General features: G+C 37.7%; 1 protein-coding gene across 2 annotated transcripts; it reads left to right on the forward strand.

The window, feature by feature from the left end:
* Window positions 1-8,393: 8,393 nt before the first annotated feature.
* On the forward strand, window positions 8,394-85,235 carry LOC115768658 (G1/S-specific cyclin-D2). 2 transcript variants are annotated; one of them, XM_030713338.1, is made up of 5 exons: window positions 8,398-9,503; window positions 17,680-17,901; window positions 44,656-44,830; window positions 84,534-84,679; window positions 84,745-85,235. In XM_030713338.1, exons 1-5 carry the CDS (start codon window positions 8,907-8,909, stop codon window positions 84,976-84,978), a joined length of 1,374 nt encoding a protein of 457 aa, XP_030569198.1. In that variant the 5' UTR covers window positions 8,398-8,906; the 3' UTR covers window positions 84,979-85,235. The 2 variants fall into 2 exon arrangements, with proteins under 2 accessions (XP_030569200.1, XP_030569198.1); XM_030713340.1 differs by lacking the exons at window positions 84,534-84,679; window positions 84,745-85,235 and adding an exon at window positions 55,028-55,102 and having other exon boundaries at window positions 8,394-9,503.
* Window positions 85,236-144,179: the final 58,944 nt, after the last annotated feature.

A 144,179-nucleotide genomic window follows, 5' to 3' on the forward strand; every position in this document is an offset into this window, starting at 1 on the left:
AGGTTCTACAGTGCTGTAACTGCTGACAGAATTTCTTTGTCGAAAAAAATCACGTAATTTTCAACGTACTTGGCATTATCTGGAAAATAAAAGGCGTATATTAACTTAATAATTTAACACACGATTACAACTTACTATGGTTATCCACCGTGACTTCAGCATGGCTCACACACGAGCCCAAAGCCCAAGGCGCGCATGTTTATTTTGGTTACGGATGTGTTTGTTTCTCTTTCAGCCAGCCGGCTAAATATATCCTTGATCAGCATCATGTCCATCTGTCCGTTCGAATGTAACGGAAGCTTCTCAGAACCTATAAGAGCTAGATAAGTGCTTTAAATCAAGAAAAAAAAACCTCTTTGTATTGCCCACCATAAGCCATCAACCCATAATTTTAATGCAATTGAAAATATACGACAACTCTACAGCATAATAAGACTGTGTTTTCGAGTGTTTTGGTTGCCCACGTGCTTGGGACAGCTAGAGCAAATGGCAAGAATTCCTGTATACATGTACACATATGTACACAGCATTACAATTACGATTGTACTGTATTTTCTACTGTGTGTATGTGGTGTTATTTTAATGTTTTTTTTTTTTTTTTTCATTATCAAGTAATTGTGGTTTGGATGATGCTCTTCAATGTTTAGCAATACATGAGCACCTACTTTATGTTTTATAATTTTTGCTTTATTTTCATCAAACCTTCGTGCATGGGTTTTTTATACCATAAATACAGGGTATATTGTTTTTGTGCAAAATGCAAATGTATGTAATAGACAGAAGGAAGCATCTCCGACCCCATAAAGTATATATATTCTTGATCAGCATCAATAGCCGAGTCAATCTCGCCATGTCCGTCTGTCCGTATGTATGAACGCAAGGATCTCAGAACCTATAAGAGCTAGGGACCTGAAAACGAGAATTTAGGTCCTCCTAGTGCCTACGCAGATCGAGTTTGTTTCCGATAATCGATAACTTACTCCGTTTCCAAGCAATCGATAAAAATCGATTTCGACATCCTGTTTTTTTAGCAAATTGGGTAAATATTAAGAGCTAGAGTCACCAAACTTGATATGTTGCTTCTAGAATATAATATATATGTCAATTATCTTTCATTTTATACCTATCGCCACCTCCCCGCTACCACCGTAGAGCTATAAATCAAGTTATTTCCAACTTATTACCCAACTTATATTGCCAACCAATCTAAGCCACAATTTTAATGCAATTGACTTTTTGAATATAAACAAATATTCGATGGTACAATAAGATATACTGTAGAAAATTTCATTAAGATCGGTAAAAAAAAAACCAAAGTTATATGTAACTGCGCAATTGGATGGCACAGCTAGCGGAAACATCAAGAATTTGTGTATACATGTACATACACACATCCGCGTCTGCTTCGCATTCTAACAGCATTTCAGATAGTTTTTTTTCTCGATAATACTTAATTATTGGTGGGGCTGTTAAGTAGAGGCATAGCAAGTATTGCGCTCTGTCGGGAGTTCGAGCCCTACCTGGGAAACTTTGTTTATTTTTTTTTGCTGTTTTGTCTGTCGAGTAGAGTCGTCAGCTACTTGCTGGTTAGTTACGGTTAGTTGCGAGTTCGAACCCTGCCAAGGGAACTTTTTTTAAAATTTATCTTGATTACTTCAAACAAGCGCGTTGCGCGAACTGCATTTAGGCGTTGGAATAAGAGGGTTCAGGGTATTCCCTAGTCGGGAGCTCCCGACTTGAACCTCTTACTTGTTTTTTTAATATTCTCTGTTTACCTCATATTCTTCTTCACTTATTGGCAAAAGGCAAATAGACTAAGAGGCCTAGCCGATCAATAATTTTAAAATGCTTACCTTAGTGACTCGGTTTTCAGTGCAATTCATAGCAAGTTTAACTTCAATTAACGCATCTTTCTTCTATCTCTGACTGGTTTCCACGGTGGTTAACATATTATTGGCAGCTGTCAGTACTAACGTTTAAAGTATGGTTAAAATAAAGCTATAAGTCATTTTTGCCGCTCATTTAATTTTACATCCAGGTTGACAGTGTGCCATGGTATATCTATCTTGGGAATCGAAGGTAGCGCTGCCTGTACTTTTGGTTTCGCTACTTTATAAGCGATACAGCTTTCAACAAATTATGAAAGTGATTGATCACACCCTATTTAAAAGCTTGTGGGATTACTTGAAAACATTTGGTTTCTTTTTAATATTCCCCATCTCAATTTATATGTTTTGTCTACATATTTTGGCAATTCATTGTTGCGTATTATTGTTGCTGTCTTCGCTTACTCAGGATTTCGTTGTTGTTTAGAAATTATCCAATCGTCAGTTATTTCAGTCAAATTAATTCGTTTTTCTCTAATTATATTTATTGTATACAAATGGTATACAACAGGTGAGATGCATTTAATGTAATAATTAACAATTTGGGATATGTTTGTATTTTATGCAGCAATATTGCCCCATATCCAATTGAGTGAGAATCTGTGTACAATTTTATTGAATATTATAGGTCAAATATGCTTAATATAGTATGTAGTGCCTGTGTCAATATAGTTATAATTTTTAAAAGTATTTGTTCATGCTCTCGCAGCCTGACAACTTCGGGATTGTTCGTAGGAGTCATCAAATACGGAGGTATTAATGCCCCTGAAAATAATGGAGCAAATAATCAAACAAATAACTAGTATGTGGAGGTGGCAAACGTATTTTGCGGGCTTTTGGCCGAACTTTTGCTTATTTCAAATCCAAGATGTCATATTCTAGTTTGGAGAAACGAATATTTGATTAAGTTAAAATAAAATATTACTTTACTTAATGTTTCTAACACTGTCTGCAATCGTTTCTACGTTTTGTCTTTGGTTTCACTTTAATCAGCATGTCGTCAAGCTAAACGAATACGTATATGCCTTAATTATTGCGCGTTGATATTAAAGGCGCGTTCTTTAAGCTAAAAGGCATGGTCAAAAAATCCTACTGTTCTTCTGGCTTAACAAAAGCTGTTCGCTCTATTGAATTTGGATGTAGAGGGATTTGGTAGAAACCGCTAGCCATATCAATATACCAGAAATATCTTGCCCCACAAACCCTGGAATCCTGGTCTGAAATGAGAAGCAACAAATACTTATCTGCGATTGCATTCTCGTTAAAAACGCGATAGTCTATACGAAGACGATCGGTACTATTTTTCTTTTTAGTCAACATTATAGGACTAGCGAAAGGTAAATAGCTGCGTATCATGGCGTTGGCAGCTACCGGCGCCTATAAAATTTACAAGCCCTTTAATCGCAGCTCTCGCCATTACCATGCAATGAAGATTATAATAAGAAGCAAGCTTAGAGGCCCTGCAGACGCTGAAAATGCTTCCTTTAATAGAGCCTTAATTTTCGATGCTATTCGAAGCAGATTATACTACAGCGTACAGTTAAGCGGCCAATTCACGTCATCGAGCAAGAATTCGCTGAGACAAGGAAATCTAACCATTCTTCAATATTATGATAAGGTCGACAAAATATTGCCCTATTGACAAAGTCAACATGTCTTACGACACCATTTTGGCAATGTGCGTGTGGGAAAATATAAGGGTGATGGTTTTCGAGCTTTCGGCTTATGTGAAATAAAGTACCCCACTGATGTGCTTAGCTTCACTTAGCCTTTTTCACTGTTCTTGGCCTAAGAATTAAATGCCAATGCCAACAATGCCCGAAATTTTGAAGATAAGTCCCACAAGCCACAATATCGACAACAGGAAGAGCAAGGAAATGCACAGGACCAAGAGGGCGGGACCAAAAAAAGGACGCAAAGCCCGAGGGTAAAGGCGCAGACCTTTGCTCATCAAAATACCGACAACCCAAAGAAGTTAAGTCCCTAGAGTTTGGGAAACTTTTGAAAGGTCCTTCTAGTTTGGAAAGGCTATCAGAGCAGATTCGATAAAGGTAGATTACATCGCTTCCATTCCTGGTTAAGCTAAGGAGGCAACGTACAACGAGTCTGCCGCTGAGGCACTCGCTGAACTCAAGGTCGAAGGCGTACTCATGTACGATAGGGAAGACATCAACTTTATAGAAGAAGAGCCAATCAGACCAGACGAAACAGGGTCATCGAATTCAGCGAGAAAGTCTTGGTCAACATCAATGAACGACCCGGTTATAAAATAACCCCTTTATGCGTTGTAGGAAGGGTAGAAGCAGATTTGAAGATATTAGTCCTGATTAATGGAAGGGTGATCTACAAGGTCATCCCAATATATACCTTTGTGTTTGTGTTTTTCATTATTTATTTGTTAAGATTAATGCCAGCACCCATACAACTTTTACCCTGGGTTTTAGGTTAATACTATTTTGGGTTACTTCCTATTCTCGCGCTAGCTTACACCCGGAGCACTTACTATTCCTACTCTGATTACATTCCAATAGTAGATGGATAGGTAATTCTCTGGGGACACTACGGTTACATGAGACAACGTGTGTGAATTACTCTCGCATGGCGGATGATGCTGGGGTAACTCTCGTAGTCGCACATGCAGAAGTTAATGGGGATAAACACCACCCACGTAAAGTCTTTTGTTTCCTGGGCACCGCATTTGAAATCGTGGCAAGAGTTCGAGACGCCAGTAATTTAGAAGAGATTAAAATAGCTGAGTCGCCACTGATATAGTCAAGTAAAAGACAGAAAAAACAATAAAAAATCAATAAAGAAAATATATATGCTCTTAGAGCAAATATATCGGATGAAAGGGACTGTAAACAAATCTTTGAAATCACCAAAGAAGTAGATTTAGATACGGGTCACCTGTTCAATTGGCATGAAATATATGTTTGATGAACGAGATCCAAAACTTAATGCTCACTACCACTCTGGGCAAGTAGGACATAATAATAAACATATTTGAAGACCAGGAAGAGTTCAAATCCGTGAACTAGCAGCCGATGACTCATGTGCCCAATGCTAACATGCAGGCATTGCAAGCCGACTCTTGCGGCCAATGCTAATATGCTGGCATCGCCAGCTGCAAGACTTAACCCAGTTATCTGGACCCAATCAAGGTAGTCGACATGTTATCGTAATAATAAAAATCTGGTGTATTACCGACAGGATGTTATCGGTACCCGCCTTGTGACTTTCGGCCCCATCGCCTTTACAACGATAAAAAGTTCCTAAATAGGAACAACAAAAAGAGTCGAAGCAGTCGCCGCCCTCCTATTGAACATAACCGTCCATGCCGAACCTCTAAAAATCAAGGCCGGCTCATCAACGAACTCCTTATCTTTATGGCTACTTTGTCAGCAGTACTTCCTCAAGCAGTAACGGAAAAAACATTGGCATGCCCAAGGACGGACATGTTTTCAAAGGAGGAGCAGTTGACTGCTGGTCCCATCCGTGATGACAATGGCCAAGCAATGGCAATATTTAAGACCTCGTAGCAAACGAGCACTAACCATACGATGCATAGATATACCAAACAGCCTTTTTATCGAAACACGATAAATCGCAACGAGGGAACCCCAAGGGTGCCTGCGACCATTTTAGTGTGCCCAGATAGAGTAAGAAAGAGATGGACGCAAGTGCGCAAAGCAATGAGTGAGGCACATGCATACACACATATATTTTTGGGCTGTGAGGATTTAAAAATGGCATACTTACAAATATTAAGAAAACGCATCATCAGCCGCGACGTTGTGCGCTGAGCGAGATGCGGCTTCATACTGAACGTTTGGCTTTTGAGGCCGGCGTTCGGCTGCCACTCTCAGCAGTCTTACTCTGTCTGGGAACACTAAAATAGTCGCAGGTACCATTGGGGTCACCTCGTTTCGATTTTTCTTGTTACGATAAAAAGTGCCATTTGGCATGTCTATACATTGTATGGTTAGTGATACAACACTATGCAAAACGAGCCATGAATCGATAACATCAAACAGTCCGTACTGCTAACAAATGAACAACAAAAACAGCTGTGACGACAAGAAAGGTAAACAACAAAGGTAAGACGTTAAATATAAATCAACAAAAATACAGTGGATACACTGTACTCCTCCAGATCGGGTCCCGGTTCCGGACCCTGTGTACCCGCTCTACCATGAGACGATCGCCTACTCGTCTCCGATATTTTGGCCACTGGATGGCCTGCATTAGCCCGTGTCGGTTGTCATGCACCCTCTCCCCGTCAATTTAAGCTTAGCCGGACATTCTTTTCCTTCAATATGTGGATATAATTGGTTGCGTTTTTTAAAAATTAATACCAATCTCATTTCTTTCTGCAGTTATTTACGATCTCCTGAATGCGGACCTTAAGTGAAATTCACAGGTGTATAAGTGTATTTTTATAATTATTGATTATTAATATTGATTTTCTTCTATTGCAGGTATCTCTGCAGGTTATCAACCCGCAGCTATTTACGCTTTTATGCAGATGGACGATTCTTCATTAGGTGCGTATAATTGTAGCACATTCTCATTGTTATTGACCTTAGTTTCTAAAATTTCATTTATCTAACAGAATAAATATTTTTTTATTTTACATTTTTTAGACGTAACAGACGACGAAAACACTGCAAAAGTTATTGCCAATCGCCGTAAAAAAAAGGGAAAGGAGGCAATTATAAGTTGATCGTTGCACCGATTTAGGAACAACTACCCACGCAAATACTTATGTGATATGTATTAAATCGCTTAAATCTACCTTACCCTATTTAAAGAGCTCTCTGGGGATGGTAAGGAGCTATATAAAGGGTATTTCCAGATATGTATGTCGGTGTGTATTGTTCGTGCAAGAATAAAATTTTAAACTTTTATATATAATAGGTGAATATGCATAACCTTTGAAGTTTTTCCCTCACTGTTCGTACTTTTAAGTGAAGCTTGGCGTAAGTACATATATATATATATATATAATATATATATACATATATATATATATATATATATATATATATATATATATATATATATACAAACAAACAAAAAATAAGTTTAGCAATTGCAAAAAATAGTGCTCTCTTTTACGGAGCACCATTAGGAGTCTATGTCTGACTCTGACATTTACTCGTGCGAAGAGGGGTGAAATGGAACAGGCTCACTCGGATGAGGTGGGCGTGGTTTCGCTTGTGGCCGCTTCTTCGCTGTTGGAGGCCCGTCTGTTGTGGCTCGTTTCGCCGTCGTGATAGTTGCGCCGAAGACCAGTGCGCGGAGTATGGCCAACGTGCTCCGCTGATATGGCAGAGATGTGCCGCTGAGCCGAAGCCTGGACTGGCTATTTCTGTCGTCCTCTCTGGACCGAGGACTGGTCCCTTCGTTGCCGGAACCGCTGGCCGTTTCTTTTATTTATTAGCTTGTCTTTTATTTTTCGTTCCATGTCGCATGTGTTTAAAGTTTTGAATTTTTTATACCTCATCATATTGATTAATTAAAGTTTCAGGATTTTACAAACGACAAAATTCCTAGTAATTATATTTTATTTTTTTGTACACGTCGGGTTAGTTAGAAACTCTTTAAGAAAACTTTTGTATGGGTTCGACAAGCAAAAAGAAAAGAAACAACTTTATTTGAAACTACCTTAAGCACGGCAATCCCGACGTTGACCGTGGACAAAATCGAACTCAGGGCTGTACATTTGGGCAGCAACATCATAGGTGTCTAATTTCGGCACACGCATATATTTAAATATGGTCACCGTTGCTGTCCATATGCACTGCTGAATTTTTTTTTAAGGGGTCAACGGCCCATATGAATGCCAAGGGCATATCTAAGGGCATGAGATCCTCTCTCCCTATAAGCCCGGCGTTGCCAGTCATCAATAAATTGGGCGCCGCTGTGTGCCCGACTTCTCCCCGATACTCTGCCCCTATGACAACAGATATCGGCGTGTCCGATAATAAAGAACGCACCCAACTAGGAATGTCGATGCTGCCGACAACGTCAAATGCAAAAAATTATGTTTAGCACAATTTAAATTAATTTAGTTTTTTAATTTTGCCAGTAGAGCTTTTAATGTCTTATCTGAGAGCTTTCGTTTTTATTTTAACTCCGCCGTTGACCGCAAACAAAGTCGGACTCCTCTTACATCTGGCAACAACGTGATGGGTGCCGAATGTTGCCACACGCATAAATTCCAAATTGTGGTCACCGACTATATTCACAGATGCATCTCTCAGTCAATAGCACAGTTGATGGCCAAAATTGATTCATCTGTGTTGAAAAAATATAAGATTTACTTGTGGCATTGATTTATTTATGAATAGAAGATTTTTATATAGGGTTTGAGCTCGCTTCCACTTTCTGGATGTGATAGCAGACGCAGGCTAAGTCAAAATACACTGCTTATCCCAACTCTACGATACTTATCGCTACTTGTTTTCAAGTGAAATTTAGATGTGCGTATGTTCACCGGTATTGAAAACCTTTTATTATGTTTTATTTATACACATTTATCAATTAATTGTGAGCTGCTTTGGTGTGATAAATGAAAAATGTGCATGTGTATTAATATATGGCCAAATCTGCATAGTTCACATATAAAACGGAATATAGTATAAAAGAAAATAAATATGGAATATGATATAATACGTAGATATTCAACTCAAATATATGTGCAATAATGTATTTTTACATTAATTTAATTATTATTAAAAAACACATTTAAATGTAAATTGACGAACAGTTGTAAATCTTAGCACATGTACGCTCTAACATCAATCGCGATGATTTTCGGATTTTATTATGACTTGCTTGATCTGTTGGGTGTATCGCCTTGTCGCTATCGCCAAAAACTAATATTTTGAATGTTGTCCACATACACACGTGCATATTTCAATGTGAACCAAATTTGAAATTTGTAATAAAATTTTACACTATATGTCACAAATTATATAGTTTAGCCTAGTTCTTTAAATACCAATTGATTAAAATATGGATTTACTGTGTACTGAAAGCATAGTTACTCATTCCGAACAGTCGTTACATAGGTATAAAAAAAAAACGCCCACTGAACAACAAATTACAAATAATTTCAACATCAATTGCAATTGCATAACTTGTTCATCAGTATGCTTCTCGACCATTGCAAAATGTAACACAGCAACAGATACTACAACCGACAGCATACCAGCAGTGTCTGTCAGAGTACCTTCTGCTTGCAATATGAATAAGCTGGTGTATGTAATATCTTCAGTGGCAACACCTACAAGTCCGACCCTATCAACAAAACAACTTAAACAAACACAGTTAAATAATGATCAACTACTGTATCAACTGCCTTCGCATCACCAATCTAATAACTCCAAATTAACTGCAATAACAAATGAAAATGAAGCTGTAGGCGATAAGCGTTTTGTGTATGAAAATGCACATGTGATCGTTACAGATCCCATTTTTAAATCGGATCGCTGTTTAGAAAATGCCCTAAAGTCGGAGGTAAAGGCTCAGATTCTCGGAACATATTTAAAGACAGTACAAAAGGACATAACCCCGCCTATGCGCAAAATTGTTGCTGAATGGATGATGGAGGTAAGTAGCCCATTTCACCCTCATATATTCTTATAAAGTGTAGGTATATGTGGATACATACATATATTTATACAATCAACAATCAATGGTGCTGATGATCTGGCAATGTCTATTTGCCTAACCGTATGATATGTAAAACATAACTTTTATAATCCAATATAGCATGTTTAACGACAACCCAAGCAATTGTCTAAGAGGAATACCTAATAATGAATAATGAATAATGATAATGAAACATATACACATATCAGTAGAACTGATTTAATAATTGTAGCCATTAACACATATTGTTCTGTTAACGCAAATTACTGACAAGCTATTTTGATTTAAAAAAAGGAATTTAAAAACAACTGTTAAAAACTGAAACACAACAAGTAAGAGGTTCTAGTCGGGAGCTCTCGACTAGGGGATACCCTGAACCCTCTTCTTCCAACATCAAACGTCAAGTTTGGTGACTCTAGCTCTTTTTATTTACCAAAATTGCCCAAAAAACAGGATATCAATATTTTTATTTTTATCGATTGCTTGGAAACGGAGTAAGTTATCGATTATCGGAAACAAACTCGATCTGCGCGGGAGCTAAGAGCACCTACATCTAAAATTTCAAGTCTCTAGCTCTTATAGGTTCTGAGATCCTTGCGTTCATACATACGGACAGAAGGATGGACGGACGGACGGACGGACATGGCTAGATCGACTCGGCTGATCAAGAATATATATACTTTATGGGGTCGGAGATGCTTCCTTCTGCCTGTTTCATACATTTGGCTTTCGCACAAATACAATATACCCTTGTACCCATTTTTAATGGGTTCAGGGTATAAAAAGATGACGTCCCTGCTACCCATGCATGCAACACACGCAGCAACACCTGCACCTGTCATGCAGTGTTCAGCAAAATCCCACCGTCAATTAATCCTGAAGCCAACAGCAATCAAGTACAAGGTCTTCCAGCCCCGCTCACTGAAGCAAGTAGATCTTCACCTGATGACATGAACGAGGCTCACGTGTACATCCCTGAGGTATGGAGGCAGTCGCACCAGCCACAACCTCAGCAACACGGCATTGTGCGCACAACGGCAACCCCAACAACTACAACCACTGCGTCCTCAAGTAGCGGCGCAAGGACCTCTGCTTCCACTGGTATAAGCTGTGCCGCACTGGAGCCCACTGCCAAAAAACACCAATGAAACTTTCCAGCTTATCCCGGTCGATACATATGGCGGTCAGAGCTCTTCCCCAGCAGCTGCGTTTTGCAGCGCTCTTTGCAGTCAAAACTCTGCTGTGCACCCTCTAAGGAGCAAAGGCAATATGCCAGCCTTCCAAGAACCGCTGGTGAAAGTTCATCTGCTCCCAGTGCCTCCCTGACAAATGGGAACAGAAATGCTCCACTTGCGCCTCAGGAAAAGCCACTGACATGCAAGACGACGAGATGAAAATTGCCGACGAAGTTCTGCACCTCAGCCTGTGAAAAAGGTCCCCAAACCCAGGCCCTAACACTTACTGGAGTTATCGACATCGTCGCTGGAACAGACCCTTGACCAGGCAGCTGGCCCAGATGCCTATGAATTTAAGGTCTCTCCCTCCGGCGCACTAAGAAACTACGCGAAAGATTCTGACACTCATGGAGCCATTATTTGCAAGCTCACAGGGTCCAGTTAAAGCACTTCTGTCTCACGGAGGACAGACCGTATCGCATCGTCGTCAAAAACTTCGCCGCTTCTGCTCCCAAAAGCCAAATCGAAAGTACCTTTGCAATACACGGCTACGTTGGGAAAAATCCAAACAACCCGGGGACCAAGCTACCTACAAGTGACGCCGATGCTGACCCCACAAATGATTCGCCAAGTCGCAACTACTAGTTTGTAGATCTTAAGCAGGCTCCTAATAATAGGGATGCGCTTCGAATTAGCAAGGTTGGTCGTCAACGGGCCCAAGATGACCTCCCGAGAAAGAATAAAAGCATCATTTAACGTTATCACTGCTATGAGTTCGACCACACTAAAAACTATTTTCTCAAAAAGCCCAAATGCGGATGGTGCGGCTAGCCCCACTGGACGAACTCGGAGCAATGTCAGGTCAAAACGGTGGCAGACCTGCGATGCTCAAACTGTGTACTATAAAAGATGCAAAACATACCAGCAGCGCTTTAATGCCAGACAACCGGCCATCAATGTTGACCCACCGGCACGACACAACCAACAGCAACCTACACGGCGCATCAACGCGCAGTTCATACCCTACCGAATTGTGCAACAAGGCCTGTCGTATGCTGATGCGTTGCAGCCAGGACGTAACACTTACCAGTAACACTTACATGCACAAGCGTGCCAACCCCCCATGTACACCAACTAGTCCACCGCTACAACAATGCAGCCCCAATACCCACAGAATCAATCTCAGGGGCAAAACACGTCCCTCGGAAGCATCCTACAATGACTTCAGCAGCCGATCCCAGCACTTAATGCCGCGGTCGCAACTATCCTAGTCAGCATCAAGGAAGGACGCGCAAGGACCTCCACATCTAGGTCTTCCCACGCACCGCAAACAATGGCTGCCCAGCTGCGCTTAGGATCGTGGGACGCTCGCAGCATCATACAAAACCCAAACGAGCTGAAGCTGTTTATGAGAAAACATGAAATGAATATCATGCTTGTCTCAGAAACCCACCTACACGCCGGCCTGTACCGTGCGGATCACCCAGCAAGTCGAGCCAGAGGAGGTGCTGCGGTGGACAACCAGACAATTAAGCTACTGCCATAGAAGGCGGTGCTCGTCACCATTTTCAATGCAACTCTTCGGCTAGGTCACTTTCCACATAAACACGGTAACCCTGAAGAACTCCATCGGTTCACAAACTTTATTTTGGACGGCTTAAGCAGAAAGGAGTATGTAGTGGCAGCATACCTCGACATCCAGCAAACCTTCGACCGGGAAATGAACGAGAGGACATTAGAGCGGGCGTTCCACAAGGTAGTGTTTTGGGTCCCACACTTTAGAGCCTATTCACGCACGATATGTCCACGGCAAGCGAAAAGTCCCTTGACAGTCGGCAGGATCTCGTGGTGGCTACGTTTGCTGATGACACGGCAATCCTTGCAAAGAATAATTGCGTGTACGAAGCAACGGGCATCCTACAGAAGTATCTAAAGCGCTTCGAAAACTGGGCTTATAGGTTAAATATCTCAGCGAACCCCTAAAATCGTGCTACGGTCACTCACACCCTTCGCAACTCCTACCACGGACTTTTTCTCCATGGCGAGCACTTAGAGAAGGTGCGTGACCATAAATACCTTGGGATCGCACTCGACAGACAACTTACGTTAAAAAAACATGTCACCAAGGTAACCAACAACTTGAAAAGCAAAATCAGGCGTCTGAACTGGCTGCTAAACCCAATTAACAAAACCTCCCTTCGGAACAAAGTCCTTATCTATAAGGTAATACATGCCCTGCGTGGGGATCTGAACTCCAGGTGTATGGAATTGCCGCGAAGACGCACCTTAACGAACTTCGCATCATCCAGATCAAGACCTTGCGAAAAGTCTCTGGAGCCGAATGGTATATTGGCACACGAGACATCGCAAAGGACCTTAAGGTCCAAACAGCAGCAAGCTACCTGCGAGCCCGTTGTCGATTATCGGAAACAAATTTGTACTGCGCAAGCACTGGAAGGACCCAAAGTAGTAGTAAAAGTAAAAAAAAAAACACACAACTAATATTCGTCATTTATTGCACTGTCAATTAATTCTTTGCAAAATTAAAACTATTGTATATATAACTAAATCTAGGAAACTTATGGTGGTACTAATATTTGGTATATTGGCCATTAGCAGCATCCATTGCAGCCCGCAAACAACGAGACAGGTCATACATTTCAGGTATTTTTATCCATTCATCTTGCATGGCATTGATGAGAGCCTTTTGGGTTTAAGTCAGGACTCTGGGCAGGGGTGTCAATGAGTTTGCTGCAGTTGCACAGCAGCCAAGTTCCGCACAGAAACAATTTGTATTTGGGGTCATTGTCCTGATAAAGTTTTTACGTCTGTTTATTGGGGTTTTGGTGGTCTACGAAACCAAACTTTATTGCACTCCTTCACAATTCATTCGTTTGAATGTCCAAATAAAACTCTTTCGTCATCACATCATTGAAAATGCACAGCTCACCAACACCTTTTGACGATATGCAGCCCCACACCATTACAAAAAGTTTGTCAAACTTTACTGTTGGTGTTATATTTTTCTGTTCCAGAGTTGTATTGGGTTTTCTCAGAACTTTGCTGGGTCCGTCATGATAGTATAACATTATTTTTGTCTCGCCGCAAAAAAATAACTCCGCGGGCTTGTTAACATTGACAGACAGACAGTAATGGCGTTATTTTAGCTATTTGCGAGGGGTATTTATGAATTTGTAAAACTTTACGAAGTGGCTCGTGGCTTACTGTCTTCTTGCAGTCTTTTTCTTTTAAGTCCGATGCCAACTGTGTGAGGCTAGTTTGAGGATTTTCTTTGATTTTTTTTTTTAATTTTTGAATGATCTCGTCTAGTGAGCTCCGATGGTCCGCCTGCGGAGTGTTTTAATTCAAACCTCTTTTCTTTTTCGGCGTGGTTAATAATATTATAATTAGTTCTTAGCCTAATTGAGAACATTTCCGCCAATTCCTTAGCAGATTACCCCTTGTGGTAGAAATAAACTACAATCTTGCAAAACGCTCACAATTAAACAAGATGTGTACTGTTTAGAAAGCAAAATCGTTAAGAAGGCCTGTAACCTTGGTGTTCACATTGGGATATATTGAAGATTTTTTTGGAAATGGCTCTTCAGACATTAATGAGCGGTTCCAAGAGTTCGAACTTAATGCGTTAACAGTTCAGTGAACCAGGCATCTATTGTAATGACCGTAATCGGGACTGGAGTTTGCGTCGGATTCTGACCAATTGTCTCCTGCTAATTCGGGTAATAGTATTAAAGCAGGAATGGTTAGATCGTGTAGATCTTTTTCTTTTATGTCAGGATCAAAGTTACTTTCCGACTCGTATTCCTCCGTAAGATCTATTTTTTCTTTGTCTGTCGACTCTAGTTGTTCACTAGTTTCGAACGTCGAAAGGGTATTCAGGATTGTCGGTATCGATATTTCCAAATTATACCTTCTCTTGAGTGATACTAAATTTGATCGAAATCTGATCAATAATTTAGATATATATTACCAATGTGCTTTATTTAGTCTTTCTCGGTTTTCATGTACTAGTGTTCGTGCTTCATTCTACTAGTATTGTGGTGTTTTTGTTAATTGTTTCGGTCTGAATAGACCTATTTTGACTTATACATTTGTAAGATTTGTCAAAAGTACTTCTGAGTTGACTGATTCTGGCATTTAATTGTTGCAGTTCAATATTTAATACTTGAATATATTATTAATTTTGATTTTACCACCATATTACTATTTGTGCAAATGTATGTAACAGACAGAAAGAAGCATCCGACCCCATAATGTATATATATTCTTAATCAGCATAGCTGAGTCGATCTAGCCATGGCCGGCCACCTGTCAATCCTAAAGACTTGCAATTTTGAATGTAGGTCCTCCTAGTGCCCGCGCAGATCGAATTTGTTTCCGATAATCAATAACTTTCCCCCATTTTCAAGAACTCGATATTGAAATTCCGTTTATCTAGTAATTTATAAGAGCTAGAGTCGCCAAAATTGGCATTTAGCTACTATACTATTTTAGTAGCTAAATGCCAATTTTGGCGACGATATATATATAAATATATATATATATATATATATATATATATATATATATATATATGGCGACAGCTATAAAATGAAAGATACTTGAAATATATATATATATATATATATATATATATATATATATATATATATATGTCGCCACATCCCCGCAATCACCACATAGTTGTGGCTGGTGTGGTGTGGTCGGTACGGGTTCGTATCCGATGGGGAGGAACGTATTTATAGCTCATGCTTCATTAAAGCTTTCTTATAGTATTGTGGTGTCTTTGTTAATTGATTCGGTCTGAATTTGTCTGATTTGTCAAAAGAACTTCTGAGTTGACTGGTTCTGGCATTCAATTGTTGCCATTCAATATTTAATACTTAAATATGTTATTAATTTTGATTATCCCACCATATTACTATTTGTGCAAATGTATGTGACAGATTTTTATTTTAATTTTTCTGTTATTATGAAGAACAACTTAAATTAAATTTATATGAATATTTACAAAGTACTTATTCTACTGGTAAGTCTATTATACAAATTTACTAGAGTGACTATATGTATATATATATCTGGGAGATCGATTGGGTGAGACCTTCGAAATCTCCTCAGCGAACGGACTCCTCTAATTCTGCGCCTTTTTAAAAGACACCTAGCCAAACGATTAAGATGGTTTCCCAGTCGCGCTGTGTAATTTGCAGCCTGTATATTTATAACATCCCCGACTTTCGGCACTCCTATATGCAATAACGCCGGGCGGGAGCTATTCGGGATTTATAAATGGTTACTTTATTTTTCAAAGACAACGCATATCTACTGCTCAGAAGCCATCTTAGTTTTCCCAATCTGTTCTTCAGGGTTACAGAGACACTTGTGATGTGTGTGTTAAAATTCGAGCGCCTGTCTAAGTGCACCCCTAAGTATTTGTATCTGTCGTGGCGCGTTACCAATTGACCGCGCAAGAGTACTCCCACACATATATCCGCCCGTCACATTGGCACATTTATTTAAATTTATGCCAATATTCAAACGCTTGGCCCTCATTTAAAAGTTGTGAAGGTGTTTCTGCAGGACATCAGTAGCTTCATAAACACATTAATTTCTGAATAAGATGACTGTGGCATTTGCAAAAGTGGCGATGGTAAGGTCGTGTGGATCCGCGACTTCAATAGTAGAGCCAGTGGGCATGTCGAAGTTAAAGAGGGTGTAGAGCATGGGCACACTCCCTTGAGAAACGCCAGCCCCGATGGCCCTCATGTTGGACTCAACTCCATCGAGTACTATCGAAAATGACCGGTTTGTTAAATAGCTTTGCACAATCAAATTAAGTTGAGGTGGCAACACGGGCTTGATTTTGCAGAGTAGTCCATCATAACAGACAGAAGGAAGCATTCGATCCCATAATGTATATATATTCTTAATCAGCATAGCTGAGGCGATCTAGCGATGTCCATCTGTCAATCCGGCTGCCCGTCTGTACGTATGTATTAACGCAAGGATCTCAAAACCTATAATTTTTAATGTAGGTCCCCATAGTGCCCGAGTTACCTTCTTGGCAGTGGACGATAGTAACAAGTTTGTCTGGAACGGGCTAAGTTTCCTTGTCCATTCTCTTTGGTTATGTAGATATTAAGTTTGAATTGAATTGGAGATAAAGACATGCACGTCTGTGCAGATTGAACAGTAAATGCGATATGTTTTATTCGACCAAGTGACATTCTGAAGTAGCCCAAGTATCACAGTATATAAGGATGTATGTATGTACAAATGTGTGGTTGCCGTTGGTGGGTTCAAGACTGCTGAGTTGACATCTCAAGTGGTCTCTGAAGTTGATGTTTCTGCATCCTGTTAAATTGCTGATATGGTGTTTGTACAATGTAGAACAATGTACTCTGCTTTATGTGGTCATCGTCTTGTTGGTATGTAGATACATATGTACTTACATATGTGTCTATGTACTCATTTGGTTCAGTTGCGTTGTATTTATTTGCTGCTTCTTGGTGGTTTCGTGGGTGCTGTGACTGATAAGGTAACTCCCGCGCAGCTCGAATTTGTTTCCGATAATCAATAATTTGCACCATTTTTAAGTAATCAATATCGAAATCCTGTTTATTGAGCAGATTTAGTAAGTTATAAGAGCTAGAGTCGACAAAATTAGCATTTAGCTACTAGAATAATATATATGTATATATATATATATATATATCAAGTATCTTTCATTTTATAACTGTCGCCACATCCCCACAATCACCACATAGTTGTGGCCTGTAAGTAGAGGCAGTGTCAAGTATTGTGGTCGGTACGGGTTCGTATCCGATGGGGAGGAACTTATTTTTTGCTTTGAATATTTTTTATTACTGCTAAAGCAAACGCTAAAGTGTTATTCTTAAATTTACTTAAACTTAAAACCATTTTTACTTTTATCGTTTAAGGTTTGTGCTGAGGAGAAATGTCAGGAGGAGGTAGTTTTGCTAGCAATTAACTACATGGATCGCTTTTTGTCAACAAAATCTGTTCGAAAAACTCATTTACAAATCTTAGCAGCCGCCTGTTTATTGGTTGCTTCCAAGATACGTGAGCCCACCTGTCGGGCGCTTTCTGCAGAGCTTCTTGTATTCTATACGGACAACAGCATATATAAAGATGATCTCATTGTAAGTAATCCTATCACTTATAATAAACACTTGCTTGGATAAAAAATGTATTCGTTTCAAATTGCGTTGTTACTGTCATTAAAAAACAAGAAAGAAGGGCTTTGGCATGCAAAAGATTTAATACCCCTGCAGTCCGAACCTTTTCCTAATGCTCACAATGCTCACAATGTTAAAATATCTTGAAAAACTTAACAAGTTTTCAATAAAACAACTTAATTTTCAACCGATCGTTCCCATGGCAGCTAATATAGTCGTCCGATAAAAAGAAGATCTTTCATAAATATATGGAGAACATTTAAACAAAAAAGGTTTCCATAGAACTTAATATATAGAAAAGATTTTGCATAAATGAAGGCAACATGCATACAAAATAAAGCTTATAAATGGCGAGTTTGGTTAAGATATCTTGAAAAACAAAAGTTTTCGATACAAAAACTTAATTTTCGACTGATCGTTACTATGGCAGCCATATGAGGAGCATATTAAAACTAAAAAATGTCGAGTTTGGTCAAGATATCTTGATAAACAAAACAGTTTTTCATACAAAAACCTTCTTTTCGATCGATTGTTCCTATGGCTGCTATATTATATAGTGGGTCGTTCCAGCCGGTTCCGATAAATGTACTGCGTGCGACAGAAAGAGGGGCGTACGACAAGTTTCATGGCGATAGCTTGAAAACTGAGCGATTACTTCATCGATTACTTAATCGGTAAAATATAAGTTCAAAAAATTTTAATTTTGCAAATAATTACTTGACAAACTGTACGTTCTTTTAGTTTAATATTAATACATTGGTTTGTATTTATTTTAAATATTAATTTCTTATTATATTAGACACTGAACCAACCCATTAAAAATGGGTAAAAGGGTATACGGTATAACAGGCAGAAGCATATCTGACCCCTTAAGTATATATATTCTTGATCAGCATCTATAGCCGAGTCGACCTAGCCATGTTTGTCTGTCTGTTCGTTCGTCTTTTTGTTTGAATGCAAGGATCTCAGAACCTTTGTGAGCTAGAGACTTTAAATTTTAGGTCCTCCTAGTGCTTGCGCAGTACAAGTTTGCTTCCGATAATCGAAAACTGGCCCCGTTTCCAGGCAATCGTTAAAATTTGATTAAGTTGTAAGTTCTAGGATTATCAAATTTGACATGTAGCTTTTAGAATAGTATATAAATATATATAATCAACTACTTTTCATTTCATAGATATCATCACATTTAAGAATAACACTTCTTGTTTAATTTAAGAATTCGTTTGCTTTAGCAGTAATAAAAAGTATAATGAGCTATAAATACGTTCCTCCCCATCGGATACGAACCCGTACCGACCACACCACACCAGCCACAACTATGTGGTGATTGCGGGGATGTGGCGACAAATATATATATATATATATATATATATATATATATATATATATATATATATATATATATATATATATATATATATATATATATAAAGTATCTTTCATTTTATAGCTGTCGCCATATATATATATATATATATATATATATATATATATATATATATATATATATATTTATATATATATCGTCGCCAAAATTGGCATTTAGCTACTAAAATAGTATAGTAGCTAAATGCCAATTTTGGCGACTCTAGCTCTTATAAATTACTAGATAAACGGAATTTCAATATCGAGTTCTTGAAAATGGGGGAAAGTTATTGATTATCGGAAACAAATTCGATCTGCGCGGGCACTAGGAGGACCTACATTCAAAATTGCAAGTCTTTAGGATTGACAGGTGGCCGGCCATGGCTAGATCGACTCAGCTATGCTGATTAAGAATATATATACATTATGGGGTCGGATGCTTCTTTCTGTCTGTTACATACATTTGCACAAATAGTAATATGGTGGTAAAATCAAAATTAATAATATATTCAAGTATTAAATATTGAACTGCAACAATTAAATGCCAGAATCAGTCAACTCAGAAGTACTTTTGACAAATCTTACAAATGTATAAGTCAAAATAGGTCTATTCAGACCGAAACAATTAACAAAAACACCACAATACTAGTAGAATGAAGCACGAACACTAGTACATGAAAACCGAGAAAGACTAAATAAAGCACATTGGTAATATATATCTAAATTATTGATCAGATTTCGATCAAATTTAGTATCACTCAAGAGAAGGTATAATTTGGAAATATCGATACCGACAATCCTGAATACCCTTTCGACGTTCGAAACTAGTGAACAACTAGAGTCGACAGACAAAGAAAAAATAGATCTTACGGAGGAATACGAGTCGGAAAGTAACTTTGATCCTGACATAAAAGAAAAAGATCTACACGATCTAACCATTCCTGCTTTAATACTATTACCCGAATTAGCAGGAGACAATTGGTCAGAATCCGACGCAAACTCCAGTCCCGATTACGGTCATTACAATAGATGCCTGGTTCACTGAACTGTTAACGCATTAAGTTCGAACTCTTGGAACCGCTCATTAATGTCTGAAGAGCCATTTCCAAAAAAATCTTCAATATATCCCAATGTGAACACCAAGGTTACAGGCCTTCTTAACGATTTTGCTTTCTAAACAGTACACATCTTGTTTAATTGTGAGCGTTTTGCAAGATTGTAGTTTATTTCTACCACAAGGGGTAATCTGCTAAGGAATTGGCGGAAATGTTCTCAAGTAGGCTAAGAACTAATTATAATATTATTAACCACGCCGAAAAAGAAAAGAGGTTTGAATTAAAACACTCCGCAGGCGGACCATCGGAGCTCACTAGACGAGATCATTCAAAAATTAAAAAAAAAAATCAAAGAAAATCCTCAAACTAGCCTCACACAGTTGGCATCGGACTTAAAAGAAAAAGACTGCAAGAAGACAGTAAGCCACGAGCCACTTCGTAAAGTTTTACAAATTCATAAATACCCCTCGCAAATAGCTAAAATAACGCCATTACTGTCTGTCTGTCAATGTTAACAAGCCCGCGGAGTTATTTTTTTGCGGCGAGACAAAAATAATGTTATACTATCATGACGGACCCAGCAAAGTTCTGAGAAAACCCAATACAACTCTGGAACAGAAAAATATAACACCAACAGTAAAGTTTGACAAACTTTTTGTAATGGTGTGGGGCTGCATATCGTCAAAAGGTGTTGGTGAGCTGTGCATTTTCAATGATGTGATGACGAAAGAGTTTTATTTGGACATTCAAACGAATGAATTGTGAAGGAGTGCAATAAAGTTTGGTTTCGTAGACCACCAAAACCCCAATAAACAGACGTAAAAACTTTATCAGGACAATGACCCCAAATACAAATTGTTTCTGTGCGGAACTTGGCTGCTGTACAACTACAGCAAAGTCATTGACACCCCTGCCCAGAGTCCTGACTTAAACCTAATTGAACATTTGTGGGCTTTCCTTAAGAAGCGCTTGGGGATACGGAGCCCAACTAACAAAAAGGCACTCATCAAGGCAATGCAAGATGAAAAGATAAAAATACCTGAAATGTATTACCTGTCTCGTCGTCTGCGGGCTGTAATGGATGCTAATGGCCAATATACCAAATATTATTACCACCATAGCTAAAGTTTCCTAGATATAGTTATATATACAGTTATAGTTTTAATTTTGCAAAGAATTAATTGACAGTGCAATAAATGCCGTATATTAGTTTTGTCTGTTTTGTTACTTTTGTATTTTGAAATTTGTTATGTTTGTGCCTTATATCTATGAAGAATACTTAGAATAAAAATTCGATGCAAAAAAAAGTTAAGAAAAAATAGGTTAAGTCTGCCTGTTACATACATTTGCACAAAAACAGTATACCCTTCTTACCCATTTTTAATGGGTTCACGGTATAAAAGCCACCACTGAACAGTGCAGCGATTGTTTTGTTGAGCCAATATGACCTCCAGCGGGAGTGGCACCGATTTGTATTCTTAAGCGAGGGCAAATTTAATTTGGAGGTCCCGGATTCTCAAAACAATTACTTTCGCGATTTAAGAAAGGAAGAGCATAAACCTGACCGATTGCATTGTCGAGTGGGCGACGTAATGGTTTGGGGATTTTTATACCCCTGCAGAGGGTATTATAATTTTGTCGTGAAATGTGTAACGCATAGGAGACATCTCCGACCCCATAAAGTTTATGTATTCTTGATCAGCATCAACAGCCGAGTAGATAGAGCCATGTCCGTCTGTCCGTCTGTCTGTTTCTATGAGAACTAGTCTCTCAGTTTTAAAGATATCTTAATGAAATTTTGCAGAAGTCCCTCTTTCTGTTGCACGCAGCACATACAGCTGTGAAAAAATAATAGCACCACTACAACACATTTTGTTCTTGATGAAAAAAAATGCGATTACTGTTCCGATTTTTGTGAAATTTGATTTTTTTTATATCGTTTGGTATTCCCCATAAACAAAAACAGTGTTAGCGTTCTTCAAATTTCTGTCTATACCTTTTTTTTTTGAGAATTTTAAGAAAAAACCCCCAAAAATGCAGAAAAAAAAAAATAGCACCATTAGTCCTTTTCTTAACGAATCCTCGTTATATCGCGGAATTGTCTTTGCAGAATTAACGTGTTAATTAGTTTTGACTAAGATATCATTTTTTCTATCATAAAAGTTAATAATAATCATTACGATGGAACGTGGAATGCACTGCACTGCAGAGAAGCGCGATTTTATCTAAAAATTGATATTGGACGGAAAAACTTGCAGAGAAGTTGGTCAATTTGTAGGATACTCTAATAAAATAATTAAAAACGTCTTAAACTATCAAAAAAATATTGAAACACGCGGACGATAACGATCTATGACCCATCTGTCAAAGGTCTGATTCGTCAGAACACGAAGGATCCCTTCAAGCCTGCTACCGAGCTTAAAAAAGAGCTTAACATAAATGTGACGGAACAAACAGTTCGCTATATCTTAGGCAACATAACCTAAAAGACTGCAGACCAAGAAAGGTACCACTTTTAAACGCGACACCTATTTAAACGCGACACCTAAGCGCATGACGTTTGCCAGCGATCATGCAAATTGGACGTCCCAACAATGGAGGAATATTCTATGGTCAGATGAGTTTAAGGTGGCTATGATTGGTGGAAAGAGATCTGGATCATTCGTTAGACGTCCAAGGAACACAGAATACAAAACCATTAAGCATGGAGGGTGTGGTGTAATGGTATGGGCCTGCTTTTCCTACTATGTAGTAGGTCCAATTCATTGGAGAAAACCATCATGGATCAGTACGTGTGTCTGAAGATCATGGAGACAGTTATGTTACCCTTTGTAGAATACGAAATCCCCCTCGTACGGGTGTTTGAACAGGACAATGACCCCAAACACACCAGCAAGAAAGCAAAGGAATGGTTCAGGGCAAACTCTGGGAACGTTTTGGAGTTGCCTGCTGAGTCGCCTGACCTGAATCCCATCGAAAATCTGTGGTCCGAAGTCAAGAAGGCAGTTGCTGCTTCCCAACCAACCACTATCGGATCACTTTGGGAAGAAATTAAAGAGTCCTGGTCCAAAATTCCCCTAAAACGATGCCAGGACTCAGTTGATTCCATGCCAAGACGCTGTGCAGCTATTATTGCTAATAAAGTGTAGCATGCGTACATATGTATATACATACATATGAATAAGGCTGCAACACTTTGTTGTTATGCCAACATAATGCAAACATAAGCAGCGACTTTGTCGCAGCGCGCCTAACGCTAAGTGCCCTCTGCGCATATTCAAGTGCATACGAAATATGATCCGCACTTGATAGCAACGACCGCCCAAATGGCTAAGTCAGCGTTCTCACGCTTGACCGTCGCTGTGTATACATATGTGCGCGCATGACTCTCTCTGACTCTCTTGTTGTATATAAGCCTAAAAACCATGTATGTAAAACGGCTGCTCACTGCTTCACGGTGGACAGCTCTAACTCCAAGAATCATTGAATAAAGAACCATCAAGAAAGTCTGACGTCTTCTAATCAGGGAACTATTATGGCGACCGTGACAGGACGGATTCCAGCAGAGGGAGGCATCAACAACAAGCAAAGGCGGAATAAAAAAAAACACAAAAAAAGGCTGAGTGAGTAGAGTGTAGTGAGTGTTATGGGTCGCGGTGGCCGGGTTAAAAATTTGAATAAAGAAATTGCTCACATTAAGTGGCAATTATATTCACCCAAGGCCAACACACCGTGGAAAGCAACAGCAAGGCTACAGGCCATGCTTGACTTTTATCAGCAACAGCTGAAACAAATTAAAGAAAACCCTACACCACAGACTCACTCAGTGAATATCAAAAATATTCAAATTGTTAATAACAAAGCTATAACCACACCACCTCCCAAAAGCAAAGTGCCTAAGTACGTCAAGCAATGCCCAGCAGATTGCCCTGGACCTCTGGACAGCCCACACTGCAGATCGACTTGCCTGGCAAGGCAATAACCTGTGCGAAGACCGGCACCGGTTCCGCCTGAGCCCATAGGCCCAGGACAACAGCAGCTGAGAAATCAACAAGCGCGAGAGGCACCCCCGCCCCTTGCGCCTTCGAAGGGAGCGTCAGCGCAACCATAATGGTGATGACCAGCTGACGCGGAAGAACAGGAACAGCGGACACCAGCTATAATTTTAAAATATATATATTATTATCGAAACAATTTATGTAAAATTGAGCAGAAAATCTTTTGCCCAATCAGAAGTGAGGCCCATAAAGCCAAACTAAAAAATTAGGCAGGTTGCTATGTCAAAAAAAAAAAAGGAAAATTTTTTTTTACACGTCTCAGGCACTGGGTAAATTACCCAGTAGCAAACAAATTAATCCAAATCTTAAATTCCAAATAAATTTGAAATTTTAAAAATAAAAAAAAAATAATAAGTTTTCAGTTCAGTCAGTTTAATCAGAAATAAGAAGAAAAAAAAAACAAATCGAATCAAATTGAAGCCATAGGCAGGAAAAATGTTCCATTTATGAATAGTAATGCAATAAGCAAGTTTTCCAAAGATTTTCTAATTCAATCGAATCATAATTTTGAACAGAACTCCAAAATGGGACTATTAGACGTTAAGTCAGTGGATTCCACTGCTAACGTTATAAATAAAGTTGAATCAAACAACACCGATTTAAAATTAACAAATATATTACTGATAATCATAGTTGTTATAATGTGTGCAAATTGTTTTTATAAATATATTTAACTGCATAACAAATGCCTTAAGAAAAGATTCATGAGCCGAGCAAATGACTTGGACAAAATTTAAATTTGCACAGCACAAACAACAATGATTAATCATAATTGACAATATAATAACTATAAGATACCAGTTAAGCAAAAAAAAAAGGAAAAAAAAAATAAATAATAATAAATAGTAAGAATATCCCAGAATAATCTTAAAAAAAAAAAAACAAAGTAGCTTGTCGATATTATGGAATGGCCAGAACTTCTTGAGCGGATCCAAAATATTAAAACGACATTTGAAAAAGCGTATAAATGTCTAACACAAAATAGACAAACGCATATAGATACAGTTAATAGGCACTCCATAACATTGATCGACAGCTTTAACGAAGCTCGATTATTGATATATCAAAATAAAGATGTATTAACCAATGAACATTGGTCAGAAACGTCAAGGTTGCTTATAAGACTGAGAAATAATATACAAACAGTTAAAGACAAGCATAATTTAAATTTAATACTACCTTCTATTTTGAATACACCTGCAAAGTTGGAACTCGGTGAAAACCTTGAGGTTCGGACTGAGGATATTCAATTAGAAGAAGAAGATTTAACAAATCTAACAATCCCTGCTGTTATCACACTGGATTCCAAAGATATTTTATCCGAAAGTGAAGAAAGTGATGATAATAGCCGTATAATGGTTGACACAGCCGCTGCCCAGAGGGCATATATTAGGGAAATTGCACAAGCAGTCCCAGAATTTGACGGAAAGAAAACCCGTCTTGAAAAATTCTTAACGGCATTAAGACTTGTCAACCTAACAAAGGGAACTTATGAGGAAATTGCCATAGAGTTGATTAAATCAAAAATAACGGGCACAACCCTCAACAAAATAAAAAATGAAACCACAATAGATGGAACTATTGCAAGATTAAAAGCCGTAGTTGTCGGTGAAACACCCGCCAACATAAAGGCAAAAATGGACACTTTAACGCAGAAAGGCAAAACAGCCACTCAGTTCACAACTGAACTAGAAAATCTGCGACAGCTTCTTGAAGCTGCTTATATTGACCAAGGCATACCATCTGAAAATGCTGACACGCTCAGCACTACAGAAGCCATTAACACAATGATTAGTAAAACTAGTCACGAAAGTGTTAAAACCGTTATGGAGTCAGGTATTTTCACTACCATGGATGCTGCCGTTAGTGCATACATACGTACTAGCACAAGACTTACTGGTAGTGTGAATACAGTGATGTACTCTAAAAGAGGGAATAACAACTACCGCGGTAGTAACAATCGTGGTAACTATCGTGGTAGAGGCAATGGTAACTACCAAAACAGAGGAAATAATAACTACGGTAATCAAAACAACAATTACCATAGAGGCCGAGGAAATGGAAACAACAATTCAAACCGAGGCCGAAACAATCAAAATAATAATAATACAAACAATGTTAGAGTAACCCAGAACAATCAGGGAAACTCTCAACAACCCTCAGATATTCAGCAGTAGAAAATTATGCGGTTCATACCATCATCATCATCTTAGTTTGAATATATTTGTAAACTTTTTCAATGTGAAGACAAATAAAAAACTTGTATTTTTAATAGATACTGGTGCAGACATATCTCTGTTAAAGGAAAATTCTGATATCTTTCATGATATCCAAAAAATAAAAAGATCAATATTCAAGGCATAGGCCAAGACATAATACAGTCCAAAGGACTGATTTCAATAGAGATACAGACAAGTAAATACATAATTCCATACGATTTTCACTTAGTAGATTTGCATTTCGCAATACCTTGTGATGGAATAATAGGCATTGACTTCATTAAGAAATTCAATTGCCAGTTAGATTTCAAACCAAATGAAGATTGGCTCATAATGAGACCAAATAATCTAAATTTCCTAATTTATGTTCCAATAACATACAGTTCTGGTAATAATTCCATTGTTCTACCAGCAAGATCCCAAGTAGTCAGAAAAATTCACCTATCATCAGATGAAGATAGTGTACTAATTCCAAACCAGGAAATTAAAGAAGGCATTTATGTTGCAAACACAGTTGCAACAACCAAAAATGCATTTGTCCGATTACTGAATACGACCAGTACCGATCAAGTAGTAGATATTAAAAATTTGTCATATGAACCACTTTCGAACTACGATATAGTTCAAAACAATCCCGAAAATAGAGAAAAAACTGTCTTATCTCAATTAGCTAAAAATTTTCCACCACAATTCAAAAACGAATTGACTAACTTATGCACCCAGTTTAGTGACGTATTCGGACTCGAAACCGAATCGATCACTACCAATAACTTCTACAAACAAAAGCTAAGATTGAAGGATGATGAACCAGTCTACATAAAAAATTATAGAAACCCTCAAAGTCAAATAAATGAGATACAGGTACAAGTACAAAAATTAATCGACAATAAAATAGTCGAACCGTCTGTATCCCCTTATAACAGCCCACTTTTGTTAGTTCCGAAGAAATCTCTTCCAGGTTCTGACAAGAAAAAATGGCGATTAGTAATTGACTATCGTCAAATTAATAAAAAACTGTTGTCGGATAAATTCCCGCTGCCTAGAATTGATGACATTTTGGATCAACTAGGAAGATCAAAATACTTTTCATGCCTTGATTTAATGTCAGGATTTCATCAAATTGAACTCGAAAAAAGTTCAAGAGATATAACGTCTTTCTCAACAAGCAATGGCTCGTATCGCTTCACGCGATTGCCATTCGGTTTAAAAGTAGCGCCAAATTCTTTCCAGAGAATGATGACTATAGCATTTTCCGGATTAGAACCTTCTCAAGCTTTCCTTTATATGGATGATTTAATAGTCATTGGTTGTTCCGAAACACATATGCTCAAAAACTTAACTGATGTTTTCGAGAAATGTAGGAAATACAATCTTAAATTACATCCTGAAAAATGTTCATTTTTCATGCATGAAGTCACATTTTTGGGACACAAATGCACGGATAAAGGAATCTTGCCTGACGACAAAAAATACGACGTTATTAAAAATTACCCAGTTCCACATGATGCGGACAGCGCCAGACGATTCGTTGCATTCTGCAACTACTATAGACGTTTTATCAAAAATTTTGCCGACTATGCTCGTCACATAACAAGATTATGTAAAAAAGATGTAGAATTCGAATGGACAGCTGATTGTCAGCATGCTTTCGAACATCTCAAATCGGCACTAATAAATCCGAATTTATTACAATACCCAGATTTCAGCAAAGAATTTTGCATAATAACAGATGCAAGTAAACAAGCATGTGGAGCAGTTTTAACTCAAAACAAAAATGGACTCCAACTTCCAGTTGCTTATGCATCAAGATCGTTTACTAAGGGTGAAAGTAATAAAAGTACAACAGAACAGGAATTGGCAGCAATTCATTGGGCAATAACTTATTTCAGACCATATATTTATGGTAGACACTTCAATGTCAAAACAGATCACAGACCATTAACATACTTGTTCTCAATGGTAAATCCAAGCTCTAAGCTAACTCGTATGAGACTTGAACTAGAGGAGTATAATTTTACAGTCGAATATCTGAAGGGTAAAGACAATTTTGTAGCGGATGCGTTATCAAGAATAACCATTCAACAGCTACAACAAATAAATGGATCAATAAAGAAAGTCACTACAAGATATCAAAGTAGACAAAATTCCTGCGCAGGAAAAGAAAAAATAGAATTGCCATGGCAATCTATAGAAAAAGCTTCAAAGCCCAACGTATATAAAGTCATTAACAATGACGAAGTACGTAAAGTAGTGACCTTGCACGTAAAAAATATGCTATGTTTTTTTAAACATGGTAAGAAAATTACTGCAAGATATGATGTTAGCGATTTATATACCAATGGAACTCTTGACTTAGGTCAATTTTTCCAAAGGCTTGAAACGCAAGCCGGTATAAATAAAATCAGCCAACTCAAAGTGGCACCGTGGGAAAATATCTTTGAACACGTTTCAATCGATAATTTCAAAAATATGGGCAATAAAATATTAATTTCATTGAGAGTAGCGCTACTCAACCCGGTGACCCAAATAGAAACAATAAAAGAAAAAGAAGCTCTATTGTCTACATTCCATGATGATCCAATACAAGGAGGTCACACAGGCATCTCAAAAACCTTGGCCAAGGTCAAAAGACATTATTATTGGAAAGGTATGACTCGAGATATTACTGAGTACATACGAAAATGTCCAAAATGCCAAAAATCAAAAGTGACAAGAAAAATAAAAACTCCTTTAACAATAACTGATACACCAATACACGCTTTCGACAGGGTTATAGTAGACACCATTGGTCCACTACCCAAGTCTGAAAATGGAAATGAATACGCAGTCACTTTAATTTGTGATCTGACTAAATATCTAGTCGCGATTCCAATTCCAAACAAAAGTGCTAACACAGTAGCAAAAGCGATTTTTGAGAATTTTATTCTAAAGTACGGTCCAATGAAGACGTTCATTACGGACATGGGAACAGAATACAAAAATTCTATAATAAATGATTGTGCAAGTATTTACAAGTAAATAACATAACATCAACTGCACACCACCACCAGACAGTTGGAACAGTCGAAAGAAGTCACAGAACTTTTAATGAATACATACGTTCATACATATCGGTTGATAAAACTGATTGGGACGTATGGATCCAATATTTCGTTTACTGTTTCAACACAACCCCATCTATGGCACATGACTATTGTCCATATGAACTTGTTTCGGTAAAACAAACAATTTATTAAAACATTTTAATAGCACAGACACCATAGAACCTTTATATAGTATAGATGATTATGCTAAGGAAAGTAAATATAGATTAGAAATAGCATATAAAAGAGCTAGAATTATGTTAGAAGAAAATAAGAGAAATAATAAGGAATTATATGATAAAAAAGTAATAAACATAGATATATCGGTAGGAGATAAAGTCCTACTTAAGAATGAAACAGGACATAAGTTAGATCCAACTTATTTAGGACCCTATACAGTAGAAAAGTTAGAAGATAACGATAATATAATAATTAGGGATACTAAAAAGAAAAAACAAAAAGTACATAAGGATAGATTAAAATTTTATAATAATTGAATTGAAAACTTTAATATAAACAAAGAAAATTGTTCGAACAAAATAATACAAAACAATAAAAAGAAAAATGGAATTTAAGAAAAGGAAACAAAAAAAAAAGAAAAGAGACAACATTTAAAATAAAATACTAAAACATACATATATTTTTTAAATACACATAGTTTTAAACATATACACTTACACATAAATATTAACAAACATTTTTATATTAAAATTATATAAACAAAAACAAAAAAAAAAACACAAAAACAAAAATAATTAACATTAATACTTAAAATAACTACATAAATTACGTTATTTTTTTAAAAGGAGGAGATGTAGCATGCGTACATATGTATATACATACATATGAATAAGGCTGCAACACTTTGTTGTTATGCCAACATAATGCAAACATAAGCAGCGACTTTGTCGCAGCGCGCCTAACGCTAAGTGCCCTCTGCGCATATTCAAGTGCATACGAAATATGATCCGCACTTGATAGCAACGACCGCCCAAATGGCTAAGTCAGCGTTCTCACGCTTGACCGTCGCTGTGTATACATATGTGCGCGCATGACTCTCTCTGACTCTCTTGTTGTATATAAGCCTAAAAACCATGTATGTAAAACGGCTGCTCACTGCTTCACGGTGGACAGCTCTAACTCCAAGAATCATTGAATAAAGAACCATCAAGAAAGTCTGACGTCTTCTAATCAGGGAACTATTATAAAAGGACACTAAACTAAATATTAAATGATGAATATAGATTTAGTATTAATAGTTCAATATTGTTAACCAATGAATTCCTCACTTATTAGCCATTTTTTTATATTTTAAATCGATTTTTGAATACTGGTGCTATTATTTTTTTCGCCATAGGAACGATTGGTCGAAAATTAAGTTTTTGTATGAAAAAACATTTTGTTTTTCAAGATATCTTGACCAAACGCGTTTTTAGTTTTACTAAGCTCCTCATATAAATGCAAAATCCTATTAAGATCGGACCACTATATCATATAGTTGCCATATGAACGATTGGTCGAAAATTAAGTTTTTGTATGAAAAAACATTTTGCTTATCAAGATATCTTGATCGCCATTTATTAGTTTTACTTTACTCCTCATATATGTGCAAAATCCTATTAAGATCGGACCACTATATCATATAGCTGCCATAGGAACGATCGGTCGAAAATTAAGTTTTTGTATGAAAAAACATTTTGTTTTTCTAGATATCTTGACCAAACTTGGCATATATTAGTTTTACTATGCTCCTCATATATATGCAAGATCCTATTAAGATCGGACCACTATATCATATAGCTGCCATAGGATCGATCGGTCGAAAATTAAGTTGTTGTATGAAATTTTTGAGTACCAGAATGAATGCAGTCATACAAAATCGTTTTGGAAAAGACATTTCGTGAGGCATGAAATTAGTTTGGAACCTTGAAGTGGAAGTTTCAACATGATATAGATCCAATCCACACCGCGAGAGTCGCAGAGCTTGGCTGGATCGTGAGATTGTTACTGTAATGAGCTGTTCTCCTTACTCCTCTGACTTAAATTGTATAGAAAATATGTAGGGATGGCAAGCAAAGAAGGTATATGAATCCGAAAATCAATATTCTACAAAATCGGAGCTTATTGAGGAGATCCAAAAGGCCTGGTCAAAAATAATAGGATGTATAAAGTTATCCTGTTTAACGTACAGAACATATTTTGCAAATATGTGACATTCGCATAAAATTGTAAGAATGAACTACTTGTTTAATGAGTTCTTATATAATGAAGCACGTATCAAATAATTTTTGTATATATCTTTGAAAATTAATTTGAACCTGAAACGTCATCCACCAATCCCAAACCTCCTTTCCACCAAGAAGATAGAGATTTTCCGAAAAATTAGAAACACCTCTCAAATAAATTTAAGCGAAGATCTTTAAAAACAAATAAGTTTAATACAAACGCGATTTTTATACACCTTCGGGTGGAATATCCCCAAAAAAAAACCCTTCTAGCGTGCATATTCATCACATAAGGCAGTTAAAATGAGAATTTGAGCTTTCTAACTTTTACGGTTTGAGCTCTGCGTTGATCACGTTGATCATCCGGTCAGTCCGGAAAAAAGTTTAATATATAGAGGTGTGTAAACCTAACCAAAGTTGGAAAGTTTTTAGAAAATTTGAGATTCTATTCAAATATTTATCTGTAAATTCTTCACGAGATATATCTAGTTCGTTTGTTCGTTCTTTTTTTTCATGGAATTATTATTCGAATAATTGGTATGGCTGATAGCAGGTATAGCGGTCTGATACGGGTTCAAATTCGATTGCAATTTTGCAATTTTGTATCTATATTTATTATTGCCTGAGCAAACAAGCTCGTAGCGCGAAGTGCATTTGATTTACGTAGAAGGGGGTGCATGGTAACCCCTAGTCGTGTATGTTGTTTTCGTATGGATTAATTTATATAAGCTCAATGATCTTATTCTGCAAGTCGATTGCTCCAAACTTTACAATTGAGCGGACATTAATGTTAACATTAAATCTTTTATGATACCCTGGGTAGCGGTGTCTTATATCTTCGTCCCACTTGATTACCCAGCAAGGTCTGATAGGCCTGCCTGATTCTCAAGGAAACTTATGAAATTAAAAATGTTGAAGTCGAGGTGTTATAGAAAGTTTAAGAAATTTGTAAATCATCCAGATTTTTCCGCTATGCTAAATTCCACATGTTATCATTCGCCGTTTTCTACATTAGTTGTAACCTAATCCTAGCATCAAAAACAAAATTTACGCAGCTCTATTCTGTGACCATCCCATCATGGTTTTGGGAAGCGAATGAATTTTCAAATTATCCGCTATTCTTAAAGCATTTTATAAAATCGTAATATCACAATTGCAACATTTATGAAGCTCTACTTATTATTTCATCATCCCAGTACGAGTTCATAAGCGTAGATTTGCAACCACTTACCTTTTCGAATTAACTTCTGTAGCAGTTAATGGATTCAGGAAAGAATGGAAGTTTGACGTCATTTACACAGAGCATTACTAATGTTTCGATTCCCCAGGTAGTCACCTCGGCCCGCCACTCCTTACTATTTTTATCAATGACCTTACCCCGATATTGTCTTACTCTCGAGTACTAATGTATGCCGATGACGCATATATTAAAATGATCCCTGTAATTTATTACAAGCCGACTTGCCGAAGGGCATCAACCTTCTTACTTGGTCTCAAATGTAAGGTTATGACGCTTTAGAAACTTTCCTCAAATTAATGAAGCGGTAAATGATCTAGGTTTCATTCTCTATCATAAACTTAAAGTCTTAAAGCCACATCCCAAACTTGCTAATTGTTATCTAATAGTATTTAAGCAGATACATTAACAATTAAAATCAGCTAATATTAAAAAAAATACACAGCCAATTTTGAGAATTAGCTATAAATATCGACGAAGTACAATTTGCGGGGGGAAGAAGTAAGAAGGCAATGATGTTTTAAAAATTGAATATGAGAGTGAAAGCGTAACTCATAAACTGGAACATCGTTCTTTCATTCTTCCGTGAGCTGACGCAATTTCCTAGTTAAGCCCGAAACCCATTTAAAATGGTGTAATGGTTTTGTGAAAATGTATATATATTCTTGATTATCATCAACAGCCGAGTCGATCTAGCCATGTCCGCCCGTCTGTTCGACCGTCTGTCGGTCTGTCCGTAACTTTGAACGTAGTGCCCGCTCAATATTAGTTTGTTTCCGAAAGTCAAAAGCATGTTTATTGAGTGAGTCTCTTAAGATTAAAGAGCTAGAGTTGCCAAACTTGACATGTGAAGTATCTTTTATTTGATAGCTTTCGTCAACTCCTGTCTCCATCCCCTAGCTATACGTAACATAAATTAATAAACTCTACTCACTTATTTAATATATGGGGTTTCCATAACGCAACAAGATCAGCTGCTGAAAATTTAACTAAGATCGGTTGAGAAACACAGAAGTAATTCAAGAAAACGTGTGCTTTTGTTTGCGACAGCTAGCGGAAATTGCAATTTCTGTATAGATTTCTGTGCACACATTAATGAGCGTCTTTATTAAATTCTAAAAATTGCATTGCAATTGCAATTGTATTGTATTCTGAGCTGTGTGCATGTCCTGCTCTTTTAATTATTTTTTTTTTATCATCGTCATCATTTTTGGTTTGGCAGTCTAGTAGAGGCGTTAGCATATAGTGCGATGTGCTACGGGTTTGAGTCCTATTGAGAACACATTTTTCTTTTTTTTTAAATATATTTTTATTACTACAAAAGCAAACGAACTTCTAACGCGAGCTGCAGTTGGTGATGGTAGAAGAAAGTTGAGGATATCTCCAAGTATTCTTTAGGTAATAAGTATTCTTAAAACCGATGAAATTTGATTAAAAGAAAATGGAATAGCCAAAAAACCTAGCAAAATGTATGTACCTCAGGGAATAAGTATATGTGCATTTTTATTTTTTTTTTGCCATTTCAATAATACAACTTCAACTTTTTATACCCTGAACACATTAAAAATTGGTAAAAAGGTATATTCTTGATCAGCATCAATAACAGAGTCGATCTAGGCATGTCCGTTTGTCTGTCTGTATGTATGAACGCAAGGATATCAGAACATATAAGAGCTAGGGACTTGAAATTTTACCTGTAGGTTCTCCTAGTGCCTGCGCAGATCGAGTTTGTTTCCACTAATCGATAATTTACTCCGTTTCCAAGCAATCGATAAAAATCGATATCGACATCCTGCTTATTTAGCAAATTGGTTAAATATTAAGAGCTACAGTCACCAAACTTGATATGTTGCTTCTAGAATATTATATATATATCAAATATCTTTTATTTTATACCTATCGCCACCTCCCCGCTACCACCTCTGAGCTATAAATCAAGTTAATAACCCAACTCATATTGCCCACCAATTTAAGCCACAATTTTAATGCAATTGACTTTTTGAGAGTACACAAATATTCTATGGTACAATACTGTATGGTACAGTACTGTAGAAAATTTCATTAAGATCGGTTAAGAAAACCCCAGCTAGCAGATGGCGGAAATTCCGAGAATTTCTGTATACATATACACATACATTCATGAGTGTCTGCTTCGAATTCTATCAACAGCAATTGCTATTATTTTCTGTGCTGCTATTTTAATTCGTTTTTTTTTTTTCTCAATAATATATGTATATATCAATAATTATATGTGTGATGTTGAGTAAAGGCAGTGGCAAATGGTGAAGTCTGTCGCAAGTTCGAGCCCTACCGGGGAAACTATTTTTTATGTTTTTTTGGCTGGTGTGGCTGTTGAGTAAAGCCGGCAGCAAGTAATGCGGCTAGGTGCGACTTCAAACCCTGCCAATGGAACGTTTTTTTTTTATACCGTGAACCCATTGAAAATGGGTAAAAGGGTATAATGTTTTGAATTTATGTTTATTACTTCAAACGAGCGCGTAGCTCGTGCTGCATTTGGTGTTCGAATAAGAGGGTTCAGGGTATTCCCTAGTCGGGAGCTCCCAACTAGAACCTCTTACTTATTTTTTTGAGGTATACCACGTTTTGTTGTGTATATTTTTTTTCTGTATGCCAAACTCTTTACTGTTCTTCTTAGGTACCGTTATCATTAAATTGAGTGATGCGCGGTAATTTTTTGACGAAATAAGTATATGTGCAAATGTGAGCTTTGTGTGGTATTTCGTGTTTACAAAAGGAATATAGCGACGTGGAAATATAATTTAATATTAAACACATTTTTAAGAGTAGGAAATAGGTTCGGACAGTATACGTTTTAATTAGGTAACATTTATTTTATTATTATTAATTCAAAATAACACGTGGAATGCATTTATCGTAGGAGCAGCGAGGTGTACCGGCACCACAATTGCAGAAATAGCTAAAAGAGTAAATCGACATAGATTTACGATTTCCAACTTCCTCAAAAATGTCGATAATTTCGGTAATATTAGGCGCTGTGACAGACCGACCCTTATTAAAAGGGCATGTCTTGTATGGAGATCACACGTCATTTACATCTTAACATATCTAGAAGTCGAGTCCATAAAGTTTAAGTGGAAAATAAAAACGTTTCATATGCTTACCGAGAGCCTGTACCTAAGCTAATGCAGAAAAATATAAATTTTTGACCCATAAGTAACAGAATGTAATTTTTTCGGACGAGAATTCAATTTGAATGGTCCAGACGGTTCGGGAGTGCCGGCGATCAAATATATGGCAGTGCCTATGTAATTTATTTGCCATTTTATGGTGCACGTTTATAGCGGACGATAGGTCTTGTTCGTATATGTTGTCACCTTACAACAGTTTCCGCTTGTGGAATTGTGAAAACATACTTGTCAGTTTATAGTCTCGTCCTTTATTAGATTGTAGCAGGAAGTCTCAAATAGATAACCGTCCCAAACCAGTAGGTCCCTGTCTATAATTCGTACTACTATCTTTCCCCCTACTGAAAATCCTGTTCTGCCTGTGACAGTTATTTGTTTTGATTTTTCCATTTGATATTGAAATAAGGTCGGACGTTTGCTCGTCCCTCCTCTGGAGCTTGATGCACCTCGCAATTTCCAGAAAAGTGCTATGAAATCTCCTAACATGGCCGTTTTGTGTGCTATGGAGGGAAGGAAACTTTCAATGCTGATCCCAAAATTATTCAAAACTAAAGCCCTTATGGCCTCGGCTTTAAATGGTGTACGTCAGGGATACTCGGCCCTTTTTTTCAAGCGCATTGAGCGCATAGAACTTGTGGGGTTTGTGCTTAAGATCGCAATCACGAAGTCCAAACCAAGGTTCAAACAATGCCTATCCTGTCGGAAGGCACTTGATAATAAGACGTCTTTCTGTATTTGGATGTAGATGGGTTTACATATATTTGCTGGGGCTGCATGTTGTTAGTGGGTTTGGCCTGTAGCTGATCGGACTGCCGTTTTCCAACCTCTTTAAAAGTCAGGCTTTTCCCTTAACCAAACTGCGAGTAGTTTTCTGTATAATCCTGAATTTCTACGTCCCCATAAACTTTAATTTTCGAGATTTCCACGTGTCTGGCTTTAAGTTGAGTCGAGTTCAACCCATCTGTTCCAGTTAAAGTTCTCAACGAGCATTGAAAATAATAATTTGGACAATCTTCCCAGTAAAAAAAAACACGTCATTTCCGCCTCATTTCTTTTGTAAGCTGCAGAATTCTAATAATCGACAGTTATTAAATTCAAAAAGCATTTCAAGAATGTAAGAACAATTTAAAATAGCTTTGACATGCAGCTGCTTCGTAGCCTTCACGGCGCTCTCCGATAACCCTCCACAGCGAATTGAGTGGTTTTGAGGTTTTCCGCTTATGAAGGTCCTACAAAATGTATGGTGATCCCGCCGAACAGGTTGAAGCTTAGGCCGCGCCTGTCAAAGAAACGTTTAAGTCGTTGGCACTCGAGGGCAATACGATACAACGAGATACGCCTTGATTGGGCGCTTGCTCAGATGTCAAAATGCATCCAAATTACTACTCCAAAATAAAGTACCACTCCTAGAAAGGGATACTGCCCCGCATTCGGCTTTCTGGCAGCCGTCTCGTAAACCGTTTGCGTGATGCAAGCAGGATGATCAAATATATCTGCCGCAAGAAGGTGCATAACGATTGAGCTACGGCATGTAAATTGCTTCGATGAGTGTGATTTATTAGGGATGCTTTGTGTAAATTGCTTGATTCCTCCTTGCAATCGCCCACCTACGCGAATAATAGAAATTCCTTCTTAATTTTAAATGAAGGGATTCAAGCACTGAAGTTTTATAGAAAAATTTTTTTATCTTGCAGTTAGGTAAAATCGATGATGTCCTAAAATTTGCCGCTTTTCAGCTCTACGCCACCTATAAACGTAGTAGAAGGACGTCGTTTACAAATTAACATTCACCGATAACGTTGTAAATCATCATCGTCTTAATTGCACGTTGGACGGTTGCATTGTCATTGAAGTCCATTGAATGAAAATTTAAATTTTGAGCAGTGCAGCAGGCAGTATGCTGATGCTCCTGCGGTGGAGAAGAAGAGAGCGTTCTAGCTGGCGCCGAAGATATGGAGTACAGCGCTCGTGATATGGTGGCCTCAGTGGATGGGAAGCGCTTAGAGGCCTTCAGTCCGAGTTCCATCTCTGTCGTCGATTTCTACGGCTTGGTGTATAAGGCACGCGACCTTGGGTTGGTCTCACGGTTCATGATTCCGTTGTTACTTCCGCAGTGCATGTACTCCGCGACAGCCCGACAACTGTAGGACCACACTCCTCGGAGTTTTTGGCGTTGCTAGTTTGCCCTGCTTGGGCGAAGAACCATTTTGCTGAAGTAGGAAAAGAGATACGGTGTTTAGGGATATAAAATTGAAACACAAAGAGCGACATACATGTTAGCTGAGAATTTTGTAACTACGGGATACTGACATTGGTGTCAATTAGAAAATGAATAAGTTTAGTAACGATCTTCTTGTTGATGCTCCGGGCGGTAAGTACATCTATCATGCGGGCCATGTGATCCATACCTGCATACGTAGCTTGGATTCTTCCGCGAAGCTATTTATTGGATTTAAGGTTATCTTCTCTGACGCTAACTATGTCAACATTCATTCACGACTTGGAGGCTCCAACAAGGGCTAGAAATTAATTTAAATGAACCATTTATTTCCTGAAGCATACATAGCCGTATACATAGCCCTTGGTAATAAAGCATGCTCGATCAATGTTTGATATCGAATGACCCAGCATAATCGAAGCCTATGCATGGTCAGGAGAACGTGGTTAGTTCGGCAAGTCACCCATGAGTTGGGTTTGCATCTGCTTGCGATTACTATACACACTCGATAGGTATTATTGTGGTGTAGACCAGATTCCGTAGTTTTAGAATCAAGAATGTCACTGGATTAGGTAACCGTGAGATGCGGGAATCTTCGGTGGGTGTGCGGGCCGACTGGGCCTCCGTTGAAGAGAAAAATTTCCCTCGTGACATTTTCCGCGTAATCTAGCAATTGAGGGCACCATCATAAAGCATAACGTTACCCAGCAAGTGCTAACAAACGGCGACCAGGAGGCGAAATACAAGTTTGAGGAAACCAATGAAACCAATCCTTTTATTTGCGAAGACGAGGATATACAGGTGGCCATTGAAGGCTGTCGCTTCAAGAAATGGGAACTAGGCAGCCATATCGTTCTGGTGGCATCTTGGTATGCTGTAAATGCCCGGTGGAGATCCGCAGTTGTCCATCAAAGTATTAAAGAAATGGGATTCGAAGCTGGTTACTCAACGCGTCGCCGAGCTGAGAAACAATGCTTGCAAACTGGACAGTACAAGCTGTGCTGGCTGGTTCTGATCAGCTAAAATTGGCCTATGTATCGCGTGTTAATCCACGTAATAATTCGAGACACTTTATTTTGGACACCCAGCAGCTTAAGCCGTACAAGCTTGCCACGCAGATTAATCTAAGCATGGATAACGCCTGGGGCATATTGCGGTGTATCATTGACTTGATAATGAAGCAGAAGGATGACAAATATCTGATCATGAAGTCGTTATTACGCTTGCTCGATACACCCGATAATACATTCGACTCAGATGATTCGGACGAAAATTTAACCAATGCCAAATCACTTTAACATATTTGTTTTAAGCGTTAGCTTAAATCATGTAATTATAAATTGCCTTCATATGCAAGTTCAACGAATTCCTCGTAAAGCGCAGAATGGAAGCAGAAAAAAAAGAGAACTGGTTTTCACCTTGGAGAGAGATGTGAATGCATGAATTGTTGCATATGGTAGGAGGGTCGGATGTCTCAACAGACGAGAGACTTTAAAGCGCTCACAGATAAACGCGATAAGCGAGTGCACTTAAACTTGGTATAAGCAGCTTATTGAACATACACAGATACTCCTTAGGGTACTCAATGCAATAAGTATGTATAACAAACTACCCTTGAGCTTTCGATAGCTTAGTGCGGCTGACGTTCTGTCAACGTTTGATGAAACGGTAAACATGGGCTACGATATTGGGATTTGAAGGCAACTTTGCCTACTTGCCTCATATGCAATAATAGAGTTATGGACGGATTTGGTAGGCTGGCCATTCGGATTGCGGCAATAGTGGCTATTGTGGTCCATGTCAGATAATTGGTTACTAGGTCTCGTGAGGGAACACATCTGCTAGCTAGATAGGGTTGTATCATTTACCGTAGTTGGTGGACTGGGTAATCTCTCCATAGAAAAGCTCCTGGCTTTCGATAGACAGGTGTGACAGCTGTGATGCATATCTCAGTGAGAGATGAATAGCTTTCGATGATCAGATCCTATGTCATGAAGCCAGATCTTAACACGCACAAAGAATGGGAGAACCATCCCGCTGGATCCAGCAACTTGGCGAAATCTCCTCATGTTTCGTATAGCAGAGGAACTCATCGGTGTCTGCTTTCTCTGTTGCTCGCCAACGGGTATTGTGGACGAACTTTTATGAACAGTTGCGGCATAACCCGAACTGCAGGGCAGCAAGCGAAATTAACACCCAAGGTGACAGTGTTGACCTTATAATCACAGAGGTCGCCATCACTTTTCCGATAGCAGATTCTTTGAAATTCAATGTGTGTGTAATATCGGCATTGAAAACGTAGCGGAAGAAACGGAATTTCAAGATCTGAATGGTTAAATCGGACTAGAGAACTGGTCCTCTGTTTAGGACATTCATCAAAGTTTTGCCACTCGAGGCGTTTGGCACATCGTCAACCTTTGTGGTAGTGATTTCTGGTTTAAATACAGCGTGTTGAGGGAGATAGAAGTTATTAAGGCCGTTACTAGCAGCGGCTTGACTCATATGATCAAAGCTCGTGAGTCGAACTTGCTCGCGGAGTCGTTCTGCACTTGTAGTGATATTTCTCTTTAAACAACTTTCTTTTTCAGAAACTGAGTGAGTGCTTTGTATCCAGAATAATCCAAACTGATCTGATTAGAATTCTTGAAGGGTAACGTAGCTGTATGTCTTCCTGTCTTAGCAATTTTGATTTTGCGAGTGAAGCTATTTTGGCAGAGTGAGGTAGAATCTTTTGCCAGTTTGGCTTGCAAATCTCCATTCGTGGTTCTGGACTGACCAGAATTCTTGTGGAAAAGGATATTCTCGCGGCACTGAACTTAACTTTTGAACTCCTGGTCTGGTCTCCATGCCCAGTAGTGAGCAGCATATGGTTGGTTGTGTGCCGCCGAGGAGGATTTACGGAATGATGTCTGCTTCTAATACCACGTTAATCTGAGAGCACGAGTGGAATAAGGAGTAATCCAATTGGATTTTTCGTAGGTTCCTTAAAATGCTATTAGAAATCGGACATGACAAATTACATACCATATTGGAGAGAAGAAAGGCGGAGTTTTCTTTTTGTTGGAAAGAGATCACTTATGCCTCTGAAGATATTTGAATATAGATCTAGATTCCAGCAAAACTGACTGAAGATTAAAAATTTTAGTTTCAATGGTTTTAGACTTGAGAACGATTGCCTTCTTTTTCCCTACCTGTCCTGAACAAACAAAAACAGTGTCTGTGAAGCCCGATTTGATGACCGATTTCGGTGTCCCATTACAACATAAGACTGTTACTGATTACGACAGTGAAAAGAGTAAATAGAAAATGGTGGACACTGGATACTTAATACTGGTTGCCCTATCTAAGCACCAGAAGCTAAGGAAAGACTAAATAAAACGAAAGCTGAACAGCTTATACAGAGTGCATTGTCTTGCGCCTTAACTTCCCATTCGGCGCACTATGAGCAAGCTCAATGACTCAAGCTCTTAAAACCTACAAGATTTTCTAAAAAAAACCGCTTCTCACTAATTTAAATTGAAATAAATTAATTTTCGTCCGATCATTCCCATAACAGCTGAGCATGTTGAACATGAAAATATAGACATTATTGGGGCGACGATACTTCCTTTTGTTTATTACATTACATTCACACAAATCGATTCTAACATTATGACGCAATAAATAAACATTTAAGAGAACTCTTCTTTGGGAGTGTTCGAATAGAGGATACCATGAAACTACTTCTACCGACATCAAATACAGCCCGCATTACGCGATAGTTTGCCTTGGCCTTACTCTTTTTTTATTTTTATTTATTTAATGTGTGAAGATATATATAATATAAATAAAATAAATATAATTATACCCTGAACCCATTTAAAATGGGTATAAGGGTATATTGTATTTGTGCAGCATCTCCGACCCCATAAAGTATATATATTCTTGATAAGCATCAATAGCCGAGTCGATCTAGCTATGTCCGTCTGTCTGTCCGTCCGTATGTATGAACGCAAGGATCTCAGAACCTATAAGAGCTAGAGTCTTGAAATTTAAGATGTAGGTGCTCCTAGTGCCTGCGCAAATCGAGTTTGTTTCCGATAATCGATAACTTACTCCGTTTCCAAGCAATCGATAAAAATCGATGTCAATATCCTGTTCTTTGGGCAATTTTGGTAAATAATAAGAGCTATAGTCACCAAACTTGACATTTAGCTTCTAAAATATAATATATATATGCATTTGATGTTAAAAGAAGAGGATTCAGGGTATCCCCTAGTCGGGAGCTCCCGACTAGAACCTCTTACTTGTTTATAATATAAATAAAAGAAAAAAAGTTAGTTACAACAACCAAAATATGAATGTATGTTCGTCGCGCTCGTTGCCACGCGGCTTTGATAATTTATTTGTTTCTTAAAAGTTCTAGATACAATTTTCTGCAGTTGATCTTGGTAATAGAATATTCCTAAATTAACCAAAAATTCAGCTGCATTAAAACTGTTGTAGGTAAGCGCAATCTATGTCCCTAATCTGTGCATACTATACGAGAGCCTACAAAATTTGGTGTATCTAGCACTTTTACATTTTGAGCTAGGCCTAAAAGACAGTATATATTAAAACAATTTATATACCCTTGCAGAGGTGTGTATTATAATTTTGTCGTGAAATGTGTAACGCATAGAAGGAGACATCTCCGACCCCATAAAGTATATATATTCTTGATCAGCATCAACAGCCGAGTCGATATAGCCATGTCCGTCTGACCGTCTGTCTGTTTCTATGCGAACTAGTCCCTCAGTTTTAAAGCTATCTTTATGAAACTTTGAAGAAGTCCCTCTTTCTGTTGCACGCAGCACATATGTCAAAACCAGCTGGATCGGACCTCCATATCATAAAGCTGCCATAGGAACGATCGGTCGAAAATTAAGTTGTTGTATGAAAAAACATTTTGTTTTTCAAGATGTCTTGACCAAACCCGGCATTTATTCAAGTTGTCTTGACCAAACTCGGCATTTATTAGTTTTACTACACTACTCATAGATATGCAAAATCCTATCAACATCGGACCACTATATCATATAGCTGCCATAGGAACGATCGGTCGAAAATTAAGTTGTTGTATGGAAAACTTTTTTGTCATTTAAGATATTTTGAGTAATCTCGGCATTTAAAGATTTCACTATGCTCCCTTCATTTTTTCAAAATCTCATTTACATCGGACCAATTCATCATATATCTGCCTTAGGAACGATCGATCGAAAACTAGGTTCTTGATTAAAAACCTTTTTTGTTTATCAAGATATCTTGGCCAAGCTCGGCATCAACTATTTTCCCTGTGCTTCTTAGATACGGGCAAAGCACTTTAAGCATTATGAAAATGTTGAGTCTGCAAGGGTATTAGATCTTCGGCGTGCCGAAGATAGCCTTTCTTTCTCGTTATCAATATTTTTGACAAGTGACGAGATATCGATATGGTATGGGGGAATATATATCAAATACTAAGCAGCAAGCATGAAACGGGCGGCTGATTTTATTTTTGTTGAACCGACAATTCAGCAATCGGTGTCGCTTTTGAATAGTTTAGAGGCATTTGTCTGGCAATACCACATTAGAAATGTTGTTGAATTGAATGTTTGGGCTTTGATCATATTTTTTGTATTTGAACATTCTGATGTGCAAGTAAGCCAGTTCCTTAACAAGCAAAGGAAAGTCTGCACAAAATAAAGAAAACGTGAAGCCAAATAGCGGGCGCGATGTGACAAAGGCTTATCCTCTCATTATTCTTTAATTTGCTTTAATTTTGATTATCTGTATTTTGACTCCTTACTTTTACTCATGCCATATTAACCTTAAAGTAACGATACAACCTCTATTTATTCCTCATTCAATCTTTATCAAAAAAAAAAAAAAAAAGAAAAATAGTCCAATCAAGTTCTTTCATTATTATTTTAATGCTAGCTTTTTACGAAGGAAAAGTTATATAACAATTCCTATTAGTTATCTGTTAGTCGAGCAATCTCGATTAGCGAAGATTTGTTGAAACATTATTAAGTGGTCGTCATTATAACAACAATAGATTTTAAAATGTCTACACTATCTTACTCACTTTCAGAAATGGGAGCTATACGTGTTGAGCCGTCTAGGCTGGGACATTTCATCTGTGACGCCCTTAGATTTCTTGGAGCTCTGGATTATACGTCTACCTATGAAGTGTAAGGACTTTTCTGACCTGAACACCGAGAAAGTACGCCACCTCGCTCAGACCTTTATATGTCTAGCAGCAAAAGGTAAGATTAGTAACAGCCAACACTATGCAACAAATCTAACCCCTTTTTTTGAGGTCCCCTAAAAAAAGAAATTAATTTTTTTATTTTTGGTATTGTTTTTTTTTTTTTATATATAAGTTTATTACAAAACGGTTAACTTAGGTGGTATTTCGCCAAGCCTGGGTGTGTCCTCAGGCTTTTTTTTTTTTAATTTTTGAATGTGATTTTATATAAATAAAGAATTTTCAAGTTAAAACAAAAAAGTTTACCATAGAAAATAATTTTTTCTTTATTCAGGAGCCCCAACTCAAGAAAGTTAGGGTAGCCTACCGGCTTAGGGCTGTGACATACTGCAATTGAAGCATAGTTTTTAAATTTTGTTGTTTAATATACTAGAAAAAACTCTCCGGCGATGCCATGGTCATATTACTAATTTTGAATATTCGATGTTTTTATACCCTTGCAGAGGGTATTATAATTTTGTTGTGAAATGTGTAACGCATAGAAGGAGACATATCCGACCCCATAAAGTACATATATTCTTGATCAGCATCAACAGCCGAGTCGACATAGCAGCACATATGTCAAAACCAACTGGATCGGACCACTACATTTTGTTTTTCAAGATATCTTGACCAAACTCGGCATTTATTAGTTTTACTTTACTCCTCATATATATGCAAAATTCTATGAAGATCTGACCACTATATCATATAGCTGCCATATGAACGACCGGTCGAAAATTATGTTGTTGCATGGAAAACTTTTTTGTCATTCAAGATATTTATGGCATTTAAAGATATCACTATGCTCCCTTCATTTTTGCAAAATCTTATTTACATCCGACTACTATATCATATATCTGCCATAGGAAAAACCTTTTTTGTTTATCAAGATATCTTGACCAAGCTCGGCATTAACTATTTTCCCTATGCTTCTTAGATAAGGGCAAAGCACTGCAAGGGTATTAGATCTTCAGCGTGCCGAAAATAGCCTTTCTTTCTCGTTTTATAGCAATTTGAATATGCATGTAGCAGCGAACTCGCTTGTTTAATGTACTCAAACTTCATGCAGATACATAAGCAAAGCAACGCAAAAATTGGTTTACGATTGGCTAAAGGCGCTAAATTTGCTACCGTTAGATGAGTAAATATTGAGTAAAAAAATTTATAGTGTTTGGGAAGGTGAGCGATATATAGAATAAGACCAAATAAATGCATTTTAGCATTATAGTAAGATATATCAATATATATTCTATATTAGAAGCTATATGTCGAGTTTGGTGACTCTAGCTCTTATTATTTACCAAAATTGCGCAAAAAATGGGATATCGATATCGATTTTTATCGATTGCTTGGAAACGGAGTGAGTTATCGATTATCGGAAACAGACTCGGCTATTTATGCTGATCAAGAATATATATACTTTATGGGGTCGGAGATGCTTCCTACTGCCTGTTACATACATTTGGCTTTCGCACAAATACAATATACCCTTATACCCATTTTTAATGGGTTCAGGGTATAACAAGAAAGATCAGCCGCCTTCGGCATGCTACATTTTAAATTCACTTGTAGACATGACGCATGGCTTTGCAGATATGTGAGGAGAATCGCAAAGCCTGTAATTGCTGAGTTTTGTAAAAATATAACGAAAAACCAAAAAGTTTCACATTCATAAAATTAACTTATCACTGTTCTTTGGTTGTCACCTAACTATTTATTTATTTATTTTTTATAATTTGTTTGATATGAGCAACATCGTATCGCCATTGGCCCACTATGGCATATAGCTGCAAAGAAAGGATCGGTAAAAAATTAAATTTTTGAATTAAAAACCATTTTATTTTGTTGATATATTTATTAAAATAAGAGTTACATAAGGAAACTTAATTTTCGACCGATTTTTCAATCCGGCTGCCTTCTACATATTTACTCACCACCGCTTGCCTATATTAATCATCGTTTATATGAGCTATAGAAGGCAAAAAAAATGATACCGTTTGTCGTTGTGTTCCCAAAGTCGATTCGTTTAATGTGTCCTGTTAATACCCTTGTGGAGGGTATTCAATTTTTCTCATAAAATATAGAAAGGGAGTAAGGTCGATGTGGAAAACATTTATGTAGCTCTATTTTTTTATAATTCTCCATTTCATCATTCGTGAAGCGCAGATCTAAAACCAGTAACCTTGAGTTTACTTCATTAGTAATTGATGGTTTTAAGAGAAGAATGCAGACTGACGTCGTCTACACTGATTTCAGTAAGGATTTTGACTACGTTAATCACTCTTTACTGCTTCATATATTATGGCTTCTCGGCTTACCATTGCGTAGCAGAACCCAAAAGGTTATTTCAGAAATGCTTTTTCGAAATCTATTTAGGTGATTTTCGGTCTCCTCAAGGTAGCCATTTTGCCCGCTACTCTTTACTTTTTGCATCAATGACCTTCCCTCGATACTGTCTCTCTTTCGAGTATTAATGTATGCTGATGGTGTGAAATTATGACTTGCATATAAAGATATGGCATCATGTTATATTTTACAAGCCGACATTGATAAGCTTCAGTCTTAGTGTCAAGTCAACCTGTTAAATTTAAACTTTTCGAAATCTAAGATAATGACTTTCCATATAAGCCCTCCTCATCTGATTTCTTACACACTTGATAGTACTTTTAGTGAAGTTAATGATCTAGGTGTCATTCTTGATCATAAACTTTATTGACCGTGGTCAATAAATCCAGAATTGTCTTGGGTTTCCTCAAGCGATGGTCAAAGGAGTTTTACGATCCGTACACGACAAAGACCCTTGGAGATTCTAGGCTATGCCTCATGTATTTGGTTGCCACAATATTTTATTCACCGAGACAGAAGTAAATCTGTTCAGAAACAATTCTCATTGTTTGAACTTTGTTGTTTAAACTGGGGGCCACATCTGACTTCCTTAATTAATCGTAGAACCACGCTTGATGTAATATTTATTCAAAAGCTAAGTACGGGTTAAATCTTCTCTTCTTTTTTGACTAACCAATTAAATTTCTCTATTCCTACTTGACTAACATGTAATATTACACCTTTGTCGCTGCAATTTGCTTAACTAACTATGCCTTGCATGAACCGTTCAGGGTTCTCTATGATGATTATAACAAGCATTATAGAGTATTTTGCTCAGAGCCTTCCCTTCCTCGTATAAAGTCTTCTATTCTAAACGATTTATTAATTAGTCTTAGTATATAGTTAGAAGCTTGTATTCGTTTTTTACTTCGCGACTCGTGTCGTGGGATGCAGTACATTGCATCGGGGCTCGAACGAAAAAAAATTTCATTTGATAACGAGGTAGCCAGAAAGCAACGATCTTCCGTTCCAATAACACTGGACAGATGATTGAAATAACTTCCGTGTCCGCCGATAGAAAGATATACTTCGACCTCAGCCTCAGATAAAAGCAACTTCTTCAAGGGTATCCCCTAAGGGTCAGAAAACTTCGTAAACAGGTCCTCTAACCATTCGTGCAGCAGTGAATTTATTGTCGTGACTGACAGGCATTTTAATCTCCAAATATTGAAGCTCGCTCTAAACGCTTTAGGTCCGCCGAGTCTGGGACAACGTCTCTTAAAGTAAAATGTTTAACTGAAATATCAGCATTATCTCGTGATTAAGCACTATTTGGTATATATATATTAAGGACTATTTGGTATGTTTATTCACATAAGACAAGTCCCCCTTGAAAACGACCCCAAAAACTGTACGATGTGCTCGCTGGTGCACACACTTAAAGTAGTGGTACTACAAACTGACTTTTTAGAGATAAAAGAAGACAGCTATGCGAAGACTTAAGGTATAAGCTGGAAAATTAATACCTATCTTAAAAAAACCCATTTCTGTGATCAAGATTGTAACAAATGACTTTCGATTGAAGATTATAGGGTGGTTTTCGCGCCGGACATCTTGTGTTAAAAGCACCCCCTGCAGGCTTGAATACAATGGGGTGCACTTTATTCCAGCTAAAGGCGAACTGTGCATTTGGGATGGTTCCTTTTCATGCTTCAACCGACATTTCCGATATCTATACGGAGCTTGTGACGTTTTGATAAAATCCTCGCGCTTGCCTCGGTCGCTCATCTTCGCCGCGAGCTTTCGCAACATCACTTCGGAGCTTTCGCTCTTCGGTGTTGAGCAACCGATTAAGAACGCACGGTTGCTGCGGCGACCGGCGGCTAAATTCAAACTATGAAGGGCTACTTGCCCATAACTGTGCACTTATTCTTATAATACACGAACTATGCAGCTAACGGCTCCTTGCCTTTTAATGTTAACTTAAATTAATTATAATATCGGCAGCTTCTTGCCTCTTACAAATCTACTCCCTTGGCGGCTTCTTGCCTCTTAAAAATCTACTACCTTATACTAATACAATTGATGCTTATAAACTAAAAAAACGATAAAATAATACTACCAATGGACCCTTGCCATGACCTTGGCGACGCAAACGACGGCTCCTTGCCGCGGGTTCAAAACTGTGGAGTGGTCACCTTAGCTGCCGCCTCACGACTTGAATATTTTGTTATTAATGTAAGCCGTTAAATGTAGTTATATAATAAATTTCAAAAACAATAACAAAACAAAATACATATAAACAATTGAGATGTTAATACTACTTATATTTAACAATATAATTTATTCAACGTATATATGTATGTTCTTAAATATAATTTGAAATTTAATTTTAACAATTGGTTCTAGTCGGGAGCTCCCGACTAGGGAATACCCTGAATCCTCTTATTCCAACACCAAATGCAGTTCGCGCAACGCCCTCGTTTGAGGTAATAAAGATAAATTAAAAAAAAAAAACAAGCCCTTGCCAGGGCTCGAGCTCGAAACTGACCGCATTACTTGCCGACGACTCTACTCAACAACCACACCAGCCAAAAAAAAAAAATGGTTTTCCCGGTAGGGCTCGAACTCGCGATAGACCGCAGCACTTGCTATGCCTCTACTCAACAGCCGCACCCATAATTAAGTACTATTGAGAAAAAAAAAGAATAAAAATAGCAGCACAGAAAACACTCGCAATTGCGATGCTGTTGATAGAATTCGAAGCAGACGCTCATAAATGTGGGTGTGCATGTATACATATATTCTTGGAGATTGCGTTGACCGCTAGCTGGGTTTTTCTTAACCGATCCTAATGAAATTTTCTACAGTACTGTACCATACAGTATTGTACCATAGAATATTTGTGTATTCTCAAAAAGTCAATTGCATAAAAATTGTAGCTTAAATTGATGGGCAATATGAGTTGGGTTATTAACTTGATTTATAGCTCTGAGGTGGTAGCGGGGAGGTGGCGATAGGTATAAAATGAAAGATATTTGATATATATATAATATCCTAGAAGCAACATATCAAGTTTGGTGAATTGCTCTTATGATTTACCCAATATGCTCAAAGTACAGGATGTCGATATCGATTTTAATCGATTGCTTGAAAACGGAGTAAGTTATCGATTATCGAAAACAAACTCGATCTGCTCAGGCACTACGAGGACCTGCAGCTAAAATTTCTCTAGCTCTTATAGGTTCTGATATCCTTGCGTTCATACATACGGACAGACAGACAGACGGACATGGCTTGATCGACTCGGCTATTGATGCTGATCAAGAATATATATACTTTTTGGGGCCAGCTTAATCGGACCACTTTATCATATAGCTGCCATAGGAACAATCGGTCAAAAATTAAGTTGATGAATGAAAAAATATTTTGTTTTTTAAGATATATTGACCAAGCTCGGCATTTATTAGTTTTACTATACTCCTCATATATATGCAAAATCCTATTAAGATCGGATCACTATATCATATAGCTGTCATAGGAACGATCGGTCGAAAATTAAGTTGTTGTATGAAAAATATGTTTGGTTATCAAGATATTTTGAACAAAATCGGCATTTATTAGTTTTACTATGCTCTTCATATAAATGCAAAATCCTATTAAGATCGGTACAGGATATCATATAGCGGCCATAGGAACGATCGGTCGAAAACTAGGTTTTTGATTAAAAACCTTTTTTGTTTATCAAGATATTAACTATCAACTATTTTTCCTGTGCTTCTTAGATACGGGCAAAGCACTATAAGCATTATGAAAAGGTTGAGTCTGCAAGGGTATTAGATCGTCGGCGTGCCGAAGATAGCCTTTCTTTCTCGTGTATATGTATTATTGTTTTTGAAATTTATTATATAACTACATCTAAGGTTTACATTAATAACAAAGCATTCAATTAAATTTGTTACGGGCAGCAATACGATTAAACAAATAAATACTGCATAAAACAATATGCTGTTTTTGGTATTGCCAGCTGAAGGAAAGTTATCGATAGATTCGAGGGGTGCGCAATTATCGGAGCCACCAGTTCCTTAGCGTGACTCTGTACATTTTTGAAAGTGAGTGCGGTTTTTGTTGTTGGGAAGAGGATAAGTAAGAAAAGATCCAGAGTCAAGTGCAAGCCGGCCGCATAGAAACAAAAAAAAATAAAAAAAAATATAAATTGAATAAAAGTGAACAAAAAAGATGCAAAAATATATATGCATATATGTTGAATTAAATTTATTATTGTCGCCAAAACTGAAGTCCCACAATACGGGAGGTGCCACAGGCGAGGATCAGGTCACCAGAGGATCGGATTGGCCACCACCTCTGGGTGGACCCAGATTTTTTTCATTTATAACATTAAATAATCGAAATTGATCAAAACATTTAAAAAAAAAAAAACAATCGAATAATTTAGATGAAAATGGCATTATATTATATTAATTTAATTATTATTATTCTAATAATCCATATTTATTATTATTAATTATAAGAAAGCGCTATTATTTATAAGTAGAGGCCACGCGCAGGCGGTGACGAAATGCAGTAATTTACTGATCATAATTTTCATTTATGGTAAACTTAAGGTAATTTATTCGTCCCAGGTGTTAGTGTCGTGAAGCCGTTTTCGCGTCTGCCCTACAAAGAAAAATTGTGAAATATGTTAAGTGTTAATTTATTAAATTTTTTTGTACGAGCAATAGTGAAATGTTCGAGTAAGGAGTTATGGTGGGTGAGATAAGGGTGTAAGGCGGGTGCCCGTCAGGATTTGGGAGTTGGCAAGTGCATTCATGGCCAACTCGTGGTGGGGAGGGCTCCGTTAGGCTGTCCACCGTATGCATGTTTTTTAGGTTGTCCGATAGAATGTTCGAGAAGTAGCCGAAATTCGTTAGTTCAAGTTCAAATATGAGTTATTTTGTTAACCGACTCTTTATCGAGGTCTTACTCACCCCTGGTTGATCTCTGTCTAGCCGGCAAATCGACAAAAGGAATATGAACGACAATTTGGATTATAACAAATTTACAATTACATTTATAGTTAATTATAGAAAACAAAATATTGCAAATACAAACGGTATTTTTTGTATTTTAGTTTCAAATATTGTAAATATACAATAGCCTCCGTCAAGTCAAATATTCGATATTTATAATGATTTGTCATCGATAGTTAGCAGCTCTCGTTCGCTCATCTCGAACCGTTGACGATAGTTCAAAGCTATCGAAAATTTATCTTTATGTAGTATCGTTGATGCACGACACTCGACAATCGTGCTGCCACCGCGTTATCGCCAATTTTTAATTGCTTTTATTTTATAAAATACACGAAAAGGTTAAGTTTCGCCGCCGAAAATTGAGTCCTGAGGAACTGAGTCCTGCGTTAAATAGACACCACCCTCGACTCATTTGGACATTCCTTACGTGGGGTGACTGAAACGAAGAAATACCACGAACCTTTGAACACGCACACAAGCATTTACGGACGCGTACAAAGTGTGTGAGCCATACAACGGCAACTTAAGATACTATCAGGCATGGGCTATTATTAAAATTAACATAACGGATGTAGCAAAGAAATTCTAGCATCACACAACACGGTGCTTATCTTTAAGGCCCCAATTTCCATACTAGATTGCTCATACAAATCCCGAAGGGTCCATTAAAAGGAGGCCTTACTTCGAGGTCATATTATATCACTTTTCGGAGAAAAACTTTAAGGCTGTTAGGTAAATCAAATCAAACCGATCAGCTGTTTATTTATAGAAGCGGTACTTTTGCCATTCACTTATAACCGACAACGGTCACTTGCCAAAGGAACCACGTAATGAGTTTGAAAATGTAATATTTTCGAGAATAGTGGTTTTGGGCTATTATTAGATATTCTCTATACAAGCAATGTAATAATGTTCTTTTCTGTTCTTTTTGTACCCTATCAACTTGACAGAATTCTAAATTATATCATTTGTAAGCAGCCCGTCAATGGGATAGCCCTTTCAAATGAGAACTGACAAGCCAATATATGTTATATATTTAAAAAAATAACATATTTTTACTACTTAATCATCATATTTCATACATATTCCTAAGTATGAAGGGGAACTAGTGATTTCTTTACTTCCTTCTGACTACAAAATTTAGGAGCAATCTTTCGAATGCACGTTTTATCTGATAAGCAGAAGAACAGATATATATATGTTTATATTTTGCATATATCTATTTGTTTGCACGTGCAATTTATTTGCAATAAAATAAAATCCGAATATAAACGGGCAGTTTGAGACTGCATTTTTCAACTGACAACACTTCTACATAAATTTCAACAATTATATTATTATAAATATTGCATACATAAATAAAAGTACTACAATCTGGTGGAGTGTTATAATGAGGTTGAGAAGAGGCTCACCCTTTTCACAAATATATATAGTAGTTATGAAACTCGAGGTAGCTGCGGACGACATCCTCAAGGAAACCGCTAACTCAGATGCGCTGCATGCGTTTGTGTCGTATTTGAGCGTTTGAACGTATTTCCCTAGCAAAGGAAACGGCAGCGAGATAAGCGCGCACAGAAACTCGAAGGTGGCTGGCTTCGCATGGTCAACCCCAAGGTGGCGGTCAATTCGAAAAGGATCCACATTTTTCAAGAAACAATACCCAAGGTGGCAAACAGCAAGCTTCTGGTAGCAAGCAGTCGCAAATACAGTTTCCAGAGTTAATGGACGTAGACCAGACCTAGACCAGTCCATGGCAAGATTCAGACAGGCAACCGAGTTTAAAAAACAAACGAAACCCAACGTTCCGTTTGATCAACCGCAAGCTTTAACGCGTCTCAATAACTCTGAAATAATGACGGGTCAAAATCGACATAGGTTAATCAACATTAACCAACTGGCCGCGACGAAGTAATCCGATAAGTACAGTGAACGGGCTTTTGCGGGAAATGCTGTTATAGAGGACGAAGTGCACTCCGATAGCGAGACCGATTCTCTTAATTTTTTAGAGATACTCCCGGTTGCCCTTTACCGAGTGGCAGTTGGCTGGAAGAAAATTCAAGTTTCTGGCGGCTTAGAGCTACATTAAGCCCGAAAAGGTGCCAAAAGGCGTTGTACCGTGCTTACAAAATTCACAACAAATGATATCTGAACATTTTTGGAAAAAATCCCCCTTTTATACCCATCGGTCCCATTAAATCCAAAAAAAAAAAAAAATGGCTAAAAAGGGTATAATGTTTTTGTGCAAATGTTTCCAAGCAGTCCATAAACATCGAAATCACGATTTCTTAGGTTTTAAAAGCTAGAGTTACCAAATTTGACATGTAGCTTCTAGAATGCTATAAATATTAAGTGTCTTTAATTTTATAGCCATCGCCACGCCCCTATTTTCCTTGAATTAATATTTATTATTGCTTAAGGAATCAAGTTCATAGCACGAGCTGCATTTGGTGTTGGTAGAAAAGGCTCAGGGTATCCCTAAGTCGGGAACCCCCACCTGGAGCCTAACATGACCATTTCATCATTCGGACAGAAAGCAGTTTTTAACTTGCATTGACAAATAATCAAAATTTTCTAATGTCCAGCCAATAATATCTCGAACGAAAGCAAACCACAAAATTCCGATCGTCTAAATTTTGAATATCTTTCCAGGAGAAAACCATTTACTATGACAACGAAGTGTCATCAATTTGGAGACAATAACTTCGTTATTATAAAATCAGTTTGGTATACACCTTGTAAACGTACACAGGGACAACTTAAATTAAGCTCATTTCATTATTTCTCTGAGTTTAGTTTTGCTCAACTGTATTCTTATCATTAATATGTACCTAAAATTAAATATGCTTGTCTCATTTTAGGATTGTACTCCTTCTATGGTATCTTAACACCCTTTCGACCTTTCGACTGACTAATTACTTCCATTCAACTTACATTCCAATAGAAGACGGGCACATACTTATTTGGGAAGAATATGAATACTTGCGGCACTTGACAAATCTAAGCGTGTTTTATGACATAATTAATATTTCTAGGAAATTGTCCTATTATTTCTATCAGTTGCATATACGAAAGTATTTGAGTACGATTAAAACCATTTGACAACTCTGTTGTCCACTTTAAGTTCTTACCATAGAACCGCCAGAAGGTTAGATTTTAAAGGAACAGCCTTAAAGGTTATAGCCGGCACGCCTGGGCAGGATGATATGGTCCAGGCGAGCAAAAGAACAGCTCATTGAAGCTAACGATAGACAGGTAGATGTCAACATTAGAACCACAGATCAAATTACCAAATCTTGAGTGTCACCAAGAAAGAATTTATTGATCACTTATACGAGACTTTACTAGCTAGAAATATAATCCCCAGTATCGAGATACAAAATCTCATATTTTCTAAGGTTAAGCTGCAGTGTAGGAGAGTACAGATATTCCCTGTTGCACAAGGCAGAGTTATAATCGATTTAGACGGTGATATGGTAACAGAATGCAACAACGAAGCGAAGGCGGTAGACATTCGCAGCCCCACAACATCACATAACTTCTGCACCTTCTTGGCCCAGTCATCTAGCAGAAATCTGGAAAAAAATCGACAATGGCGTGCTAATCGTTAACGACAGCAATGCGGCTGTCACCATTGATGGTGAGAGCCTGGCAAGGGTGAGAGGCAGTATGTGGTTCGTTCCGGAAGGATGCAACTGGAATTTAACAACCGCTTTAAAACCGGGGATGATCATGATTCTATTGGGAGAGAAGTTAACACTGAAAGCCCATCAACGATCACGCAGCCGGAGCTTTCGTGGAGTCGGCGATTTAAAAAAAGCCACCGGTCGCAGCCCTAAATAAGCGGACCAGCCAGCTGAGGCATTGCGAAGCTTGTGGAAATACAAGGTCAGCATTTGCCAAATTTGCCGCTGAAGTGCAACATTAGAGTAGGGGCTGAGCTTAGGAAAATATTTCCTTGCTTTCGGTCTAAGAAAAGTTATAAAGCGATAAATTGCAACGTTCTCTTTGATTCATTCCATAATATCTGAATCCACCGAGGAGATTTAAAGCCTGTAAATAATAATTCCTATAGAACATCATTAATTTACATGTTCATCGATGTTAATTTTTTTTTGGTAATGAAAAGGAGATTTTGCGGTTTTGTATTGATGTTGACCTGTCTATTTTCAAATTCAATGAGTTCTTGTGTCATTTTAAGTCTTTCAACGTTACCATGGTCCGGAGTGCCAGCTACTACTTTTCAAACGGTGCTTTTAGCGTGCCGATGGTGGATACATCTTGTTACCAGGAAGGTTCTCATGTTTCGTACGTTCGAGTCCAGTATCTGTCTTATATACGATGGAAGAAAATTATTTTTCAATTTCTTTGCTTTACTTTTTATTTCATTAGTACTTAAATATTAAGCATATTTTCAAATTGTGTGTGCATCCATAAGAATCCAAGTTGTCGTGTTCATTGTAAGTTTACATATTTGTAATCTCATATTATCTTTATGAACCACTGTCTCTATAATTAAGACTGTGCTCCCGAAGTCCGAATCTACTGTTTCCTCATTGTACAAAGGCGCAAGTCCCGTATTTTATTTGACATGAACCTTATCTACTTGAACATTTCTTTTTTGTCTTCGTTTAACCTCTGCATTATTCTGTTCTTTAATGGCTTTACATCTTAGTTCTGCGTCTGTCGATAGTTAATATTTCGCCTATATGTAACGGAATAGGGGTATAACTTGCTTTGTATCATGGTAATATCAGACTTACCATCTTCTTCTAGCGCGTGATAGTTTTGCCAGACGGTCGAGATGTATTTTTTGTCTCTTGGATTAAAAAATATTCGATCATTGTGTTGGTAGGTGAGGTAGCAGGGAGCCGACGTAAATGTCGTCTGCCTCTTGGCTTGCAATAGTCCTCTATTCAGGGGTGTCTTTGTTATGTGGTCCATCAAGGGTTTTCGTCTGTGTTTTGGTCCTGTAAGCCTGGCCCACGCTTGGTCTTTTTTTCACTGGCTATTGAAGCTAATACCTTGGAAATATACGCTTTTTACAAATTTTCGGGAATTCCCGGCTTTTGATAGAACTGGGAGAACCAAAAACAATCAAACTTTCTTATTATTTGGGTTCAGGTGTTAATTTGCTTTACCGTTTGAGTTAAAATGCGGCCTAAGAAATGGATGCTTACTTGCCTTATCTATTATGGTAGTGTCAGCACTGTGTCGCATCTAACGATACTGCTGAAAAAATTGGTAATCTAAGTGCTATAACTTCAAATACTCTTTGATGATCAAAAGTAAAAATTTTAAAGGCTTGGATTTCCAACGTATTTTTTAATTTTGCATCTAAAATTATAAACAGATATATTTTATACAGTCTGTCACGAAATGTAACTTAGACTAGCCTAATAGCCAAACGCTAACAATACGCGCAAACTTTTTGTTAGTGTAGCGTTTAATTACTCGAATATATTATGGAATGTTATATATTATTATATTATGGATAATGATATTACCTGATTATAGCTAGTTACATGAGATGTGGATTAATTTTCTATGCGAATCGTCAATATTATTTGCAACTGCTCTAACTAACACGTTCTGATCTTTATTGCTGCAAGTATCTAGATTTGTGCTAAATCTTTATAACAATTATTTTTTTGAACGTTAATGTCCTTAAATAATACCGTATGTGGCAAGCTGCTGCTCTTCACGCTGTCTCTTCATCACAGTAAAGATGCTTACTTGGTTGTTTTATTGAGCTCTAAACAAGTACAACTGAACGCACATCTTGTTCGGCGTCAGTTTGGTATCTAGTTAGTCCTTTCATGGTGGTCTTTATGCTTGGTTTTTTCACTCATGAACGCCGATTGCCGACGAAGATACTAAAAATCTTAGTCGAGACTTGAATTAACTACGAAATCTACGATAATCTCGCGAAAATACAGCTCCCGAGACAGGGATGTTAGAGTAGCTTTATGCGATGTTAATTGGTACGACGTTATGATAAATATATCTTTGACAATTTGGTTGTTCTTGCGGTTGGCGAGAAGTAAAGTTGCACTTAAGGATCTAATCCTTGACTCAATGAAGAGTCGCTCATCTCGACGATGTTGACGTCACAAGCTCGGTGCTGTGTGTTGTGAGTACTTGTAAGATACGGTTGCCCAATCGGACTAGCTGGTGATAACTCTTCTCTCAGGTAAGTGAAGGGCGTCCTCGGGCTTCCGTACGTTTGCCAGCACGTTTGCCACCAATGCAGTCTGCCGCTTGCGTTTAAAACGTTGACGAATCATGTTGATGGCGAATAGACTCATGAAGACTAGGGCCAGGGTGGTACCACTGCTGATGATTGGTACCGACAACAATTTAGACCGTAGGTGGCCGATGTGTTGCAGGTTCGTCACGCTTAATTCAAAAAGAAATGGCAGACTCAGATGTTCCCGGTACTCGGTAACATTGATCTGCGTGACGGCGGACGCGACTGGCATTTTCCTAAGGACACCATAGCTATTGATAAATGTGGCCATCCATTGTCCGTGATTGTGACGGACTCATCGTTGATAATGATTGCACCGTCATCTATGATGGTAAGCGATGGCCCGGGCGCGTGCTGCACTGTGCAGGAGTGCCGGATATGAGCTGCTGAGTGCAGTTCGTTGATTGTCTTACAGGCTAATTCAGGATTTGGATATATAATTAGGAAGTACAATATTTCGCTATTTTGAAAGGGCTTGATTCTAGCTACTTCTAATATGTCTGCTACGCTAGCATTTGTGAAGTGTTTAGTTAGTGTCATTTCTTTTATATCAATTTAATCTATAATTGCTGGGCTGATCAGGTTTATTTTTGCCAGAGTGATGGCGAGGATTAAATTTTGTAAATCTGTAATTATCATTCTATTTTTTGCCAAAAATGTCTCGTAGAGGTGTTCTATAGCGGTCCCGTCAGTTTTGTGTATTGAGGGTTACGGTCTTTGTTTGTTCGTTGAGTCTCGTTTGTAGTTTTGTAGTTATTTCTATTTGTTTGGTTTCTGAATCTATTAACTGCGTTTGCCTAAACTTTATTTGCTCCCAATCGTCAAAGTCGGGAGTTCCTGCTACTACTTTTAAGGCTGTTCCTAAAATATGTATACTACGAGAATGTCTATGATTAACCTTTACTGTTGCTGTTAATGTGTTGATATGTGCAAGGTCTGTAGTCAGTACTTCCCTGATGTGTTCCTGGTTGAATAATTACATAGTGTTCTTGGTCTCTTCCACGTAAGTCTCGTACGTTGTCATGTTCGTAGTGTGTCTCAGGTAGCCGTACTTGTCCCAAATAGTCACGTCACCGTCTGCTACGGGTATGTAGTCAGAATGAGTGTAATTTGTCAGTTTCATTGTTGCGGTCGTAAGTGCGGTTGGTATCAGAACAAAACAACGAATAATTTTTAGACTTTTTTGCTTAAATACTAAAGGTATCTTTAAACGTGTTATTTGAGGTTGTCTTTATGTACCACCCTCCCTTTTATAAGAACCGTCGTGACAAGGTCAGCGTTGATCGTTTCATCGGTTACGTCACTACGTTAGCTTAGTACCTAGTCGTCAGTTTTTTATTAGCCATACTTGCTCTCCTGTTTGGAATTCTCTATGTGACCTATCTTAATTTGATTGTTCGAGGCTCTTGTCTTGGGCTCTTAGGGGTTGTTCCCTTACTTGAGATTCTAGCTCTATTGGGGCTGAGTGCACTATTTCTATCGGTTTTCTGTTAGTGACGGAATGAATGGTGAAGTATTGGGGTTTTTATGTCAACGATTACTCGTGAGTTTCTTGTTTGGACCTTGGCGAATTTCGAGACTTTGTCAATGCATGCCAAAAAATAATTGTTTGTCTGTAGAAAAAATGTCGACATGCAGTAGTTCCCCCGTGGATGACGGTGAGTATTTGGTTACGGAAACAGTTTATTGGTTTTTCTATTGTTTCAATGGTGTATGTAAGGGACTGCTCACTGTGAATTGTGGCGATATTTGACTCTATCTTTGAATCGGAGTCGTTGCTTAAAGCGTTCAGGTTTTGGCGAGACGGAGCGTCAGCCACTTGATTTTCTTTACCTGGTTTGTAGATGATATTTGCATTGTGTTTGTCGATAAATGATTTCCAGCGCTTTATCTTAGCGTTAGGATTTTTATCTGATACCGCGAGCCTTAGCGGCTAGTGATCTGTGTAAATGTTTAAGTTCTTAACAGCATGCAGGTAATTTCGTGAGTTCTTGAGGGCCCATGCTATGGCCAAGAGTTCCCGTTCGTTCGTCGCAAAGTTTATTTCATTGTGCCGTAGTGTCCGGGAAATCATTGTGATTGGTCTGCCATCTTGGGCTAACACTGCCCCTAGGCCGTGTGGCGAAGCGTCTGTTATTAAGTCGAATGGTCTTTTAAAATCTGGGTATACCAGAAGCACGTCTACTGATGCCAATATGTCTTTAAGTTTGTTGAAGGTAGATGTTGTGAGCTTAGATTAATCGGAACCTTCCTGGACTGATTAGCACTTATTTTGCCGTTGTCGCCTTTTATAAGGTCCGTTCGCGGTCTTGCAATGGTGGCGAAGCCTTTTATAAAACATCTATAATAACTTGCTAACCCTAGAAATGATCTAAGGCCGAAAAATATTTTTGGTGGTTGCAACTCCTTTATGACCTGAGTTTTGTCGGCCGATTGGTGGATTCCGCCTCTGCATACGGTAAATCCACACGCTTTTTAAAGAATTTGGACTTTTCTTGGGAAATCCTCATGCCTGCGTCCCTAAGGCTTTTCAAGACCCACTCAATGTGCTTGATGTGGTCTTCCTTGTTAGGGGTGAAAATTATTACGTCATCTTCATAGACGTAACAAGTTTTTCCGATTTGGTCCCTGAGGACGTCATCTATTGCCCTCTGGAAAATGCTATGGACGTTTTTTAGTCCAAATGGAAGCCTGCAAAATTCATACTTCCCATTGTTTACAGAGAATGCAGTCTTTTCTCTGTCCCTTTCCGCCAATTCTATTTGGTGAAAACCCGATTTGAGGTCCAGAGTTGTAAAGTACTGGGCCTCATCCATGTTTGCCAATATGGTCGAAATTGTTGGGATAGGGTATTTATCGTCGATTGTCCTTTGATTTAACTTTCAAAAATCAATTACCAGACGTTTCATCCTTCCGCGTCACTAATTTGGAAATGGTTCACTTCTTTGCATGTTGTGAACTCAATAATTAGAATTATCAGTTAGCTGCTGTCGGTCATTCTGACGCCGACCTTGTTGCCGTTGGTTTCCGGGTTATTCAGTTTTTATACCCTGAACCCATTAAAAATGGGTATAAGGGTATATTGTATTTGTGCAAAATCCAAATGTATGTAACAGGCAGAAGGAAGCATCTCCGACCCCATAAAGTATATATATTCTTGATCAGCATCAATAGCCGAGTCGATCTAGCCATGTCCGTCTGTCTGTCCGTCTGTCCGTCTGTCCGTCTGTCCGTCTGTCCGTCCGTCCGTCCGTCCGTCCGTCCGTCCGTCCGTCCGTCCGTCCGTATGTATGAGCCAAAGGATCTCAGAACCTATAAGAGCTAGGAGACTTGAAATTTTAGATGTAGATGCTCCTAGTTACCGCGCAGATCGAGTTTGTTTCCGATAATCGATAACTTACTCTGTTTCCAAGCAATCGATAAAAATCGATATCGATATCCTGTTTTTGGGCAATTTTGGTAAATAATAAGAGCTAGAGCCATCAAATATGATATGTTGCTTCTAGAATATTATAGATATTTCAAGTATCTTTCATTTCATACCTATCGCCACCTCCCCGCTACCAACCCAGAGCTATAAATCAATTTAATAACCCAACTTTTATTGCTAACCAATTTAAGCCACAATTTCAATGCAATTGACTTTTTTCAGAATACACGAATATTCTATGGTACAATAAGATATACTGTAGAAAATTTCATAAAGATCGGTTAAGAAAAACCAAAGTAATATGCAACTGCGCAATTGAATGGGGCAGCAGCTTTCAGAATTTCTGTATACATGTACACACACACATTCATGCGCGTCTGCTTCGCAATCTAATAGCATGGTAATTGCATCTTTTTTTTGTAATGTTATTTTAGTTCCTTTTTTTATCATAAGTAATTAATTGTTGGTGTGGCTGTTGAGTAGAGGCATAGCAAGTGGTGCGGTCTGTCGCGAGTTCGATCCCTGCCAAGGGAACTTTTTTTATTAATTTACTTGGTGTTGGAATAAGAACGTTCAGGGTATCCCCTAGTCGGGAGCTCCCGACTAGAACCTTTTACTTGTTTCTTATTAAGACTGAATTATTGATGTGGCTGTTGAATAGAGGCGGCGAGTTCGAACCCTTAAAAGGGAGCATTTGTTTTCTTTTAATTTATTTTTATTACTGTTGAAGCAAAAGAGCGCGTAGCGCGAGCTTCATTTGGTGTTAGTAGAAGTGGGTTCGGGGTATTCCCTATTCGCGAGCTCCCAACTAGAGCCTTTTACTTGTTTTTTACAAATCTTGTCATAAAAAAAAAACAAAAACCATAGAATAATTTTGCGTCATTGCCAATAATTGCAGTTGATAATATTGTACGTGTTTTGCTTCAGTATTCTTAACAAAGGCATAACAAATAGAACATATTTACGCTGCGCTTAAAATCTTAAATTTCGCAAATACTAAAGAATTCAGATTGAACGCCGCGCCCAACGACATTTAATGCGTTGCACTTTTAATCGCTGAATTAATTTTCTTTTATCTGTGTCAGCTACCAACAAGGCAGTTTAGTACTTGATATTTTTCAAAAATAGACGCAAGAAATGAACGATGTTGACTCTACGAGCGTGACAGACGGGATTGACGACCTACTTTGTAGCCTGCGGAAATTAAGAGTGGCAGAAAGTTCACAGCCTGGCAATAGAACAATTATGGGCACGGCACAGTTTCAGGCTATTATCGAACCGGCAACGGTCCGGGGCGATTTTAATGGGAAAATAAAGTATCTCAAAGGCGGAACCTGAGAAAGAAGTGTACAAAGATGTGACTCTGGCAGCGGGCTTACCTTGCGACGTTCTAAAGTCTCTCCCAAAATTAAATGCGGAGCAAAAACTTTATATGTCTTGGCGCCAAGCGACAAAGGCTGTAATCATAAATAAAGCTCATTATCAACCAATATCAGGCGAAGCTAACTTTAAGAAATAAATAATAATAAAAAAATAACTTTAAGAAAATAATAATAAAAATAAATAAATATTAAATAATAAATAAGCTAACAATATTCTGGCATCTTTCGGCACGAAATTCAATATATATGCTATTAAAGCTAGATTAGACTTTACGTATGCCGACAAGCGGCCGGTTCACTTGATTAAGCAGGAACTTGGCACACTTAGGCAGGGCAATAAGGCCTTCTTACAGTTCTCCCTCAAAGTTGAGACAAACAGAACTATCTTAAAGCATTGTGTCTATCTGGCAGAGTACAGTACAGTAGTACACGAATCATAAGTATCAATCGGACTCAATTTGTGTGTCCATATCTGGACTTAAGAGGAACCTTACCGATGTTCTCTTCTCAGCTAATCCCAAAGATTTTTGGTCTGCCTTGGCAATAACACGGGAAATCGAGTCCAAGTATTAAGGGAGGAGATAGACAAAATGTCGATTCAAAACTACCAGCATCAGAAACGAGGTGACCAAAAGGATAAGGAGTACAACAAAGGCCAAGGCATCAACCCATTCTTTATAAAGAACCAGTGGGGCCAGGGGGCTTCTGCGGTCGTAATCCGGTGGAAGTAATGGATTTTGATCCAACATAGTCGAAACTTTATCAGTCAACAAACTTTCACCGCTAGCAAGCCCACCAGGGATACAGTCTGGGGATATCAGTCGCGTTGATCACACAAGCAAGCGATTATCAAATTAATTGAAAATGGTCAAACATTCGGATAGGCGAGCAGACCAGAGGCGTCGAAAGTTAATTAGTTTGCTCAACAGCATCGTCGTTAGGATTATTGGGATTTTGAGCACGCGTAATAGACACTGGTCATCGAAAAACCACATTCAGCCCTTATTGAAATTAATCAAGTAAGAGGTTCTAGTCGGGAGCTCCCGACTAGGGGATACCCCGAACCCTCTTCTTCCAACATCAAATGCATATATATATTTTATTTTAGAAGCTATATGTCAAGTTTGGTGACTCTAGCTCTTATTATTTACCAAAATTGCCCAAAAAACAGGATATCGATATCGATTTTTATCGATTGCTTGGAAACGGAGTAAGTTATCGATTATCGGAAACAAACTCGATCTGCGCGGGAACTAGGACGGACGTACGGACGGACAGACAGACAGACGGACGGACGGACGGACAGACAGACAGATAGACGGACGGACAGACGGACAGACGGACTTACGGACAGACGGACTTACGGACAGACGGACTGACGGACGGACGGACAGACGGACGGACGGATGGACGGACAGACGGACGGACAGACGGACAGACGGACGGACAGACGGACGGACGGACAGACATACTCTCTTAAGAGTATGCTTACCATACTCGGAGTTTAGAGCCAATTCTCTTTATTATACCTTCGATGGTATAATTGTACTTGGCCTTCTAATGAAGGCGGGTGCCGCTATCTGTTTAAAAAGCGGGGCAATGCATATCAATGGCAGATCGGAACGGTTCCAGTACCATAAGTGACAAAACTCTAATTTTACAAAAACAATCCGGACCGAGGACGAAGAACTAGTATATTCTAAATTACATACGTTTCACATGAATGCAGCCGATTTTTTCAACAAAGAGGAAATAGATTTGTTGAAAACGGTATCATTCGCCCATCTAGGTCGTCGTACAACAATTCGACCTGGGTAGTGAGTAAGAATGGCATTAATGGCTCAGGCGCAGGTAAAACGTTTCTGGTCGTAGGTTTCCGGAAGCCTTATTGAAAAACAATTGCGGATAAGTATCTGATGATGCTACCAAATTTTGGAAGAGCTCAATATTTCATGAGCTAAGATCTGAAATCGGGCTACCACCAAATTACCCTTGCGAGGCATGACTGTGAAACGATGTCCTTCTCCGTCAACGGCGAAAAATACGACTTCTGTCGACTTTCGTTTTGCTTGAAGAAAGCGGCTTGTATTTCCAGAGAACAATCGATGATGTACTCCAAGAATATATCGAATATAGACTCGTTACTTCGACGTTGATGATGTCAAAGAGCCACACTTTTTCAAGAAAATTTTGAATTCTTGAATTTTTAATGTCCAGTATGAGGCATGACAGGACTATCAAAGTAAACTCGACAAACAAACCTTTTTGCCGTTAGATCCCTTCTGCTGGATTGCTAGTTATTACAGGAGCTTCGTAAAAGTCTTCGCCTCAAAAGCTAAACCTTTTTCCGCTATATTAAAAGAGGTAAAGGGAAGAATAATTAAAGACATCTGTTATAGGAGCGCTATTGTATAATATATCGATCACAATGATTTAAGGAACCAGATAGTACTAAAAGAGGCACGCAAAAGTGAATCGTAGTTTTATATGGTGATAATAGTCGGCAATCATATATATTTCGAAAATTGGGATTCCATCTTTGACACCGTGAAGGACGTTGTCAAATCCGACTTAGCAAAACCATACGTAGCGAGCCGCCAACACGGCCGCATCCATCATGTTCTTGTCGATTAGTTCCCCTCGACAAAGTTTTGCTATTGCAAAACAAGTGTGTCCTAACAGGGATAAGCAAAGTTGCGGTAACAGAACACAATCCAGCTCAAAGGGCCTCGAAGGAAACAAGCAAATACTTCGCCACTATTATGTTCCGAAAATGATCAGGTTTAGGCAATACCATAGACAAATAGTAAAATACACACAATCAACGCTCTGACCAACACTGTAAACGCAATTTAAAATATTAAGAAATAAGGGGAAATGGATATTTCCATCAATATGAAACAATGTTGGCAAAAAATAGAATACTGATACTGGAGAGGCATTAGAGACACCAGAGAATTTATTGGTAGCGGTCGCGTTGGCCAATATAAATGTAATAAGAATTTCACAGGTATGAGTGTAACCCATAGCTAGCGTTCAAGTTTTAATTTTCTCAGTCCCAAACGCCGTCGTAGTTTTGCAAATGCCAGAAAATATCGTTGTGGAGTGCGATGGTAAAATTTTCGCAGCAAACTCGTGCAAAGGGATTCAACGGGGCGATTAGCAGTACATGTGGCAAAGAACTACTTGTTAGATCCGTGGAACACTGCATTTCTCAACCGGACCACCTGGGCCCTATTTCCGAAGTGGACGACAGTGTCATCATAATCAACGACAGCCCGGTTAAGGTTAGCGTCGACAACGGTTCTGACAGCAACATCGTTGGCACGTACCTCATGACATTCGACCGCGTTGCCCACACAAGCGGCAACAGGTACCTAAATTTTAACGGTGCATCTAAGAGTCGCTGCTCTGCTACATCGTCGTCGCTCGACATCATAAAACATCAGACACTTATCATTACTACTCAAGATAAGTGGAGAACAACCAACGTCACATCAAGAAGTTAAGGCCAGAATTAAACACGATACCTATGGTGGCGTCGACCATGTCATAGTAATATACGCTGTAATGGCGGGTTCCATATTCCTGGTACATAACAAACATGGGGTGCACAACCAAGTAGTAATCTGTAGGTACTCAAGGATCTGGGCATGACCCAGGACGGTCCTGTAAGTAAATATTTTTCAATTGAATCGGGAACTAGTTACTATAATAAATGCACAAGCTCACAAGCTGGACGACATACATTGTTGCGGCATAGACTAGTTCTAGCTAGTCATATATTTGCAAAATTAGTCTTTAACACATTTCGAGCAGACACAGTCGGTTTATCCGAAAATAATATAGAATTAATTAATTAACTGATGGTCATTCCCAAATATATATATGTATTAATATGTAAGTTGCTTAGTCCGTTACAAATCTTGGCCGCGCGTTCTTAGCATCATATCGTGCTTACTGACTGGCAAAAGACCTTCGCATTCGTTTCCATTCATTTCTTGCTTTTCGGTAGTCGCCAGTCTTCCACTTGCTCTGTAGCGCTGTACCTAAGCATATGCTTACAGTTTTAGCCGCACGCCAGATGTATACACACGCACTTTGCATTTCCTATCTGGCTGCTTCCTTTCTATTTTAACAAAGCTATTTGTTGTTTATCTTATAGGTCGGTGGAACAGACTTGCGCTCATTTTTTTTTTTGGAATATTCAATCAAAATCAACTTTTAATTCAGTTTGTTAATTAAATAAAATTAAATAAACGAAAGAAATAGTAAAAGAAAATAAAGTAAATATGAAATAAATAATATTTATTTATATTAAAAGTAAGTAAGAGGCTCTTGCTGGGAGTTCTTTTTTTTTTTTTTTTTTTTTTTTTTTTTTTTTTTTTTTTTTTTTATTACGCGAATCCCGATGCAACGTACTGCATCCCACCTCCCGCCCAACCGACCGAGGGGCGCAGTCGTATAACGTACGACACGAAATGCAAAGTTAATATGAAGAAAAAAAAAAATATTAAAAAAAAAAAAGTCGATACAAACAACGAGTACGTGTACAAATACAATTACAAATAAAAATAGGATTATCTACTTGCTAAATAGTTTAGAATAGAAGACTTTATACGAGGAAGAGAAGCTTCCGAGCAGAATACTCTGTAATGCTTGTTATAGTCATCACAGAGAACCCTGAACGGTTCATGCAAGGCATAATTAGTTGAGCAAAATTGAAGCGATAAAGGTACAAAATTACGTGTTAGTCTAGTAGGGATAGAGAAATTTAATTGGCTAATCAACACAGAAGAGTCGATTTCACCAGTAATTAATTTATGAATAAATATTACACCCAGCATGGTTCTACGATTAATTAAAGAAGGAAGGTTAATCATCAGAAGTCTACTGGAGTATGACGGTAACCGCACACGATGATCCCAATTTAAACCACTAAGGGCAAACAACAAGAATTGTTTCTGTCCTGATGGGTAGCATATTGTGGTGACCAGATACATGAGGCATACTCAAGAATAGGTCGTACCAAAGATATATAAACTGTTTTTGTCGTGTACGGATCGTCAAACTCCTTTGACCATTGCTTGATGAAACCCATAACTATTCTGGCCTTATTGACCACGGTATTAACATGAGAGTCGAATTTAAGTTTATGATCAAGGATGACACCTAGATCATTAACTTCCTTAGAAGTACTATTAACACGCTCAAGCGGTATGCTATCAAGGATGTAAGAAACAAATTGAGGAGGGCTTCTATAGAAGGTCATTACCTTACATTTAGAGCAGTTTAAGTTTAACAGGTTGGCTAGACACCAAGCCTGAAACGCATCAATGTCCGCTTGTAAGAGATAACATGATGCAATATCCTCATATGCAAGGCATAATTTTACATCATCAGCATACATTAATACTCGAGAGTGAGACAGTATCGAGGGAAGGTCATTGATGAAAAGAGTAAAGAGTAGCGGGCCAATATGACTACCTTGAGGAACAACGGAAGTCACCAGAATACGTTTAGAGAATGAATTTCTGAAAAGAACCTTTTGGGTTCTGTCACGCAAATACTCTGATATCCAGTTCAAAAGATTGACTGGGAAGCCGAGAAGGCTTATTTTATGAAGCAACAAGGAATGGTTGACAGAGTCGAAAGCCTTACTGAAATCAGTATAGATGACGTCAGTCTGCTTTCTTTCCTTAAACCCATCAATTACAAACGCAGTAAACTCAAGAAGGTTAGTGGTTGTAGATCTGCGCTTCACGAACCCATGCTGGGAAGGTGAAATAATAGAACTACATAAATGCTGCAGTTGAGATGTTACAATTCTCTCAAAAGCTTTAGGTATAGCGGATAATTTGGAAATACCTCTAAGTTTTCAACATCGGACTTACTCCCTTTCTTATGGAGAGGGATAATGTATGATTCCTTCCAGATGGTCGGAAAAGATGAAGTGTTTACGGACAATTCAAAAAGTTTTAAAACAGGTTTACATAATGCTGCAGCGCAGTATCTAAGCACGCAAGCAGGAACACCATCAGGGCCCGGTGAGTAAACCGGCTTGATAGTATTAAGGTCGCTAAGAAGCGAACTTTCGGTAATAATGGGATTAAAGATGCAGTTTGACCTCTGTAACTGATAAGGATAAGGCTGATTTTTATTATACCTAATGGAGGAGTAGGTAGTTTGAAAAAAGTTTGCGAACAGATCGGCTATGCCTGGATCAGTGTTCGCGCTCTCATCTGCAAACTTAACCGAAGAAGGCAAAGTAGATGTCTTACGTTTAGAATTGACAAAGTTAAAAAATTGCTTAGGATTATGTGAAAATTGAAGGCGACAACGCCGAAGGTAATTCTTATAGCAGATGGAATTTTGGGTGGAAAAATTTGATCGGGCAACTGCATAGCGGGAGAAATCAGAGTGATTTCCCGATTTCTTAAACTTTTCATAACACCTCGACTTCACGTTTTTTAACCTCGTCAGTTCCTTTGAGAACCAGGGAGGCCTATCAGGCCTCGCTGGGTAATCAAGAGGAACGCAGACATCAAAAATCGAGCACAAGGTGTCATAAAAAAGTTTCAAGGCAACATCAATGTCTGCACAATTGTACAGTTGGGACCAGTCGACTAGCAGAATAAGATCATTAAGCTTATGAAAATCAGCCTTTCTGAAACAACGCATACGTTCAGCTAATTCCGATTCCTTGATAGGGACTCGGGCTGGTAAATCAATGACCATTTCCAGAGTTGGATGAAAAAGGTCTTCAGGAAGTGTAAGCGGATTGATCCTGTGCACAACACTGTTGAACGAATCCAACACGAAAATTAGATCAAGAGATCTGTTTCTTCAATTGCGCACACGATTAACCTGCCGTAAGGACATTTCATGTAGACCATCAATAAATTCGTTTGGGAGGAGATAGATTTAATAGCATTAAGATGGGTTTGATAGGTAGACAAATTAGATAAAGGAGGTAAATATGAACATGTAATAAAGATAGAAAAAGTACCAAATACAACTCGTACAGCCACCAACTCAATCTCTGAGATGGGAAGATCAATGCGTTCCGACGAAAGAGCAGACTCGACAGCTATAAGTACTCCTCCTCCGATACGGGAGGCTCGATCGCATCTGTAAGTGGTGTATTTGGAGGTAAGAATTGAAGAGTCTGAGATGTCCGGCTTCAGCCAGGTCTCAGTAAAAGCGATAATTTGAAAATTGAAAGCAAGAGAGTCTAAATACAGTTTAGCGAGTTTAGATTTAAGACCTCTAACATTCTGGTAGGCAAGCTCGAAAGATGGAATTAGTTTTTTGACGCAGCAACTAAAGTTGATGCGCCATTAGAAATAGGTGGTAATAAAATCGGAGTCCGATTTTTCTTTTTGGCCTTATATTCTTTTACTATTAAGTGCTCCGGCCAAAACTCTTTACAACAAATATCAGTAAATATTTCTGGCGGAACACTTATTTTAAAGGACGCAATATCCCTTTCATACGCGAACTTAAATTTCTCCACCAGTATACCTGGGGCTTGAATTTTTGCCTGTATAAAGGCTTTTACATCATCTGATGAAAAGTGAGGGGCAAGCCTAGAAACAAAAATAAGTCTCTTCGGTGGAACACCGACTAGAGGCTTAGGTGCCACAGGTAGGACAGTGGGAACACTATTAACTATGGTACCTAAAACAGCCGGTAGTCCGGACGACGAGCCTTCTAGCGGCTGTTGTAAATTTAATTGTTGCTGTCGCCCTTTCGGAACACCCACGACAGCGGACGACACGGATAATTCGACTGTTTTTTCTCGTGCCGATGTCACACTTTTCGGGACAGAATCAGTGTCCACAGCAGACCTCACAGCTACCGGAGTAACAAACGAGATGAGCTGCTGTGTAATTGGTGTAGTAGGCTGCTGCATAGTAGTCGGAGGCTGAAGGGTATTAGGCAACGGCAGATCACAAGGAGTGGGCTTTTTAGGCCCCGGAGACTCATCTAACAGTTTAAGGCTATTAAATTGGGTGTCCAGGGCTGTGAGCTGATCGTTAAGCTTACGAAAACCAACAATCAGACCCCTAAAGCCACTCCTGGTCTGACGCATAAACGCCCGCATTTCACCATCAATCTCCCTACACGAGGCGCAACTATAGTGCAAACCATTTCGTTTGGCAACAGCATCCCCCACAAGACCAGTGTAACCCACACATTTAGAATGCACGACATTATCACACAGCCAACAAGGTATGCTGGATTGACTTGCCGTAATTGGCATTTGGCAAGTTTTTATAAAACAGACAATTTTATGGTCCTCTACTGTAATAACACAGCCAAATGTAAAAAGAGAGTTATTTAAATTAGATTAATAGCGTATGGAGCACCAACAAGCGGCAGAAAGTAGAAAAAGATCAAAGCGCAAGTTGACAAAAAAAAAAAAAAAAAAAAAGGTGAGAGAGCGCGAGAGTGCGAGAGTAGTCTATTTATAGATTGCTTGCTTGCCCACGAAATCTTGCACACCAGAGAGGCGATGTGCAGTTAAACATAAACAACAAACAACAACAAGAAGCTTACCCACAGAGCTAAATAGCGCAAGCGCACAAACAAAAATGCACAAGAACACAAGTTTGAAAGAAACAATATTTAAATAAAAAAAATGCACAGACCACAAGCATGCACTCCCGATAAATATAAAATAAAGCGAGAAGGCGAACAGAATAGTAGAAATATATAAAAATATAAATAATTAAAACGCCGGTGTTTTATTAAATCAAAAACAAAACGGAGAGCACAAAAAAAACACGTCTGTTCGCTTCAAGTGGAGAACGAGTTGTGTCTTGACTAGAGGATTCCCTAAACTCTCGTTTTGCAATGCTAAATACAGCTCGCGCAACGAGCTCATTTGCTTTGGCAGCAATACAAAAAAATTAAAAGCGAGAAAGAAGGGGTATCTTCGGCACGCCGAAGATCTGATACCCTTGCAGACACAACCTTTTCAAGAAGTGCCGGGAAAATAGTAAATGCCGAGTTTGGTCAAGATATCTTGATAACCAAAAAAGGTTTTTAATCATACACCTGGTTTTCGACCGATCGTTCCTATGGCAGCTATATGATATAGTGGTCCGATCTTAATAGTATTTTGCCTATATATGAGGAGTATAGTAAAACTAATAAATGCCGAGTTTGGTCAAGATATCTTGAAAAACAAAATGGTTTTTCTTACAACTTAATTTTCGACCGATGGCAGCTATATGATATCATGGTCCGATCCAGCTGGTTTTGACATATGTGTTGCGTTCAACAGAAAAAGGGACTTCTGCAAAGTTTCATTAAGATAGCTTTAAAACTGAGAGACTAGTTCGCATAGAAACAGGCAGACGGAGAGACGGACATGGCTAGATCGACTCGGCTTTTGATGCTGATCAAGAATATATATACTTTATGGGGTCGGAGATGTTTCCTTCTATGCGTTACACATTTCATGGCAAAATTATAATACCCTCTGCAAGGGTATAAAAAATATAGTTTCGTAAATACAACTCTAATTTGTGACAGACAACACTTTTTGCCACCGCCTCTACTTAACAGCCACACCAACCATTTATTCTTAACTAAAGACAAAAAGGCAGCAAAAATCATTCACAGTCACACCATACAATACCGTCTGCCAACCGTGTCTATTTCAATTTTCAACCTTCAACGGGAAAGAGCCTTTTTGAAACGATTGTTCATAATGATAATCGAAAACTTTAACCACTTGTTTTCGAGCCTAGCTTGTTATGTTTTAGGCACAATCGGAGCTATCTAGTATGCCAAAGTCGAGTCACAAAGAGCAAATGGGAATAGCAGTTGGAATACGCTAGGCAGGCAGATACGCGAAAGTGGACACTGAGCTACGTAAGTCAGCAGCAGCTCTACTTGTCGATTATGTCCTAAATTATCTGATCCAAAAAGTTAAATCCTTCTTGGCGTACTTGATCCTGTTTAAAGTCTTTGTGTGTGCCAAACACAATGATTGATTTGACGCCAAGAGAACAAAAATTCGCAAGAAAGTCCAAAATAAACTGAGGATATTAGAAAATTAACAAATGGACCGGCTTTCGCTCAAAATGTGAACAACTTGAATCCTTTCAGTTATAGAAGATTGGTGTTCCCTTTCATTGTTATGGGCAGGTTATTCAATACCCATATTCCATATGAAGCCAAATTCAGGTGAAAACCTCAGCTGTCGACCTACTTATATCATTGACAACCTGCTCGAAAATACACAGTGGATAGAAGTTAAATTTTTTGTTGGTCGCCGATTGTGTGAACGAAGTTGCCCCTATCATACCAAGGCATCAGTTCGGATTTCGAAGACGGCATGGGATACCGGAGCAGCTTCACCGAGTAGTCGAGTTCATCATTGACAGCTTCGAGAACTTCGAGTATCGCGTCGCGGCATTCGTTGACATCAAGCAGGCGTTTGACCGAGTGTGGCACAAAGGACTCCTGTTCCAATTTAAAACTTTGCTTCCATCCCCTCTGTTTTATATACTCCACAGCTTCCTCGAAAATAGAAAATCTGTTGTAGTAGTCGACGGCACGTTCTCAGGAGTAAGAGAAACCCAAGCTGGAGTCCCCCAGAGCAGAGTCCTTGCTCCGTGGCTATACACAGCCGACATGCCGACGGTAGACCCGACGACACTGGAGCATCACGATAGCTTCAACCTCGCCACATTTGCGGACGACACAGCAATCCTCTCCAAAGCTAGCTGTGTATACCAAGCCACCGACCAACTGCAAGAATACCTGCACGATTTTGAGACGTGGGCGAAGTGGCGAATTGCCATCAACAGGCAAAAACGGTATGCTCCATATTCGCGATCCGCAAAGATACGTCGCCAGGAGTGTTTCTCCAAGGCGAACTCCTGGAGCATAAAGACGGTCACCGCTACTTTGGAGTCCACCTCGATCGCAGGCTAACTAGAAACAAACATATAACAACAGTATGCCATAGTTTACGACAAAAACTTAAAAGTATGACTTGGCTCTTTAAGGAAATCAGCAAGCTTTCTCTGAGAAACAAGGTGCTGCTGTACAAAACCCTACTGACCCCCGTTTGGCGCTATGCAAGCCAAATCTTCAGCACTGCAGCAAAGTCCCATTGGAGAAAATTTAGTGTCTTCCAATCCAAGAGGCTGAGTCTAAGTACTGGGGCCCCCTGGTACATCTGCAACCGGGCCTTAACAAAGGACCTAAAAGTTCCATTGGTGGGTGACCTTTTACGTCAGCAGTCGACCAGCTACATAGCCCGTCTTTCTGCCCACCCTAATATACTGACAAGAAGGCTTTGCAGGAGAAAACGACGGAGACTTTTCAGGATTCACCCCATCGACTTCCCAAACCGAGTAGTTAGATAGAGAAAAAATAGAAAATATAAACCAAATAATTTAAAACTTAATAGGTAATGCTAAGTAAGTTCCTCACATTATTGTAAAGCTAAGTATAGTATCAAAAATTAGTTAATAAAAGAAACAAAAAAAAAAAACGAAGTTGCCCGTATACATCTTTTAATACTTTTGAATTAAACGTGTTGATTTCGCTTTTAGTTTTTCCGCTGTGATCAAATCGTTCGATATGACGCCGCGATCCTTTCGGTCTTGTAATTTATAAAAAATATTAAGCATTTCTCGGTTTGTAATAAATACTAATTGCTAGTCGTTTACCAGTGTGAAGTGGTTTTACTAAATATTTGTTTTTGTTTGTACACCATCCGAAAATTTGTTGATTCTAATGCCAATTGTTGTTGCTTTTATCCATTTTATTATTAAATTTCAAGTTGATCGGTACGCACGCAATATGATGCTTAAATTCAAATATTTTTCACAAATATGTTGAATTAAAATATAAAATAAATGGAAGCGCTTCCTTAATTTACAAGTGAGGAGTGTGTTGTTCTTTGATAGGAAACCGGATCACAGCACAAACGAGCTACAAGAAGCCGTTTAAAAGGCTGAGTCGTCCCAGGTTGAGATCAGGGATCTGGATGAAATGGCGACGAAGCGAGAAGTGCTCGAAGCGGATAAGGCGTGGATTGGGTGGGTGGTCCGTGCAGTCGACCAACCAAATCGATGTTTTAAATGCCAGGTGTTCGGCCACATTGCGGCGAACTACACCTGCGGAGGTCACCTTAAATGCCCATGCTTCAGATGCAGGGGATGTATCAAAGGATGTTTCTAAGCCACCTAAATTTAATTTTTGCATCCGCAATGGCAAATAGTCAACGGACAACGCTACAAGCAACTTTAAGTTTCCGGCATGCCGCTAAGTATAAGACAAAATGAAATGTTAAGGTTACTCCAACTAAACCTTAACTTCTGCATAGCTGCTCAAGACTTCTTAGAGCAGACTGTTAGCGAAATGCTCATCGACGTAGCCTTTATTTGCGAACCCCACCACCGAAAGGCCAACTGCCCCAGAATATGGACCGCGGATAAGGATGCGCTTTGCGTATGTGGCGACCCATCGACTTTGCTGACGAATACAAAGTTCTTCACTGGGTTTGTAAGCGCACAATACGGCAGCCTGTGGATTTGACGCTGCTGCCTGGCCCCGAACATGCAGCTTACCAAATTTACATCTGTATTAGGTGCATTAGTAGACGACGCAAGGAGGCGGAGGTCCATAATTTCTGGTGACTTTAACGCCTGGGCAGTGGAATGGGGCAGCCACGCGAATAACGCAAGAGGTCTTGCCTTGTTGCAAAGCTTCGCAGCTCTGGATACAGCCTTGTTAAACTCCGGTGGTACCGGATGAATAGTCGATCTTACCTTCATAAGCTCGTTACTTTTCGGCGCAGCAAAATGAAAAATAAGCAACGTATACACCGCAATCGACCACTCTGCACTAATATGTACGATTGGTGAGGGACCAGCAGCCAAAACGAGAAGGCTAAGTCGGAAAGCTTACCGCTGGGATACTTTCGACCCCGTAGCCTTTTCAAACGCAATCCCATCGCTTACCATAGCTGGCAATGCAAATTGAAGAGCCTCCCAAATAGCAAATCAAATATCACTTGCCTGCGTCGAAAGCATGGAAGCCCGGAAAACGTTTCCACGCCATCATGTACTTACGTACTGGTGGAATGAGAATGTTGCCGAAACACAGCGGAACTGTATCCAAGCTAGACGAAGATACTAGCGAGCCCGTGCCCGAAGAGCAACTAGGGTATCAAACGGTCAGAATACTACTATAAAAGGCGCTACGAAAGCAAGCGATAATGTTACCTGGAACTATGTGACTCAGAATGAATATGATCCTTGAGGCACCCCTTGGGCTCAGTTCTAGGACCCCTCCTCTAGAACATCATGTTTGACAGCCTCCTCCGACTCAAACTTCCGATCGATATAAGCATCATCGGCTTCGCAGACGATGTGGCCCTTGTAGTCGTCGGCAAGACTCTGGAAAACCCATAAGAATCGTGCAACCACAGCATTAAGTGTGTACACCAATGGCTGGCATCAGCTGGACTCGAGCTGGCTTCTCAAAAAACAGAGGCTGTGCCAGTCAACAGCCGAAAAAAACACATAAGAGTCGCACATAAAAGCACATAAGAGTCGGCAGGTCTGTAATATAATCAGTGCGGGCTTTAAAGAACCTGGACGTAATGCTAGTCACAAGGATGTCGCTCAGAGAGCACGTGAAGTATGTTCACAAAGCAGAATTTTTGTGGATATATATGTCGCCAAGTGCTCTGCGGGTCAGCTGCGCCTCCCGGACAGTATCAGACGAAGCGTTACTTGTGATCGCAAGGATGGAGCTCTAAATGGAAAAAGCACAGAGACAGCAAATCCGGTTCGTACAACAGTAAGGATGCAGAGCATAGCACGCAGTTACTATCTGGCCGCGGGTGCTTCCGGAGCTACTTGAAACGATTCGGCCACGACGAAGTAGCTGAGTGTTCTTGGTGCGGCCGAAGATTCGTAGATGACACCTTTCACATCATCTTGAGTGTGTACTTTTTATAGCGGATAGGCAGGAACTGGAGGACAGCATGGGCAGAACCATCACGGTGGACAGCCTGGCCGTGAGCATGCTGGAGACCTCACACAAGTGGGACGCAACCAGACCTTTGCAGCAGCAGTAGCGGGTATAATCTAGGAGAGTTGACCGCAATAGACAAAGAACGGAGGAATATTAGGTACCAAGAATATGCCTGGGAAACAATGCTTTTCGACCGTTCTGCAGGCAATCCACGCTACCTAATTACTATGTTTCCTGCAACAACAACCTAAACAATACAATTCATTATACTTATTATACTATTATAATTAATTTAATTTTATTGTAAATAAAAAAAATACAAAAAAACTTTATTTATGTAAAAATTGTTATTAGGAGCTAGGTCCTAGGTTAAAGTGGTCCTTTCTGGGCCGGCCAATTAGACGTAGACTTCATTTTAATCCATTGGCATCCTCGGGTGATAGTAGTTGCCTATTATATTCATATTTCCAAATAAAGGCTGGCTGTCGGCGTGAGCCTCCATTTCCAGTGATTTAAAGCTGGTATGTTCCTAGGGTATTTATCTTTTTGTTATTTAGGACTGGGCAGTGATATATTAAATGTTCCGGCGTTTCCTTTTCTTGCTCCATCTCGCAAATTCGGCATGAGAGTACTCAGCTTTTCTGCGTACTTGCCTATCGGCTAGTGACCCGATAGTACTGCTGTTATTCGGCCGACTAAGTTCTTTTTCACGGTTTGTCCCTGTGTTGTGTTAGTTAGTATGCTTTACTCAATTATTTTTAAATGCAGTCTATTTTAATCTTAATGTGAAGGTCGCTTCGTAATAAATTCATATGGATAAAAGCTACTGTGGGGCACGGTATTACGACTCCTATGGTGCCAGAGTTGAATGTTGTTGTTGCTGGTAGAAATTACATTCATTCCCACTAACAATTTTCACATACATAGAAATATATGTACGTTAGTACATAAATATTTACTAAATAAATTGATTTAAGAAAGATGATGATATATTTTGAATATTTTGTAGAAGTTTTATTTGAGTGATATGAGACTATTTTTAAAAGGCATATTGCGCGACATCACTAACATTTTAGCGATGAGGAACGCTCAAAACGATCAACATAACTAAAGTCAAATTCAAGCCAAAAATACGACAGCATCAAAGAATATTATCGAATTGATTAAGCAAAGTACTCATGTGTCAATAAACAAGCTGTTCTTACGAGATGCATGTCTTTCGCTGTGCACGGTATTTAGTTTGCTTTTCGGCAGGACTTTTTGTTGTTTAATTTTTCCAAATTCCATGCCAGATTGTTGTGATAGCTTCATTGGTAAGAGAGGAAGAGTAAGATTTGAAGTTTTTGGCATTTCTGAAATTCGAGCTCTACACACGCACACATACACAAATGCGAATGAGCTGATCAAGGGTTTGCCGTGAGACAGAGAGATTTTCATCAATAGGCCAATCGCCGAAATTTACGCAAATTTGCGTCCGCAAAAGGCACAATTGTGCGAACAATCAATAAGAACAGGTGGATCGCACTTGTCGCTCGTTTGCACTTTTATATGGATCCAGACGCATGCTAGACATTCTGATCATTAAATGCCTCTTATTAAACCCTTCAACCTAAAATTTTTACAATGTCAATAAATTCATAAAAAGATGACTTGCATTTTTTCCATATCAATGTGCAAACGAGCGACAAGTGCGATTCACCTGTTTTCATTGACTGTTCACACACAAGCAGAAAGTTGCAAAAATTGGACATTTTCAATTTTCAACTCTTCGACAAGCCAAAGATGAATTACCCTGCCAGAAATACGACAAAGATGTTTTTGTATTTTAGGCAAAATAGGTCCCTACAGTAAACAAAAAATAAATATAAATATTTCATTTAGGTCAATTTATTGTTTATTAAATAAAAACAGATCGAATTCTTCTCATTTTGCCTGACTGGACGAAGAAATACACGATAGAACATTTGAATGTATGTGCCTTTTGGTACCAGAGGCACAAAAGACACACAATTTTAGTAAAAATCTCTGGCTCGCGACAAATGCGCTGATCTACACACAACACAACATATGTATGTATGTTTTTAGATCTCCGGGTTTTGTGAGAAGCTATTTAGGGAGAAGGAGATACACAGAAGTGTGCGAAGCAATGAGTGAGAGCGAGGCACATGCATACACACATATGTTTTTTGACTGTAAGGATTTAAAACTAGCATGCATGTATTAAGAAAACGCATCAGCCGCAACGTCGTTGTGCGTTAAGCGGATGCGGCTTTATACTGAAAGTTCGGCTTTCGAGTCCGGCGTTCTGCTACCACTCTCAGCAATATTACTCTATCTGGGCACCCTTAAATGGTCTCAGGCACTTAAATGGGGCTCACTCTGCGACTTATCGTGATTCGATTATTATGCTGTTAGACATGTCTATGCATTGTATGGTTAGAGCCTATAGTCTCGAATACAAAAAGTGTTCCAAATCTTTTACCCTGGAGATGTAAACGACAAGATAAATATTAGATTATGTAAATTATTTGCGCACACTTTTCAACAAGTTCAACATCTTATCTTGCCATCAAGCTTAGGCCGTAAGATTATATTCTTTTAAACCAAAACATCCATCCTATATTGTCTTTTTGGATTCTACAAATTTTAAGGTATTATAATGCAGTTTAACGTAACATGAGAGCTCGTAAATAAATAGGTAATTCAGCAATTATAATAAAATAAAAGCATCTGCCTAAATAGAGACACCATAGGCCTTTTGCTAATAAAAATACAAGCACCCATTCCGAGGTAAGCTATCAAGAAAGAAATCTGATCTGTGCGTGTTATAAAATGACCCTTTACCCTTTTTCCAAGTTTCTAAAGCGTTCAGCATATACTTACATCAACTGATATTTTGTATAAATAAGTGCATTTATAAATGCAGTTTTTTTGATTTGGTTATTTGCATTTAAAATGCGATTGGGTTAATTAAGAAGAGTGATTTACGCAAAGGAACGGTACGCTACGCTTTATTCGTATCCAAACTTAGACTAATGACATAATTTTGGTTACAATGGGCAAAGCTAGCCTGAGTCGCCGTCGCTGCCACGGAGGCTCCGTCGCTGCCGCGGAGTCGCCGTCGTTGTCGCTGAGCCGCCGTCGCTGTCCCCAAAGATACAGCGTTAGCGCCTCGTGTGCGATGTCGGATGACCGTCGCGGCTGGCAACATAGTTGCGACATATCCGCCTCGATCATGACTCAGTGATCAGTGATTAACTACTCCCTCTCTCGAAACTGAGCGTCCTCGGTCGCGTTTTAGTCTTCCAGTATCTGCGGAATTTTTCGGGAATTTCCACCAGCTGATGGAGCTAGTGGACTCCAGCTCCCACAGAACAAGCCAACAATCCAAGGGAAATTGCCGATTTGTTTCCGACTGCGACACTGTCTCTTACCTCTTTGATGTAGTTAAGGTTCTCCTCACTCAGACGATGAATGTGGGGAAGGCTGAGCACCGTGTCGTGCCCGCTGATGTTTAGTAACGGGGAAGCTGCTACTGCCGGGAACCGATATTGCAAGCTCATGCGGTTGAAGTATCGCGTACCATTTACTGCGGGATGGGACGTGAAGCTGACAAGATTTGTCCCATCTACTTTCATTGTGACGCAGTCGTCATACCTAAGTATTGCGCTGCGATCGTTTATGATGATGATGCCGTCGTCCACTACTGTGACAGGGTCGAGGTGATTGCCAATGATTGCGCGCAGCTGCTGCTCTCGAAGAGCTTACAGATTGTGGCAGTTTTTGTTTTTTTGGCCATCGCAATCAGCCACCAAATTGCCGTGGAGTTGAAGTACGGAACCATTGTGGGCGACTGGCAACAAGTTATCTTCTTGCATTGCTTATTTTAGGAAACTGAATTATTGTGCATTGTTCTCATCAAAATATCTGTTATGGGGGTCCCTGTGACTTGGTCGGTGCGAAAATGCATTAAATCAGAGTGATCAATTATTGTTGGGCTTATTACATTTATTTGTTCTAATGTTAAAGTAGGCATAAGGTTCCCTATTTCTGTTATAATCATTCTTTTGCGTGTGCTTGGGGTTGGTGGCCTGTGACAGCCTGCTTATGTTTTGCGGTTTTGAGAATTTTGTTTACGGTGTCTTTTCTTGTTGTCTTTTCTTGTACTTTGGAATTTACGACAATTTGTCTATTGCTTTCAATGACCAGTTACTTCTGCGTTGGTTCTACTTTCCTAAGGTCGTTTGCGTCCCAAGAAGTCAAGGCTTCTTACCTTACGATGGTGCACATCGAGTGCGGACAACATATCTAGTACATGTCCAGTGTAAACTTCCAGCAATTTCCTCATATAGGAATGTGGAAATAGTTCCGTTAGTTTCATAGTCTCTTCAGTCATCGTCTCGTAACCCGTGAAATTGGTAGTGTGACGTAAGTACTCGTAGCTGTCCCATAGTAAGATATCCCCGTCCGTGATCGGTATGTAGTCCACCTGCGTATAGTCAGTCACCTGTGCCGTCGTTATGATCATGATCGAAAGTATGCTAAACGTTAACCTAAAATGTTGAAACCAAAATTAATAAGAAGGTTATGAAAATTGTTTTCTCAATTTTTTAAAAACATTAACGAGGGTTGTCGTTGTGGACCACCCTCCCTTCAATGAGGACCGTTGTCCCCAAGTCCGCTTCAACCTTTTTTTCGACACACAAAGGCGATAGCCTGTTGCCTAATCTGCGGTTTGCCTTTACCTGGACCTTTTCACCTACTTCAAAGACTCTGTTCTCACGCCTTTGGTTAACACTGGCATTCTGCCGAACTTGGGCCTCTTCTATCTTACCCCTAACCTCGCGGGTACCTCGCGGTGAAGAGTTAAGCAAGATATCCTTAGTCCTCTTCTCAATTACTGAGTGGATTGAACTGTTATGCTAAATAGTATGCAGGATGAGGTCGACTGTGTCAACTCCCTTTCGGAGCTTTAAACACCTGGCTATTTCCAGCAGGGTGCTATGAAAGCGTTTTACCTGCCCATTAGATGTGCTATGAAGGGGAGGCGCGTTTACCACGCACACACCGTAATTATTCAGTAGCAGAGACTCATTGGTATCTGACTTGAATGCGAGCACATTGTCGCACCAGCACCAGCGAGGCGGTCGCGTGTCTTCTATCTTTCGAGATGCGACTGGCTGGACCACCGCAAACTTTGAGAAATTGTCTACGCAAGTCAAGAAGAATCTTTGTCTGTGGAGAAAATGTCGATATGTAAAATTTTTTCGGTTTGTGAGGGAACTGGCGGTCTGGCCGAGTTCCTGTTTCTTCGGGTGTCTGTCGTATTTTGCTTTTGTGCAAATTTTACAATTCAAGACAACCTCGTTAGCCAATTTATCGAACATGTCGGCTACGTGTACTTCGTAGTTGGGAAGGCCCTTACCAACTCGTGTTGGATACTGGCCAAAGCTGGAAGAGTAGAGTGAAATGCATTAACCACGTTTGGGTTAATGATGGTCTCTATTGTTTCAATAAGGGCGTCCCAATTGGTGACATTTTTTATATGGCGAGTTCTTTCGCTGAAAAGTATGAAATTCCTCTTTAGAGGAAAGCGTGCTTCCTTAAATACAATCTGGTTGCGGAAGCAGTTTAAAGGCTTCTCCGTCGAATCGATTGTATAAGACAATGACAATTCACCGTGAATCGTAGCCACGTCAGATTCTGGATCATCGCGATCTCGTCTTCGACGTAAACAATCTGCTCGCGAAGAACGTCATCTATGGTTATTTAAAAAATGCTCGCTGCATTCTTCAAACCAAAGCTAGTTGTTCTTGTAGATATATTTCTTGAGTTCTTTTATATTTCACTTGTGGGCTATAAATGCAGTTTTATTGTTTTGGTCATATTCATTTAAAAATGCGGTTGAGTTAAGTGAGAAGAGTTATTTATGCAAAGGAGCGGTACGCGACGCTATATTCGAATCCAAACTTAGACTAATGACATCATTTTGGTTACAATGAGCAAAGCTAGCCTGAGTCTCCGTCGCTGCCGCGGAGTCGCCGTCGTTATCGCAGAGTCGCCGTCGTCCCTAAAGATACAGCGTTAGCGCCTCGTGTGTGATATCGAATGACCGTCGTGGCTGGCAACATAGTTGCGACATATCCGCCGCGATCATGACTCTGGTCATTGGCTTTCCCAGAGCGCTGGGTCAGCAAATACCAATAGCCAGTGGTTAACCAAGTACTTAACAACAGTGGTTGATATACTTGGAATATATATGCACACATACATTAACACGTAAAAGGAACCTTTCGGTCGTTTTAGCTAAAAATATAATCTCATGTCTTTTTATTTAATTAAATAGATTAGGGATATAACTAGCCCCTATCAACTGAATAAACCAATTGCTATCAGGTAATACCTTATCACCACTAAAAATTGAATTTTTATCAAAAAAAAAAATGTATTTTATTAATAAAAGAATACCCGCATATTAATATATGTACGCACAAGTATGCGGTAAATATGGTCGGTTCTTTTTAATATCTGCTGTGTTTCTGTACCACTGTTGAAGAAGTATGGAAGGGATTTTACCATAGAATAATCGTATCTTCGAAAAAAGCGCGAGTCTTAATATTGTTGCTGTTGTAATTTATATTTGTTTGATTTTTATTTCGTGGATGGTAAGGTTTGTCGGGCGATCCTACCTTTATCTGTGGATGGCAGGATGTGTAATTTGGGGCATACTGACTTGGTATGCTTATGTTCTCCGTATCGCTGAGAAGGTTGTTCCCAGTCTTGCCCGCTTCCCATAGGAGATAAACTGCTTACGCATCTTCTGAAGGGATTTCAGGCAATTGTTACCAGATAGTGAGTTAGATGATTTCATTTAAAGAGATTCGATAACTTCTCGGCTGCCTGAGAAAATGCGGTTTCTCTGAGTTAAGTAAACACGTTGAATGATTCTTGTATTGCAGTCATCACCGCTATAAAGAAACTACAGTGGCCAGGGAGTAGGACTTTTTTGAGTATTAAAGAGTTTTAAATTAACAAATTTTGTTATGACTATTTGTATACTCTATTCAAGAACTTTAAATTAAACACGATCAGCACAGGCAATAGGCGAACTTACGTTCAAAATTTTAAGTTTTTAGCTCTTATATCTCGGACATACAGACAGACTGGAATGGTTAGAATCTCGGTATTGACCAAGAATAAATGTATATGGGATTCCTGTTTCTACACATTATCTTTTCCAAAGCTATACAAATACGCCATCCAATCTAACCAATTCCTTGTACAATTCACAGAATATAAATTTTCCAAGTATACTGCAAGTACTATAGCGGCATCAAGTATTGCCGCAGCAATGAATCGACTTAAATGCCATCTTTGTACGGGTGATAACATACAAATATTCTTCAGCTTTTTCACGGATTTAACAAGTGTGGGACAGGTTTGTTCAACAATACAAAGTAGCAACAAATTCTTTTAATGACTTTACTTTTCTTTCATTTATAGGAACAACTGCATCAGTGCACGATACAAATGGAAGTCCTATATAATGACCAAAGCCATACAATACAACCATTTTTTCTCGGCATTGACCAGCAGCAACCATTTAATGCATATTATAAAAGCCCATACCTTCAATGTGATCATCAGAAGCGCTTAATGTCCGTTTTGCCCAAGCTCGCTCAAACTTGTAAACTGCAGGCACATGCGCAAAAGGATTTACATGAAATAAAACTTTGAAGATTATTTATTAGCTTTTGCTATTGTATTTTAATATATGCCTCCCATGATTCGATTTTTTTTTATATCATAGATGGAAGGCTGTCACCTGGAATTATCTGACTAAAAATATATATGACTAACGTCTATATATGTAAAGCCTTATAAAGACAACTGTATATAAGTATGTTTGTAGGCTAACCTACAACGCAATATATAATTTATAACTAGTATGGAAACAAATATAATATTCAGTAATGGATTTTAGTACACGTACATTGGACGTAAGACTATTTTTTTTTTTTTGTTATTAATAAACTTTGTTTTTATGCGGCATATTATTCATATACATATTTCATATAATAACATTTTTTAATGTGTATATGCGTATATATGAGTACTTGCTAAGAAACCGGAAATTTTAAGCCAGATAAGCGCCAAGCTGCCGGTACTAATTCGAACTACCTTCTATATAACTATAAAAATAATACTTTTTTTTTTAAACTTTGAAAGTTGTAGTTGTTGCTCTCGACATATTTCTGTTACATACATTTGCACAAAATCATTATACTTTTCTTTCCCAATTTCACAAAGTTCAGGGTACTAAGACAGAGACTGAAATATAAACCTAAATTTTATTTGAAAGCAGTCAAATATTGTTAGAATTAAAATATTTTAATATATACTTTAATAAAAAATTAAAACTCGAAACAAGCCAACGCATTTAAAAATCTAATAATCAGGTAATAATATTTGAATACATTTTTGTTATTAGTACCAACTATTAACTGATAATACATTGATATACTTATGGATAACTCATTGATATACTTATATCACTGTCGCCATTCGCTTTTTCCTATTATTTTCCAAGGCGACCTGTCACATATGAGATATTTATCGGTGCGCCATTTCTTAAATTTATCTTGCGGATGTCAAGGCTTTAAATAGAAGAATAAAATTAAAGTTTTAGGGTTTTTGGGGCAGCATATATAACGGGTTATACGCGTAAGAGGGGACAATATAGGAATTTAAGACAATATATGCCCCGCACGAAGCTAAAACTATTCTATTATAGCTTTATTGAGTAAGCAAAGTACTAATATTATTAATATTAATTTTTTATATGCCTACTCCTAAAACACAAGCATAAAGCGGGTGTGGCAAAAAGGCTGTGAACCCAGTTGGGTCAACTTCGCACGTGAATAACTTTTTAATAAATATCACACAAAGCATATTTATTTTTAAAAAGGGATGATTGATCATAGGGTTTAATTTAGAATACTATGCGCGAAGATTACCGAATATCGTCCTTAAGTTAAACTCACAAAGGGCAAAAAAAAAAAGGAATTCTGTTGACAAGACACGTGAGCGTAGCTGAAGAATAGGACAGACAAGAGATATAAAGATTGTTAAGTAAGTAAGAAACCATTTGGAGAGAGAAAGTCGCTAGCTATCAAAAAGGTTACCTTCAAACCAGGACTGAAAGGCATCAATGCCAGGTTACTACAGATTTCAGGGGCCCATCTTTAAAAAAATTATATGTGTTTATATAAATTTAAACTAAAATATTTGGTGGCATTTTAAGTTTTATATAGTTTCGGCAACTAAGTGACAATGCATTCTTAAGGCTAGATTAAGCAACGGTGGCGAAGCGAGGAGCTTCGCCCAAACCTAAGCTACATTACACTGCAAATTTATTCAAATTATGCTGTTGAAAGCGCAGATCTGCGTCATCTTCGGCCACCGTGAAGGGTTTGTGGGCTTCATTAAAATGGAAAACGCAGCATGGCTAAATTGTGAATAGGGCTATGATTTCGCGTACCAATGGCCGTTCTAATTTCTGCGACTCGAAGGACGCCGTCCTCTCTTGCGTGCACTGCCGTCACCCTGCCGATCAGCCACTGCTGGGGCAGCAGCTTGTCCTTGGCGACGACCACCAGCTCTTCCACAATGGCGTTTGGCAGGCGATGGTTCTATTTGGTCCGAGCTTGGAGTCCCAGCACTATCGGTCGAGCGACATGACAGCGTGCCATCGATTTAGGCAGGTTAGACCCTGATGTTTCGGAGTCTCTTCTGCCGGCAGAGCCCTCAATGGGCATCCCAGGTGATCTGGCGTTTGAGTCTCGCCGTCGCTGGGTTCATCGCCGAGAGCTCATATGGCCTGGAATTCAGCTCGGCTGTCACCGCGACTAGAGTCGTCTGGAACCCTTCTGCCGTTAGTAGCAGGTTGCCTATAATTCGTAGGAATAGGCGTCTTGCAGACCTGCCTCCCAAAGGCCTCCGAAATGCGAAGCTCTTGCCTGTATGAACTTAAAGCCGCATACGCTTTTTACTGCGGCTTCGCGAATAATGTCCGCGTCTTCCGCGATTGAAGCTCGCAGCTCCTGAAACTTTCGACGAAAATCATCGAGCTATCGCAATGGACGATCTGCGGGACTCCTCGACGGTCGACGATTATAAAAGTATTTGTTGATGAGTCAGTGTGAAACGAAGTTTAGCAATCGAATAATGCGATGCACGACTTATATGTAGGCTTTCGACGCATTCAAAAGGTCATTTTAATTGGGCCACATAAATCGACGCCACGGATAGCAAATGGGCGGAGCGCTCGGAGTCGATCTGCTGGTAAATTTTCAATAATTTGTGTTAGCAGACGCGGCTTGCATTTAAAGCAACGGATGCATGAACTCACTGTCTAACGACAAACCTCTTGAGCGTCACAGTCGCTCACGAAGAAGACTCACGAGTGTTCCTGGGCCAGGATGAAAATTCTAGCAAATTGCGAGCTTTTATTTAGAAGAAGCGTGGCATCATACGAAAGGGAAGCATTTACATGTCCCCTTACTTGCAAAACCGAAAAAGAGCACCAAGAACCATTACACTCACGGTTGGGGCCAAAACTTTTAAATTTTTTCGAAAAAGAACGTCGCGTTCAAGCATGCGAATCAATAATTTCTGACAATCGGGACGTCTACAAACAAATTATTACGGGTGATGAGACTTGGATTTATGGCTATGATGAACCAAGACCGAATAGTCCACACGAAAGTCGCTCAAAAAACAAGTTCATGTTGACAGTTTTCTTATTGATTATCGAGGTGTAGTGCATTACGAATTCCTTCTCACTGGCCACACTATCAGCAAGGAATATAATTTATCTGTTTACGTCGTTTGCGTTAAGCTATTCGCAAGCAAAGGCCAGGATTATGAAAAGAAAACACTTGGATATTGTACCACGATATTGCACCGTCCCATACAGCACTCTTTCCTAAAATTTCGCCAAAAACTCCACTCATGACGCTCCACAACCACCGTATTCGTCTGATTTAGCACCCAAAGAAGAGACCACTCCGGGGAAATCTATTTTAGTCGATTGAAGAGATCAAATGTGAATAGCTGCGCGCATTGAAGACTATACCTGAGGATAACTTTTTAGCATGCTTCAAAGATTCCCAACAACGTTGGCATAAGTGTATTGCGGTTGGGGAATTCTTTTAAGGAAGACGATAAAAATGTATAATTTTAAAACAAAATTCACCTTACTTTTGAACACAGTAGTATGTTATCTTCAAATTCCGCTCGTCGGATTACTTAATCTATTTTGTCCAACTTTTTTTCTTTCGAGTGCCGATGGAATACTTTTAAATATCACTGCTTGATGTTTAAATTTTTACTGCGTATATATAAGTTAACATACTATTACCTACTATTGGTATTTGCTGACCCAGCTCTCTAGGGAATCTAATGACCAGAGTCATGATTGCGGCGGCTATGTTGCCAGCCGCGATAGTCATCCGACATCACACACGAGGTTCTAACGCTGCACTTATGGGGACAGCGACGACGGCTTTGCGACAACGACGGCGACTCCGCGACAGCGACGGCGACTCAGGCTAGCTTACCTGATTGTAACCAAAATTATGTCATTAGTCTATGTTTGGATACGAATAAAGCGTATAAATAATAAATCACTCTTCTTAGTTAACTCAACTGCATTTTAAAATGCATATAAGCAAAACAATTAAACTGCATTTATAAATGCACTAATTGACGCCCAACGTATAAAACCCACAAGTGAACTCGAGAAATAAATCTACAAGAAAGAGTGCGCGCAAAAATAAAGCCACATGACAACCTTCAGCCAAGAATACTTTTGTGACGGCAGCGAGGAAGTTCATCGTAACTTAGATAAGCCATAGTCTCAATACAATAATGTAAGTGACTCGCGACGTGAGAAAATACATATTGGATATAATTTCAAGCCGATGCGCTAGTTAGCTGCAAAATAACATTTTTAAATATCAAGAATTTGTTAAACCTCAGGGAAGCTGAATAGGGAAGCTAGGCTAAGACAGGAGCTTGAACTCCAAATTTCGCAGGTGTGAAGTAGGTTGAGAAACACACCACCTTCGGTACCAAAAGTGAAACGAGCCCCTTAACGCAACGAGCCCCTCAGCAGTGCTTTGCTGAGTTCTTGGAGGCAGGCCGCGCATGGCGCCTACAGACTCTGCAGAGGTTCGGCGGACGCGGTTCTCATGTCTATACTAGAATATTACGATGAGGTTGAAAAGAAACTCACGTTACTCACAAACGAGGCCCATTTGACTTATGATATGACTCGGGCAACGCGCTCCGCGTACTCATATCTGTACTTAAACGCAGTTTAACCGACGTGTGGTTTGCGGTTCACCCTTCGGGTTTGCCGACAGCGCTGGCACTAGTCCAGGTGGTTGAAGCTAATCATATGAGAAATACTTTCTGCGCCAGCAACAGCAACAGCAGGAAAAAAAACAATTTCCTCAAGGTGCCCAGGGCAAGAACCCTCATTTCAAGAGGCAGAACGGCCAGTACATAGATAAAGCCCAGAATAGGGCTGGGGGCGATAATGCCCCGGTCCCCATGGAAGTCGACCCTTCGTCTTCAAAGTATAGGCAGCCAACAAACTGTCAGAAATCTCAGGGCTCAGCTAAGTTAAACGCAAGTCAGGGTCAGGAAAATAAGCGTCCCAAAGGAGATAAAGGGTGGATCACATTCAAGCTAGCGATCCAGAGGGCGCGGAATAAAACGACTCAGCACAAGAGGTTTCGGGCGAGCAGGAGGATGAACATGGCGTAGATTATGAAAGCGATAGCTCTACATTTTTAGGGGAAGGCCCCTGCTGCCGTTCATCCGGCGGAGAATGACTGGGACAGATAAATGCAGCGAGAATTTTTCAAAAAACCATAGGTGACACTCGTTAGGCGAGCAGATTGGAAAATCGTGCTATGTTTATGTCGAAGTCGCCATCGTATTTTCGGAAGACGAGTCGGAATATGTCAGGCATGTCGACTGGGTTTCAAAAAGTCTTTTGGACGCGAACATGCGCGTGGCGCACGAGAAGACACAATTTTTTAAAGAAAGCGTCGAGTATCTCAGTTTCATAGTAACTAAGGATGGTGCGAAGTCAGATCCAGAAAAGGTAAAAGTTATCCGGCAATACGCTTTGCCGACTACAGTATTCGGTGTAAGATCGTTTTTGGGTTTCGCAAGCTATAACCGCTGCTTTATCAAAGACTTTGCTGCAATAGCGAAACCGATCTCCGACATTCTGAAGGGGGAAAACGGTTCCATTAACAAATACAAGTCTAGAAAGATACCAGTACAGTTCACGAAGCTCAGTGCAAGCGCTCATGTGCTCTTTGCTTAATATTATAGTTATATCAATTGATCTTAATTTATAAAATTTCATTAATAACAGATCAATAGCAAAAAAAGGACATCACCGAAAGTTATTGCTAGCCGCCGATGGGAACCGCGTTGGAGAAAAAAACTTATAAATATTAGAGTGAGCGATTGGCTCCCCACCAAAAACATTCATGCATACAGCATTACCACGCTGAAACTGGTATGTAAGAGTATTATATATATATAATGATATTAATCGCTGAAATAAATGTAATCTACTTAAAGAGCTCTATGTGGTGCTAAGGGCGATGGAAATTAATGATTTTTTTTTGTAAATACATATATATATATGCATATATACCAGCAGGTATAGCCCGGCCTTGCCCGAGGCACGTATAAAATAAATATTCTCAAAAAGCTTTGAAAATTATTTTGAAACTGATAAACAAGTTTCATACAAACGTTTTCCGCGTGTTCTCAAAAAGCTTGGAAAATTATTTTGAAACTTATTATTTACCAAAATTGCCCAAAAAACAGGATATCGATATCGATTTTTATCGATTGCTTGGAAACGGAGAAAGTTATCGATTATCGGAAACAAACTCGATCTGCGCGGGCACTAGGAGCACCTACATCTAAAATTTCAAGTCTCTAGCTCTTATAGGTTCTGAGATCCTTGCGTTCATACATACGGACAGAAGGATGGACGGACGGACGGACGCACATGGCTAGATCGACTCGGCTGTTGATGCTGTTCAAGAATATATGTACTTTATGGGGTCGGAGAAGCTTCCTTTTGCCTGTTACATAAATTTGGATTTTGCACAAATACAATATACCCTTTTTACCCATTTTTAATGGGTTCAGGGTATAAAAATCACTGTACAGAAGATGCTTCATATATATCCTTAAAGGCATCTCTACCCAGTCCCAGTCAATATTCCTATCAATACACTGTGTGACAAGAAACTCCCTTAAATTCAATAATCCATCATCACATATGTGGAATTCCATCGAGTCACAACATCAAGTGATGGTATGCTTTTATTGTGCTCCATTAAGGTACGTCTGCGGAATTTTAATGTTGTCATACACCAATATATATTTACTTATACCATTAAAGAAAGAAGATGATAACTTACCTATGTTTACCACAACGTAGAATTTTGCACCATTTTCGACAAGTAAAAATTTTCTCGTCAACCTCGCGTTCCTTGTGTACATCAAATATGCACAATTGTAGTGTATGCGCAACACATCGCACAAGATGAATATTTGTAAAAGTAATGGACTCCAGCTTCTCCATAAATTCGTCTCTGCTTGTGTCTTCATAGGCTGAAGACTCTTCTGCCGCATCATTGTTGAGCATTTCGATGGCCTTAACCATGTTCTTGCCATTATCAGATGTTATGCCAAAGGAAATATATTTATTCTTTAATAATTAAATCAAAAGAATTATATAAAACAATTATCTGAAAATCTGATCCAGATCTAGACCGTATTCTTGAATGATCTCTGCAATCTTTTGCTTAATGTATTCCAACAGTTTTCACAACGACTTTGGAAGTCTCGTAAGTCGAGTGAATAATTTGCAAATTCACGCCCAAAATAGCTTTGTCCATTCGAGTGGCTTCGTCAATTTTTAAAGATACAAGTTTGCCTTGCACTAATCGCTGTATGCCAGTTTTGATGGACTGTTCCCTAATGTTAACAAATTGCATTATGTTCGATAACTTACTCCGTTTCCAAGCAATCGATAAAAACCGACCGTCCTGGACGCACTTGCTTTGCTAGAAATATTTTTGGAGACCCTTTCCTTCGCATAATTCGAATAATAATTTCGAATAATTCGCATACAATAACTTGATAAACCCAAAAGGGAACGTAAGTCCTTGAAGGTTTGGGGCATAGGGAAATTTTGTGTTTCCCTTACTTTCTCGGAGTTGGGTTTTCCGCCGTTCGCCGAAAAGATACATCCTAGAAAACCGACTTTGGTTTTAAATAGCTTAATTGTCGATTTGTATGTATACATATACAAATCATTTTCGCCTTGCCTATGGTCGTGTAGATAATTGTGTTTGGCGTGATCGTTCTGACTGAAGGACTGATCGGACTGATTGAAGGCGATTATATCGTCGGAGTAAACATATAATATTCTTCCAAAATGGTCTCTTAGAATATCATCCAAGGCCCTCTGTAAATTTGATGGGGAATTTTTCAACCCAAATGGAAGTCTGGTAAACTCAAATTTACCTCCATTTATTGCAAACGCTGTTTTATATCTCTTTATCTCTCTCTGTTGAGCTGCCAATGTTTTTTAAAAACGGTTTCCAAACTTGAGAAAAGACTTAGAGAAAAATGTTGCTTTTCATATCAACACGTTATAATGCGTTTATTAATCAAAAATTACATATTGGTTTATAAAGTTATTTGGCTACGGCTCAGAACAATTTCTTTGCCCCACCTAGATCAACAACGAAAGAAGGAGTGTGTGAGATAAAAGAAGAATATGCATTTCATAGCAGCTATGACAGGTACAAGAGAGGCTTGCCAACCTTGTTTTGCTAAAGTTATGCGGTGCTACTACTGCAAAATCCAATATACTCCACCCGTTGGGAGCCTGACTTGCAACACACTGCTTAAGAGGCAGCAGACACAACTTGTTCACGGTTTCAGATGTGGTCCTGACATCAGCTACTCGAGAAACTCCATCCTTGCCAGAAATCAGATTTACTACCCTACCTAGCGGCCACCGCATGGGAGGTAGATTTTCATCCTTGACGAGCACTAAGCAGGAGACGTTTTTTAAATCTATCAGCTCGTTCTCTGCTCCAACTATATTTGATGCGTTGTCAAACAAAATCTTGCTGGGCTTGCCACGAGTAGCGATGACCGTTTTGAGCACTCAAGAAAGTTGCGGTCGATAGGTCCTTCCTTAGCTCTAAGTGCAGTGCCTTGCTAGTGAAACAGATAAAGACGCTAACGTACCACTTAATGGCGGTCTCGTACGAACTTTCGATTTAAAGAAGAAAGGTCCACGATGAACGCTCGTACGGTTTTTAGAAGCTTCATTGAAAGACTTGCCATCACATGCTCGACGTGCGATGGAGCTGGATTTTTTCACATTTCCTTGAGAACGAATCTCTCTGATGTTATCCCACAAGTTCGCTCTCTGTACGAGTCAAAAAAGAATCCGAGTGCCTTGATGAATATCTTCAACAGGAAGTCCATGCAGCGCTGCATGAATTTATAAAAAAAATATAAAACCGTTTGATTATTGTTATTTTTTCGCCAATCCGTCTGGATTGTACCATGTGTATGAGAAATCTGATTTTACAATAATATCTTATGTTATAATGAAGACGCGACGTTCCGGCAGCGGCATGGGCAGATCGCTGACTTTGCGCCTTGTGCCGTTCTTCTGCAGCCACTCAGCGCGCGCATGTGCGGGATCATATATCTGTGGTCTGGCTGTTGACCGGCCGGCACTGCACTGTCAGCGTCTTCTGCAAGTGTCGCAACATTGCTGCGACGGAATCCGATTGCCCAGTCGGAATAGCTGGTTATAACTTACACATAGATGAATGTAAGCTTCATTGACCCAAATGAGTTTGTGCGCTTGCATCCAAGCGTTAAATCCGCATGTGGATAGCTTTTCCTAAATTAAATTGTGGGAATTTCAGAAAGACATGCCACCAGTCAACTGTGGAGACCATCTAATGGATAAGATGAGCCATTAAATCAGAGCTCCGATTGAGCTAGGATGTCGGAAACTGTGCAAGTAGATATCGCCACTTCATTCTGCCGTTCAGTTTTTTTTTGGAAGCTTCTTATCCAGGATAGACGATTTGCACCAGCAATAGAACTGCTTCACCAGAATGCCTGTAAGCTTGACCTAATGCACCAAATTTGTCAACAGTCTTACTCCACATATTTCCAGCATATCATTAAGAGAATATTCACAATTAGTCGCCGCAGGGATAGCAAGCCCAACACGAAACTTGGTTGTGATGATGTCTTCCTTCAAGGCGCAATGATGTGTGAGTAAATATTTACAATAGCCGCTCAACTCTGGACTAACTCACGACATGTGATTCAGATCCAGAAATCCCTTGATGAAGGCCGAGTACTGCTCCTTCGCTTAACACTGAGAAATCGACGATAAACCTGGCCATAGGACTCTCTTAGCAGCTCTGCACTCCGCTTCAAAGACAGTCGCACTAAATACTCGCCGGATGGCAACAAAGCGCTGCTTACACTCCAACTCTACCTTGCCAGCCTTTACCATAGCGGCGGTATCCCTCTCGCTCTCGTCTCAATTTCACAGCTTGCTGCGCTGGCGTTTCCTGTGCTGGTCTTCGCATAGGTTGTTGTTTGCCAGCTTAATAGGCTAGTGGAGCCGATGCTGGTCTTCTCTAGTTGGCAAGTATACTTGCAATATACGCTCTCGAGTGGTCCCTCGCAGTCTGCTGGACATGTTTTCTTCAGTGTTTGTATAGTCTTTGGGGTGGGAGGATTGTTTATTGTTCTATCTTTTACAGTTGAGTGAGATGCGGTTTTCATTCATTCATTCTGTGGTTTTCATTTGTGGCTTCAAAAAGTCTAGTTCGGCTTGTAGCTCTACTCACTCAGTAATTTGCAGTTGAGGTTTCCTTCCACCCGATCCATTTCATCAGCCTCCAGGCAGGGATTTATTTGATGTTTCTGCCTCCAGGCAGGGAATCGAGACCGAGTCACGGTCGCCATATAATAACTCCAACATTTTATTAAAGAAACAATTGCACGTCAGTGCAGTTTTGCGATCATGTTTTGAATGTCTTTATTTCCATTTAAAGAATCATGCTTAGCCTATGGGTACATGCATATACTTATGCTGTTATTGGTTAACAGCTACAGAGAGTGTGATAGTGTGTAGTTTGCATATGCCTGTGTTGGTGAGCACATACATATATGTTGCTTATGAAATGCGCTCAGACGTAGCGTGTGATATGCAGCGTAAACATAAAGGGGCAGCTAGAGGGGCCAGAGCCAATACATAAAGTGGCTCTGGGCTTGTTTAATGTATAATTGTTATTGTATGCAACAAAGTGCAAATGTATGTAACAGGCAGAAGGAAGCACCTCCGACCCTATAAAGTATATATATTCTTGATCAGCATCAATAGCCGAGTCGATCTAGCCATGTCCGTCTGTCTGTCCGTCCGTCCGTCCGTCCGTATGTATGAACGAGACATGTAGCTTCTAGAATAGTTTATATGAATCAAGTATCTTTCATTTTACAGCTATCGCCACCATCCCGCTACCACCAGCTATAAATCAAGTAAGTAAACCAATTTATGCTGCCCACCAATAAGAGCCATGGGTTACGAGTTCGAATGCTTTTGGTTGAACTATTCTTTTTATATCGAAATCCTATTTTTGCGCAAACCTTTTATGTTATAAGAGCTAGTCACCAAATTTGACATCTGGTTCCTTGAATTGTATACATATATCACGTATCTTTAATTTTAAAGCTATTGATAATCTCCGCCTCCACCCCATTGCTATAAATCAATTAAATAAATTTATTGAAACTATCCAGTAAGTTAAGCCACAATTGTAATTGTAATTGTAAGAATACACGAATATTGCACAATAATATCTACTGCTGAATTTTATTAAGATCGGTTAAGATAGATACATAGAAGTTATTAAAGAAATCATGTGGTTATACACATATATATAGTGGCAGGCCACGAGTCAGCGGCAGCTGGCGCAAAGCGCTAGAATTTCTGTATACATGTGCACAAATATACAAAATGAATTACAGTTGCGTTTGCATCGTAGGCTCTATGTATGTACATATGTGCTCCTATTTTTGTTCCGTTTTTTTTCGATTAGTACCAACTTTCGGTATGGCTGCAAGGTAAAAAGGCACGGGAGACAGTTGTTCTCGGGGCGCAAGTTCAATTCCAACGGGGAGAAAGTATTTTTTTTTTGCTTTTAATTTTTCTAATAATGTTAGCTTTAGCCGTTCACTCATTCAGTCAAGAAAACGTTTTTTTTTCGGTTAGAGTGAGCCTTGTGAACGCGTAGCGCGAGCTATTTCAGGTTTGTTTTGTGTATGTATGAGAGTTTGCAGAAATATGCATGCATTTTAAAATTAAATCAATAAAAAGTCAATTTACGCTAAACTTAATTTCCTCATTCAAAAATCATTAACTCTATTAAATCTTACAAAAGAACGTAATCATATGTATGTATGTATATTTATTCTCTCATACATACATCTGTTTTAGACTTAGGCCTAACCAGTGCATATACACATACGTATATACATTATAATAATTTATATACATATGTATGTTTGTACTCAATTTTTTCTTCTCGAAAATAATGGGAATTCACGAAGTGCGACTTTTCAACACTGTTAATATAAATCTGTGCGCGCAATTTGAGAATTTTATTTCGTAATTATTTAGTATACCCTGAACCCATTGAAAATGGGAAAAAATATATTGCTAGAGACTTGAAATATTAACTGTAGGTCCTCCTAGTCCATGCGCAGATCGAGTTTGTTTCCGATAATCGATAAATTACTCCGCTTCCAAGCAATCGATAAGGATCGATATCGAAATCCTGTTTTTTGAGCAAATTGGGTAAATAATGAGAGTTAGAGTCACCAAACTTGATATGTTACTTCTAGCATATTTGATATATATCAAGCATCTTTATATCTGTCGCCACACTCCCGCTACCACCGCAGAGCTATAAATCAAGTTAATAACCCAACTTGTATTGCCCACCAATTTAAGCTACCATTTTAATGCAATTAACTTTTTAAGAATACACAAATATTCTATGGTACAATAAGATATACTGATGTGTTTGCGACGCACATTCGAAGAATTTCTGTATACATCTACACACTCATATTCATGCGCGTCGGCTTCGAATTCGATTGTATTGTTCTCTGTGCCTTTGGCAAGTGGCGCAGTATGTCGCGAGTTCCAGTCCCACCGAGGGACTATTTTTTTTTTTTGGTGTGGCTGTTGAGTAGAGACGGCGGCAAGCTCTGCGGTTAGTTGCGAGTTCGAACCCTGCCCAAGGAACGTTTTTTTTTTTTTTGTAATTTATCTTTATTTCTATAAACGAGCGCGTAGTGCGGGTTCAGGGTATTTTCTAGCGGGAACTCCCGACTAGAACCTCTTACTTGTTCTTTTTCTATTGGGATCTCCGGGTTGAGTAGCGCTACTCTTAATGTGTTCAATATTTTGTAACCCATTTGTTTACAATTATCAATTGATACTTGTTCAAAGATATTTTCCCACGGTGCCACTTTGATTTGACTGATTTGATAAACATTGCATTTCAAGCCTTTGGAAGAACTGATCTAAGTCAAGAATTCCATTAGTATACAAATCGCTAACATCATATCTTGCAATAATTGAGTCGGCCGATCATTTCTATGCAAAATAAAATTATTCGCAAAAATCAGGTATGGGTGAATTTCATGTTTCCATGTTCCTGAAAATGCTATTATATCGGAGTCGAAGGAAGTGCTGGCCATGAAAAGATTTTTAAGCTTGGAAATGAGACCTCTGACATTCTGATAATGAACAAGGATTTGGTCAGAGGATAAAGTTAGTTAGTTTGCGGCAGCGATATTACCCTGTATTGAAATGACTGTAAGGGTAACAGGCTGGTTACGCTTTTTATACACTGAACCCATTGAAAATGGGTAAAAAGGGTATATTGTATATGTGCAAAATGTAAATGTATGTAACAGGCAGAAGGAAGCATCTCCGACCCCATAAAGTATATATATTCTTGAGCATCAGCAGCCGAGTCGAATTAGCCATGTCCGTCTGTCTGTCCGTCCGTCCGTCCGTATGTATGAATGCAAGGATCTTAGAAACTATAAAATCTAGAGACTTGAAATTGCTGTAGTCCTCGTAGTCCATGCGCAAATCGAGTTTGTTTCCAATAATCGATGACTTACTTCGTTTCCAAGCAATCGATAAAAATCGATATCGAAATCTAGTTTTTTGAGCAAATTGGGTAAATAATAAGAGCTACAGCAACCAAAAGTGACATGCTTACTCTAGAATAGTAAATATATATCAAGTATCTTTCATTTTATACCTATCGCAATCTCCCCGCTACAACCTCATACTTATAAATCAAGTAGATAACCCAACTTTTATTGCCCACTAATTTAAGCTACTATTTTAAAGCAATTAACTTTTTGAGTATTCACAAATATGCTATGGTACAATAAGATATACTGTATAAAATTTCATGACGCGTGTTTGCGGCATAAGCGCAAATACGAAGTATACATGTACACACACATTCATGCGCGTCTGCCTCGTATTCATCAACAGCATTATAATAACGATTGTATTGTTTTCTGTGCTACTATTTTAAATGGGTTTCTTCTTATTATGACTTAATTGTTGGTGTGGCTGTTGAGTAGAGGCGTTGGTAAGTGGTGTAGTCTGTCGCGAGTTCGAGACCTACCGGAGAAATTATTTTTTTTTTGTGACTGGTGTGGCTGTTGAGTAGAGTCGGCGGCAAGTAGTGCGATTATTTGTGAGTTCGCTCCTTCACTCCTTCTGTTTACATATGTATTAGTTCGATTTGCCTATGATTATATTTAATTCGTAAGCGGTCTCTCTTAGCTTAAATCCTCTTCTCGTATTCTCTTAAATGATTGGTTTTAATCTTTTTTAGAATTGCATATTTTCCCTTAGATTAATAATTAGATTATAATTCCATTAGTTTAACATGATAATAATAACATTTAATAATATAATAACCCCATTGGCTTAACCTCTGAACAGTGCTACTGCCCTTGTAATTGTGACCCTGCGTCTATGCGCCAGTCCCTAGAAAAGCGCACATGACAAAATAATGAAAGTTTAAGCAAATACTTTAACGCAAAGCTTCTGCCTTAAACTAGAAGAAGACAAGTTTTTGGAATACGTAGTAGAAGAAATCCCGGATATCAATTTGCGCAACACCGCAAAATTACAGCATTTTGCTTCGAAAGCTGACTCAGTCAAGTGGAATTGTACATTTCCGCACAAAAACGAAAGGGTCAAATGGAAGCTGCTTCAGGACGGGTGGTCAAATGCTACAATTAAATAGCAATGGACACATGGCCAAGGAATGTCGTGAGCCTAAGCAGGAGGATCGCACATGCTTTACATGTGCAAAATAAGGGCATGAAGCCAAAGACTGCATCCTTTATAAGAAGCAAACAAAAAGTCAAGAAAAAATTAATATGTAAGCTATTTGGAAATAATTTTTTTTTTACAATGCAAACACAGAAATATCCCTATTTGTAGAATGCCTAATGGATTCTGGCAGCCCGATCAGTCTTATTAAAAAGTGTTACGTGCCAAAGAAAATTAAATAAGAAGAAGAAAAATGTAAACGTTATGTTGGAATTAATAAAAGTAAACTTAAAATCAATGGAGTTATACAGTATTCAATTTTGTTCTCAAATAAAAAAAATTTGAACATAACTGAAGTTGGTTGGTAACGAATCCATGGGGTATCCGATTGTATTGGGGCGAGATTTTTTAAATCAAAGTAAAATAAAATTAATTATCCTAAGAAATCTAGAAGTAGTATGAAAAGTAAGTGAAACAAGCCTCCACGGGGCAAGCCAACATAAACAACCTTCATTGTGTGCGCGACACTAAATAAGAAACCCTGTACTTGACCAAAAGTGCCTACATAACATTGTAGCACAATGTTGCTACATCAACCCAAAAACGCAACATCAGCAATAGATAGGATGTTGATGTTGCGACACATATAGAAATGGGACACCATCGACGACCAGTTTATAGCTTGTGGACATTAAGATATATACATACTTCTGTTAATAAAGAATATACAGATTGGTTTGAACTTCAACACAAGGCGGTTTTAATTTTTTTATTTCGCAGCATTAAATTCTTCACTTAATAATAAACTTAAACTGGAGGAACCTTTTCAACATCAGAAATCACATAACAAGGCACTAAGGAAGTCACCTTTAACACTGGACAAGGTTCTCCCCTGGTAACTGGCGCAGTCGAACTACGGATCATGAAGCTCCTTTGTAGAACAAATGTGGTTAAAATAAATATTTTCTCTCAAAATAAAAAAAAATATGAAAGAAACCAAAAAAGAAATCAAAGTCGCAGCAATATTAAATATAACAAAAAACAAGTAAGAGGTTCTAGTCGGGAGCTTCCGACTAGGGAATACCCCAAACCATCTTATTAAAACGCCAAAATGCAGTTCGCGCAACGCGATCATTTGAAGTAATAAAGATAAATTACAAAAAAAAAGTTCCCTTGACAGGGTGCGAACTCGCAACTGGCCGAATTACTTATAGACGACTCTACTCAACGGACAAACCAGCAAAAAAAAAAAAAAACAAGTATGAGGGTCTAGTCGGGATGTCCAGACCTGGGAATACCCTGAACCCTCTTATTCCAACACCAAATGCAGTTCGCGCAACGCGCTCGTTTGAAGTAATAAAGATAAATAAAAAAAAGTTCCCTTGGCAGGGTGCGAACTCGCAACTGGCCGAATTACTTGTAGACGACTCTACTCAACAGACAAACCAGCAAAAAAAAAAAAGAAAAACAAGTAAGAGCGTCTAGTCGGAAGCTCCCGACTAGGGGATACCCTGAACCCTCTTCTTCCAACATCAAATGCATTTATATATACTATTTTAGAAGCTAAATGTCAAGTTTGGTGACTCTAGCTCTTATTATTTACCAAAATTGCCCAAAAACAGGATATCGATATCGATTTTTATCGATTGCTTGGAAACGGAGTATGTTATCGATTATCGGAAACAAACTCGATCTGCGCAGGCACTAGAAGCTCTTATAGGTTCTGAGATTCTTGCGTTCATACATACGGACGGACGGACGGACGGACGGACGGACAGACAGACGGACATGGCTCGATCGACTCGGCTATTTATGCTGATCAAGAATATATATACTTTTTGGGGTCGGAGATACTTCCTTCTGCCTGTTACATACATTTGGATTTTGCACAAATACAATATACCCTTATACCCATTTTTAATGGGTTCAGGGTATAAAAAACGAACTAAAATAGCATTACAGAAAAAAGTCGCAATTACAATGCTGTTAGAATGCAATAGAATGCGAAGCAGACGCGCATGAATGTGTGTGTGTTTATGTATACACAAATTCTTAATGTTTTCACTAGCTGTGCCATCCAATTGCGCAGTTACATATAACTTTGGTTTTCTCTTAACTGATCTTAATGAAATTTTCTACAGTATATCTTATTGTACCATAGAATATTTGTGCATTCTCAAAAAATCAGTTGCATTAAAATTGTGGCTTAGATTCGTTGGCAATATAAGTTGGGTTATTAACTTGATTTATAGCTCTACGGTGTTAGCGGGGAGGTGGCGATAGGTATAAAATGAAAGATACTTGATATATATATACAACATTCTCGAAGCAACATATCAAGTTTTGTGTCTCTAGATCTTAATATTTACCCAATTTGCTTAAAGAACAGGATGTCGATATCAATTTTATTGATTGCTTGAAAACGGAGAAAGTTATCGATTATCGGAAACAAACTCGATCTGCGCAGGCAGTAGGAGGACCTACATCTAAAATTTCATCCTTGCGTTCATAAATACGGACGGAAGGACAGATGGACGGACCGAGAGACGGACGGACATGGCTAGATCGACTCGCCTATTGATGCTGATCAAGAATATATACACTTTATGGGGTCGGAGACGCTTCCTTCTGCCTCTTACATACATTTACATTCACAAATACCTTTTTACCAATTTTCACTGGGTTCATGGTATAAAAAAAATGAATAAATAAAGTAACATACACACACTGCAGTACAAATAGTGAAGATAAAACTGTTACAGTTGAACTCGTATTTCAAGGCGTCAAACGAGTTTGGAGACGTTGCACCCGTGGCTATATTTCAGACACAACAAGGTCGAATATACGGCAAGTGGTGCTACATTTCAAAGCGACTTGTACATCAAACTCAGAAATTCACAATTAATTAAACCACCCGACAAACCAAGCGACAAATGTGTTGCGACTAATATGTTCGAATCGGTATTTTTGTGGGATTTATTGACTAGAAGAACATAACCATCCAAACACCATTTATGATTATAATTTTTTTTTTTTTAATACTAAAATATGCAATTATTTGTTTTACCATGGCACACTACACATTTTTATAATGAAATTAATTAAAATAAATATGATTACTTACAAAATCCAATCTACAGATAAAACACACGTTCCACCACGGAAGCTTCGCAAGCTTCGTATATATATACACATTAAACACAATCTAATGGAAAACTAGTAATAAGTTACACACAAAAACACATTGTACACCCTAGATACATTAGTCTAAAACACAAACACTATAAATTATATTAAAACATTACCAAATTAAGTCAAAATTTGAAAAGATAGCAGGATAACAGTAGCAAATAACCAAGGTACAGACAGAAGCTAAGTAGTAAATGCCGAATATTGGGAGAGTGGAAAGACTCATCCAAAACACTAGAAGTAAGCAAAGAATCAGTACTAGCCTTTGGACGTTAGACTTGATAGAGCGGACGATACACTCCAATGACGTCAATATCAAGTTCGCTTCCTGCTAATCAAGGAGAGGCATTAAGAAACCAAATGGACGCGATTTCAGCTTTAAAGATAGAGACGCGATCCGATATCTACCATCATACGACGGTAACCCTAAGACACTGAGCGAATTCCTTAATAATAATAATAATAAAGAAATTCTTCTACTTATTAGAAGAACCGATTAGACCCCTTATGGGCAGATGCTCTTAAGAGCAATTAGGAACAAGATTGAGGGCAAAGCGATCGAGGCTATCATAGAAGCCGGAGATAGCCTCAATTGGGATTAGATTAAAGAGGCACTTATTGCATATTGCGATGATAAGAGAGATGAACACACTCTTATGTATGAACTACTTAATTTAGCTCAAGGGGGATTTTCTTTACGCGTTTTATACCACAAAGTCTGTGAAATCAATCTTGCCTTGTTCAGATTAACCGACACAAAGGAATCTGAACCCTTATTGATAAAACCCAAAAACAAATTATTTGCAAACATATGTCTAAATTCGTCATGTCTAAATTCTGTCAGGAATTAGAGGACCATTGGGAGCCACTGTCAGATCCATGAGACCGAACTACCTTCGAGAGGCTCTAGAATGGGCACTAAAAGAAATATATTTCTCACAAGAAAATAGGAAAAACAAGATCAAAATCGAGAATATAGACCACGGGACAACAGGTCTGGACGCAACGATGGTAACAACAAAAATCAAAACAATAACGAGAGACGCTACGACAAACGCGGCCATAACGAAAGTTATGATACAATTCTAAGCAAAGATGACATAGTAACACACCGGCGAACATGCCTAAAGAAAATAGTTCCGACCAACAATACAGACAATCGAACAGCCTAAAGCCTAAAGGCTCCATGCATAATGTAGAGTAACAATATGCTCAATTACATAATTATAACGAGGACTCAAATTTTCAACAAAGGATACCTAATCAAAGTCCATTACCTTATATCCTATTGCATCTAGATTCTGGTAGCCCTTACTAATTTGTAATTAACACTGGTGCAACCTTTTCCTTCATTAGTCCTAAACTTGTAACTCAAGCAAAATAAACAAAACTTCAAACGCTAATAGCGATACAAACCGTACTAAAAGTACACGAATTACCCAACAAAACGATCCCTCCACTTTTTAAAGAATTTGCTAACGACACGCCTTTTTCATTACTCCTTTTCCAATTCCACCCATATTTCGATGGTTTGATTGGAATACAACATTTAGAAGCGATCGTAAATATACCACAGCGATCTTTTCAAACAAAAACACCGAGATCAAACTCGAAGATAAAATAGTGTCAAGCCTACATACCATTTAACAAAGACTTATTTATATCAGGAGGACTGTACTCTGCGAAAAATAACTTGAGTTACATGGAAGTTAATAACCTTTCGAATGAGACTCAGAACTTTTGTCTAGATACACGACTAGAAAAATATAGGAAACAAGACTTTTTGGAAGTTAACCTCATATTAGAACCCAATAATGAAACTACCTTCAAGGACAAAGATTTAAATTCTAGTATACGTACTGAGCACTTAAACAGCAAAGAGAAAAAAGAACTTAAAAAAACTCTGCTTAAAATTTCCAAACCCATTTTACCAAGAAGGAGACCCTCTTACCTTCACTTACCTAGTGAAACATAGAGTCAAGACAACGGACGAAATACCAATCTGTACTAAACCATTTCGGTGAAGTATAAAAAAACGACAGCAAATTCAAGGAACAATACAAAAACGGTTAGATCAGAATATCATTAGACACAGCTCCTCTCCATGAAGCGCTCCAACCTTTTTGGTATCAAAAAAGATGGATGCGCCCAATGAAAAGAAATGGAGACTAGTAATAGACTACCGGAAATTAAACGAAAAAACAGTTAAGGACATATACCCGATGCGAAAATAAAACGACATCTTAGACAAAATAGGCAGGGCAAAGTATTTCATTGCTCTAGACTTAGCTAGCGGATACCATAAAATTGAGATGCATCCAAAATATATTGATAAACTCAATAACGCAAATTTAAAACTCCAACCAGCCAAATCAGAGATCCTAATGAAAGAGATATAATATTTAGGACACATCATCACTGACAAGAGAATTAAACCTAATCCAAAGAAGATTAACGCTATCAAGCTATTCCCAATCCCAAAGACAAAAACTCAAATCAAGTCTTTTCTGGGATAATTGGGGTATTACCGAAAATTCATTAGGGACTTCGCAAAAATAACAAAACCGCAAACACAACAGTTGAAAGGAACGACAGCTGTTATTATTATGGAAAAATTCGTAGCTGCATTCGAAACTTGTAAAGAACTTTTTTGCAACGATACACTATTAGAATACCCTGACTTTATTAAAACATTCACTCTTACTACTGACGTTAGTAATGTCGCTATGGGGGCAGTACTCTCCCAAGGTACGCCTTATAACGAAAACCCGATATATTTCGCTAGCCGAACGCCAACGGATACCGAATTAAACTATTCAACAGTAGAAAAGGAAATACTGGCAATAATTAAGGCAACCAAATATTTCCGTCCTTATTTGCTAGGACAAAGATTCAAAATTGTCACAGGCCATAGACCACTCACGTGGCTTATGAAATTCAAAGAACCAAATTCAAAACTGGTTCGCTGGAAGTCACAACTACTTGAATATGATTATGAGGTTCCGAAAATTAAACGAAGCGAACCTAAAAAGTTCAGTTCTGGTAATAAAAAAACCAGTTAACGAATATAACCTACAACTAGTATTCCCAATAAGCGACACCTACCAAATAATAGTTTCAACCCCATTCAAAAACAAAATTAGAAGAACAATATTAGAACCCCACTTCGATAAGGGCATAATAACGCAAATAGTAAGAAAAATCCTAAAGACTAACAGAACGTACGCAGTTTTCGCCCCCAACAATATTTTCAATTTCGTAGCAGAATCTCTCAAAAAATTCTTCTTACCCACAAACCTGTAGAAAATTATCAGATGTGCAATAATGGTAGAAGACATGACAGACTCAAACAAATTAGAACAAGAAATCCAAAAATACCACAGCGATAGCAACCACAGGGGTATAGAAGGAACAGTAGCCCACCTAAAGAGAAAACTTTACTTACACCTATGCGATTGCGATATATGTCAAACATATTAATATGATAGACAGCCTCAAAAACTAATTTATCAAGAAACCGGAACCCCAGCAAAACCAATGGAATTCATACATGTTGTAGTAGTCCCAAAAGAGTCCCTTACCTGATCCCGTCCCAGTTAATCAAACTGCCTCAGCCCCGTCAGCTCCTGGCCGCAAAGGTAGACCTGCGCGCAATCTTGCCCAGATTGTTAAAAACAATCATTGTGCCTCTTTAGCTCCTCCAAGTCCTGTATTACCTATAGCCCCATCAGCGCCTACTGTAACGGTAGTTGCCCCTCGTAGGCAAGTTTTTGTGTCTCGACTTTCGTCGGACACCACTTCTGAGTTATTGGCAGCCTATATTGCTACCAAATCTTCTGCTAGCGTGTCAATAACCAAATTTAATTCCTCCACCCGTCGTGAAATATCATTATTAAAAATAAATGTTTCACATGAAATGTTCCCAATCATTTGTGATCCCAAATGTTGGCCTCCACACATGATTGTTCACGAGTTCAAGCCAAAAAAGCGTATCTGGATTGGCTGGCCAACCCTTCCAGTCCCTTCAATACACGGTATCATATCTGCCCCAAAAAACTAGCTTCATCTTCTGACCAAATCTTTATTCATTATCAGAATGTTAGAGGTCTCATTTCAAAGCTTAAAAATCTTTTCATGGCCAGCACTTCCTTCGATTCGGATATAATAGTATTTTCAGAAAAATGGTTACTATACCATATCTGATTATGAGGTTTTAAGTTAAGTCAAAATTTGAAAAGATAGCAGGATAACAGTAGCAAATAACCAAGGTACAGACAGAAGCTAAGTAGTAAATACCGAATATTGGGAGAGTGGAAAGACTCATCCAAAACACTAGAAGTAAGCAAAGAATCAGTACTAGCCTTTCGGACGTTAGACTTGCTAGAGCGGACGATACACTCCAATGACGTCAATATCAAGTTCGCTTCCTGCTAATCAAGGAGAGGCATTAAGAAACCAAATGGACGCGATTTCAGCTTTAAAGATAGAGACGCGATCCGATATCTACCATCATACGACGGTAACCCTAAGACACTGAGCGAATTCCTTAATAATAATAATAATAAAGAAATTCTTCTACTTATTAGAAGAACCGATTAGACCCCTAATGGGCAGATGCTCTTAAGAGCAATTAGGAACAAGATTGAGGCAAAGCGATCGAGGCTATCATAGAAGCCGGAAATAGCCTCAATTGGGAGTAGATTAAAGAGGCACTTATTGCATATTGCGATGATAAGAGAGATGAACACACTCTTATGTATGAACTACATAATTTAGCTCAAGGGGGATTTTCTTTACGCGTTTTATACCACAAAGTCTGTGAAATCAATCTTGCCTTGTTCAGATTAACCGACACAAAGGAATCTGAACCCTTATTGATAAAACCCAAAAACAAATTATTTGCAAACATATGTCTAAATTCGTCATGTCTAAATTCTGTCAGGAATTAGAGGACCATTGGGAGCCACTGTCAGATCCATGAGACCGAACTACCTTCGAGAGGCTCTAGAATGGGCACTAAAAGAAATATATTTCTCACAAGAAAATAGGAAAAACAAGATCAAAATCGAGAATATAGACCACGGGACAACAGGTCTGGACGCAACGATGTTAACAACAAAAATCAAAACAATAACGAGAGACGCTACGAAAAACGCAGCCATAACGAAAGTTATGATATAGACAATTCTAAGCAAAGATGACATAATAACACACCGGCGAACATGCCTAAAGAAAACAGTTCCGACCAACAATACAGACAATCGAACAGCCTAAAGCCTAAAGGCTCCATGCATAATGTAGAGTAACAATATGCTCAATTACATAATTATAACGAGGACTCAAATTTTCAACAAAGGATACCTAATCAAAGTCCATTACCTTATATCCTATTGCATCTAGATTCTGGTAGCCCTTACTAATTTGTAATTAACACTGGTGCAACCTTCATTAGTCCTAAACTTGTAACTCAAGCAAAATAAACAAAACTTCAAACGCTAATAGCGATTAAAACCGTACTAAAAGTACACGAATTACCCAACAAAACGATCCCTCCACTTTTTAAAGAATTTGCTAACGACACGCCTTTTTCATTACTCCTTTTCCAATTCCACCCATATTTCGATGGTTTGATTGGAATACAACATTTAGAAGCGATCGTAAATATACCACAGCGATATTTTCAAACAAAAACACCGAGATCAAACTCGAAGATAAAATAGTGTCAAGCCTACATACCATTTAACAAAGACTTATTTATATCAGGAGGACTGTACTCTGCGAAAAATAACTTGAGTTACATGGAAGTTAATAACCTTTCGAATGAGACTCAGAACTTTTGTCTAGATACACGACTAGAAAAATATAGGAAACAAGACTATTTGGAAGTTAACCTCATATTAGAACCCAATAATGAAACTACCTTCAAGGACAAAGATTTAAATTCTAGTATACGTACTGAGCACTTAAACAGCAAAGAGAAAAAAGAACTTAAAAAAACTCTGCTTAAAATTTCCAAACCCATTTTACCAAGAAGGAGACCCTCTTACCTTCACTTACCTAGTGAAACATAGAGTCAAGACAACGGACGAAATACCAATCTGTACTAAACCATTTCGGTATAGTATAAAAGAACGACAGCAAATTCAAGGAACAATACAAAAACGGTTAGATCAGAATATCATTAGACACAGCTCCTCTCCATGAAGCGCTCCAACCTTTTTGGTATCAAAAAAGATGGATGCGCCCAATGAAAAGAAATGGAGACTAGTAATAGACTACCGGAAATTAAACGAAAAAACAGTTAAGGACATATACCCGATGCGAAAATAAAACGACATCTTAGGCAGGGCAAAGTATTTCATTGCTCTAGACTTAGCTAGCGGATACCATAAAATTGAGATGCATCCAAAATATATTGATAAAACAGCCTTTTCTGCGGAAGGTGGTCATTTTGAATTTGTTCGAATGCCATTTGGGCTTACCAACGCCCCAGCCACGTTTTAAAGAGTAATGGACAACGTGTAAGCCGATTTGAATGGCAAATGTTGTTTAATATATTTGGACGAAAAAATCAATTTTTCGGCATCCCTACAAGAACACATTAGAGACTTAAAAGCAGTATTTGATAAACTCAATAACGCAAATTTAAAACTCCAACCAGCCAAATCAGAGATCCTAATGAAAGAGATAGAATATTTAGGACACATCATCACTGACAAGAGAATTAAACCTAATCCAAAGAAGATTAACGCTATCAAGCTATTCCCAATCCCAAAGACAAAAACTCAAATCAAGTCTTTTCTGGGATAATTGGGGTATTACCGAAAATTCATTAGGGACTTCGCAAAAATAACAAAACCGCAAACACAACAGTTGAAAGGAACGACAGCTGTTATTATTATGGAAAAATTCGTAGCTGCATTCGAAACTTGTAAAGAACTTTTTTGCAACGATACACTATTAGAATACCCTGACTTTATTAAAACATTCACTCTTACTACTGACGTTAGTAATGTCGCTATGGGGGCAGTACTCTCCCAAGGTACGCCTTATAACGAAAACCCGATATATTTCGCTAGCCGAACGCCAACGGATACCGAATTAAACTATTCAACAGTAGAAAAGGAAATACTGGCAATAATTAAGGCAACCAAATATTTCCGTCCTTATTTGCTAGGACAAAGATTCAAAATTGTCACAGGCCATAGACCACTCACGTGGTTTATTTTTTTTTTTTTTGTTTTTTATTTTGGGCTGGAATCGATCAGTGTCTTCTGATCTCTACCAAGCGGAGTTAAGGGTATAGAGTATAGTTATTATTTATTAACTTAAATGATAATTACAGACTTAAAAATATATAACAATAATGGGAAAGGGATGTTTAAGTGATGCGCCTCGTTGGTAGGTCGTCGGGGTGTAGCTTTCGGAGGCGCCTCTCACTGATGGGCTCAGCCAGGGCCCTTGCGGCCGCGTTCGGATGCTGCACCAATTTGTCGGAGTATCGGCTGCTGAAGAAGTTGAGCTGATCTCCGACCTTTGTTAGGCGGAGATCGCGTTTGATGGCGTCTGTTGTTACGTACCATGGCAGGCCAGCCACCTTGCGTGCTGCCTTGGCTTGGACCACTCTTATGCGACGAAGCTGGTGTGCTGATGCCGTGCCCCAAACTTGGATCGCATATGTCCAGATAGGCGTTACCATCGTTTTGATAAGCAGTGTCTTCGTGGATATGTGCAGCTTGCTTTGAGGCTTTAGTAGCCAATCGAGCTTTTGAAGTCTTCTCAGGCATTTTGCTCTCGTTGCTGCGATGTGAGGCCCCCATATGAGCCTTCGATCCAGGTGGACACCCAAGTAGCAGAAAGAGTTGGTCTGCTCAATGGTTCCTCCATCGAACCGTAGCCCCTGGCAGCTGTCTGGGCGCAGCGTAAAAGTGACGCAGGCGGACTTGGCACAGTTTATAGCGATGTTCCACATAGCTGTCCAGGTTTCGATCTGCAGCAGCCAGTCCTGCACTGCACTTGTAGCAGCTTGCAGATTTTTGTGGGAGGCTAGGAAGGCAGTGTCGTCCGCATATGTTGCCACCAGCAGTCTCGCAGGGCTGAGGTCTTCATTGCTTTGTCCTTGTGTGGGCAGGTTCGCCGTATACAGCGTGTACAGCATCGGACCGAGGGCGCTGCCTTGTGGGACACCTGCTTTGATGCCCTTAATTGCCGACCTTTGGTCTTTAACGGCCACATTTAAGGTGCGTCCTGCCAGAAAGGAGCTAAAGATGCTGAAGTATGGCGCTGGGAGTATCAGTTTGATCTTGAACAGAAGACCATCGTGCCAGACCTTGTCAAACGCTTGTTTGACATCGAGGAAAACGCCGACGCAGTATTGCTTCTGCTCAAAAGCTTCTAGTACGTGTTTTACTGCCCGGTGGACCTGCTCGGGGCAGCCGTGAGACTTTCTGAAGCCAAACTGATGATCCGGGACCAGGCGCGTGACCTCGTCGAGTTCTAAGAGACGGCTTAGCAGAAGTCGCTCAAAGACTTTTGAGAGCGTCGGCAGAAGGCTTATAGGGCGGTAGGACTCAAGTTGAGTTAGCGGCTTACCGGGTTTGGCGATCATCACAATTTTCGCATGTTTTCATTGCTTCGGAAAGTGGCCAAGGCGGAGCATGGAGTTGAAAATTATGGCGAGCGCCATGACTCCTTTGCGTGGGAGAGTCTTAGCTGCTCTGTTGTCGATTTCATCGCATCCTGGGGTCTTCTTTAGCTCAAGCATTTTCAGCTGTGTCCCGATTTCCGCGGGGGAGATGCTTCTTATCGGGAGAGCCATCTGCAGTGGAGCGTCCAGTGACTCGGCTACTTTACGGCGCTGTGCAACGTCTGCGAAGTCGAATGGCTTGAAGGTTGTCTCCAAGTAGTCAGCAAACGCATTGGCCTTTTCCTCGTCCGATCGGAGCCAGAGGCCAGAGTGATCCGTGATCGGGGAGGTAAAAACTATTTGCCTCTTAATGCTTCTGGTGAGCTTCCACACTGAAAAGGTGCTGTTGCCGTCATGCCCAGTTGCTTCGAGGAAGCTGTCTAGATTTTCCGTTCGAGTCCTAGCCAGCAGTCGTCTGAGCCGGTTGGACGCGCTTACCATTTCTGCCTTGGTGGAGAGGTCTCCGTTGCGGATGTACTGCCTCCTTAGACGTCTTTTGTCGGCAAGGAGACTCCTGGCTTCAGGGCTTAGTAGGGACCTTCTGAAGGTACGAGTGTGAGGCAGGGTTTGCGGGGCTGCACGTCTAGCAGCTTCCGTAATTTTCGCTGTGAGGTGGTCAACGTAGCTCTCCAGTTCACTTGCTGTATTTATGGTGACGTTGAGCTCTAATGTGTCCTCGAGGCAGGCCCGGTATACTTCCAAGTTAGAGCGCGGCGGGAGCATTTTGCGGATTCCAACTTCCCACTTGGGAGTCTCCTCGAGCTCAATCAGTAATGGGAGGTGATCCGACGTCAGGTCAAGGAGGCTTCGTATTCGCAGCTGTTCCTGTCTGAATCCCTTGTAGAGCCCGAAGTCAAGTGCACTTGGTGTTGCAGTAGCCCTATATGGGTAGCACGTTGCCTCTCCAGTGGCTATGATTTCGATGCCTTCGTTCTCAATGGCAGAGAAGAGCGTTCTCCCTCGGGGGCACATGCGGTAGTTTCCCCACCAGCGATGTTTGGCATTCCAGTCTCCTCCTGCCAGGAATTTGGGGCCAAGCTGGTCGAAAAGGGCTTGAAAGTGTGCCTCAGTCACTCTCAAGGCCGGAGGGCAGTATACAGAGGCGAGATTGAAGTCGCCTCTGCTGGATCCGAGCCGGATAGCAGCAGCTTGCATATGCCAGTGGCAGGATGACTCAAGTGGGTGGTGCGACAAGGACGACCTGATCAATATTGCTGCTCCTCCATGTTGGCTGTTGTCTGGGTGGTTGGCGGTGTGGAGAGTGTAGCCTGGCACTCTGAGGGTGATTCGAGAGCAGAAGTGAATCTCCGTGAGGAGAAACACATCGATGTGGTGGAGTTCGATGAAGGCTGTGATCTCATTCGCTTTCGAAAAGACCCCGTTGGCGTTCCATAGTGCTATCCTGAGGGAGCTCATTTTAGGCACTGTTATTTTTGGCGTTAGTGTGCATTAGCGCTTGTAAAAGAGTCTGTATGAGAGACATCAGTTGGTCGAATCTGGCGAACATTTGCTTCATCATGAGCTCAAGGGCTGAGTTGGGGCAGTTGTCGGCAACAGGTTGTGATTGGCTGGGAGTACTGCCAGTGTTCCTTCTGCGAGATGATGAGCGGGCACTGCGCTCTGCGGGCTGGGTACCGCGGAGGACGCTGGCAAAGGATTGTTGGCCGGGCACGAAGCTGCAGGCAGGAGCGGCTGTTTTGGGGCGGGGATCTCTGGAGCGGCTTGCATCTCTACCATTTGCCTTGTGCTGGTTTTTCTGCTGGAAAGCATATTGCAGATACTTCTTGCAGCCTTTGAAGTTTGCTGCGTGTGCTTCTCCACAGTGGTGACAACACCGATTCTCGTCCTTGCCAAGTGTGCACTCGTTGCTTGGATGGTTGTCCCCACACTCCTTGCACACATAGTGTCTCGAGCAGTAAGATTTTGTGTGCCCGTACTCTTGGCATCTGTTGCATTGTACAGGGCTCGACGTCTTGCGAGGCTTCTCCCACGAAACTTTGTGCCTGCATAGTACTGTTATTGATTTGACAAGGTTATTGTTCTCCGCTTTCCTCAGGTCAACAAATCTCATATTTAGAGGTTCGTTATTGACTCTGCTACGCGGGGTATATATGCGGACAACGTGGTGCCCCTTTTCTGCCAATTGCGCTGAAATATCTTCGGATGCGACCTCGTGGTGGATATTTCGTAGAACTATACGGTACGGCCGGTCTTCTGCAAGCTGGTGGTGGTGAAACAGGCAGCCGTTCTCGCGAAGGTGCCTTGCCAGCGTACGGTATTCGTCTGAGTTGCGGCATTGGACGATGCAGTCGCCAGAATTAAGCGATCTGACGGTGTAAGTGTCCGCGCCTAGGATGCTGTCTAGTTCCTTGCAGAACTTGGTGAAACTGAGGACGTTTGGCACAGTTATTCTCGGCACCTTAGAGGCAGGCCGCTCATTGGGAGGTGCCGTCTGGGTGGGTTGCGGGTGTGCGGCAAGCTTTTTATTTGCCGTTTGTTGCCTGCTGGCCCTTGCGCGAGCTGCGTGCGAGGTGGATGGCCTATCATCTACATCCTCGTCGGCGCAAGCTTCCTTGTTGGTGGCTAGCTCTGCTTCCGTGTCCATGGCGCTTTCCTCTTCGTCACAGAGGGCTGGCTTTCTTGGCTTCGGTGGTGCTCGCCTTCTTACGGGCGATACGGGGGGAGAGATTGCCACCTTCTCTTTTTGTGGCCTTAAACCATTGGCCTTGCCAAGTACGTGCAGTCTTGGGCGGGTAATTATTCAAAAACGCGTGGAGATCCGGGCTTGTAGCAGGATTCGCGCCAGGAATGGACGGGATTGCGGGGCCTTGGGAGCTGATGCCATGTGCGAGGGACGACGTTACCGTAGTCGTTCCTAGGGAGCAGGCAGTTGTGGTGATGCACGACGTGGTGAGTAGCGTAGTACCCCCGCACAGCGTGATGTATGGCGGTAACACATTATCCGACGGGTTGTATATCGGTGACGCAGGATAGTCAGGGATGAGTGGTTTCGGCTTGTTGGACGCCATTAGGTGAGATGTAGACCAAAATTTATAAGCTGCACTTATTTACAAAAATCTCCAGTATTTTTGTGAAAAGTGACTTTGGTGAACGGGGAGCGAAACGGTGACTGGAAAGTGTCAGCACTGTCACGGTCAGTGACTGACTTGCCAGCACTGATTGTTCTCCTATTGGCTAGTGCTTTACTTGTGTTAGTGAGTCTAGGCAAAAGCTCTCTCGCGAAAGCTCTGCTTACTCACACGCACACACACACACTACGGCTGAATTAAGGCGATCAGCTGAGCACAGTTTGAGCTTAGCAAAAGCTTGCTCTCTTACGCTCGCACGCGGTTGCACTTTTGTGTAAAAACAAAAAAAATACAATTTAAATGTTTATATATGTTTATATATATATATAGTTTAGCTGCCGGAGGCAGCACAATTATTTTTTTCGCGCTCTGCAGGCGCGATTTGTTTGTTAAGCCCTGGGGCGGGCTTAGTTAGTGTCACTGTCACTTTTCGTTTGTTTTTTGCCTGGGATGCACTGAACATACACACGCACGGGAGTGCACAGAAAACACGACCGATCTCCGCGGAAGTTCAAGGCGACTCTGACGTGGCTTATGAAATTCAAAGAACCAAATTCAAAACTGGTTCGCTGGAAGTCACAACTACTTGAATATGATTATGAGGTTCCGAAGATTAAACGAAGCGAACCTAAAAAGTTCAGTTCTGGTAATAAATAAACCAGTTAACGAATATAACCTACAACTAGTATTCCCAATAAACGACACCTACCAAATAATAGTTTCAACCCCATTCAAAAACAAAATTAGAAGAACAATATTAGAACCCCACTTCGATAAGGGCATAATAACGCAAATAGTAAGAAAAATCCTAAAGACTAACAGAACGTACGCAGTTTTCGCCCCCAACAATATTTTCAATTTCGTAGAAGAATCTCTCAAAAAATTCTTCTTACCCACAAACCTGTAGAAAATTATCAGATGTACAATAATGGTAGAAGACATGACAGACTCAAACAAATTAGAACAAGAAATCCAAAAATACCACAGCGATAGCAACCACAGGGGTATAGAAGGAACAGTAGCCCACCTAAAGAGAAAACTTTACTTACACCTATGCGATTGCGATATATGTCAAACATATTAATATGATAGACAGCCTCAAAAACTAATTTATCAAGAAACCGGAACCCCAGCAAAACCAATGCAATTCATACATGTTGTAGTAGTCCCAAAAGAGTCCCTTACCTGATCCCGTCCCAGTTAATCAAACTGCCTCAGCCCCGTCAGCTCCTGGCCGCAAAGGTAGACCTGCGCGCAATCTTGCCCAGATTGTTAAAAACAATCATTGTGCCTCTTTAGCTCCTCCAAGTCCTGTATTACCTATAGCCCCATCAGCGCCTACTGTAACGGTAGTTGCCCCTCGTAGGCAAGTTTTTGTGTCTCGACTTTCGTCGGACACCACTTCTGAGTTATTGGCAGCCTATATTGCTACCAAATCTTCTGCTAGCGTGTCAATAACCAAATTTAATTCCTCCACCCGTCGTGAAATATCATTATTAAAAATAAATGTTTCACATGAAATGTTCCCAATCATTTGTGATCCCAAATTTTGGCCTCCACACATGATTGTTCACGAGTTCAAGCCAAAAAAGCGTATCTGGATTGGCTGGCCAACCCTTCCAGTCCCTTCAATACACGGTATCATATCTGCCCCAAAAAACTAGCTTCATCTTCTGACCAAATCTTTATTCATTATCAGAATGTTAGAGGTCTCATTTCAAAGCTTAAAAATCTTTTCATGGCCAGCACTTCCTTCGATTCGGATATAATAGTATTTTCAGAAAAATGGTTACTATACCATATCTGATTATGAGGTTTTAAATTAAGTCAAAATTTGAAAAGATAGCAGGATAACAGTAGCAAATAACCAAGGTAAAGACTCATCCAAAACACTAGAAGTAAGCAAAGAATCAGTACTAGCCTTTCGGACGTTAGACTTGCTAGAGCGGACGATACACTCCAATGACGTCAATATCAAGTTCGCTTCCTGCTAATCAAGGAGAGGCATTAAGAAACCAAATGGACGCGATTTCAGCTTTAAAGATAGAGACGCGATCCGATATCTACCATCATACGACGGTAACCCTAAGACACTGAGCGAATTCCTTAATAATAATAATAATAAAGAAATTCTTCTACTTATTAGAAGAACCGATTAGACCCCTAATGGGCAGATGCTATTAAGAGCAATTAGGAACAAGATTGAGGGCAAAGCGATCGAGGCTATCATAGAAGCCGGAGATAGCCTCAATTGGGATTAGATTAAAGAGGCACTTATTGCATATTGCGATGATAAGAGAGATGAACACACTCTTATGTATGAACTACATAATTTAGCTCAAGGGGGATTTTCTTTACGCGTTTTATACCACAAAGTCTGTGAAATCAATCTTGCCTTGTTCAGATTAACCGACACAAAGGAATCTAAACCCTTATTGATAAAACCCAAAAACAAATTATTTGCAAACATATGTCTAAATTCGTCATGTCTAAATTCTCTCAGGAATTAGAGGACCATTGGGAGCCACTGTCAGATCCATGAGACCGAACTACCTTCGAGAGGCTCTAGAATGGGCACTAAAAGAAATATATTTCTCACAAGAAAATAGGAAAAACAAGATCAAAATCGAGAATATAGACCACGGGACAACAGGTCTGGACGCGACGATGGTAACAACAAAAATCAAAACAATAACGAGAGACGCTACGAAAAACGCAGCCATAACGAAAGTTATGATATAGACAATTCTAAGCAAAGATGACATAATAACACACCGGCGAACATGCCTAAAGAAAACAGTTCCGACCAACAATACAGACAATCGAACAGCCTAAAGCCTAAAGGCTCCATGCATAATGTAGAGTAACAATATGCTCAATTACATAATTATAACGAGGACTCAAATTTTCAACAAAGGATACCTAATCAAAGTCCATTACCTTATATCCTATTGCATCTAGATTCTGGTAGCCCTTACTAATTTGTAATTAACACTGGTGCAACCTTTTCCTTCATTAGTCCTAAACTTGTAACTCAAGCAAAATAAACAAAACTTCAAACGCTAATAGCGATTAAAACCGTACTAAAAGTACACGAATTACCCAACAAAACGATCCCTCCACTTTTTAAAGAATTTGCTAACGACACGCCTTTTTCATTACTCCTTTTCCAATTCCACCCATATTTCGATGGTTTGATTGGAATACAACATTTAGAAGCGATCGTAAATATACCACAGCGATCTTTTCAAACAAAAACACCGAGATCAAACTTGAAGATAAAATAGTGTCAAGCCTACATACCATTTAACAAAGACTTATTTATATCAGGAGGACTGTACTCTGCGAAAAATAACTTGAGTTACATGGAAGTTAATAACCTTTCGAATGAGACTCAGAACTTTTGTCTAGATACACGACTAGAAAAATATAGGAAACAAGACTATTTGGAAGTTAACCTCATATTAGAACCCAATAATGAAACTACCTTCAAGGACAAAGATTTAAATTCTAGTATACGTACTGAGCACTTAAACAGCGAAGAGAAAAAAATAACTTAAAAAAACTCTGCTTAAAATTTCCAAACCCATTTTACCAAGAAGGAGACCCTCTTACCTTCACTTACCTAGTGAAACATAGAGTCAAGACAACGGACGAAATACCAATCTGTACTAAACCATTTCGGTATAGTATAAAAGAACGACAGCAAATTCAAGGAACAATACAAAAACGGTTAGATCAGAATATCATTAGACACAGCTCCTCTCCATGAAGCGCTCCAACCTTTTTGGTATCAAAAAAGATGGATGCGCCCAATGAAAAGAAATGGAGACTAGTAATAGACTACCGGAAATTAAACGAAAAAACAGTTAAGGACATATACCCGATGCGAAAATAAAACGACATCTTAGACAAAATAGGCAGGGCAAAGTATTTCATTGCTCTAGACTTAGCTAGCGGATACCATAAAATTGAGATGCATCCAAAATATATTGATAAAACAGCCTTTTCTGCGGAAGGTGGTCATTTTGAATTTGTTCGAATGCCATTTGGGCTTACCAACGCCCCAGCCACGTTTTAAAGAGTAATGGACAACGTGTTAGCCGATTTGAATGGCAAATGTTGTTTAATATATTTGGACGAAAAAATCAATTTTTCGGCATCCCTACAAGAACACATTAGAGACTTAAAAGCAGTATTTGATAAACTCAATAACGCAAATTTAAAACTTCAACCAGCCAAATCAGAGATCCTAATGAAAGAGATAGAATATTTAGAATACATCATCACTGACAAGAGAATTAAACCTAATCCAAAGAAGATTAACGCTATCAAGCTATTCCCAATCCCAAAGACAAAAACTCAAATCAAGTCTTTTCTGGGATAATTGGGGTATTACCGAAAATTCATTAGGGACTTCGCAAAAATAACAAAACCGCAAACACAACAGTTGAAAGGAACGACAGCTGTTATTATTATGGAAAAATTCGTAGCTGCATTCGAAACTTGTAAAGAACTTTTTTGCAACGATACACTATTAGAATACCCTGACTTTATTAAAACATTCACTCTTACTACTGACGTTAGTAATGTCGCTATGGGGGCAGTACTCTCCCAAGGTACGCCTTATAACGAAAACCCGATATATTTCGCTAGCCGAACGCCAACGGATACCGAATTAAACTATTCAACAGTAGAAAAGGAAATACTGGCAATAATTAAGGCAACCAAATATTTCCGTCCTTATTTGCTAGGACAAAGATTCAAAATTGTCACAGGCCATAGACCACTCACGTGGCTTATGAAATTCAAAGAACCAAATTCAAAACTGGTTCGCTGGAAGTCACAACTACTTGAATATGATTATGAGGTTCCGAAAATTAAACGAAGCGAACCTAAAAAGTTCAGTTCTGGTAATAAATAAACCAGTTAACGAATATAACCTACAACTAGTATTCCCAATAAACGACACCTACCAAATAATAGTTTCAACCCCATTCAAAAACAAAATTAGAAGAACAATATTAGAGCCCCACTTCGATAAGGGCATAATAACGCAAATAGTAAGAAAAATCCTAAAGACTAACAGAACGTACGCAGTTTTCGCCCCCAACAATATTTTCAATTTCGTAGAAGAATCTCTCAAAAAATTCTTCTTACCCACAAACCTGTAGAAAATTATCAGATGTACAATAATGGTAGAAGACATGACAGACTCAAACAAATTAGAACAAGAAATCCAAAAATACCACAGCGATAGCAACCACAGGGGTATAGAAGGAACAGTAGCCCACCTAAAGAGAAAACTTTACTTACACCTATGCGATTGCGATATATGTCAAACATATTAATATGATAGACAGCCTCAAAAACTAATTTATCAAGAAACCGGAATCCCAGCAAAACCAATGCAATTCATACATGTTGTAGTAGTCCCAAAAGAGTCCCTTACCTGATCCCGTCCCAGTTAATCAAACTGCCTCAGCCCCGTCAGCTCCTGGCCGCAAAGGTAGACCTGCGCGTAATCTTGCCCAGATTGTTAAAAACAATCATTGCGCCTCTTTAGCTCCTCCAACTCCTGTATTACCTATAGCCCCATCAGCGCCTACTGTAACGGTAGTTGCCCCTCGTAGGCAAGTTTTTGTGTCTCGACTTTCGTCGGACACCACTTCTGAGTTATTGGCAGCCTATATTGCTACCAAATCTTCTGCTAGCGTGTCAATAACCAAATTTAATTCCTCCACCCGTCGTGAAATATCATTATTAAAAATAAATGTTTCACATGAAATGTTCCCAATCATTTGTGATCCCAAATTTTGGCCTCCACACATGATTGTTCACGAGTTCAAGCCAAAAAAGCGTATCTGGATTGGCTGGCCAACCCTTCCAGTCCCTTCAATACACGGTACCATTTCTGCCCCAAAAAACTAGCTTCATCTTCTGACCAAATCTTTATTCATTATCAGAATGTTAGAGGTCTCATTTCAAAGCTTAAAAATCTTTTCATGGCCAGCACTTCCTTCGATTCGGATATAATAGTATTTTCAGAAAAATGGTTACTATACCATATCTGATTATGAGGTTTTAAGTTAAGTCAAAATTTGAAAAGATAGCAGGATAACAGTAGCAAATAACCAAGGTAAAGACTCATCCAAAACACTAGAAGTAAGCAAAGAATCAGTACTAGCCTTTCGGACGTTAGACTTGCTAGAGCGGACGATACACTCCAATGACGTCAATATCAAGTTCGCTTCCTGCTAATCAAGGAGAGGCATTAAGAAACCAAATGGACGCGATTTCAGCTTTAAAGATAGAGACGCGATCCGATATCTACCATCATACGACGGTAACCCTAAGACACTGAGCGAATTCCTTAATAATAATAATAATAAAGAAATTCTTCTACTTATTAGAAGAACCGATTAGACCCCTAATGGGCAGATGCTCTTAAGAGCAATTAGGAACAAGATTGAGGGCAAAGCGATCGAGGCTATCATAGAAGCCGGAGATAGCCTCAATTGGGATTAGATTAAAGAGGCACTTATTGCATATTGCGATGATAAGAGAGATGAACACACTCTTATGTATGAACTACATAATTTAGCTCAAGGGGGATTTTCTTTACGCGTTTTATACCACAAAGTCTGTGAAATCAATCTTGCCTTGTTCAGATTAACCGACACAAAGGAATCTAAACCCTTATTGATAAAACCCAAAAACAAATTATTTGCAAACATATGTCTAAATTCGTCATGTCTAAATTCTCTCAGGAATTAGAGGACCATTGGGAGCCACTGTCAGATCCATGAGACCGAACTACCTTCGAGAGGCTCTAGAATGGGCACTAAAAGAAATATATTTCTCACAAGAAAATAGGAAAAACAAGATCAAAATCGAGAATATAGACCACGGGACAACAGGTCTGGACGCAACGATGGTAACAACAAAAATCAAAACAATAACGAGAGACGCTTCGAAAAACGCAGCCATAACGAAAGTTATGATATAGACAATTCTAAGCAAAGATGACATAATAACACACCGGCGAACATGCCTAAAGAAAACAGTTCCGACCAACAATACAGACAATCGAACAGCCTAAAGCCTAAAGGCGCCATGCATAATGTAGAGTAACAATATGCTCAATTACATAATTATAACGAGGACTCAAATTTTCAACAAAGGATACCTAATCAAAGTCCATTACCTTATATCCTATTGCATCTAGATTCTGGTAGCCCTTACTAATTTGTAATTAACACTGGTGCAACCTTTTCCTTCATTAGTCCTAAACTTGTAACTCAAGCAAAATAAACAAAACTTCAAACGCTAATAGCGATTAAAACCGTACTAAAAGTACACGAATTACCCAACAAAACGATCCCTCCACTTTTTAAAGAATTTGCTAACGACACGCCTTTTTCATTACTCCTTTTCCAATTCCACCCATATTTCGATGGTTTGATTGGAATACAACATTTAGAAGCGATCGTAAATATACCACAGCGATCTTTTCAAACAAAAACACCGAGATCAAACTCGAAGATAAAATAGTGTCAAGCCTACATACCATTTAACAAAGACTTATTTATATCAGGAGGACTGTACTCTGCGAAAAATAACTTGAGTTACATGGAAGTTAATAACCTTTCGAATGAGACTCAGAACTTTTGTCTAGATACACGACTAGAAAAATATAGGAAACAAGACTATTTGGAAGTTAACCTCATATTAGAACCCAATAATGAAACTACCTTCAAGGACAAAGATTTAAATTCTAGTATACGTACTGAGCACTTAAACAGCAAAGAGAAAAAAGAACTTAAAAAAACTCTGCTTAAAATTTCCAAACCCATTTTACCAAGAAGGAGACCCTCTTACCTTCACTTACCTAGTGAAACATAGAGTCAAGACAACGGACGAAATACCAATCTGTACTAAACCATTTCGGTATAGTATAAAAGAACGACAGCAAATTCAAGGAACAATACAAAAACGGTTAGATCAGAATATCATTAGACACAGCTCCTCTCCATGAAGCGCTCCAACCTTTTTGGTATCAAAAAAGATGGATGCGCCCAATGAAAAGAAATGGAGACTAGTAATAGACTACCGGAAATTAAACGAAAAAACAGTTAAGGACATATACCCGATGCGAAAATAAAACGACATCTTAGGCAGGGCAAAGTATTTCATTGCTCTAGACTTAGCTAGCGGATACCATAAAATTGAGATGCATCCAAAATATATTGATAAAACAGCCTTTTCTGCGGAAGGTGGTCATTTTGAATTTGTTCGAATGCCATTTGGGCTTACCAACGCCCCAGCCACGTTTTAAAGAGTAATGGACAACGTGTAAGCCGATTTGAATGGCAAATGTTGTTTAATATATTTGGACGAAAAAATCAATTTTTCGGCATCCCTACAAGAACACATTAGAGACTTAAAAGCAGTATTTGATAAACTCAATAACGCAAATTTAAAACTCCAACCAGCCAAATCAGAGATCCTAATGAAAGAGATAGAATATTTAGGACACATCATCACTGACAAGAGAATTAAACCTAATCCAAAGAAGATTAACGCTATCAAGCTATTCAAAATCCCAAAGACAAAAACTCAAATCAAGTCTTTTCTGGGATAATTGGGGTATTACCGAAAATTCATTAGGGACTTCGCAAAAATAACAAAACCGCAAACACAACAGTTGAAAGGAACGACAGCTGTTATTATTATGGAAAAATTCGTAGCTGCATTCGAAACTTGTAAAGAACTTTTTTGCAACGATACACTATTAGAATACCCTGACTTTATTAAAACATTCACTCTTACTACTGACGTTAGTAATGTCGCTATGGGGGCAGTACTCTCCCAAGGTACGCCTTATAACGAAAACCCGATATATTTCGCTAGCCGAACGCCAACGGATACCGAATTAAACTATTCAACAGTAGAAAAGGAAATACTGGCAATAATTAAGGCAACCAAATATTTCCGTCCTTATTTGCTAGGACAAAGATTCAAAATTGTCACAGGCCATAGACCACTCACGTGGCTTATGAAATTCAAAGAACCAAATTCAAAACTGGTTCGCTGGAAGTCACAACTACTTGAATATGATTATGAGGTTCCGAAAATTAAACGAAGCGAACCTAAAAATTAGACACAGCTCCTCTCCATGAAGCGCTCCAACCTTTTTGGTATCAAAAAAGATGGATGCGCCCAATGAAAAGAAATGGAGACTAGTAATAGACTACCGGAAATTAAACGAAAACACAGTTAAGGACATATACCCGATGCGAAAATAAAACGACATCTTAGACAAAATAGGCAGGGCAAAGTATTTCATTGCTCTAGACTTAGCTAGCGGATACCATAAAATTGAGATGCATCCAAAATATATTGATAAAACAGCCTTTTCTGCGGAAGGTGGTGATTTTGAATTTGTTCGAATGCCATTTGGGCTTACCAACGCCCCAGCCACGTTTTAAAGAGTAATGGTCAACGTGTTAGCCGATTTGAATGGCAAATGTTGTTTAATATATTTGGACGAAAAAATCAATTTTTCGGCATCCCTACAAGAACACATTAGAGACTTAAAAGCAGTATTTGATAAACTCAATAACGCAAATTTAAAACTCCAACCAGCCAAATCAGAGATCCTAATGAAAGAGATAGAATATTTAGGACACATCATCACTGACAAGAGAATTAAACCTAATCCAAAGAAGATTAACGCTATCAAGCTATTCCCAATCCCAAAGACAAAAACTCAAATCAAGTCTTTTCTGGGATAATTGGGGTATTACCGAAAATTCATTAGGGACTTCGCAAAAATAACAAAACCGCAAACACAACAGTTGAAAGGAACGATAGCTGTTATTATTATGGAAAAATTCGTAGCTGCATTCGAAACTTGTAAAGAACTTTTTTGCAACGATACACTATTAGAATACCCTGACTTTATTAAAACATTCACTCTTACTACTGACGTTAGTAATGTCGCTATGGGGGCAGTACTCTCCCAAGGTACGCCTTATAACGAAAACCCGATATATTTCGCTAGCCGAACGCCAACGGATACCGAATTAAACTATTCAACAGTAGAAAAGGAAATACTGGCAATAATTAAGGCAACCAAATATTTCCGTCCTTATTTGCTAGGACAAAGATTCAAAATTGTCACAGGCCATAGACCACTCACGTGGCTTATGAAATTCAAAGAACCAAATTCAAAACTGGTTCGCTGGAAGTCACAACTACTTGAATATGATTATGAGGTTCCGAAAATTAAACGAAGCGAACCTAAAAAGTTCAGTTCTGGTAATAAATAAACCAGTTAACGAATATAACCTACAACTAGTATTCCCAATAAACGACACCTACCAAATAATAGTTTCAACCCCATTCAAAAACAAAATTAGAAGAACAATATTAGAACCCCACTTCGATAAGGGCATAATAACGCAAATAGTAAGAAAAATCCTAAAGACTAACAGAACGTACGCAGTTTTCGCCCCCAACAATATTTTCAATTTCGTAGAAGAATCTCTCAAAAAATTCTTCTTACCCACAAACCTGTAGAAAATTATCAGATGTACAATAACGGTAGAAGACATGACAGACTCAAACAAATTAGAACAAGAAATCCAAAAATACCACAGCGATAGCAACCACAGGGGTATAGAAGGAACAGTAGCCCACCTAAAGTGAAAACTTTACTTACACCTATGCGATTGCGATATATGTCAAACATATTAATATGATAGACAGCCTCAAAAACTAATTTATCAAGAAACCGGAACCCCAGCAAAACCAATGCAATTCATACATGTTGTAGTAGTCCCAAAAGAGTCCCTTACCTGATCCCGTCCCAGTTAATCAAACTGCCTCAGCCCCGTCAGCTCCTGGCCGCAAAGGTAGACCTGCGCGCAATCTTGCCCAGATTGTTAAAAACAATCATTGTGCCTCTTTAGCTCCTCCAAGTCCTGTATTACCTATAGCCCCATCAGCGCCTACTGTAACGGTAGTTGCCCCTCGTAGGCAAGTTTTTGTGTCTCGACTTTCGTCGGACACCACTTCTGAGTTATTGGCAGCCTATATTGCTACCAAATCTTCTGCTAGCGTGTCAATAACCAAATTTAATTTCTCCACCCGTCGTGAAATATCATTATTAAAAATAAATGTTTCACATGAAATGTTCCCAATCATTTGTGATCCCAAATTTTGGCCTCCACACATGATTGTTCACGAGTTCAAGCCAAAAAAGCGTATCTGGATTGGCTGGCCAACCCTTCCAGTCCCTTCAATACACGGTACCATTTCTGCCCCAAAAAACTAGCTTCATCTTCTGACCAAATCTTTATTCATTATCAGAATGTTAGAGGTCTCATTTCAAAGCTTAAAAATCTTTTCATGGCCAGCACTTCCTTCGATTCGGATATAATAGTATTTTCAGAAAAATGGTTACTCTACCAAATCTGATTATGAGGTTTTAAGTTAAGTCAAAATTTGAAAAGATAGCAGGATAACAGTAGCAAATAACCAAGGTACAGACAGAAGCTAAGTAGTAAATGCCGAATATTGGGAGAGTGGAAAGACTCATCCAAAACACTAGAAGTAAGCAAAGAATCAGTACTAGCCTTTCGGACGTTAGACTTGCTAGAGCGGACGATACACTCCAATGACGTCAATATCAAGTTCGCTTCCTGCTAATCAAGGAGAGGCATTAAGAAACCAAATGGACGCGATTTCAGCTTTAAAGATAGAGACGCGATCCGATATCTACCATCATACGACGGTAACCCTAAGACACTGAGCGAATTCCTTAATAATAATAATAATAAAGAAATTCTTCTACTTGTTAGAAGAACCGATTAGACCCCTAATGGGCAGATGCTCTTAAGAGCAATTAGGAACAAGATTGAGGGCAAAGCGATCGAGGCTATCATAGAAGCCGGAGATAGCCTCAATTGGGATTAGATTAAAGAGGCACTTATTGCATATTGCGATGATAAGAGAGATGAACACACTCTTATGTATGAACTACATAATTTAGCTCAAGGGGGATTTTCTTTACGCGTTTTATACCACAAAGTCTGTGAAATCAATCTTGCCTTGTTCAGATTAACCGACACAAAGGAATCTGAACCCTTATTGATAAAACCCAAAAACAAATTATTTGCAAACATATGTCTAAATTCGTCATGTCTAAATTCTGTCAGGAATTAGAGGACCATTGGGAGCCCCTGTCAGATCCATGAGACTACCTTCGAGAGGCTCTAGAATGGGCACTAAAAGAAATATATTTCTCACAAGAAAATAGGAAAAACAAGATCAAAATCGAGAATATAGACCACGGGACAACAGGTCTGGACGCAACGATGGTAACAACAAAAATCAAAACAATAACGAGAGACGCTTCGAAAAACGCAGCCATAACGAAAGTTATGATATAGACAATTCTAAGCAAAGATGACATAATAACACACCGGCGAACATGCCTAAAGAAAACAGTTCCGACCAACAATACAGACAATCGAACAGCCTAAAGCCTAAAGGCGCCATGCATAATGTAGAGTAACAATATGCTCAATTACATAATTATAACGAGGACTCAAATTTTCAACAAAGGATACCTAATCAAAGTCCATTACCTTATATCCTATTGCATCTAGATTCTGGTAGCCCTTACTAATTTGTAATTAACACTGGTGCAACCTTTTCCTTCATTAGTCCTAAACTTGTAACTCAAGCAAAATAAACAAAACTTCAAACGCTAATAGCGATTAAAACCGTACTAAAAGTACACGAATTACCCAACAAAACGATCCCTCCACTTTTTAAAGAATTTGCTAACGACACGCCTTTTTCATTACTCCTTTTCCAATTCCACCCATATTTCGATGGTTTGATTGGAATACAACATTTAGAAGCGATCGTAAATATACCACAGCGATCTTTTCAAACAAAAACACCGAGATCAAACTCGAAGATAAAATAGTGTCAAGCCTACATACCATTTAACAAAGACTTATTTATATCAGGAGGACTGTACTCTTCGAAAAATAACTTGAGTTACATGGAAGTTAATAACCTTTTGAATGAGACTCAGAACTTTTGTCTAGATACACGACTAGAAAAATATAGGAAACAAGACTATTTGGAAGTTAACCTCATATTAGAACCCAATAATGAAACTACCTTCAAGGACAAAGATTTAAATTCTAGTATACGTACTGAGCACTTAAACAGCAAAGAGAAAAAAGAACTTAAAAAAACTCTGCTTAAAATTTCCAAACCCATTTTACCAAGAAGGAGACCCTCTTACCTTCACTTACCTAGTGAAACATAGAGTCAAGACAACGGACGAAATACCAATCTGTACTAAACCATTTCGGTATAGTATAAAAGAACGACAGCAAATTCAAGGAACAATACAAAAACGGTTAGAACAGAATATCATTAGACACAGCTCCTCTCCATGAAGCGCTCCAACCTTTTTGGTATCAAAAAAGATGGATGCGCCCAATGAAAAGAAATGGAGACTAGTAATAGACTACCGGAAATTAAACGAAAAAATAGTTAAGGACATATACCCGATGCGAAAATAAAACGACATCTTAGACAAAATAGGCAGGGCAAAGTATTTCATTGCTCTAGACTTAGCTAGCGGATACCATAAAATTGAGATGCATCTAAAATATATTGATAAAACAGCCTTTTCTGCGGAAGGTGGTGATTTTGAATTTGTTCGAATGCCATTTGGGCTTACCAACGCCCCAGCCACGTTTTAAAGAGTAATGGACAACGTGTTAGCCGATTTGAATGGCAAATGTTGTTTAATATATTTGGACGAAAAAATCCATTTTTCGGCATCCCTACAAGAACACATTAGAGACTTAAAAGCAGTATTTGATAAACTCAATAACGCAAATTTAAAACTCCAACCAGCCAAATCAGAGATCCTAATGAAAGAGATAGAATATTTAGGACACATCATCACTGACAAGAGAATTAAACCTAATCCAAAGAAGATTAACGCTATCAAGCTATTCCCAATCCCAAAGACAAAAACTCAAATCAAGTCTTTTCTGGGATAATTGGGGTATTACCGAAAATTCATTAGGGACTTCGCAAAAATAACAAAACCGCAAACACAACAGTTGAAAGGAACGATAGCTGTTATTATTATGGAAAAATTCGTAGCTGCATTCGAAACTTGTAAAGAACTTTTTTGCAACGATACACTATTAGAATACCCTGACTTTATTAAAACATTCACTCTTACTACTGACGTTAGTAATGTCGCTATGGGGGCAGTACTCTCCCAAGGTACGCCTTATAACGAAAACCCGATATATTTCGCTAGCCGAACGCCAACGGATACCGAATTAAACTATTCAACAGTAGAAAAGGAAATACTGGCAATAATTAAGGCAACCAAATATTTCCGTCCTTATTTGCTAGGACAAAGATTCAAAATTGTCACAGGCCATAGACCACTCACGTGGCTTATGAAATTCAAAGAACCAAATTCAAAACTGGTTCGCTGGAAGTCACAACTACTTGAATATGATTATGAGGTTCCGAAAATTAAACGAAGCGAACCTAAAAAGTTCAGTTCTGGTAATAAATAAACCAGTTAACGAATATAACCTACAACTAGTATTCCCAATAAACGACACCTACCAAATAATAGTTTCAACCCCATTCAAAAACAAAATTAGAAGAACAATATTAGAACCCCACTTCGATAAGGGCATAATAACGCAAATAGTAAGAAAAATCCTAAAGACTAACAGAACGTACGCAGTTTTCGCCCCCAACAATATTTTCAATTTCGTAGAAGAATCTCTCAAAAAATTCTTCTTACCCACAAACCTGTAGAAAATTATCAGATGTACAATAATGGTAGAAGACATGACAGACTCAAACAAATTAGAACAAGAAATCCAAAAATACCACAGCGATAGCAACCACAGGGGTATAGAAGGAACAGTAGCCCACCTAAAGAGAAAACTTTACTTACACCTATGCGATTGCGATATATGTCAAACATATTAATATGATAGACAGCCTCAAAAACTAATTTATCAAGAAACCGGAACCCCAGCAAAACCAATGCAATTCATACATGTTGTAGTAGTCCCAAAAGAGTCCCTTACCTGATCCCGTCCCAGTTAATCAAACTGCCTCAGCCCCGTCAGCTCCTGGCCGCAAAGGTAGACCTGCGCGCAATCTTGCCCAGATTGTTAAAAACAATCATTGTGCCTCTTTAGCTCCTCCAAGTCCTGTATTACCTATAGCCCCATCAGCGCCTACTGTAACGGTAGTTGCCCCTCGTAGGCAAGTTTTTGTGTCTCGACTTTCGTCGGACACCACTTCTGAGTTATTGGCAGCCTATATTGCTACCAAATCTTCTGCTAGCGTGTCAATAACCAAATTTAATTTCTCCACCCGTGGTGAAATATCATTATTAAAAATAAATGTTTCACATGAAATGTTCCCAATCATTTGTGATCCCAAATGTTGGCCTCCACACATGATTGTTCACGAGTTCAAGCCAAAAAAGCGTATCTGGATTGGCTGGCCAACCCTTCCAGTCCCTTCAATACACGGTACCATTTCTGCCCCAAAAAACTAGCTTCATCTTCTGACCAAATCTTTATTCATTATCAGAATGTTAGAGGTCTCATTTCAAAGCTTAAAAATCTTTTCATGGCCAGCACTTCCTTCGATTCGGATATAATAGTATTTTCAGAAATATGGTTACTCTACCATATCTGATTTTGAGGTTTTATCGAATAACTTTATTTTGTGTAGAAATATTGATCGGCCGACTCGAGGTGGTGGGGTGTTAATTGCCGTTAAAGCAACTCTCAAGTCAGAACTTTTCGGTTTTAGTACGCCTACTGACGCTGAGATTGTCTCAGTTAAGGTGTCTTTTCCTACACGGAATATCTATATAGCATGCTCTTATGTCCCTCCTTCTTCTGATATTCAAGTTTATATAAAACATATTACTTGTATTAAAGAAGTTTCTTCACACGTGCGTGACCAATTTATGGTGTTGGGTGATTTTAAATTTTAAATAATAAATAAATAAATAATAAATAAATAAATAAATAAATAAATAAATAAATAAATAAATAAATAAATAAGTAAATAAAATAAATCATCCTTAACGGAAATTTACTGAATCATAAATAATAAAAGAAAAGAAGAACGAAGAACGAAAGAAGGGATATCTACTACCCTTGCAGACCCAACCTTTTCATAATGCTTATAGTGCTTTGCCCGTACCTAAGAAGAACAGGGAAAATAGTTAATGCCGAGTTTGGGCAAGATATCTTGAAAAACAAAATGTATTTTCATACAAAAACTTAATTTTCGACCGATCGATCCTATGGCAGCTATATGATATAGTGGTCCGATCTTAATAGGATTTTGCATATATATGAGGAGTAAAGTAAAACTAATAAATGCCGAGTTTGGTCAAGATATCTTGAAAAACAAAATGTTTTTTCATTCAAAAACTTAATTTTCGACCGATCGATCCTATGGCAGCTATATGATATAGTGGTGCGATCTGAATAGGATTTTGCATATATATGACTGACGTTAGTAATGTTGCTATGGGGGCAGTACTCTCCCAAGGTACGCCTTATAACGAAAACCCGATATATTTCGCTAGCCGAACGCCAACGGATACCGAATTAAACTATTCAACAGTAGAAAAGGAAATACTGGCAATAATTAAGGCAAACAAATATTTCCTTATTTATTATCTTTTATTCCCCTAATAAGAGATAATAATAATTTTAAATCAACTGAAGCTTCTTTAAAATATTTTTTAACCCAAGCTTTAGCTTCAACTGTTTTATTGTTTTCAGTAATTTTATTAATACTAAATAATAGAATAGTTATTGAAATTAATAACTCATTTACTTCAATAATTATTTTATCAACTTTATTACTAAAAAGAGGGGCAGCCCCATTTCATTTTTGATTTCCTAATTTAATAGAAGGGTTAACCTGAATAAATGCTCTTCTTTTAATAACATGACAAAAAATTGCTCCTTTAATATTAATTTCTTATTTAAATTTTAAAAATTTTTTACTTATTAGTGTGATTCTTTCTGTAGTTATCGGAGCAATTGGAGGTTTAAACCAAACTTCTTTACGAAAACTTATAGCTTTTTCTTCAACTAATCATTTAGGTTGAATATTAAGAGCATTAATAATTAATGAATCAATTTGAATAATTTATTTTTCATTCTATTCTTTTTTATCATTTATTTTAACTTTTATATTTAATATCTTCAAATTATTTCATTTGAATCATTTATTTTCATGATTTATACAAAGAAAAATTATAAAATTTACTTTATTCATAAACTTTTTATCTTTAGGTGGATTACCCCCATTTTTAGGATTTTTACCAAAATGGGTTGTAATTCAACAATTAACTTTTTGTAATCAATATTTTCAATTAATAATTTTATTAATATCAACTTTAATTACATTATTTTTTTACCTCCGAATTTGTTATTCAGCGTTTATGTTAAATTATTACGAAAATAACTGGGTTATTAACACCCAAATCAATAATTTTAGTATAAAATTATACTTAATTTGTACATTTTTATCTATTTTTGGATTATTTATAATTTCAATATTTTATTCTATATTTTAGGTTAAAGGCTTTAAGTTAAATAAAACTAATAGCCTTCAAAGCTGTAAATATAGGAAATCCTTTAAGCCTTAGTAATAAATTACTCCTTCAAAATTGCAGTTTGATGTCATTATTGACTATAAGACCAATTAATAAATTACTAATCAATGATTAAGAAGAAAATTTCTTATAAATAGATTTACAATCTATCGCCTAACTTCAGCCACTTAATCGCGACAATGATTATTTTCAACAAATCATAAAGATATTGGAACATTATATTTTATTTTCGGGGCTTGAGCAGGAATAGTTGGAACATCGTTAAGAATTTTATTTCGAGCTGAATTAGGACACCCCGGAGCCTTAATTGGTGATGACCAAATTCATAATGTAATTGTTACTGCCCAAGCTTTTATTATAATTTTTTTTATAGTTATACCAATTATAATTGGAGGATTCGGAAATTGACTTGTACCTTTAATATAAGGAGCTCCTGATATAGCTTTCCCTCGTATAAACAATATAAGATTTTGACTTTTACCCCCTGCTTTATCACTATTATTAGTTAGAAGAATAGTTGAAAACGGGGCCGGAACAGGTTGAACAGTTTACCCTCCTTTATCAGCAGGAATTGCTCATGGAGGAGCTTCTGTAGATTTAGCTATTTTTTCTTTACATTTAGCAGGAATTTCTTTAATTTTAGGAGCTGTAAATTTTATTACAACAGTAATTAATATACGATCTTCAGGAATTACTTTAGACCGTATGCCTTTATTTGTTTGATCTGTTGTGATTACAGCTCTTTTACTTCTGTTATCACTTCCTGTCTTAGCAGGAGCTATTACAATACTACTAACAGATCGAAATCTTAACACTTCATTTTTCGATCCTGCCGGAGGAGGAGACCCGATTTTATACCAACACTTATTTTGATTTTTTGGTCACCCAGAAGTTTATATTTTAATTTTACCTGGATTTGGTATAATTTCTCATATTATTAGTCAAGAATCAGGTAAAAAGGAAACTTTTGGGTCTTTAGGAATGATTTACGCAATACTAGCAATTGGACTATTAGGATTTATTGTATGAGCTCATCATATATTTACAGTTGGAATAGATGTAGACACTCGAGCTTACTTTACATCAGCAACAATAATTATTGCTGTACCTACAGGAATTAAAATTTTTAGTTGACTTGCCACACTTCACGGAACACAACTTTCTTATTCACCAGCTATTTTATGGGCATTAGGATTTGTATTTTTATTCACAGTTGGAGGATTAACCGGAGTTGTTTTAGCAAATTCATCTGTTGATATTATTTTACATGATACATATTATGTAGTAGCTCACTTTCATTATGTATTATCAATAGGAGCAGTATTTGCTATTATAGCTGGATTTATTCATTGATACCCTTTATTTACAGGATTAACTATAAATAATAAATGATTAAAAAGTCAATTTATTATTATATTTATTGGAGTAAATTTAACATTTTTCCCACAACATTTTTTAGGCTTAGCAGGTATACCACGTCGTTACTCTGATTATCCTGATGCTTACACTACATGAAACGTAATCTCAACTATTGGTTCATCAATTTCTTTATTAGGGATTTTATTTTTTTTCTACATTATTTGAGAAAGTTTAGTCTCTCAACGTCAAGTTATTTACCCAATTCAACTAAATTCTTCAATTGAATGATACCAAAATACTCCGCCTGCTGAACATAGCTATTCTGAACTACCTTTATTAACTAATTAATTTCTAATATGGCAGATTAGTGCAATGGATTTAAGGTCCATATATAAAGATTTTTACTTTTATTAGAAAATAAATGTCAACATGAGCTAGTTTAGGCCTTCAAGATAGAGCTTCTCCTTTAATAGAACAATTAATTTTTTTCCACGATCACGCCTTGCTAATTTTAGTTATAATTACAGTTTTAGTAGGATACTTAATATTTATATTATTCTTTAATAATTATATTAATCGATTCCTTTTACATGGGCAATTAATTGAAATAATTTGAACAATTTTACCAGCTATTATTTTATTATTTATTGCATTCCCATCTTTACGTTTATTATACTTATTAGATGAAATTAATGAACCTTCAGTAACTTTAAAAAGAATTGGTCATCAATGATATTGAAGTTATGAATATTCAGATTTTAATAATGTTGAATTTGATTCATACATGATCCCCACAAATGAAATTTTAACTGATGGATTTCGTTTACTAGATGTAGATAACCGAATTGTTCTACCTATAAATTCTCAAATTCGAATTTTAGTGACAGCCGCTGATGTAATTCATTCGTGAACAATTCCAGCTTTAGGAGTAAAGGTTGATGGAACTCCTGGACGTTTGAACCAAACAAATTTTTTTATTAACCGCCCAGGATTATTTTACGGTCAATGTTCAGAAATTTGTGGGGCTAACCATAGTTTTATACCAATTGTAATTGAAAGAGTTCCTGTAAATTATTTTATTAAATGAATTTCTAATAATGTAAATTCTTCATTAGATGACTGAAAGCAAGTACTGGTCTCTTAAACCATTTTATAGTAAATTAGCACTTACTTCTAATGAATTTTTAAAAAATTAGTTAAACCTATAACATTAGTATGTCAAACTAAAATTATTAAACTATTAATATTTTTTAATTCCACAAATAGCTCCAATTAAATGATTAACTTTATTTTTTATTTTTTCTATTACTTTTATTTTATTCTGTTCTATAAATTATTACGCTTATATACCTTCTTCACCTAAATCTAATGAATTAAAAAATATTAATTTAAATTCAATAACTTGAAAATGATAACAAATTTATTTTCTGTATTTGATCCATCAGCAATTTTTGGTTTATCAATAAATTGAATAAGAACATTTTTAGGTCTTTTAATAATCCCTTCTATTTATTGATTAATACCTTCCCGTTATAATATTTTTTGAAATACAATTTTATCAACGTTACATAAAGAATTTAAAACTCTTTTGGGACCTTCAGGCCACAATGGGTCAACTTTTATCTTTATTTCTTTATTTTCTCTTATTCTTTTTAATAATTTTATAGGTTTATTTCCTTATATTTTCACAAGAACAAGTCATTTAACACTAACACTTTCATTAGCTTTACCTTTATGACTATCCTTTATAATTTATGGATGAATTAATCACACTCAACATATATTCGCCCACCTTGTACCTCAAGGAACTCCAGCAGTCTTGATACCTTTTATAGTTTGCATTGAAACAATCAGAAATGTAATTCGACCTGGAACTTTAGCAGTTCGATTAACTGCTAATATAATTGCAGGTCATTTATTGTTAACTTTATTGGGAAACACAGGGCCCTCAATATCTTATATGTATATTAGTCACTTTTTTATTAATTGCACAAATTGCTTTATTAGTTCTTGAATCAGCTGTAGCTATAATCCAATCTTATGTATTCGCTGTTTTAAGTACACTTTACTCTAGAGAAGTTAATTAATTAATATATTAAATTTATTAATATTAATATATATATATATATATATATTAATAAAAATAAATGTCTACACATTCAAATCACCCATTTCACTTAGTTGATTATAGACCATGACCATTAACGGGAGCAATTGGTGCTATAACTACTGTTTCAGGAATAATTAAATGATTTCACCAATATGATACGTCATTATTTTTTTTAGGAAATATTATTACAATTTTAACTGTTTACCAATGATGACGAGATGTTTCTCGAGAAGGAACATATCAAGGATTACATACTTACCCAGTAACTATTGGCTTACGATGAGGTATAATTTTATTTATTTTATCAGAAATTTTATTTTTTGTAAGTTTTTTTTGAGCATTTTTTCATAGAAGTTTATCACCAGCAATTGAATTAGGAGCCTCATGGCCCCCTGCTGGAATTGTTTCTTTTAATCCTTTTCAAATCCCCTTATTAAATACTGCAATTTTACTAACATCAGGGGTTACTGTAACATGAGCACATCATAGATTAATAGAAGGAAACCACTCACAAACTACTCAAGGTTTATTTTGTACAGTACTTTTAGGAATTTACTTTACCATACTTCAAGCTTATGAATATATTGAAGCCCCATTTACAATCGCCGATTCAGTTTATGGTTCAACATTTTTTATGGCTACAGGTTTTCATGGAATTATTTGTTTACTACGACATTTAAATAATCATTTCTCTAAAAACCATCATTTTGGATTTGAAGCAGCAGCATGATACTGACATTTTGTTGACGTAGTTTGATTATTTTTATATATTACAATCTATTGATGAGGAGGTTAATAAATTTATTATATCAACATAGTATAAAAGTATATATGACTTCCAATCATAAGGTCTATTAATAAATAGTATTGATAATTTTTTCAATTCTTGTTATCAATTTTATCTAAAAAAACTTTAGTTGACCGAGAAAAATGATCTCCATTTGAATGCGGATTTGATCCTAAGTCGTCTTCTCGTTTACCATTTTCTTTACGATTTTTTCTAATTACAATTATTTTTTTAATTTTTGATGTTGAAATCGCTTTAATTCTTCCTATAATTATTATTTTCAAGTTTTCAAATTTAATAATTTGATCAATAACTTCAATTATTTTTATTTTAATTTTATTAATTGGATTATATCATGAATGAAATCAAGGAATACTAAATTGATCTTCTTAACAAATATAGGGTTGTAGTTAATTATAACATTTGATTTGCATTTAAAAAGTATTGATTTTTCAATCTACCTTATAATAACTTACGAATATGAAGCGATTTATTGCATTTAGTTTCGGCCTAATTTTAGGTAATTTTACCCTTATTCTTTAATTGAAGCCAAACTAGAGGCTTATCACTGTTAATGATAGAATTGAGCTTTTACTCCAATTAAGGAAGTATGGTGATCAAGTAAAAGCTGCTAACTTTTTTCTTTTAATGGTTAAATTCCATTTATACTTCTATTTATATAGTTTAAAATAAAACTTTACATTTTCATTGTAAAAATAAAATTTTTATTATTTTTATAAATTACTAGAATAAGTTCACTATATTTAAAGATTAAATAATCTCCCTAACATCTTCAGTGTCATACTCTAAATATAAGCTATTTAAATATAAAAATAATAAAAAATTTATTAAAATTAAAATTCAAAATAAAAATAATATTAAATAAATTTTTAAATTATTATTATGAATTAAAAATAAAGTTTGAGAATAATTTAATAATTTTTGATATAAATGCTGACCCCCAAAATACTCTGATCAACCTTGATCAAATCTTTTACTAACAATTTGCCCATAATTTAAAGGATAGAAAATAACTCCGTAAGTTCTTATATAAGGTATAAACCATATTGAACCTATAAAATTTGTTAAATTATATAAAATCATTGATTTATTAATTCTATATAAATTTCTTACTGAAACTAAATAACCAAATAAACCCCCAAAAATACACACAAATAAAGTTAATAATTTTAAAAAAAAAGGTAAACAAATTATATAAGGTACAGGAAAAATTAACCAATTTAATATTCTACCTCCAATAATTCTCATAACTAATAAACCTATCATTCCCCGTAATATAACTCAACCTTCATCATTTAACACATTTAAACTTCTACAATTTAAATCACCAGTTATTGAATAATAAACTAAAAAAAGAAAATATATTAATATTTCTAATTATCACAATTTCTAAAATTATGTCCTTTGAATAAAACCCCGCTAAAAACGGTATTCCACATAAAGCTAAATTAGACACATTAAAACAAGCCGAAGTTAAAGGCATATGAATTCTTAAACCTCCTATTAAACGAATATCTTGAGAATTATTTATATTATGAATAATTGCCCCGGCGCATATAAATAGTAAAGCTTTAAATAAAGCATGAGTTAACAAATGAAATATAGCTAATTTATAAAACCCTATGGATAAAATTCTTATCATTAAACCTAATTGATTTAAAGTTGATAACGCAATAATTTTTTTTAAATCGAATTCAAAATTAGCCCCTAAACCTGCTATAAATATAGTCAACCCAGATAATAAAAGTAAAAACTGCCCTATTCATGTATTTCTTAATAAAATATTAAACCGAATTAACAAATACACACCTGCAGTCACTAATGTTGATGAATGAACCAGAGCAGAAACAGGTGTTGGTGCAGCTTTTGCAGCTGGTAACCAAGAAGAAAAAGGAATTTGTGCACTTTTAGTTATAGCAGCTAATATAACTAAAGAGCCAATTAATATTATTTCAAATTCATTTTGCATAGCTTCTAAATAAAATACATAATTTCATCTTCCATAATTTAATATTCATGCGATAGCCAATAACAAAGCTACGTCTCCAATTCGATTTGATAAGGCTGTTAATATACCGGCATTATAAGACTTAATATTTTGAAAATAAATTACTAAACAATAAGAAACTAATCCTAAACCATCTCAACCTAATAAAATTCTCACTAAATTAGGTCTAATAATTAATAATATTATAGATAAAACAAATATCAAAACTAATATAATAAAACGATTAATATTGATATCCCCTCTTATATATTCTTTTCTATAATAAATAACTAAAGAAGAAATTATTAACACAAAAGATATAAATAATAAACTTATTCAATCAAATAAAAAAGTTATAACAATTGACACAGAGTTTAAAGAAACTACTTCTCATTCAATAAAATATACTAAATTATTTAATAAAAAAATAAAGTCTACAAAAAAAACATGTTATTCTAATAGAAATTAAATTTAAAAATCTAATTCTACAAATTGACAAATATTTCACGATCTAAAATGAATTACTCATATCACTAACATCACAAATTAGTATTTTTTTTTAAGCTATTTAAATATAATCATAATAAACATATTCCTCTTTTTATAATTAATATATTTAAAGGTAACCAATGTAATAGTATTAATAAATATTCACGAATTTTACCTCTTCTAAACGAATAAATTCCAGAAAAAATTTTTCCGTGTTGACTAAATGAATATAAATACAAAGTATAAGCAGCTCTAAAAAAAGATAATAAAGAAAGTATAATTATAGAAACTCAAGACCAAGAAACAATTCTATTTAATAAAGAAATTTCACCTAATAAATTTAATGTAGGAGGAGCAGCTATATTCGCTGATCTTAATAAAAATCATCATAAAGCTATAGCCGGTATAAAATTTAAAAGCCCCTTATTAATTAATAAGCTTCGTCTACCTAATCGTTCATAAGATACATTAGCTAAACAAAATAACCCAGATGAACAAAGTCCATGAGCAATTATTAATCTGTAAGAACCACATAACCCTCAATAAGACATAGTTAAAAGTCCTGCTAATACAATTCCTATGTGAGCTACTGAAGAATATGCAATTAAAGCCTTTAAATCAGTTTGACGTAAACATACAAATCTAACTAATACTCCTCCAACTAGTCTAATTCTAATTCAAACAAATCTATATTTTAAATTTATTACTTGTAAAATAGATAAAACCCGTAATATACCATAACCTCCTAATTTTAATATAATCCCAGCTAAAATTATAGAACCAGAAACAGGAGCTTCAACATGAGCTTTATGTTATCACAAATGAACTATAAATATGGGTATTTTTACTAAAAACGCACATACTAAACAAAAATATAATAAATCATAATTAAATATAAAATTATTTATTAAATAAAAATTTATTGTTCCTATTTTATTTATTAAATAGAAAATACCGATTAATATAGGCAAAGAAACTAATAAAGTATAAAATAATAAATAAATACCAGCTTGTAACCGTTCAGGTTGATACCCTCAACCCAAAATTAAGAATAACGTTGGAATTAGGCTTCTTTCAAAAAACAAATAAAATATAAATAAACTCATTCTTCTAAATGTTAACACAAGTAATAATAATAATATAATAATATTTAATAAAAATAATTTTTTATAATTATTATATTTATAAACTCTTTCTCTTGCTATTAATATTAATGAACAAATTCATAAACTTAATAAGACCAACCCATAAGAAAGTATATCACACCCTAAAAAGTAAGAAATATTTATTCAATAATTTATAAAATTATTTATTAATAAAAATAAAAAACTAATAAAAAAAATAATAAAACCTGCACCATTCAAAATATATTATTAATAAAACAAAGAGGTAACAAAAATACTAAAAAAATAATTAATTTTAACATTATATAATTCTAAAAGATTGAAAATAATCATTCCCATGTGTTCGAATTATTGATACTAAAATAGATAAACCTAAAGCACCTTCACAAACTCTAAAAGTTAAAAATATTATTCTAAAATAACTTTCATAATTTACTATATTCAAATAAATAAATAGTATAAAAATAAAATTAAAACAATAAATTCAAGACTTAAAAGCATTGATAATAAATGTTTCCGATTAGAAACAAAACAAAATAACCCACAAATAAATAAAATTATTGGTAAACTTCAGTATAAAATTATAATCATTAGTTTTAATAGTTTAATAAAAACATTGGTCTTGTAAATCAAAAATAAGATAAATTCTTTTAAAACTTCAAGAGAAAAGAATTTCTTTTTCATTAATCCCCAAAATTAATATTTTATATAAACTACCTCTTGAAATTCTTCAATTAATTTTATACTCTTTAATTTTTTTAACTTCAATTATTTTTATAAATATAATTCACCCATTAGCTATAGGATTAACCCTTTTAATCCAAACAATTTTAATTTCTTTAATCACAGGCCTTATAGCAAAAAATTTTGATTTTCATATATTTTATTTTTAATCTTTCTAGGGGGTATATTAGTATTATTTATCTACGTCACATCATTAGCCTCTAATGAAATATTTAATTTATCAATTAAATTGACTTTAATTTCAATTTCATTATTTTTTATAGCTTTAATTTTAATTTTTTTTTTAGATAAACCCTCGATAAGATTTTTCTTATTAAACAACGAAATAGAATCAATTTCATCAAATTATTCTTATTTTATAGAAAATTCATTATCATTAAATAAACTTTATAATTTTCCCACAAACTTAATTACAATTCTTTTAATAAATTATTTATTAATTACTTTAATTGTTATTGTTAAAATTACTAAAATATTCAAGGGGCCATTACGAATTATAAATTAATGAACAAACCTTTACGAACCTCCCATCCCTTATTTAAAATTGCTAATAATGCATTAATTGACCTCCCTGCACCTGTAAATATCTCAAGATGATGAAATTTTGGGTCTTTACTAGGATTATGTTTAATTATTCAAATTTTAACAGGTTTATTTTTAGCTATACACTACACCGCAGATGTAAATTTAGCATTTAATAGAGTTAACCATATCTGCCGTGACGTAAATTACGGGTGATTATTACGAACAATACACGCTAATGGTGCTTCTTTTTTCTTTATTTGTATTTATTTACACGTAGGACGAGGAATTTATTACGGATCATATTTATTTACACCAACATGAATAGTTGGAGTAATTATCTTATTTCTAGTAATAGGAACCGCCTTTATAGGTTACGTTTTACCATGAGGACAAATATCTTTCTGAGGAGCAACAGTTATTACAAATTTATTATCAGCAGTACCTTACTTAGGAATTGATCTTGTACAATGAGTTTGAGGAGGGTTTGCTGTAGATAACGCAACTTTAACTCGATTTTTTACATTCCACTTTATCTTACCTTTTATTGTTCTAGCAATAACTTTAATTCATCTTCTATTTCTCCACCAAACAGGATCAAATAACCCAATTGGATTAAATTCAAATAGAGATAAAATTCCATTTCACCCTTATTTTACTTACAAAGATATTGTAGGATTCATTATTATAATTTTTTTATTAATTTCTTTAATTTTAATTAACCCAAATTTACTAGGAGATCCAGATAATTTCATTCCAGCTAACCCTTTAGTAACCCCAGCCCACATTCAACCAGAATGATATTTTTTATTTGCTTACGCGATTCTTCGGTCTATCCCTAATAAACTTGGGGGAGTGATTGCTTTAATTCTTTCAATTGCAATTTTAATAATTCTTCCATTTTATAATTTAAGAAAATTCCGAGGTATTCAATTTTACCCTATTAATCAAATCTTATTTTGAATTATAGTAGTAACAGTAATTTTATTAACTTGAATTGGGGCACGACCTGTAGAAGACCCTTACGTTTTAATTGGACAAATTTTAACTGTTATTTACTTCTTATATTATATTATAAACCCTTTAGTAAATAAATGATGAGATAATCTACTAAATTAGTTAATGAGCTTGAATAAGCATATGTTTTGAAAACATAAGATAGAAATTTTACTTTCTATTGACTTAACCTACTACTAATTTTAATTCATAATAATAAAGAAAATAACAGAATTTTTAACCCAATAAAAAATAATAAATAATTTAACGAAAAAGATAAAAAACACTTTCATGCTAAATACATTAATTTATCATAACGAAATCGAGGTAAAGTTCCTCGAACTCAAATAAAAATAAATGAAATTAATATTAACTTTAAATAAAATAATAAATTAAATACATCACACCCTAAAAAAATCACACAAAATAATATTCTTATAAATAAAATTCTCGCATATTCAGCTAAAAAAATTAACGCAAACCCACCTCTTCTATACTCAACATTAAACCCTGATACTAATTCAGATTCACCTTCAGCAAAATCAAAAGGTGTTCGATTAGTCTCAGCTAAAGAAATAGTTAATCAAACTAAAGCTATCGGAAATAAAATAAATAAAAATCAGATATAAACCTGATAATAATAAAAATATAAAAAATTATACCCTCCAATTAAAAATACAAAAGATAATAAAATTAAAGCTAAACTAACTTCATAAGAAATAGTTTGAGCAACAGCTCGTAAACCACCTAATAAAGCATAATTTGAATTAGATGACCAACCCGCTACTATAACAGTATAAACCCCTAATCTAGTACAACATAAAAAAAATAATCCCCCTAAATTAAAAGAATATAATTTTACAAAAAATGGTATACATATTCAAACTACTAAGGATAAAAATAATGAAAAAATAGGTGAAATATAATATCTCAAATAATTAGATAATAAAGGATAAGTTTGTTCCTTTGTAAATAATTTAATTGCATCACAAAAAGGTTGAGGAATTCCTATTAAACCAACTTTATTAGGACCTTTACGAATTTGAATATAACCTAAAACTTTTCGTTCTAATAACGTTAAAAAGGCTACTCTTACTAATACACAAATAATTAATAATAAACTCCCTACTAAAGATATAATCAATTCTATATAAAACAAGTACTATTTGTAATAAATATCACATAAATAAATTCTAAATTTATTGCACTAATCTGCCAAAATAGTTATATTAATTAATATTATTCTATATAAAAATAAAATTATTCTAATATTTGGTCCTTTCGTACTAAAATATTATAAATTTTTAAAGATAGAAACCAACCTGGCTTACGCCGGTTTGAACTCAGATCATGTAAGAATTTAAAAGTCGAACAGACTTAAAATTTGAACGGCTACACCCAAAATTATATCTTAATCCAACATCGAGGTCGCAATCTTTTTTATCGATATGAACTCTCCAAAAAAATTACGCTGTTATCCCTAAAGTAACTTAAATTTTTAATCATTATTAATGGATCAAATATTCATACATTAATGATTTTATTCATTAAAAGT

Source organism: Drosophila novamexicana, unplaced genomic scaffold (genome assembly GCF_003285875.2).
Source record: "Drosophila novamexicana strain 15010-1031.04,08,12 unplaced genomic scaffold, DnovRS2.1 tig00001900-arrow-arrow-pilon, whole genome shotgun sequence".
NCBI lineage: Eukaryota > Metazoa > Arthropoda > Insecta > Diptera > Drosophilidae > Drosophila > Drosophila novamexicana.

Excerpts from the sequence above, each read along its gene's own strand:
- LOC115768658 (XM_030713338.1), top strand. The coding sequence starts at position 8,907 with ATGGATTTACTGTGTACTGAAAGCATAGTTACTCATTCCGAACAGTCG. Across the intron at positions 17,902-44,655 it reads TATATAAAGATGATCTCATT|AAATGGGAGCTATACGTGTT; the intron begins GTAAGTAATCCT and ends ACTCACTTTCAG. Across the intron at positions 44,831-84,533 it reads TATATGTCTAGCAGCAAAAG|AATATAAATTTTCCAAGTAT; the intron begins GTAAGATTAGTA and ends TACAATTCACAG.